Source organism: Numida meleagris, chromosome 10 (assembly GCF_002078875.1).
Source record: "Numida meleagris isolate 19003 breed g44 Domestic line chromosome 10, NumMel1.0, whole genome shotgun sequence".
Taxonomy (NCBI): domain Eukaryota; kingdom Metazoa; phylum Chordata; class Aves; order Galliformes; family Numididae; genus Numida; species Numida meleagris.
The window spans coordinates 2861574-2983469 of NC_034418.1; the positions used below are offsets into that span (position 1 = coordinate 2861574).

At 39.5% G+C, this 121896-nt stretch overlaps 5 protein-coding genes and 2 long non-coding RNA genes across 20 annotated transcripts in view; 4 read left to right on the forward strand and 3 right to left on the reverse strand.

The window, feature by feature from the left end:
* Positions 1–14954, reverse strand: part of DUS2 (dihydrouridine synthase 2) — a 17262-nt gene extending 2308 nt beyond the window's left edge. Inside the window, exons 1-14 of one of the 5 annotated variants that reach the window (XM_021408504.1) lie at positions 14847–14954; positions 13814–13953; positions 12906–12951; positions 11647–11738; positions 10769–10812; positions 9846–9906; positions 7633–7680; positions 7341–7406; positions 5229–5299; positions 4666–4752; positions 4037–4205; positions 3365–3486; positions 604–747; positions 5–92 (exon numbers count right to left, since the gene is read on the reverse strand). In XM_021408504.1, the coding sequence (XP_021264179.1) occupies positions 5–92; positions 604–747; positions 3365–3486; positions 4037–4205; positions 4666–4752; positions 5229–5299; positions 7341–7406; positions 7633–7680; positions 9846–9906; positions 10769–10812; positions 11647–11738; positions 12906–12951; positions 13814–13936 (1161 nt within the window). In that variant the 5' untranslated portion in view covers positions 13937–13953; positions 14847–14954. Of the gene's footprint in view, positions 1–4; positions 93–603; positions 748–3364; positions 3487–4036; positions 4206–4665; positions 4753–5228; positions 5300–7340; positions 7407–7632; positions 7681–9845; positions 9907–10768; positions 10813–11646; positions 11739–12143; positions 12182–12905; positions 12952–13045; positions 13111–13813; positions 13954–14226; positions 14315–14846 lie in introns of those variants that run through there. The other 4 variants (XM_021408503.1, XM_021408505.1, XM_021408508.1 and 1 more) reach the window with 4 other exon arrangements.
* Positions 14279–17421, forward strand: DDX28 (DEAD-box helicase 28). The gene has a single exon (XM_021408502.1). It carries the CDS (start codon positions 14319–14321, stop codon positions 15942–15944), a length of 1626 nt encoding a protein of 541 aa, XP_021264177.1. The 5' UTR covers positions 14279–14318; the 3' UTR covers positions 15945–17421.
* On the reverse strand, positions 18377–35145 carry LOC110404348 (galanin receptor type 1-like). 2 transcript variants are annotated; one of them, XM_021408510.1, is made up of 5 exons: positions 34697–35145; positions 34173–34253; positions 32462–34090; positions 31657–31722; positions 18377–19679 (listed from the first exon to the last, which is right to left on the reverse strand). In XM_021408510.1, the coding sequence occupies exons 3-5, from the start codon at positions 33485–33487 to the stop codon at positions 19362–19364; spliced, it is 1410 nt and encodes a 469-aa protein (XP_021264185.1). In that variant the 5' UTR covers positions 33488–34090; positions 34173–34253; positions 34697–35145; the 3' UTR covers positions 18377–19361. The 2 variants fall into 2 exon arrangements, with proteins under 2 accessions (XP_021264185.1, XP_021264184.1); XM_021408509.1 differs by having other exon boundaries at positions 32462–34093.
* Positions 19668–33404, forward strand: LOC110404349. 2 transcript variants are annotated; one of them, XR_002442168.1, is made up of 4 exons: positions 19668–20034; positions 20721–20741; positions 21943–22043; positions 33340–33404. It is a non-coding gene; the product is annotated as an uncharacterized LOC110404349 (long non-coding RNA). The 2 variants fall into 2 exon arrangements; XR_002442167.1 differs by having other exon boundaries at positions 19668–20741.
* Positions 43295–72084, forward strand: LOC110404201 (dipeptidase 2-like). Of its 6 annotated transcripts, XR_002442098.1 has the most exons (15): positions 47115–47540; positions 53691–53961; positions 54709–54835; positions 55341–55470; positions 55789–55930; positions 56795–56864; positions 57366–57542; positions 58024–58111; positions 58786–58861; positions 60494–60629; positions 61845–61954; positions 63637–69848; positions 70513–70639; positions 70733–70830; positions 70914–72084. XR_002442098.1 is itself a non-coding variant. In XM_021408259.1 (12 exons), exons 3-12 carry the CDS (start codon positions 53831–53833, stop codon positions 62031–62033), a joined length of 1266 nt encoding a protein of 421 aa, XP_021263934.1. In that variant the 5' UTR covers positions 47116–47540; positions 49431–49526; positions 53691–53830; the 3' UTR covers positions 62034–63586. The 6 variants fall into 6 exon arrangements, 5 of the variants coding, with proteins under 5 accessions (XP_021263936.1, XP_021263934.1, XP_021263935.1 ...); XM_021408259.1 differs by lacking the exons at positions 63637–69848; positions 70513–70639; positions 70733–70830; positions 70914–72084 and adding an exon at positions 49431–49526 and having other exon boundaries at positions 47116–47540; positions 61845–63586; XM_021408260.1 differs by lacking the exons at positions 63637–69848; positions 70513–70639; positions 70733–70830; positions 70914–72084 and adding an exon at positions 49436–49526 and having other exon boundaries at positions 47116–47540; positions 61845–63586.
* SLC12A4 (solute carrier family 12 member 4) lies at positions 72898–121319 on the forward strand. 3 transcript variants are annotated; one of them, XM_021408254.1, is made up of 24 exons: positions 72898–73190; positions 91965–92059; positions 93955–94086; positions 99803–99949; positions 100503–100557; positions 100852–100982; positions 101428–101669; positions 103454–103668; positions 104728–104892; positions 104963–105061; positions 106980–107037; positions 107838–108012; positions 108398–108516; positions 109001–109099; positions 109453–109572; positions 110226–110330; positions 111172–111340; positions 112428–112623; positions 113595–113764; positions 113936–114067; positions 114159–114266; positions 115059–115243; positions 118004–118137; positions 120151–121319. In XM_021408254.1, the coding sequence occupies exons 1-24, from the start codon at positions 72917–72919 to the stop codon at positions 120240–120242; spliced, it is 3417 nt and encodes a 1138-aa protein (XP_021263929.1). In that variant the 5' UTR covers positions 72898–72916; the 3' UTR covers positions 120243–121319. The 3 variants fall into 3 exon arrangements, with proteins under 3 accessions (XP_021263929.1, XP_021263931.1, XP_021263930.1); XM_021408256.1 differs by lacking the exon at positions 72898–73190 and adding an exon at positions 73441–73628; XM_021408255.1 differs by lacking the exon at positions 72898–73190 and adding an exon at positions 88602–88915.
* On the reverse strand, positions 73635–80515 carry LOC110404202. Its single transcript, XR_002442099.1, has 3 exons — positions 79250–80515; positions 75000–75160; positions 73635–73887 (listed from the first exon to the last, which is right to left on the reverse strand). It is a non-coding gene; the product is annotated as an uncharacterized LOC110404202 (long non-coding RNA).

The window sequence follows — 121896 nt, forward strand, 5'->3', positions numbered from 1 at the left end:
TCACAGTTTCATAAACAGGCTGAGGATGCTTTTCTTTCCTACACCATTCCAGAAGATACATTTTTGGAGTAATCTGTGGTGGATATTCTCGCCTAGACAAAAACATTTGTGGTCAATAACTGTGCTTAGAGTTTACTTAATAAACAGACCTACTTTAAATCAGGTCAATATCTCAACAAAAGAAGTGCTGCTCGTTATATCACTTCTACCCGTTATTCTTTGTGGTTTACTTTTACAGCTCAAATTATGAGAAAAATGCCACTTCCTTATTAGACAGTCTAAGTAACATGTCCAAAAACTCTATACTTTTGTACATTCACATTTGTTTATGTATAGATGCTTGATTTTTTTTAATTGCTAAGCATTTTCAATAAATTAACTGAGTCTCAGGATGCCTGGAACTAAAGAACATCTCGTAACATCGAAATAGCACAGGAAGAAGAGTGATGCTAGTGATTACTTAATTATGTGCACAAATTGCTTCATAAAAATTCAGTCTGTACATGCTGCTATGCAAATCGTTATTCTCTAGAAACTATAAAGCATTGTTAAATTCATTTTACAAATGCAAGCCAGTGAAATAAAATAAATATGTATGCTTACTTGTCAAATCTAACAGCCATTTTTATTACATCTGGATCTTCCATCTGGTCATCTTCATCTTGCTTCTTAGCTTCCAAAGATGTTTTCTTAGCTTCAAAAATAGCTGTTGTTTCTTTGTAGAAGTCAGACATTTCAAAGGCTTCACTATTCAAATGGAATTTCTTTGTGTTAGAGATCAGATCATGCATTTTTGTAACTCATTATGATAAAATAAGTATAGAAAGCAATTGTTTTGAAATAGAGTATATATGTATGGAGAATCACATGAAAGTACAGCTATATTCTACACAGTGACATTATATTGTTTCTCCATCACTTCTCATCCGACACACTTATAATGCAAGCAGGAAAAAAATGTTCTTATTTCCAGCACTATATGTTTAATTTGCAATATGAAACTCCTGGCAGAATCAATCAGAAATACTCATCTTGCAATGTTCATTCAAGCTGTTAGCTCAATTTGAGTATTATCTGCAAGCTCCAATACACAGGAGGAAACTAAGATTTGGGTCAATGGCAATTGCCTCAAATTATTTTAAATTCCAGATCCTTCCGCTGCATCTACTCTGAAATGTTGAGACTAATCATTTTCTGTACATAACAATAAAGCCTGTAGCACTGGAAAACTTATTTGCTGAATGTGATCAGAGTAGTCACTGGTATGAGGCTGTTCAACAATCAACTGCATTCCAGCCACAACACTATCTCCAATGCAGTAAGTGGAAAACGCTGAAGCTAAATAATTCTGAGTGACATTTCTAAGAGAAGGCAACTCATTATGTATTGTTACATAAGTTCTTTTGTCTGAAACGCAGCAGCCTTTGTCTTGCACTCAGTACTGAGGTTAAAATCTCAAATGGCTGTAACATACCATCATCACCACAAGGCAGCAGTATTAACATTTTTGTCTGACTACGTATCGGCTCATCTTACATAACTCTAAGTTATTCCTTTATCTGGATATTAGACAGCCAATTTGGAACAATCGTTAGAAGGCTTTGAGTTTGCTGATGAAAACTGATAAAATTAATTTCTAAGAGGCTCTCTCTTCTGCACCTCTCTTATGCACGCACATTGCTTAAGCCAACTTTCCAACTGTTATTGCATCACATGTACAAAACCTGCTGTGTTCAATTATGGAAGGCCCTAAGGAATCACTAGATACAGTACATAAACACCATAATTTTACCCCAGACCTCCGTCCAGTGCTGATGTGCATACACTGTACCTCTTCTAATGGCCTGTTTAAAGGCTTGACTCTTACTTGACAGTTTGTTTTCTTTGCATAATACACCTTACTATTAATTCACTAGAGAACGCCATCATCCATTTGGCTATGATTTATTTGAAGTTGTAAAAGATTGTTTCAATTTCAGTCTACACTGCAGATCTTCTAAACAAATTAGAAAACTATACACAAAAAAGAGCAAGTTACTACACTAAAAGCTGTTCAACTACTTAAATTGCAGAAATGAAACTAACTTGCAAAATGTAAGCATTGTTTACAAGTTCCACTGCTCCTTTACGATTAATGGAGTCTGGCTCCTTTTATACATAAAATACAAATTCCTTTATGGCTATTGTAACAGAATAATTGTGGGTAGTGCTGTTTACAGAGAGAAAATGTTGGTAAATCACAGTGAATAGACAAGAATTGTGAGCACTTGCATTCATTTTGAACACGAACAGAATGTTGTTGAGGTGTTGCTAGAAAACAGTAATTCCATTTGCAGAATATTTCAAGTTTTCGATATTTCTTTCATTTTCATACAAGTAAAATAAACTGTTTCAGACTGCAAACTGAAGTTATCTCCTTCCAAAAGCTTCACTCACATCATTTTAGAGGTCTGGGATAAAGAGACTCAGTAAAGCTACTGTATTTCATAGAATCATAGAACGGCATGGGTTGGAAGGGACCTTAAAGATCATCTAGTTCCAACCCCCTGCCATGGGCAGGGTTGCTACCCACCAGCTCAAGCTGCCCTAAGCCCCATCTGACCTGGCCTTGAATGTCTCCAGGGATGGGGCACCCACAACTTCTCTGGGCAACCTGTGCCAGTGCCTCACCATCCTCCAAGAAGAAAATTTCCTCCAAACAACCAATCCAAATCTCCCATCTTTTAGTTTTAAAATGTTTTCCCTCATCCAATCGTCTGCCTACTGAAAGGCTGTAATCTCCTCCAAAAAAGTTGTCATAAACACTGTTCAGATATTTCAGATATGAAAAGCAGCAGAACAGAAATGCATGCAAGCATCATAAAGACTACCTTCATACATTGTTTTGAGTTCATCTCTAAGTGCTCATTTAAAACAAGCATCTTGTTGTAAAAATCCTAGGAACATTAAAACCCACAGGCAGATGGAAAGCTTTTTCTTTAAAAAAAAAAAAAAAGAACAAAAAAAACCCAACCCACAGCTCTGAAAGATGACAACCTCCAAACTATCAGCATCCGAACTACCTCTACTTAATACTAACACTTTTTTTTTAATAGAATTAGTTAATGCAAATATTGGACAAATACCTGTCACTCAGTGAAGCACCTCTCAAATTAGCTGATGACTATATAGACATCTTCAGGGTTAAAACTTTAAACTCCTGAGCATGGAGGAAACTTGGAAATGGTTACTGTATTGCACACCTCAGCAAGCAAACATTTTTTTCCAACTTCTGAATGTCTGAAGTGCCAGGCAGTGCTACAGACAGAACTGGTTTGCAAGTCTGATAGAGAACACAATTCCTGTTTCTGAAGCTCATGCTTACCAGATTTCCTGCGTGGACTGTGCAGCATGAAGCTTCTTACCCTGAGCAGTTTCCAGCTGTTCTCTTAACATCTGACACAAACAATATTTTGTGTTGGTATAGTGATTATCATATCTCACTGCCTGAGAAAGACAAAGTATATTAAAACATACCAAAGACAATTTTATTACCTAATCTTCATGTCCCTTGATAAATTTCAAAATCACGGTTTCCTGGCTGCTAAAAATTCTTGACAGTATTTGTGATAAGCAATTAACTTCTAAAAGTGAAGCTAACAGCAACCAAGTAGTCAATATTCCTTCACTTTTCTGTTCAACATTAATTGCACTAATAACATCAAGCAAGTCACCCTATTTATCGTTGGCTTTTCAAATTCCTAGATGTTTTTGGATAACCTTGTAAGCCTCACAAATGTTGCAAAGAAACCAGGGCTGAAGGAACAGCATGTAAGAAAATAATCATTGGGAAAATTTATTTTCTGTAAATTATTTGCTGAACACGATAAAACAGAAGCAGCAGTGGTTTACGTGCAAGACTCACACTATACGCAGTATGTTAAAATATCAAGAGTCTAGGTCTCTGAAAGTAACAGGAATTAAGATACTGTAGTAAGATTTGGACTAAATTCTAAACAATGTTAATGACAAGGAAAATCTTCCAAAAAATACATACATATTTGATGTAATCTTGCATGACTTCTTTCAAGGGGAAAGGACCTTCTTTTCTGAAGATAGATGGGTTCCACATGGCAGCACGAGCTACCATTACAGATGAGGCAGCTGTTGCTTTCTGGAAGGTCTCAATGTCTGTATATTCTTTGATGAAGTCGTGAGATCCTCCACTACAAATGAACATCACTATTATGATCCAGAAAGTTTTCTTTGCTCTTCGATAAACTTTAACACAGCCTTGTATTTTCAAATTTGACATTATATTATTAATGATGGCACTGTGCTCAGGATATTGTCTCAAAGCTAAGAGGAAAAATAAGTCTGAGTTATGTTAGCAACAGATCATTGAAACATTGATGAAATTTTTTTTTCATTATCTGCACATTTTCTCTTTAACAAGATTTTTAGAGAATGAAGACAGTTTGCGTTTCAAACAAACTGTGTACTTTCACACAATCCTTAATGGATAGGGCCCATAAAAAAAAATAAAAAAAATCACACTTTGTAATTATTACCCACTCTGTAATGTATGTATTTGCCCCCACATGAAGAATACTCTTTCTTGTGCACTAGTATATCTCAGGCTAGGTACAGGTATATTGCAATAACCAGCTGATTACTCCAACCTACTTTGCTATTACTGGAATGGAGACTGCTTCAGATATGGCTTTGATCACATCACAGTGGACAGGGTGCTGAGGCCTCTCCTCCTTCTTCCTTTCCAACAAAGAAAAAAGACCAAAAACTTCCTAAGGAATTTGGAATATATTCAAAATTTTGTATTCAGATCACAGAAGAACTGATTAAAACATTAATTTTAAATATTTATTTTTGCTCATTTTGTTTATGTATTTGATTTTTTTAAAAATGTGAACATATCTTGAATTAAATACATTTAAAATTATTGCTACTGTAATTCCATATTCAGATAAGCAGGGATTTTCAGACACAATAGTTTTATTTGTTTTTTTATTGAACCTAAATTTCTAGAAAGATATCCATAAATAGTTCAATAGCACCAAAACGACAATTTCCCTAATGACTAGCTTGATTTTTAAAAATACTCATTTAGCTAGTTGTTGAAATAAGAACTACGTATTATATACAGAGCATATTCTAATCATATCTCACTGTGTGACATTTGCCAGCAAACCGTAGTAAAGATGTAAAACTCTTGCCTGGAACAGATTTACCTTCCATGGACTGCAATGGCAGCAATACCAGTTTTTTCTATTCTCTTTACCAAATTCACAGTATCCTCAACCTGAGTGGTAGGAGAGAATGACATGACCTTAGTTCAAAGATACAAAACAAACGCCAGAATTCTTTTCTTTCAGTAAGAGACATGATTCCTGTAATTCAACAGCAACTCTCAAAGTGTATACCTATTTAATATATACTTCATCAAAAGAAAAAGAATCCATTTTCAATAGTCCCTCAAAACCCTGGATTGCAAACTTTCTAGAGCCAGATAACACAGTATTGTACTAAAAGAGTACTTTCCAACAGGCTTTTAGGCTGTCATTTGAAATACCAAACTCTAAATCAGCAAGTTCTCTTTAACCATTACTCTGTAAATTGTGATTAAAATGCCCCTTAGATGGATGATTAAGAGAATGCCTTCTGAAATAAATCTAAAATGCAATCTTGTTCATAAATATTCCTCTCAGATATGTCTTAGAGTTAACTAGTAACTAAAAAAAATACAAATGGCATTCATACTTGACCAGTGAATCATTGATGCAGTGAAGAAGAGAAAGCTCCCAGTATATATTTAAAGAGGTAAGATGCTGCTAAGAGGCAGAAAGAAATTTGGTATGCTGCTAGACTAGCCGGCCTGATATAGCTCTGCAGCTCTGGGGACATGAAGAATTTAAAAAAAAAGCCAATTTTCTTTTCAAAACCTGGAAGGCAATCTCCAAAGGCTGTGGTATTCTGTGGTGAGCCGTAAAATGCAACACCTACTGGGTGGCATGAACATAGAGACAGAAGCCCACCAGCTGTTCTGACAGAGGACATACTATGCAAAATCAGCTTAAAAAAAGATAGGAAGAGGCTCTAAGATAGTTCTAGAAATGGAAAGGAGAAGTGCCAGCCTTTTTGTTTAATATTAGACAGCACTTCTAAAACAAAATGACCTTGCAGAGAGTAGTGATTCTTTTCACAGAGACTTCATTTGTTTGTATAATCACTTTAAGTGCATATGCAAATGACTTTTGAACAATAGCTAGCTCAGTTACAATTCAACCACCTACAGACATATCTATCCAGTTCATTTGCAATCACAGCAACAGAACACATAATCAAACACAGATTTTCAAAATAATCACTCATTAGAAGAGAAGGCACATTATCTCCTGGAGATTTAATATAGTGAAAATATGTATATTTCAAAGTAGTTACATTTTAGAAAAGACCCTGGCAATATAAAATGCAACCGTTCTACTAGAAATTACTCCTATCACAATTTTCTTGAAATGAAAGATTCTTGGGTAAAATCAATCTTTAAAGAAGTAATTCTAAATTTGTGATGGAGATTTAGCTTCTGGGGAAGATAATGAACCTCCTGATATAAGTTAGCAATTTTAGTGCTCAATCTATCAAACAATTTCTAAAAACAATTTCTGCAGCCTTTTAAATTCAGGTATCATTTGTAATTATCACTGCCTTTGCACATACATTTAATCAGGAGTCAAGTAGTACAAAGCTCCTTGCTGCACAGAATGTGAGTAGTTTCTAGAGCACAAGCAATTACACCTGTAAATACAATTTTATTAGTGAAATCTTCATTGTTAATATAAATGTTGGAAGTTGGAGAAGTAACACTAGCACTTTGGCTTCACCTTTCATTTAAACCTCATGCAGACTATCTCTGCATTCAGAGGCTGTCACACTGTGCCTACATACATGTGTTACTCTCAGTCAATTCCATATGTAGCAACCTTCTACAATAACTGTACATTTTTCCTTTTTATTTTTCAGTCAGTGCTTACCATCAGCAAAACCTTTGAGATTAACTCAGTAGGTTACAATAAACAAGACTAAAATATGTGATTATAGAAACATCCACTTTCAGAATTCAGTAGAATAAGACCATGTGTAAACATCTATTGTTTGGTACTTTCTTGAGTTCTTGAATTACAGGAGAAAAGTTTGGCACTCCATACAAATTATAATTCCAAATGCTATTTCACAATAGCAGGACTAAAATATCAATTTATTAGAATTCCATATACTAGAACTGATTTTAAATCACAGAATTAAACTAAAATAAAGCACTTAAGCATAACAATTCATGTTCTTACTGAGGGCAAAATGCGGATTTTGCAGGTTACTGGCTTACAAATTCCTTTAACAAGAGTAGTCAGTATCTGGAGGGGGGAAAAAAGACAGAAAATGCGATTACAGAAGTGACGTGAACAAAACACTCCTTACCTCAAGATGCAATTAAATTAGAACAGTTTAACATTTGGTTATTTTACCTCTATAAAGAATCTTACATACTTAAGGAACATACACGATCACTAATTGGGTATATCATTTTATCTGATAGATACAAGTTCCAGTGCTTGTATGAGAAGCACTGATAATACTTACAGACTCTATTTTGTCAGGATCAGAGAGAAGTGCTGCCCCCATACCTCCCTGAGAAAATACATAGAAACTGTGACACTAGGAACATGAAAAACACAAACATTTTTCAACTCTATTATTTCACCTAATAGCAGACCATAGCAAAAATACTGTGGTGTCTATTAAACAAAGAAAGTAGAAAATGGAGAAATCTGAAATGCAGGAGTGTTAAGTGAATAGCTTGCGGAAACACACTTCCTGGAATAGCATCAGAATAATGAAGCAGTAATTCAGGGCACCAACTTGCTCCCATCACATTACGGAGAAAACGGGATTTCAAAAAGCCATTTTTAGCAATTGTAATCATCTAGTCCCTACTCATCAAGTGACAGCAGAGCACTCTGGATATATTGTTTGAGCATTACACATCATGCTTGCAGAGTTGTGGTGTCAGTAACTTCTGCCTACACACTGTAAACTTAGTTTTTGTTAACCTGCTTTTCTAAGTGGCTGTATTAAACACATCATGAACACTTTAGTAATTCAATATTTTCACTGCCATCTCACCTGCATGCATAAATGTAGAGGCCAATAGGCAGATATAACAAGTTAAAAACTGTATGAACTTCTTTTGATCCAATATTACTGGCGGAAAGTAACTATTCAACAGCATATAAACTTTTGATCTTTCACCCTAATAAAGGATGGGTGTTTTGTTCTAAATTATGATTTTGTGGAAGAATAAAATCATCTTTCATGCAATTAGTTTTAATACAAAAGAAAACAATAAGGGCTAAATAAAACAGTAATGGAAATACTACCAGACATTATCATTTTAATGCCATGTTCTCAACATGACTACAGTTCCTTGGTATTACCATTTTATCTCAAAAGCCATTTGGTAAAATATAAGCAAAGTTCAGAAATAACAGAATCTAAATACATAAAGAAAAAGGCTCCAGAACAAGGTGAAATTCAAATTTGAGTTTTAAAGAACATAAAATACTTATTTTTACCATTACCCCCTATGTCATTTTCAGACATTATCATTAAAACAAGAAAAAAGTTAATGAGACTAAAACGGGAATTAGCCAAGAAATCTACATAGGAAAAAATATCTCAGAAATTAAATAGTAGAAGAACAAAATTTTTTTTTCTTCAGACTACAAGCCAATATTCAAAACGAAAAGTAACAGAAGAGAAAATCTCCCTGTAAATTGATTAATCTTGTGACTTTCTTGTACCATTTCCTGGGACACTCAACATCGACTATCGTTAGATAGCTGTTAGATGCTGGAACACTACGAACTACTTCAGTAAAAGTACTAGATACCTGACAGACGTCTTACACTGTCCTTATGCTCATGACAGGCTGCAAAGGAAAAAGCATTCTTCGTGATGGAAAAATCCATCAGTCATCTCTTAGACACTCTATTCACAATCATTAGGGCTCTTTGGTTCTTCTGTTCCAAAACTTTATGTAGTCTCTCCATCTCTTTAAGGCCTAGAATAAACCCCTTCCCTATTCAAGTAGTTTAATCAAGAAACATACTCCATTACTGGAAAATACAACTCATTTAGACAAAATATTTTTTCCCCTTGGCTTAAAAACTGAAAAAGGAGAATGAGAGATCTGTACAACGTCATGGCATCATGCCCAAGGTATGGGCATATTTGGCAGCATCAGGTTTGGCCTTTACTATTCCTCATTTTAACAACATTGCATTTAACAACCAGATATCTCATTTCAATTGGCTATGTCTATTTGAGCGCCAGATACAATAAACTAGCACAGAGTTCTATTTCAGGGATGGAAAGAATGGTTTACTTGGTCCGCATGCAGCTTGGTTTAACAGTAGAAAATATGTAAGTTCTATAAAAGCTTAGAATGATATTAGGAAGTAGGGAAGATTTCAAGCCCTCATTTGCCTTTTTGCCTTAGTAAAAGGACAGTAAAAAGCTTCCAGATGGAAAGAAGGGATAGCACAGAATTAGGAAGAGAAAGCATTAACTATGTGACTATACTGTCTTCCCTGCTTAAAGGACAAAGCATTATAGTTCCATATGACAGTTCCAAATACTAAAAATGCCAGTAATACAAAGACTAGAAGACAAATTTTACACATAACAGCCAGGCTTATTCCCTAGAAAGAAGCTTTGAGTCTTCTGAACTGAAAGCCTTTTCTATAAAAGGTATCAACAAGGAAAAGATTTAAGAATAATTAAAATCCACTTGCCTTAGTAGAATATTCTTTTGGACAGCCCATATTGATATCAATACCAGCTACATCACTTTCTCTGAAAGAGGAGAAACAATGTATTTCAGCATATTAGAACAAGAATTAGGAAACAGATACCTTGCCAGGAAGCTTGTTTCATCATTATAAGGCTTAAATGTAAATTTAAGTTTTTATTCAAACTTCTGAATTTTCAGCTTCTCACTCATATAAAAGTTATATATCTACTTAAACAGTAGTCTGAAAACCAGTCTGTCTACGTTTTTCAATGAGCAGTGGGCAGAAGCTGCAAATACTCATCTTAAATGCGTTCATCTAGAATTAAGTGGTAATAATCACATCCACCATCAAATTCACCAGCGTCAACAAAGAAAGTCTTACAGAAGATCCATCTAATTGAAATGGAGACTTAAAAACACCTTTTGAAATGTTTGAGATGCACTTTTCATTTCTGCACAATATTTTACCGAGGGTTTCAAACCACAAAAAATAGGAGTCACTTTCAGCCATATTGGTCTTATTAGCAAGCGTGTAATATCCACAAAATCCCATACTGGAAAGATCAAGGACACACCCACTGCACTAGAAAAGTGCCATTCAATGCCCATATAGAAATTATGCAGCTGCTATTTTAAGTATGAATTGTTTTGAATAGAAGTTGCAGTCTACACTGTTATACTGTTGATCACTGAGATGTAAATCAGAACTACCCTATACTGTTCAGCTCCTAAAAAAAAAGCTTCTCTTGAACCTATCAAGGGTCCTGTCAAGACCTACCTTAATCCTTTCAATCACTACAATTTGTATTCTAGAACAATTCTCTAAAATAAAAAATAATAAAAAAAAAAACAAGCCACAACCACCACTACCAACAACAAAACTACAAAGCCAGAGTGGGAATGGGGTGCAAGTAAATGACTTACACAAGCTTAGCTACTGCCAAGGCTCTTTCAGCATCTGCTGAACCCTGTGATAAAATAAGAGTATACAATTACAGAATTGTATCAAGTAAATAAAAAAGTTCACTTCCACATGTGTAAAACTATATTTGCTCTAAATATTTAATATAATGTAAAATAGACCCTCTCACAGCACAGCAGATAGCAAAACCATTTAGCTTAAGCATGTCATCCAGTGAATGACAAAAAGTGATGCAAAAAGAAATTCTGAGAGATCAGTCCTCCCTCCTAACCTACAACAGTATCAAATGTTCTCAGCCTATCACAGTTAGATATTCATCCTATTCTTAAGAATTTCTATCACGAGCGATCCAATAGCCTCTACACACACCTTATTCCACAGCTATCATTACCACTGAAAAATGTCTTTTTCATTGTCTCGTGCAGGCACCCTCCTCTATCAATTTAAGCAACATTAATGCACATCCTAATACTCTCTTAGCCAGATTAAACAATATCATTTATTTTAGTCTTTCCAGTGAGGCTGCTCACAGTGAAAGACTAAAGCATATGATTAAGCATCGCTGTAATTTATTGCTGGTGAGTATATGTTTGGAAATACAATAAAGATACTGATTACAAAAACAAGATGACTTCAGAGAGCACAGGATTCACCTTAATCACCTTTTCTGAAAACACTTGCGTAGAAAACTTACACAGCATGTTAACTGCATGTGTACCAACAGTTTAAAAATTCTGCAACAAATTTTGTGCAAAATTTAATCTTCATCTGAAGCATCAAAGAATAAATAGTCTGCGACATACAGAGTTCTCTTGGACTTAGATTATGATTGTCACTAGCACTACCTTGTTTAGGAGAGTACCTGCTTTTGCTTTCTTACCATTTGAAAGATGACACGGTGCCTTTCCCTTTCACAAGTTCTGAAAACAACTCTTTCATTTGGTGCAACAAAGTCTACTGTTTCAAGTACTTCTATATGAAGTGAGAAACATAAAACAGACAAAAGTAACATACAAATGTAATCTTAAAGGAAGTCATACGGCTATACAATTTGCATAAAAACAAAATGCTATCAAACAAAACTTCCATGAACAGTAAAACTAATGACACCCTATCTTCCCTAAGTCCTTGCAGTACATTTATTGCACATTGCAGACTCCATTACTTAGTACTCCTTAACTATCCTCCAATTTGTTTGTTGGGGGAGCAACAGCACTAGAACAAGCCAGAATGACCATAACACTATAGTTTTCAGAAAGGCAAGAATGGAATGTAGACTTATGGTTGACCTCTATTCCTTGGCAGGGACACTACAAAAAGCTGTTTCTCATCTCACTCAGCTGTTGTAAAACTTCTGAATGTCTTTTAAGAACTTGCCTGTGAAAATCATGTTATGCCAAATCTAGGCCTCAGACCTGAAGTTAAGGAAAGAAGGACAGTAAGATATCAAATGCATTGCTTCCTTATTGCACTAGACTTAAAAGCATATATATTAGACTGCTAACAACAGGTAATATTTATAAAGACTCTTGATCATAAGCTGTCTCTACTGAAGTCCAAATGAATGTGTTTCTTGACCTGTATTGGTCTGTATTGGTCTAACACAACAAGGTTTTGGCAGCAGGAGGGGATGCAGGGGTGGTGACTGTGAGCTGAGCCCAGCACCGCCCCCTACACCTGCACACCTGGTGACTTAAGCTATGTCAAAAAGTTGAACGGGAAACTCATGGAATCCCTACAACAGCTTAAGTCAACTGTGAGGCTTTTTTTTTTTTTCCCTGTTCTGTAAAAGGTAGGGAAGAACCTTGTGTTAAGATCCTGGAAAAAAATATATACTAAAGTGTTACTAATTGGTTATCTCTGTCCTCTAAAAAGATTTGTGGTTTCCCTAAGGGACACTGGCTGAACAACTGAAGTGTCTAAAGAAGTAAAAATAAAAGTCTGAAACTGTACAGAAACATACAGGTGTAAGAATAGCACGTCAAAAGCTTACTTGAAGTTTCTATAAACAGTTTAGAGGGATTATAGGTACCTACACATCATTATGATCACTGTAAGATTACTTCAGCAAAGTAATTATTTTCTCTTAAATAAAAAAAGAATGCTTACAGATATTGACGAAAGAAACGCCATGCTTACCATTTACAACTCTCTTACACTGCATCATCTTTATGTCAATCAGCTCCTGAGAACAACAGGGGAAAAAATCTTAATGAGTAAAAGTATACAAACCATCTACCTGTAGGCAGTTACCTGTTTTATTAAATAATAATAACTACCTAAAGATATCAAAAGTAGAACAAAGTAAATGAAGAGAAGCATTGCACTCAAAGTTTCAAACTAAGAAAGATAACAGGGGAACTGTTAGGTCACAATTTGAACTGGTGATTGAGCACCTGGAGAAGGCTGTGGCTGGCCTAGGGAGCACAGGCAAATTGTTGGCACCTGTGCTCTCCATGTGACCAGAAGGGGTGGACCCACCCTGGGTTAATTTAAGTGCCAGCCACCAAAAGGTGAACTGCTCTTGGACTTAGGCTGCTTCCTAAGAAGTACTGCGTAGCTAGAGAGCCCCTCCACAAGTTGGGTGAGTTGTTTTCCTCTTTAGTACGTGACTATTGGCCTACCTACGAATGCTTTGCCTGGTATCGCCAAGCACCTGTCAGAAGCAATTTCACTTCTTTATGAACAGAACAATGGTGTGATGATGTTATTTTGCTCAAACACCTATCTACCATGCTAAAAACAAAAGTAGGCTACTGCAGTAAAATGTCAATAAACTGTTATAGTGAATGCTTTGTCTATGTTAATTGAAATAATTAAGCGCTCTTATAGCATGGGTCTTCCGTAACTCAATGACAGCTTCAAGTCTTCTGCTGAGCCACTCTCCCCATTTCTTTAATGGAAAGGATGTGAAAAAGGAAAGTCCTACAGTAAGCTAAGTCTGTTCCCCTACTCAGTTCTCTGCAACCACGTCCCCGGATTCCCCATCCACCCGCATTCCTTTACTCTCCTGGCACTAACCGCGTCCCCAGGCATCCCGCTCGTACCTCGCAGTACACGATGTCAGCGCCGTAGTCCAGCGCGAGGAGCCGCATCGGCAGCGTTCCCACACGCACCATGGGGGCCAGGATATTTTTTCCCCTGAAGCACAGAGGTGTGTTCACCGTCATTCCCGGTGAGATACTGTCTAAAACAAGGAAAACGAGGCGGAGTGAAGGTGTTAGCAAACACCACCCCCCTACCAGTAAATGCGTAAAGATTTTCCTCGTGGGCGCTGAGGCGGTCAGTCTGACAAACTCAACGCAGGCCGCCACGACCCCGGCGCCGGCTGCGCGGAGCCCTGACGCTGGGGGATGGGCTCTGCCCCGAGGAGAGGGGCGAGCCTGCCAGCTCTCAGCCGCCCGCGGAGGGGCTGCGGCGGGACGAGGCCGGTGCCTGAGCTACAGCCGCGCGTGCTTACCCGTCTCGCGCGGCGCCGGCTGAGGGGGGTGGGCGGGGGCGCTGCTTCGTGACGTCATCAGAGCGCGCCGCCTCTATCACGTGGGGGCGGCAATGGCGCTGAGCCGCGGTGGAGCGGCCGCGGCTCGGGCGGCGGGCGCGCAGCCCCCCGAGAATGTGGTGCGCATCCCCTGGGCGCTGCGGCTGCGCCTGCAGCGGGGTGAGCGGGACCGCCGGCGCGGGCAGGGACAGGGACAGAGACAGATGGTGGCGGTGCGGCCCGGTAAGCTGCTGTTGCGGAGCCGGCGGCCGGAGCTGAGCCAGCCCCGCTGGCAGACGGTGGGGCGCTGGGAGCGGCCGCAGCTAGTGTCGGCAGGCTGGAAGCATAGGAAGGCGCGTGGGGACTACTTTCAGCTGGAGGCCGTCCGGGAGGCGGCCCCCGCGCTGCTGGCGCCGCAGACCGAGGCGGGTCAGGGCCCCCTCTTCGGGGAGATGGGGCTGCAGCCGGCCCTGCTGACCGCCCTGCAGGATCTCTCGATCGGCAGCCCCACGGCGGTGCAGCGCCTCGCCATCCCCGCCCTGCGCCGCGGTCGTAGCGCCCTGTGCGCCGCCGAGACGGGCAGCGGCAAGACGCTGGCCTACCTGCTGCCGCTGCTCGACCGGCTGCTGGCCCGCCCCTCCGATCCGGAGCCGGCCGTGGAGAAGCCCGAGGGGTCGGGGCCGCGGTCGGCGTCGCCCCGCGGGTTGGTGGTGCTGCCGTCGCGGGAGCTGGTGGCGCAGGTGGGCGCGGTGGCCGCGGCGCTGTGCCGCCCGGCGGGGCTGCTGGTGCGCGGGCTGACGGGCGGCGGCGCCGCGGGAGGGCTCAGGCGGCAGCTACGGGCGCCGCCACCGGGAGCCGCCGTGCTGCTGGGCACCCCAGGGGCGCTGCGGACCGCGCTGCGGCGGCGCTTCCTGGTCCTTGGGCGGCTGCGCTGGGTGGTGCTGGACGAGGCGGACGCGCTGATAGACGACGAGTCCTTTGCCACGCCGCTGGAGGAGGTCCTGGCACACGCCCCGCTTGCCGCGGGTGCCCCCGGGCCGGCCGGCCCCGGGGAGGAGAGGACCCAGGTCGTGGTGGTGGGAGCCACCTTCCCCGCGGGGCTGAGCCAGATGCTTGCAAGGTTTGTCGATGTGGACCGCTTTGTCAATCTGAGCACCCAGAGCTTGCACCGCCTGCCTCCACATGTCCAACAGAAGTTTGTGCGTCTCAAAGGCCAGGACAAGCTGCCTGAACTGCTGCAGCTCCTCAAGGAGCGCTCAGCATCCAGTGGGGCTGTTCTCATCTTCTGCAACAGCGCCAGCACCGTCAACTGGCTGGGCTATATCCTGGATGACCACAAAATCAAGCACCTGAGGTTGCAGGGACAGATGCTGGCAGCTGCCAGAGCTGGCATCTTTGCCTCCTTTCAGAAGGGAGATGTGTCTGTCCTCGTCTGCACTGACCTCGCCTCCCGGGGGCTGGACACTAGCAGCGTGCAGCTCGTGGTCAACTATGACTTCCCAAACACCCTGCAAGATTACCTACACCGTGTGGGGCGTGTTGGGCGGGTCGGAAGCAAGATGCCTGGAGCTGTGGTTAGCTTTGTCACCCATCGATGGGATGTGGACCTGGTGCGGAAAATAGAGACAGCTGCCCGGAAAAGGGCAGGTCTCCCAGGTATGGACACTTCTATTAATGAACCTCCACCTAAAGCAGGTTAATTTGAGTTGCCAAGTGGTAATACATGGTCTGGTAGGGATTAAATTGAATCCATTAAGACACAACAAGTAAGTGTAAGTGTGAGCTAGGCAGAAATGGTAGAGAATTGAGTTTCAGAACAAGGTGATCTGGTTAACTTGGTGCACTGTTCTGGAAGCTGTAATAGTTATTTCCAGAGGCATCACAATTCATGAACATGTGTGTGTGATGTGCAGTTCTGTTGCATTTCAGTGTTCCTTATCACTAGCAGCAAAACCTCATCATTAAAATGTCTACTGGCGGGGGAAAAAAAAATTATCGTCCCAACTTTGTTGCAACTTTGACCCAATTTTAGTTACATGGTGGAAAGGCAAAATGACAAATTATGTTGTATTTTTTTACTTATAGTGGCTTATTCAGAGAATTGTAGACCAGATGCCTCTAAAGATGGATAGGAGAGAAAATGTACAATAAAACTGAAGGTTTTTTCAGGCTTTGTCTTTCAGTGAGAATAAACATTGGTGCTGCTTTATTGTATTAAAAAAGGTATTAAGTGATTACTGATTGCTGTTTATATGACATGTCTCTTGATCTGATTAAAAAAAAAAGCTGAAAATGTCTCCAATGAAAGGAAAGAAAGTGTTTTGACTTGAATTCTATCCTAATGAAACAGATACAGAAAGTTTTGTTTGAGTATGGTGTCATTGTTCACTTAAACTGGGAGGATTAAAACGAGGCTGAGATTATTTTGTATCTAGCTGTCAGTTTGTATCCATGGGAAATAATCATTTTTTAAAAAAAAAAGTAGTAGTTCTCATTTATTCTCATTCCCCCCTGGCTCGGGGGACTTATCGCAGCTCTTCCTTCTAGTGGCTGTTTCTTCTATCCATCTTTTTAGCCTGTGCTAAAAACTCAGTATGTAGAAATCTGTTAACTGAAAAGATCATGACAGAGTGTCTCTATATCTGGTTTCCAACCAAACAAGGTTCTGGAGCTAGTCTTAGTATGAATGAAAACTAAAGAAACAGAAAACAGAAACAGAAAACTAAAGAAACAGAAAACAGCCACTTCAGCATAAGGTTATACCATTTTCCTAGATACTGAACCCATGTATTCTGTTCAATTGTAGTTACAGGACTCTCAGGGTAAAGTTGCTTTCTTCAGTAGAAAGCTTTCAACTTTGTAAATGAAGTGGAAGAGCAATCTGCTCAGAAGTGAAAGCTTTATATTTTGGACCCATTTGTTGCATAGATCACTTGCCTCTCTAAAGTTCATTCCATTGCAAATCGTGGAATTGATGTGTCCACAGGCAGAAGCATGCTCTCCTGGAGAGTAAATACTTAGAAATTTGGGGGCAATCTGTAGGATTATGATTTACAGAAAACCTTTGTGGAAATACATTTTATGTTGTATCAGGTCTTGTGAATGGCTTTAATGTGAGTACCCTGATTATCTTAGATGAAGTAGCTTGTATTAAACTCCAAGGGGAAAAAAAAGACACTAATGCTTGCTTGCCTGCTTTCAGGCTGACTCCATCTCAGGTGTCACATAACTTCAATCTGATCTAACAGGAGGTAATTTTCAAAGCTTCCCCATGTTACATAAATGTGGAGTTACTGTCTCTTACCATGCCCTCCCTCCTGAGGTAGCTGATGATAATGGCTTTCCCAGTTCCATGTACAGGTGCCCTTTCGAGTGAATTTGAATTTTTTTTTTTTTTTTAATTTTTGCTTGGGTCCCAAGTATCAGTCTTCTCATGCAGGTGTTATTCAGGATTAAATGAACCGGTCATTAGGGCTGAACATTCACAGCTGTTGCAGTTATGTGCTGTAGTATTTTGGTCTGCTACCTACAGTCCCCAGCTAAATAATGTGACTGAGTTCTGAACCACTCCGCCCCTTCTAAGGTAACGTTTGATGCTGGGGGGGGCGGGAAACAGCCCTAAAGAAGTTAAATGATATCATATACACGTTAGCCTCTGACTGGAGATCTGCAGTCAAAACAACCTGCCAACGATCGTAATGCATCTGCTTAATTTCTATCAGTAACTAAGTGGCACTGGTGTTAACAGAGCAGTTATTTTCCTGAGGCGGCGGGGTGGGCTCTCCCCTCACGAGGGGCGCGAGCTCGCGCCGTCAGAGCCCGGGGCTGTGGCAGGAAGGGGCTGTGGCGGGAAGGGGCTGTGGCGGGAAGGGGCTGCCCCGCGTGCCCGCCCTCGCGCGGCGCCGGCTGAGGAGCGGTCAGGGCGGCGCGAGGGCTGACTGCTGTTCAGTTCTCCAGAGTTAGAACACGTACTGGTGGGCGTGCTTGACGCCGAGGTGTAAACCGTACATTCATTTAAAAAAAAAAAAAAAAAGAAGGTTTGGTGCATGATGTATATCTTACATAAATTAGGCATATCTGTTTTGAAGGCTGTCACAAAAGGCATGAAGATGTCTACGAGACCACATTTGGGTATTGTCATTATGGTTCTTAGTTGTATATTTCTAGTTTAACTTCTATAACGTGCTTTTAAAAGCTCCTTAACAGTCTATGAATCCAGAATAACACTACAGCGAGTCCTGTGCTGGGTCAGTCAAGACTGAAGCACACAACAATGACATCAGACCGCACGGTGACACTATAATGGCCTTCCGGCCATATGCTTCTTAAATCTGAAGTAACATGCACTTCATATATTTACAAACCATAACTTTAAACAGTTAATCAAAAGAAGACGTTTTAGCATTTGTATATGAATGTGTCCAATAAAAAGCTTTGGCTCAGAAAACACCACATTCACCAGTAAAGCCTTATGTAAATATCACTTTCAAATAAAAACAGTTCTTTAAAGCATATTTTGAGAAATCTCACTTTCCTACTGTTCAAAAAGAGGCAGTTACTAGGGCCAGTCATCAACAGCAGTAATTACATCGAGGAGTATGTGGACATTCAGACCCTGGGGAATGCAAGCCTCTACAGAGCCATCAAACACAGACATCCACATCAGTGAGACCTCATGTTGTACTACATGGTAAGTAAATACTATGGCAAATTCTTCCAGGAGATTTGGAGATTCCATCACAGCTAAAAAACATACATAGCTCACATATGGTAAAATGATTGCTTAAGAAACAGATATATTCAGTGATGAATACAGCTAGATTACCAACTGCTTGTCAGTGCTCTCAATAAATGTTGTGTCACTCATTTTTCACATCCTAATAACAGTCCATGCACGTAATTGTTAACTTGCTCATTTCATAATTATCCCTTCTGTTTAAACTCACATCTTATCCTTTATGGGCATAAGTACAATGGTTTTCTCTTAGGGGCACCGTGAGGACATTCAGACACATCTGACGGTGCCTAGCAGCAAGGTACATAAAATACCCCTCTATAGCTGATCTGCCAGACACCACCCTTCTCTCTCCACCCTGGAAGGTATGTCTGAGCCCCACTTACATGTTAGTGGTTGAGTGTGTGGTAGAGAAGTTCTCCATGCGTATTCTGACCAGCTTCTCAGCGGGAACTGGTTGCAGGAAGCACTTGCAGTTGAAGGCCTGCTGACAGGCCTTGCGGAAGTTCTCTGAGAGGAAAGCGTAAATGATGGGGTTGATGCAGGAGTTGCCATAGGCCAAGCAATGGGAGATGATGCGGAAGGTGAAGGAGATGTTGTTGAGGGGAAAGTGCCCAAACTCTGCCCACATTGTGATGATGTGGTGCGGCAGCCAGGAGAGCAGGAACACGGCAACCACAAGAAGCACTGTCTGCGCTGTCTGTAAAAGATGAGATCAGGTATTAAATGGTCACAGTGCTCTAATAAGTCTGTGATATGAGTTTGACCTCTACAGTGAAGGCCACATGACACAGGCAACACTGACTGCTGCTACGTGGGCGACTGAGAGAAAGAATGCTGAAAACCAACCTTCTTCCCTGGAAAAACAGGGTTTCCTGGTTTTAGCTTAGGCAATAGCTTAGGCTGTTGGCTGCAGCTGTGATGGCTCCTCACAGCTGTGGCTGGGGAAGGATGTCTGAGCCTCAGGAGGGCTGAGTAAGTTGGTGAAGCAGTCTGATGGGGCTGGCTGCCAGAGTGGGAAGGGTGTGAAAAGAGGCAGCCCGGAGCAAAGGAAGGTGATGTGAGCTGCTGGAGTTATTTTAGTGCAATACTTAACAGGGTGTTTCTTGGGATTTTGTTCCACCTATTGAGAGGAAATGATAATTTGGGGATTGAATCTTGGCCAGTGGGAAACCCAGGTGGAGAGAGGGTTGGAGGCAAAGACCTAGGGTGTCAGTGTTTTGGGGCTCGGAGCTAAATCTGTTGGCTAACCCCAAAAAGGAGATCCCCAGCAATGTAGATAGAGTCCCTTGTCCTCTGAATAAATGCTGTAAGACTGATTTTGAGGGGACCTGCAGTATGCATGACAAGAAATAACTCAGCATTTGTTGAAACATTTTTTCCTTTCTAGAACAAAAATTGCTTGACCTGGTACAGTTAAGAGTCTGTCTGATGATAAAATTACTTCTGAGAAAAAAAGAAAAAAGTACAAAATGAAGTTGTTGAAGATTTCTTTTATTGACTCTAAGTTACTTGTAGAACCAAACTATAACTGGCTGTAGCTTCCTCTCTTCAGTGGGGGTCCTATGTGGCCAGAACTCCACCTCTCAAGTTTAAACAGCCTCAGAGTGTTGCTTTTGCCTCACTTTCTGCATGTAGCACAGGCAGGGAATACATAGCAAAGCTCAGACATCACTGACTTGGGGCCCCAGAGAGTCCTTCCTACTGTTTTTTTTGCAGAGCTAATTCAACCTCTTTGCAGAAATTCTAATGGTATGAGAAGGTAAGGTTTCTTGTTCGTTTGTTTTGTTTTTCTTTAACCTATTTAACCCGTCCTTGGAACACTGTAGTAGATGTTTATCAGGTAACTTCCTTATTCTCGTCTTTGCTGATTCTCAGCAAAATGTGTGCTTTAGCAGTTATCACTTCTATTTTGTCACTTGGATAAATGTAACAATTTGTGAATATGCAGATATTATCTTTCTCTTAAGGAAAATGTGATTTGTTGTATAAATAGCAGAAAAAAAAAGAAGAAAAATGAGAACTTAGGCTTCGTTTCAGCTTAAGGTTTACAGCCTTGGTAGTCTAGGTCAATGCTTCGGTCAGTAACTTCCTTCCATAATTTCAAGCAAACAGCAAGCAATTACTTCCCTAGAAGAGAGATAATTTCCTAGTGAACAAAAAACGCATTTAATCCCTGGTTATAGAGACTGCATCTAGCAGCTGTTTGCTACAGAAACACCTACAGGTTTTCATATGTCATTTTAAATTACTGTAGCACTCTGTCACCTTACCTGCTATGCTAGAATGTATAAATAGAGATTATAAAGACTCAGAGTTACATTTATCCAACAACAAAACACCTGAGCTCTTCCAGGAGAAAGCAAATCTATCCCTGCCTTGCAATACGTCAAATAAAAAAGCTGCTGAAAAACCTCTGTATGTGCTCCAACTTTTCTTCAGCATTCCACAGTTGGTATGACTTGCCAAATTAAGCAGGCCTCCCTGGAAGCATTTCAGTGGTGACTTAAGTGGCTGGGTAGAGTTGAGCTGAGGAAGAAGATTTTTGGATTCCCTTTAAAGAGGAAAAATGTTTCAAGAGTCATTTACTCCTCCCTTGATACTCTTTGTCTGTGTTTCTGGTGAGACAGAAACTGCAGCTTGTTTTTCTACGTCTGCATGCTTAGTGCTGTGTAAAGGGTAATATGAGGAAAACAAGGGAATTAAATGAGCAACAGAACTAATGAAGCTGGATTTCTGAAGGGATTATGTCTTAGATTATTTCTCTGGTGCCTTAAAAGACAATTTGTTTCTCAGAGCATTTGCAGTATTTCCGCTGTCAGTGGCGCTTCAATAAAAATGTAATAAAACTTCATTCATCTGGAGTCTACTTCAGCAAGGGCTGTTTCTTTCTTCCTGTATCAGTAAATTAGGTATAGTGTTCATGAATGTATATTGGCTAACAGGAGGCTTCTGTACTGCAGTCTACCTATGAAGATCACATTCTGGAGATGATGACAGCAGCGGAGGAAATATGACAGCGTGCTCCAGGGAAGAATAGGATGACATTTATTCACAGAGGAAAGTAAGTAAGGTGCTTAGGTATTGTTGTGTAAAGTCTGTGGTCCTAACAAGCAATTGCCGCCCCTTAACTTATGGAAACTTATGGGAGTCACTGCTAAAATATTTATAAACAATTGTTAAATGTTTATAAGCTAGCTTTTTTGCAATGGGTTGAAGATATGGGGCAAAATTTCAGGAAATCCGCTTGTCTTCCAGATTCTTCTGTTTCACTTTAGTAACAGCCTTATGACGCTCTTGAAGTTTCAAAATCCTTTGGGGTCGACTCCATTTTTAAAACACAAACAAACAAAAAAACAACCATGCATTTCTCAGAAACTACTATGCTCTTGTGTTCAGATATCGTTTCTTTATTAAATCTATTGCTAGGACTTACTTGATCTAGTCAAATGGAGTTAGTTCAAGACTTTTGTATTGTGCTGACCTTTCTAAAACCTGCATTAAAAGCTGAAGAACATGTAAGCGTACTAGAATGATAATTACTGCTTATAACAGATTCATTCTGATTTTATATGTGAGCAAATCATAAATATATGTTTAAAGTATATTCTGCTTGCTCTAACAGTAATAACGTGGGTGAAGCCTAAAGGTGCTTTCTTGGAAACTGTTTTTTTTTCTCCTATTCATTTAACTCTGCAGAAAAGTCAACTGCATAATGAGATGTGGAGGGTGTTCTCTATATTGTGCAGGCAATATCTCTGCTGTGTTTACATTGCCTTCAGCAATGATCTCCTACAATAAAAACAGATGATCATTGAAACAGAAAAATGTGTTTGAATGAGAGACAACAGTGCTACCTTCACTTGTCTTAACTGCATTAACGAGCCAATTGAATCTGTTAAACTCTAGGAAGATGTTATTTCATCAGATCAAGATTTCTGTGCAGATGAGAGAAAATAAATTTTAAAAAATACAGGGAGGAGAGAGATTTAAGTAAAATAAATGCATCAAGTAAGTTTGTATTAATTTTGAAAGGCTTTTAGGTTCATCTTTTACCTAGAATATTTCAAGTGCTTCCTTATTTCGCATACCAGAATGCTGTCTGACATATAGGGTGACAAAGCATATTCCCATGTGAATGAACAACCTCTGCTTGCAAACTCTTAAAAATGACCACATGGGGAACCAGAAGCTGTCCTTAATAAGGTACTGGTGTCATCAGGAGTTAATGGAACTGAAAGAAACAGATGAAGTGGTCTTGTGGGGTCTGGTTTGCCTACTGTGGTATGATGGGTGCTAATGAAACTACTAATGACATGTAGCATTCCTAATTCTCACCAGTGACAATGGTGCTACTTTTTTACCCTCTATCAATGATAAGTAGCTTAGGCTTGTTACCAAGACAACCTTTGATAGCATCCCTCTGCTTGAGGTAGACTACAAGCACTGAAAAATTCTTTTGAATACAGGCTATCAATCTAGATTATTTTTTCTTTTTATTGTGAAATGGCAAACCATGCATTCAGCATAGGGCTGGTTATTAAAAATGAAGCTGCAGTTGCTATGTATTAGCACAAAGCTGTTCCTGAGATCCAGCTATTTGGGATTTTGCAGATGAAAATATAGGCACTACTAGAGCAATTATATACATAATTCATGACTTAAGGAACGAGTTTTGGAAATTAAATTTTCATCTTTTTTTTTTATCAAGTTGGGATATCTGTGGTTAAGAGAGGGAACTGAAACAACACTTTGTTTTACTTTTAAAATGACACTAGATAAAACTAGTATTAATGCAGACTGTGAACAGCTGCAGAAGACTAATCCAAATCACTTCTGTACTGTTTGAGTTTGTTCAGCGAGTTGAGATAATTTGCACTGTTAATGGATTACTGCTGGCCTAGCTGTGCCCATGCTAACCTTATGGTTCATTTCTGACATTTCAGTGGGTCCATGTTAGGCACGTACAATGGCCAACACTGGGTTATTTAACTGTTGCTTATTAATATTTCACACTCACTTTCAAGCAGCTTCACAAAACAACCTAGCAGTGCATTAGGAGCTAAAGTACAAAGTAAGCATTTAAGCTATATGGAGGATCAGTGGCAGGCTGGGAAATAGAGACCAGAGGAAATCATAAATATGTTTGTTAAATAAACAATTTTTTTTCTTGAGTGTTCCATCCCCCCTTACTCTTCTGCTATTTTTATAGGTGATCTTTATGGTCCCTTCCAACCCAAGTGACTCTTATGATTTGAACCTCATCTACAGCTTTCCTGCTTTTCTTTGTTTTCCCTTTGACTTTTTATTTTCTTAATCCCTGAACAATCTATGTCTTGCTTTTAGTTGTCCTCTGCCCTTCAAAAAGCAATAGGAAACATGTTTAAGGACCTTTTTTTGAGGGAGATGCCTCATTCTGCAGAGTGGTGAAGTCTTCAGCAGTTAACTGTGGCTTTGGAGCTGTTATTCTTGATAAAATCCTAATGAAGCTGCTTCAACTTGTCAAAGGCAAAATTAAGATTGTACTGTAATGAATCAAATGTTTCAAGTGTTAGATGGGCTTATCTATATTTTGCATAACTACCTGATGCATTAGATTAATAAAAAAGTATTGAGATTAAAATATGCAGTGGATAGAGCAGTCTAAAAGCAGAGACTTTGGAGAGAGAGCCTGTCACTTTCCTGATCTAGTTTAGACAGATTTTTTCAGAGCTGATTAGACTATCCATTTGTACTATGTACCTCAGCCAAACAGAAATGGGAAAGAACATTCAGTGAGGCTTTTGTTGAACAGTACATTCTCGCTTGCAGGAAAACTGAGCTTTGTTAATGGGACTGTGGCTGTTTCCTGAATATGATGGAGGTTTTTTCTCTCCATTCCATGGTTCTGAAGGAAGAAGCACAAAGAAACCTATGCCTGTTTTTCTGCACGTTCTCATTAACAAATAACAACTGACTCATCCTTTTTTACTGCTGCGTGGGAGGACAGTGTATATAGTGAACTTGTTCCATACTTTGGGTATTCTTTCCCCTCATTCACCAAAACTAGTTGCAATTAACCATGTACTGCTGTGGCTCTAAAGGCAGCTTTATGCTAGCTAGGTGTATGGGAACTGCTGAATCATGGCCTGAACCACTGACTGAGCACCTGGAGGAAAGACCCAGTCAGCCCTGGGAGCACGGGTAAAGGCACCTCTTAGGTGCCTCATTTAAGGGCTGACTGCCACTGAGGAAGGATCTCTTTCTGGAGATCCCTCTTTGGTGGAAGCCTTTCCCTGCAAACCCAGAATCTTCTGATACGGGTGAGCAATCTACTTCCCTTCCCTTGTAGCACCTTGCTATCGTGCTGGTCCTTCCACCTCTTTTGTAACACCTTTCCATCGTGTTGGTCTTTCTGATCACTACGCTAGGGCTGCTTCACTATACTTCCTCAGCCTCTGTATGGAGGCCAGTACTTTTCTCTTGACTTCTAATACAAAGCCTGATTATGTGTTTTCTCTGATGAATTCTTTTCTCCTGTTATGCTATCTCTAACTTACATTTCCTTTTCCCTAATGTTTGAGGGACAGTTGGTACAAGTTTTGATCACCTCACATTTGTTTTGGGTAAACTACTGGATGTCGGCTTTGCCTATATGTTGTACTTCTACTGTGATGGATGTTCTGCAAAAAAGTTGTGATCCGCAGTGCTCAAAGCTTTTGCTTTTAGGTAGTGCACTGTGTCAGTGCCCAGAAAGAAAATGCGGCTCAGCGCAGTCTACTACTGTATTGCTGGAGGTACTTACCAACTTCGTTTTCAACTCCAGCAAACTCTGTGTTCAGAAGATGGAAGTAATTCAGACATTTCTTTGTTCAGAGTCCCTCTTAAAGCCAATGTGCAGAAGTGAAAGCTGTCAAGTTTTTTTCTTCTGTGTTCACAAATCTGAATCCCACTGATGCATTTGTAAGCCTTACTTTCCATAAAGTTTGAACACCAGGAAGGTCCCAAAGCATAGCTTGAACTCCAGAAATGTTCTTATGGCTTAGTGATAAGCATGTTATTTTTCAAAACGGGTGTTTCATAGAAGTCTATATCTGTTCTTAACCAGCTTAAATGTTGGGTAGAAGATTCTGCTTCAGAGAAAACCCATCTGTTACTTGATTATGAAGCACTTCTCACTGCCCTCTGGTCTTTCTTTTATTACTTTCTGGTGTAACTGATTTAAGTTGGTCTAAAACTGCACTGAAAATGTTTTTTCCATTGTTCTGTTCTTTGTTTCTTGCAATCAGAAATGGCAGTTAGCTATCATTAAGAAGAGGAGGGATTGAAACAAACTTTGATTTGTAATCAGTCCATCTTGCCTGCTTGCACAGCAAGCTGAGAGGTGAGCTCGTTTGCTCTGGTCTGACTGCTCCCCTGCACGTCTCTGATTCTGTGGTTCTGCTACTGATCTCCTCTGATGCTCTTAATACTGACTCACTTTGTATTCATAAGTGCTCATAAGCACTATGATATTCTATTATCTACTAATTGGCAATGAAGCTCTCTATTTCTGCTACCCTAGGTTCTTGTTAGCACAACAACTTGTAGAATTTCACTTCTGATTAATATATATATATATTTTTTTTGCTGTTGGATTGATCCCAAGATCTCCCATGCTACTTTGAAGTACTTAGAGTTGGTTGTGCTTAAACCTTGGACATCATATTCATTAAGTGTATATGAAAACCCTCTGGCTGTGTGAACAGTAGTCAAAGAATTCTGCATACGAGAAAGCAGTTCTTGACCAAAATACCCATCTACCTTGAAAAATTTCTGAATGTTTTACCTCAAACTGTGATTTGACCTTCAAAAAGAGGGAGTGTCTCAAATCAGCTCCATGTATCTGTGTTTACTTAGCTCAGGGAGCAATGAACATCTAGTCTATATGTACGTAAATGAGGATTATGAATATATAAGCTGAGGAAGAAAACAATCAGCTTCATAAAGGAAGGTGTGCTTTAAATTGACTAGTAAAATTTTGGAGCAAGGTCTTTGGTTTGTATGCTTTGTAATCAAATTAGCTTAGTTCTCAAATAATGGTAAGAAGAGGGGAAAAATTTTAGGAATTACTAGGAAAAGAATACAGAACAAATAAGGATGTGTTTTCCCACCAGGTGTTGCTCACCTTCCTACTGTAGCTAAAAAAAATAGAGAAGAACTATACTAATTAGTTAGATTTAGATGTTTTAATCGGTCTGTTAATTGGAGCCTTTGACCACTGTTACCCCTAAAAAATTCCACAACTCTCCCTTCTTTTTAAGGGTGCTTTCAAAATAACTGTGAAATTCACAACCCTGGAACCCTTTTTAAACCTGAAAAAAAAAATGCAGGTGGTTTAGTTTGCAACTTGTTTGTTCTTTAAAGATGTACATGACAAAACCAAGTAAACACTGAGGAACCCTAGTGTGCTCCAGAGGCCAGTAAGGCACCACAGGGCCAGTTCATGATCAAAATAAACCTTGCTTTGCATTCATTTCCATTATTAAAATATCTTATTTATTGCAAATGTATGTTCAGAGTTCCTGGGGCTGGGCTATTAGGAAACACTTTTTCAACACTATTAAATAGGAAGTTGTTAACTTGGAGACAAATTGTAGCTTTAGTATGCATAATATAAAACGAAGTAGCAGATCTGAAATATATTTTGTGATTGAGGAGTGCACAGGATTTCTTAACGCATAGTCTTGCTGGCCTGCCTCAATAAATGATTATCCAAAACTGCAAAGGGCAATCCTGTAGCATCATGCCATCTCAGCTGAAAGGTTTGCAAGCATGTTCAGCTACCAAGAAATTAAATATGGAAGTTGGCATTGATGCATTTTTTGCACGCACAATCTGGCTTAGTTCAGTGCACAGAATTTTGTCACCAACTTGTAAAAATTACTGGATTTATCCCCTGATCTGCACAAATATTACATATAAATGGAAAAGCATATCGAAGTGAGCTCATTCAATATCTACACGTGGATGATAAGCCTATATTAAAAAAATGTGCAAAGTAGGAATCTGAATTAAAGATCAATCTCTTGGGAATGAAATATGAAGTCAGAATGCATCGAACTTTGAGCATGTTAAATTTTTACAGTTTCAGATGTGCATAGATTGAAAAAAGCTGCTGTAGTTTGAACAATTAGCATGCTGTAACTTAAGAGCTTACAAATTGCAACCCAAGCACAAAAGTTTTTATTTCCTTTGTAATGAATGTACCTGGAGGATTTTATATCATCCTCAGATTCTATTAAAGGCAAACCTGTTATTTTCAACAATCTTTTGAATGCTGACTTTTGGCATGAGGGTAGGAAGTGCTGGTGAGAGCTCGGCAGACTGAGCTCTCTCGGTTATTCATAAACTGGGCTCACTCAATCCAAACATGCTTGTAATTTTTAAAGTCACGTATCTAAACATTTCCCACTAGTACATTGGCCTTAGAAAACAGAGCTTTCCTATCTAGCCCCTACGTATCCTCAAATAATATAAACTTTATTACAATACTGTGTCAAACAGGACAATGATAGAAAGATCAGAAGTAATTGAAGAGAAAGAAAAACGGCTTTGAATGCCAGGTACATAATGAAATCTGCTGGATCTCCATGTATGTCCTGTAGTGATTTTGTCTGGGAGATATGATACTGCTGAAATGAAGCTTGGCATTTAGAGAAGAGGCTTCATAAGCTAGTTTCCAAAGGAACTTTTTAACAAGGGTCCCTTAATGACAAACTAAGTGGCAATGCCATCCTATTTCATGTGTTTATGTCAGAGATTCTTTTACCTGGGCAAGTAGCTAAAAAACAATCATTTTTACTGAGTTTAGTTCTACTCAACTGTCTGACAGTAGATGTACAAGCCTGCATGTGCAGCTCTGCTCTGTCTCTAGGCAGCTGCTGCCTTTCTGCTGGGTGTGTTGATAGCACGCACTGGGTAGGTCTGAGGGGAAGGCTGAGAGCACTGCTGCGGGGTCGGGCACGGGAAAACCATGCTGTGCCTCAAAACTGCAGAACAAGGTGATGGAGGGCACAAAAAGAGTTCTTAGAATAACAGATTTCTAGTGTATTTCATTAAGTTTAGCTGTTTTTTTAATTAGAAAAGGCTTTGACAGAGATTGAAGTTACAGTATGATCTTTAAAGGGTGAGGTTGATTTACCATACCAATTATCTGGATTCTGTTACTATACTCATGTGCTCAGATGGAATTAAATACAGTTTTATGTTGCCTTCTTTGTTGCAGCATTGCAACTAAGAAAGTCAAGTGCATGCTGCTACAACACTGGAATTGTTCACTTGGCCATGTGGTCATCATCGTTTTAGAAATTACCCTAGGTTTGCATCTAGCAGTATCTCTCACTTGTTCTGTAAATACTGGCCTTATCTTTCACGTGTTGATTTGAGATTCAGAGGATGTATCCATAGCAGATCAAATATGGGCTCCTTTCAAGTGGCTTGAATTTGATTTGTCCCTATAATACTTCCCTACTGCATTCATCAATGTTTCTATTCAGTGGTTTAAATTGTGCGAATTAGGATGATGTCTTTTCTGTATATTACCAGCATTACGTGATTATTTGGAGTTGAGGTTGGAGAGAGTAAGAACAGTAACACAATAAAACTCCAATGAAGTTACCAAATGCTATAGATCCAGAAACAAGCTGTTTAAACATAAAAAAAAAAAAAAGCAAAAGCTGTTCATTTAATCTCTGAAGTTTATGAATTAAAACCAAGTGCAACTACTTGTCCCTAATAGACTGATTAGATACATATGAAGGAAGCTAATTTAACAGAACTGACATGTACATATGAATTTCCTATTAGGCTCTAATGTGAAGTGCTCTAAGGAAGATCTGCTTTAAATGATGGACACTCAGTGTTTCAAGGATACTCTGAAAGCACACATGGGAATGGAGTGAGTCTGCAAATGGCGCAAGTAGGATGCCTTATAAAGTGCTAAAAGAAGTAGTTGGAACAAAAAGTAGCTGCAGTAGAGATGCCAAAGATGCTGTTTGGCCTGCGAAAAAAAGACTAGATGAAAAGCAGATTTCTCAACAGAAAATGCTGGAAGGAGACAAATTTGGGAAGATGGTGTACATGTATGTAGAGTGATGTGTCTGATTTTTTTTTAATTTTTTTTCTTGATCTTTGGATCAACTATTTAACTACAGGTCTCAGTGCCAGGATTAACGATTGCTTCTGAGAGTTCCAGAATTATGGCTAGGGAAATACTTAACAGGAGAGAGAGAAAGTGCCCTGTCATTGACTTGTTCGAGAAGGCAGTCAGAGGTATTTTTTAAGATTAGTCCTCTCAGTTGTGTCTAATCAGGAAACAAACAGTTGAAGAAACTGTGGGAATATTTTCCATTAAACTCTACAGGTCAAATCCAGAAACAATGCGAACAGATGCATTTGAAGAAATGAGTGTTATTTAAGAAAAATTATTTTATAACTTCAGCGCTTTACAGGAAGATGACACTAGTAATCTTTGACTGTTGGTAGCATTCTCTTCAAACACGTGAAATAAGTTTGTATTGGGACATAAATATTATAGGCAAGGAAGGAACAGGAGTGAAATTTAAACCATCCAAATTATTTAGGGATTTGTTGGAGATTATTTACACCTAAAGCAACTCGGTAAACTTGTGAAGTCGTGAGATTATTCTATGCAAAAGAACCACATTTTTGAACGCTTCTTTTGCTGTGTTTGATATAAAATCATCAACAGATCTTCACTGCCTTTTATCGTGGTAGCTGCTGGGCTGGCAAATCAAAGCATTCCCTAGTCATCTCCTCTGGCTGTCACATCTGCTTGGTGGCATGCACACTGATCATTTGGGTTGTATGGCTGCTGCGCCGCGGGCAGAAACTGTGACCTGATTGTCCTATCAGCACCTAGTAATGAGGCACCATCACAGCTTGCCTTTGACCAGCCAGATAACCTACAGCTTTGCTTGTCACTGCATGCACAACAATTTTAATGTTTCTGACTGAAATAGTTTTTCCTTTTCGTGTCATGTAAGACTTATGTTGTGTCACTGCTGTTGGTGAGTTTTGTTGCCTGGAAACTTTCATTAATGATGGCTTATTCCTTCAAAGATTCTTAGTGAAAAAATTCTATCCTCAGTATTTTCCTCAGTAAATTCTTACAATTCTGCTTATTTCATACAACTTGAACAGGAATAATCCTGATGTTTGCCTCACAAAGGGGTCAAAGTACCAACCAAGTTCTAAATCCACCACATACTGGATGTAAACCTTAAGAACTGCAATGCAAACAGCTGCAGAACTGAGGTACTTCAGTTTCAGGGTCCTTCATGTTTTCCCTTTAGCTTATTGAAATGTACTCAATTACCTAGATCTTCTTATAGTCTTGAGTATCTTTCTGCCTGCCAAAGCAAAAATACGGTATTTGTAGGACTTCTATTATAGCACAAAAAAATCAAAAGACAGTCCAGCAGGCATGTACTTAGAGATCAATAGAGCAATTTGATAATGGCATCATTCTGCGCTATGTCTATAAAGATACAACAAACTGTCAACATGAACCTGAACTTCAGCTGAAAGACATGGCTGACATTCATAACTGAATGGAGCTTGAAAAGACTACTAGTTATTTTAAAAACATGACACATCCATTATATTAGTGTACAAATTAAATCAAAGATATTTACCTTCTTCTTTGATCTTTCTGACTTCTTAGAAATGTTCTTTACTTTTGTATGGAGATGATATAAAACCTTGAAAAAAGGAGCAATATGTTGAAAAGCAAGTTGAATGGTATACATCAGTATTTGAACTACTTAGACAAGCACTAAAAATTAAAGGAATTGCCTTAGGATGACTTCAAAGTTGAACGTGATGGTTTCAGACTTTTAAGCACTCTCCAATTTTCTTTTCAAAGCTTGTTTCTTGAAGGAGAAAATGCTAAGCTTCCAGAAGATGTAGTTCAGCATTATATAAGAGCTCAACTGGCTCTGTGCTGAAATTGATAGGAATCTTTACGTGGATTTGAAATTTTAGATTGTGCCTAAATCATCTACATTTACTCGCTAGGCTGGTTACAGAGAACAGGCTGCCAGCACTGTACCCTGTGTGACTGCCTTGCCACTCCTGAGTGCAACACTAACAAATGGAGCAGTGGAGTGGGTTCCCCTTTCAGAGAATCATAAGAAATGTTAGAGCACGGTTAGGAAATTCTCACTTAACAACATTTAAATTAACCTTTATGCATCTGGTTATAGCACAACTGTAACCTGACAACATTTATACTTTGGCTTTTGGAGGTAAAAGACTAAATTTTCTAAAGCAGGTTATGAACAAAATAAAGTCTCTGTTAAATGCACCTCACCTTCCATTTGCTGCTGTGCTCATCAGCAGCACTGAGGGGAAAAAACAGCTGGAGTCACAGTGACAGAATTCATAAACTCTAGTGATCCTTTCCTCTGTTTGAATATTACTCTCATCCCTCTTACCCACCTTGGCATAGCAGCAGGTGATGAGCACCAGAGGCAGGAGGTATCCCACTAGCAGGATCGTAACCTTGTATGTCTGCTTGGCTGTTGAGCCCTCTGCCCAATTCTCCCAGCAGAAGGAGCTGTTGGGTGCTTGCTGATGGCCACTCATAAGGGCCTGGTGCTGGGCCACAGGGATGGCGATGAGTAGAGACAGCAGCCAGATGACACCCACGCCAAGGGCAGCGTTGCGCTTGCTGCGGATGCTTGATGAACGCTTGGCATGAACCACAGCAATGTATCTGTCCACAGACATGGCCACCAGAGTAAAGATGCTGACCAGCATTGTTGCCATGGCCAAGTAGTGAACCCACTTGCAAAAGAAGGCTCCGAAGATCCACTCTGGCAGGGAGTAGATGGTGGCCTGGAAGGGCACGCAGAAGAGTAAAAAGGAGAAGTCTGCAATGCTCAAGTTCAGGATGAAGATGTTGGTGGCACTGCGCGATGGGCGTCCCCCAGGCCGGAGACGCCCCAAAACAACAAACACTAGTGTGTTCCCCACCATTCCCAGGAGAAAAATCAAGCCAAAAAGCACTGGTACGATCACCACCTCAGGGCCACCCTTGGCAGCCCCTGACCAGCATGGTGGGGCTCCTGTTTGGTTAGTCTCAAGGCTGCACTTGCTGGTGTTGGCTCCAAAGAAAAGCACAAAGTTGTCCTCCTCCTCCATGGAGCCAGGCTGCTTGGAGACCAGGGAGCAGCTGCTGCAGCCCTGACTGCTGAGGGGAAAGTCTGTGTTTGTTAAGGGTGGCCAGAGGCTGAATGCTTGGGTTTTCCAATGCCTTTGCTTAGGGGAGCAGTTTTCTTCAGATGATTCTTCCAGGTTCTGTCTGTGTCTTCCAGGAACTGAGACAACAGGATCTGAGGAACTGGTCTCATCTAAGAGGTTTGGTAGCTGCTGATAGAGAAGCTCTTGTGGCAGTGGAAAAGTCTGTGCCAGGAGGTCTGAGGGTGAAGCAATGGTAAAGCAGCGGCAGACTGGTTTCCTCATGCCCCTCCTCTTCAGCTTCCCTCCCACGCCACTCCCTGGAGCTGTGCCTGTCGTACCTGCTTTCCAGCTCTGCTTGGAGCTGCGATAGCAAAAAAAAAGTGCTGTTCATCACCTGAGCCTTTCAGAGAATAACCCCTATGAGATCTGTCTTCATATGATATTAGGAGGGGAAGAAAAGCAAAAGCAAGTTTTTATCCGAAGGGATAGATGGAGCAGCAGATGTTGAATGATTGTCTGTGCAGTACTACAAGGAGCAGCACTGGAACTGGCTACATGAACTGAAAAAAAAAAAAAAAGAATCTTTTTTGTTTTTTTAATCAACAAAACAGGATTTGTTATTTGTTTCAGTCTTTAATGTGCTCACATTAGAGCATGAAGCAATCTGGATAGCGGTATTGTCAGCACAAAAACCTGGAGAAACCTTAGATTCAGCAGCTTGCTCCTGCCTCTTTTCAGTTCTTTCCAAATCCCTTAGTGCCTGAATATTCATGATTTTTGTTGATCCATCTGTAGAGTTCTGGGCTCAGCCCAACAGTACCAACAACATCTGCTCTGGAGAAAGGAAGGCTCAGTCGTAGTAGCTGTGAGCAGCTGTAATATTCTCTGCTGGGGAAGAGACACAGATTTTTTAAAAAGATGTTTTACTAAGGATTAATGACTTAGTTACTACATTTTTGATACTTACATATAGAAAAATATGCATGCTCTAGAAGGCACTAAGCAACTTGTTTTTGATGGTCTGTTTCCTTTTATTTCTGAAGAGATTCTGTGAAACATACAGACAGGAAGGAGGGAACAAAGTTCAGGCAAATATTAACAGTACTTGCACAGAGTGATTTGTGCTTACGGGATAGCCCCTTGCATAGAAGCATACATGTCTCTGCTTTCAGTGGTTCCAAGTTTAGGCACTAGTTCAAAGCAGACCTAGCTCCTATGAATAAGGGGAATAGGGTGGAGGGAGTCCCTTAATTTTTGAAACAAATTGCAGAAACTGAGAGCTACTGTGACTCGTCTCTTGTTGAGAGAAGAGGTAGTGCTGCCTTATTGCCTTATTTAGCCTGCTCCTATAGTCTTGTTTAAAACCTGTTGCAAACCCAGGCATGTATTCCACCCACACCCCCATGCACCCATGGTTTTGGGGCTGGTTATGGGGTGAGATGGAAAGCAGCTAGTGAGAGATGTTTGAATTGCAATGGAAGATGTATCTACCTTTGTTGCATGCCAATGAGCAGATCACTGCGGCTGAACCAGCCACCTCCAATGTCCTCCCTCTGCAGCCAATTCTGGATGCCACCTGCACCTCTCTTGGTCTTCTGCACCCGGCATCTCTACTTACTGAGGCATAGCACCTCAGACACCGTTAAATACTACAGTCTCACAAATCTCCTGTTTAGCTGCTGGGATCCGTGCTCTCAGTTCTCAGACAACTGCTTCAGCGCGCAGGTTTCGGGGACCCTGCAAGCCCGGCTTTATGCTGAAGATTTGAGTGCCATCTACCGGCATTTCACCTCCTTCACTGCTTGCAGATCACTCCTGTGGCACTCCGTGCTCTTCCTCCCTTTCAAACGTTCGCTCCATCTTGTCATTCAGTAGCTAACTTCATCTGCTTTTTGTTTGTTTACTGAGCAGTCATGCCAGAAACTATTATTTAAGAAGAACCCGCAGCAATCAGAGTAAATGCATGCTTTTCTTATATAGGGTTTGAGGAGAACAGTAAGCAGCTATAACACAAGTGGTTTCTCCTGCAAGGGGTTTGAGACAATAGGTGGAGGAATTTGCATATAACCTGCAGAACAACCACAGCTTTGCAGATCTAAAAGCTTGTATGACATGCTACACAGGAAATAGGGACAAGACAGCACAATTCTGCTAACTAGGAGGAAGGGATTTTAGAGTTCTTCACATTTAAATACAAATTTTTCAAAAGACCTTCAGAATCCTTGCAAAATGGATGTTCCCAGCTTTTCTATCCATCTTCAGAATGCAATTCAAATTAAAGAAAACACACACACACACACAAAAAGTAACAACAACAAAAAAACAACCACCATATGCTGCTCTATTATTTGTAGATTTCAGTGAGTGTTGTGACTGGGGAAGGAAGTAAAAAGGGGTGTGAATATTCTGGGTGGAAAGTGTTGTTGACCTGCTACACATCCAGTAAATCAGGTGGAAAAGCTCAGCTTGCTTTCAGCAGTGAACTGACATTTGGCGAAGTCTGATTTCAGGTGGAAGATGGCTGCTGTGGGAGCATTCCTGGCTGGTCTTACTTGAGAGCAAATAATTTCCAGTGGTAATTTACACACTTTGTCAAAAACTTATCCTGAAGTTGTGCTTACCATGACATTCAAAAGTTCCAAAAAAGGTAAAGGCTTCTGATTTCCTCTTTCTGCTACTTCAAGTGGTCTGGTTTTGACAGTGTGAAGTCCCCTGTCCGTGAGAATTCACAGCCCAAATGTGCTGTGGTAGGGAGCTGACCCTGCTAACACATAAGCCATATCCATTAGACTAGCTAGGTGGAAAAGATCAAGTAACTTCGTTAAGTGCTAGAGCACAAATAAGAAGAGAAGTGGTAGTGTCTGACTTGCTGGCAGCATCCACGTGGTGTGCGGTAATTTAAAACCCTAAGAGTTTCTACTTGAAATCCAGGAACTATGAAATCAATGTGGATCAATCTATGTGAAATCACTCTACACATTCTGCTGTTCTTTAGAAAATTTGTGTTGTTACCTGAACAAAGACAGCGAACATTTACACATAACTAAAAGGAAATAAAATATTTTCTGTGGGAGGAAAGAGAAAATAGAAGCCTGGCAGATACACCTAGATCAAGAGTGAAATGGAAGCCAGATGCAGTTGCCAATATATGGGTTGATTTTGGGGTAAATGAAAGCACTGGCCTCACATGATGAATCACTCACTAAGCAGGTATCAGAGGTCCTGTAGAAGGACAACATTGGACGTCTCTTAACAAATTGGCCCTCCCACAGTTAGGAGAATAGAGGGCAAAGTCAGCACTGGGAACGAGGGTAGGGGGAAAAAAAACAAAACATTAGGTGGTAATATTTAAATGGTAACATTTTTAGCCTGTGTAGGTACAAACCAATTTGTCCATTTTCTGATTGCTAATGGGTGCTTCAGCTCCTAATTACGCTGAATACCATGTTGCAGATTGCTTTTACTGGTTTGATAATCGTGGCTCATCTTTTTGATACCTCTGCATTAGCTCTCTAAGGCTCTTTACTTTTGAGTGAAAGGAGGCCACTCAGGCCTCATATTGAGCAGAAGTCTTACTGTCACGCTTCTCTTTCTTTCTCTGAACAAAGTGGATTACATCTCAGCCCCGGATCCATTTAAAGGAAAACAAATAGGCATCCAGCCCCAAAGGTCCAGTTCATAGCCCTGAGTTTTGTATCTGTCTTCATATACTGTGCTCTTCAGAAAGGTGACTAGGGCCAAAAAGTACGTTAGGCTGAGCAATGAGCTATTTAGATGCAGCTCCTAGGAAACAGGCAATGGTAAGTCTGAAGAATCTGCACTTAGACTGTAGCAGTCCGCTCTTCACTTATGATCTCAAGCCTGGTTGTACCCCGGTGAGAGAAGGTGTAGTGTCTCTTGAAGAATGACCTTGAGACAGGCAGGAGGTTCTGCTGCCTGCTCTGTACACACTGGCCCAGCAAATGAGAGTCCAGATTCAATTCCTTTCCAACCTTGCATAATCCTTTCATAAAATAACTGAAACATCCCCTAGATGTGTTTCTCACTCTGATGGTGAAAATGTCAAAAAATGGTGTGATAGGAGAAGATAGAAACGTGAAAACCTTAAAACTGTTACTATACTATGTAATAGTGTGTGAAATAAACTGGAACCTCGGGGGTAATGAAAACTCATTCTTTCTCACTTTTTTATCTTGGATAGCTGGACAGGAGTTTGGTCAATAGTTGCCTGATTGTCATGAGACTGCATTTGTGCATGAGGGACAGCCTTCAGCACACAGAAATGATCTAGTCAAACAGCTAGCTGAAAGGGTATTCTGCTGCACATAGACAAGTAAAGTCACAGTTATGATGATGAATCTTGCTCCCTTTTGAAGAGTATCAACTAGATCTGAGCATGTAATTGAGCTGTAAAACTCTTTTCTGTTAAAAAGGATTTCAATTTAAAGCAATTGAGAAAATAGCTCTTTCATTTTAATTGATGACAGTTTCCAGCAGAGCTGCTCTGAGCCCCGTGATGTTGCCATTGAGACAGTACAATTAGGACTTACAACAAATTGAGGTTTATTGACTGTTTTTTTTAATCTGTTAGATCAGGTTGTATTATTTTTCTCTTTAATAAGATTCAATCATGGCACTGTTTGAATAGGCTTATTGGCTGGCTTTTTGGGTATACTTTGTGTTACTTAAGTGTTGGCTGAATGTTGAGCTTGTGGAATATACAGTCAAGCAATAGCAGCAAAACAAAGCATGTTCTTAAAGGTAAACATAGGCTAAACACTGAAATCGTGATGAACAGGAGAGTGTTCTGTGCTCTTCATCTTCAGCTGCACAAAGAACAGAATAGTTGTAATACTGCATCTACACAAATTCACCTCAAAAGCATACTTCAGACCAGAGTCTACTAATTATCCCTGGTTCTTGTGGCTTATTTCACATTGCTCTCCAAGCTGTCTTCTACTGGCTTTCATTACTACTTAGCAAAGACGTGGTCTTAAATGTTGTGTACAAAACTCTGAAAATATTCTCCTCTGGCAGATCTTCGTGCTACATTTCATTCTAAAATTTGCAAGGAACAGGTCTGAAGTTAATATCATTTCTTCAATTGATTAAGCTGTTAATTTGTTTCCCCAGGTTAAATAATTTTAGGTAAAATTCTAGCTGTTTTTTTTCTTATCATTATTAAAAGAATGGCTGGTTTAGTGAAAGGTACTTAGAACTACAAAAATTTGTTTTGGGTTGAAGTCCTCCAGTGCTATAGCCACGCTGCTCTCATGATATACTGTCCTTCCCAGTGGTGTCAGTTCTTGTGAATTCCAAGTTTCTATCATCCATTTTAATGGGTTGTGAGAGGGAGCTGAAGCATACTGCCACTTTGCTTTCCCATAGATTTATGGAACAGCCTCAGTTTAAAAACCAAAATAAACAAAAACCCTATTTTGTTTTGCCCTGACTTGAGGGTACTGCTGAATGGTTTCCTATTCTTCATTTCACAACATCTTCAGATTATTCACTAGAAATGACTTAGTTGTATTTTATGTAAGTAGTTTATCTATTTTATGAGTACATTTGCACGTAAATTATGCTATGGATCTCAGTCTTTATTCCCTGAGGGTAGTAAGGATAGAAAGTAACTCTAAAAAATGTCATAGGAGGGCCTTTAGGACATTCAGGTCACAGTACTAAATAGTCTGCATGCTTACTGCCCAACTTCCTTAGATAAAATCATTGAGTGCAGGCAGTGTATTTCTGAATAAAGACAAACTATTGCTTGGATAATGTAGGCTGTGTGAACATAGGTTTCTGTAGTGGTGAGCAGACAATTCCAATGCAACAGAATATTCTTGGATATATAAGAAAAAACAAAGGTAGGTATTTAGAAACTCATGGAACAGATAAGTAATAAATAAAAGCTAACTTTTAAATAATTACTACTTCAGTGTGTACATAATTCAGCCACCTAATCTGTAGGCGTACTTGGTCACATTCAAACAGATGTCTTTAAGACTGTCTGTAGAATGCTTCAAAACTATTCAGAGCTTTGCCTTTCCTCATCCTTGAAGAGCTGTTTTATAATGACTTGTAAAGTCAGTCTCCAAGGTAGAAAATGATGTTGGTAATAAACAGATCACACTCAACCTGATGCAGATCAAGGGAGCAGAAACATTTTGTCCAATCTTCCTCTGAGCAGTCTGCCATATAGTTACTAAAACAACTGATAATAATCTCTTTGCCAAGCTCTTTTATCTCTTGAGGTGCTCTTTCATATTGTGTGTTTAGACAAAGGCTTTCTTTCTAAATGCTAGAACCTACAATATGCTAAAGAAGGGAAATTAAATGTACATCATGATAAAAAGCCGAAGGGTCTCAATAACTCTTGCACACTGCATACACTATGTTAAAATACCTTATACCTTATCTGCTATTTTTTCTTTCTTTAAAGCCTAACTACGGCACATTGGGCATATTAGGCAGACACTTCAAAAAAAAAAAAAAAAAAACCCCACAAAAAAACAACAGAATATTTCTCTTTTTACTCCATGTCTTCTGTGACTTGAATGTTTGGTGTTCAAAACTGTATTTTTTATAGGATGGCTTGGGTTGGAAGGGGCCTTAAAGATCATTTAGTTCCAACCCTCTACCATAGACGGGATTGCCAACCACTAGATCAAGCACTAGATCAGTTTCCCCAGGGCCCCGTCCAACCTGGCCTGGTATGCCTTCAGGGATGGGGCACTCACAACTTCTCTGGACAGCAATGCCAGTGCCTCACTACATCGTGTGTAAAAAATTTCCTCATAATGTCTAATCTAAGTCTCCCCTCTTTTAGTTTAAAATAATTCCCGGTTGTCCTATCACTTCCTGCTTGTGAAAAAATTGGTCTCCCTCCTGATTATAAGCTCTCTTTAACTAGTATAAGGCCACAGTAGATCTCCCTGGAGCCTTCTCCAGGTGGAACAAGCCCAGCTCCCTCAGCCTTTCTTTGTAGGAGAGGTGCCCCAGCCCTCTGGCCATCTTTGTGGCCAGTGGGCCTAGTGAGGGCAGAGAAGAGGGGAGCAGTCGTCTCCCTCACCCTGCTGCCACCCCTCTTTTGATGCTGCCCTGGATATAGTTGGCCTTCTACTGTTGACTTGCATCGAGCTTTTAATCCACCAGAACTCCCAAGTCCTTCTCTGTAGTTGAACTTTGTGCTGTGATCATGTTTTTTTGCTTCAAGTTTTTCACTAGCAAGAAAAGCTGGCAAAATTTACTCTTATTTGCAGTGAAGATTTTTAAATTCAGTGAGCATTATGTGCTTACATTAGGGAAGGTTGAGTAATAACAGTAATATGTCTAAGCTGATTCAGTCTTTTGTAATTGGATATTCTGACGTTCCCTGTCAGCCAGGACTGTCGAAAGATGATGGAGAGCGGCCTGGCAACCACATCTGCCAACTCCCTCAGCACTCTAGGGTGCAGTCCATCTGGCCCCAAGTGGCTTGTGTTGTCAGATTCAAGACAACGTGTCTCTTCCTGTGGTTTTGTACACAGCTCTTTCACATACTGAGCATGGTCACAGTGCTGTGGGTGATATCTTACATTCTATCCTTGCAAAGAAGAAAAGATACCTTGATTTGGATTCTCTTACATGACTATTTGTAAATGCATATATGATTCTGTGCAAAGTGCAATCAAGCCCCAGTGCAGAGTGTGAGGAACTGTTCTTGTGTTGTGAAAGCTAGAAGGAGAAACTCACCACGGACAAGTGATGCTTCCCCTGTAAATTACCAAATTTATGGGTGTTTAGATGAAGAAAAATGAGAAGTTAATACAATTCCAATGTAGTTAATGATTTAAAAAGTAGACTCTTCTATGAATATCCTCAGCTAGCTTCCAATGGTGATAACTTAGGCTAAGGTCAGTTCATGTACTTGTTTTTCATGTGTATGCATTCACTTGTCTTACCTGGTTAGCTGGTTAGTTAAGATCACTTGCTTGATCCATCTCCTAACACTCCTCTTTCTGTAACAAGATACACTGTCAACTAGCCAGCCCTGGAGCATTACAAACATTCTTCTGTAATTGTCCTGAGTAAGTCCTGATCTCTTGCTGTGCAAATAACACTTTTACTCAGTCACTCCTGACTGCACCACTAACTGTTGCTTATTACAAAAAGAGAAATGTAAGTGCCCATGCTGTGTTTTAATGTCATCTTAACAAATAGGTTTCCATGGTAATTTTACCTCATTGCTACAAAGAAGCTCTATTTCCAGAAGAACCAAAGAAGAACCTTATTAATACTACTGACACTGTCCTCAATTAAAGAAACCTGTTCTTAAGCATCACAATACGTTGTATAGATGATTAAGTATCTCAGAAATAATGGATCTTGAGTGAGCAAATTTTCTGATCTAACAAAGAGGCTCTAATACAATTGTGCTTTGAAGTTTCTTAGCAATACTTTGAATATGTATACTCGTATTGTACATATGCTTTCTTTTTTACATACAGCTATGAATGTTTAAGAGCACATTTATGTTTCACTTCAGATTACTTTCAGAGCAACCTACATATATTTCAGTGAAAGCACAGTAGAAATCTATTATTTAACAGATATTTGTGGTATTTGTAGCTATACTGTAGTATAACAAGGTATAGCAACCTTTGTTAGACCTTCTGTAGCCCTACTCAACTTAATGCTCTCCTTTGTCCTGCAACTTCTGTGCTTAGCTAAGTGGCATGGTAGATAAGTAGGTTGCTCTGAAAGTAATGCCTCCTATGTCACTGCTAAAAAGCACCACCCATAGCCTCACTGTGTGAACGTCCACCGTTTGGTCTCCATAAACATTCAGCAAGTGCTGATGAATATCAGTGGGTGTGATTTTCTCTGCATGGAGGAATTTAATTCCACACCTTTGTTTACCATGCACTTCCATGTCAGATGCCACTTTGTCAGGGCCACTTTGCCCCTCTGCTGCCATCTGCCACATGGCAACAAAATGTAACAGAATGTTGGTGGGAAGGTTCAACCCCTACTGCTGTACCCCCAACATCCGCCCTGATGTTGTGGGCCAAAAAATAAACTAAGAGGCATTACTTTCAGAGCAACCCACGAATATTGTTACTGTAGGATCCAAGTAACGTTTGTCTTTACTCTGTGCACATTCTTACTCTATGGATATCTGTGTGTATAAATACAAGAGGTGTTTTTTTGTCAAGAATGAAAATTTCAGGGTTGGCTCTTGGAACTTGAAAGATGCTTAGAAAGCCTTAGCTGCCTCAATTTATTCTGTTTAAATGGAAGAAAAAAACCAACAGCTGCAAGTTGCTTCACATACTGTCACGCTCACCAGTGCCTTATAGAATAAGTGGCTTGGCTTTCTCCCAGAAATTAATTTTTGCACAGACAGTTAATGAAATATATACATAGTGTTGTGTTAAACAGAAGAAAGAAAACTAAAATTAAAAAATTAAAGAAATCAGTACAGTCTACATTCTTCCAATGTCCTGGAGTATGCTGACAAACTTGCAGTTAAAGATGTCTGAGAGATTTTCTCATAGTTTTCTGGTAGAACTGCCTGTTTCCCAAAAGTGATTTTCATTTTTCCTGAAATTCTTGGCTAGCTGGTATGTACACAAAGAGGGTGAGAAGAGCAATATTCTCAGCTCTAACTTAATATGGAGTTTGCCGGGAACAAAATATAAATTTTCTTGTTAACAATATAACATAATCTACAATTAATACTATGTACAACTTCAATGATGTTTGTGCAGAAATATATTTGTTATAGTACATTTTTTTATGTCTTGGTAGCACAGTTTATAATAGCTACAATTTAGCACAACAAGTAGCAAACAATGTGAGCTTGAAAACAATTATATGTAATAAAAATGTCAAATAATTGTTAGACTGAATGCTTGAAATGCTTCTCTTTCTATTCTACTATATTTAAAATAAACAAATGAATAAATACAAAATATACTGCCCTTTCAACCACTGCAATTGACCTGTGGTTCTGTGACAATAGATGTGAGAGTACTCTGTGGATATGGTCTTAAGCGACAGCAAACACTTTAACTCAAAGGTCACAGCCGGTAACTTCCTTGCTGCTGACAGCACATGAGCTTCTTCTGCTGATGTAACACTTCCGCCCTTCCTGAGCAGCGTGATCTTCCATTTCCCCAGAATCATCCTGAAGTAAGTAGAAGTAATATACGTATTGCAGTGGAATATAAATATTGCTTGGGCCAAGGCACAGAAATAAATTTCAGTGCTGCTCTCAAGAATATAGTTTAGTTTTCAACTTTGGAAGCTTCAGGCTAGGTCTGTACTTCACCATTATACTGGCAGAGCTGCCAGCTGGGGCTTCAGGGGAAAACATCTCCAAAAACAGTATAGCTGCTTCTGCTCAAAGAAGGAAAGGAACCTGGACATGTTCTGCAGATCAGAGACAGCAGTCATGACTTCTAGGCATCCCCAAAAAAACTCAAAGCAAAATCTCTGAAACTCAAATTAAAAAGCACATGTTATTAAGTGGCAGAAATGAAGATAAGTAGACTCACCCTATTTGGGGTTTTCTCACTGATCCCTCAAGGATTGGTTTTTCTCAGAATTCTGTGCTAAGATGCATGCGTGGCTGTGGAGCTTGCTGTCCTCCACGGCTGTGGGTACCTAAAAGTCACAAGGGGTTGCTGCTACTTTAAATATATGTGAATGGCTTTGTTCTTAATGAAAACTTTGGAGTAGGAATTGGAAGAAATAGAGCTTTCAGAATTCTGCTTTTGAGCAGGAAAGATTGTGCATACAGAAATCAATCCAGAATAGAAAATTATTTTTTAAGTACTTTTTTTTAGAAAGCATTTCAGGAAGTCTCTTTGGTTATAGTTTACCTAAAAGAGTAGATGTCAACAACAGCTTCTGTTGTCCACAAACAATTAGGTTCATAGAAATGGCATATAGTCTTGACAATCACCAGTCTGTCCTTAGGTCTTAGATTAGATTTTAATTGGGAAGCGCCTGCCACCTTGTGGCAAGAACATTCACTTGTCTTCAAAATGCATAAAGCTAAAATGCGTAAAGCACAAATGCATTATTAAAGAAACAAACATAGCAGGAGACCAGTAGCTGCGTTTGGTTTGCTTTAGTATTTCGATATTGACTCACAAATATTAGTAGTATCTTAAAATAAAAATTTAATTGAGTAGATAACTTTGTCACAACATTTTTTTTCCTTCAGCTTCTTGTTTCATCTTTTTTTCAGATACGCTATAAAAACTAATTCTGTTGAATTACAGTATTTACCTAGGAGAACCTCCAACAATTTTGTTTTTTGTATAAAACGTTGCAGAAAGTCATTGATGAGTGTCAAAGAAGTACACGTTTGTGTCCATCCTGTAAGGTATCTGGTCTCATTGCTCTACTTACCTTCAGCTATAGGAAACATTCAGCTATAGCTTCCTCTCCTGTAACTACAAAACTTTGTGTTCTTCATGAAGCCTTTTCTCTGCTCCAAACACAAGAATACAAAACCAGCCTGTGTGGTAAAAAACATTAATCTTTGTACTCCTTCCTGTTTCTTTTCCACTTGGCACTAAATGGCAAACGCTGTGGTTCCATAAGTACATAACCAGATGGCATCGTCTGAACTGTTTTCATTGATGATGGTTGAATTGGAGTCATGAAACTACAGCAGCTTCAGTTATCCAAAAAACCAAGACAGAGGAATGTTGGGAAAAAGTAAAAACAACTTTACTGATGTGGCTGTTTTTATGGAAACAGAAATCTTGATATGTAGGATTTCTTCTTCCTCCTCTTCCTAACATGTTTTAGCAGTTTGTATTTAAAATATTGACGTCTGTGCTCAAGAGTTGTCAAAGTGACATTCTAGGAGATTGCAATCTTTACTTGGAAGACACCGAGTTCAAATACTTGGTAAGCAGCATTTATAATATTAAGTTACTGTGGCTCATTCATAAGCCATTATGCAGTGGTGAAGTTCAAAAGCTGATTCATACACGGATTCCGTGCCATATGCTAGATTGCTAGCATGCAAGAGCTTGTAGAGTATGAGGATTCTAGAGAAACCCAAGTTCACTTTAAATTGGCTGCTGCCACAGACATCTGCATTTGACAAAAAAATTAAAAAAAAAAAAGAAAAAACCCCAAACCCTACTTTCTGAGCAGTAGTAATCTGTAGTTTAATCTGTGCGGGTAGTAAAAACGCTAGCACTTTGAGCTGTTCAGCATTGAAACTAGTGAGGCTGATCTGTTTGGAACAAGCCTTTCTATTGTGAAAAATAGCTGCAACACATTATGTTCTCCCTTTGTGTCTTGACAGCAGCTGGTATGAGTGTGAGTGCTGCAGTTTGTTTATAGCTTCTCAGCTTGCTCCAAAATGAATCTGGGTTGGATAAAACACGACATAAACATAGGGATAGCTATTATCAGGAACAGCTGTGTAACTGCATTCTTGACAATAAAGATAGCTCTCTGGCTATTTATTAAGAGAACAGTCCTGCCAGATGGACTCCGCAGGAAAGACGTATATCCTAAATGCCACATTATAAGACTTATTAAAAACAAACAGCCATTAAGGCTCATCCAGTACCACTGAAATAAAATGACAGAAAAAATCTGACTGTGAGCCAAAGAAGTTGGTTCGTAGCAGCTTTAAAAATCTGTTTGTGTTTTGAATCTACAAAGAGTTGAACCATTAAAAGTTAGAGCGGGAGCTTTGTGGCTCAGGAAAAGTTGTTCTTGAACAAGGGGTTGTTGTTAAGCATGATTTTCCTGGAGGCATGTGGAAATAGTTTTAGGTAGAAAACAGTTCAGAGATTAAACTTGGCTTTGAGGAAATTGAGAAAATAGGGGTGAAAATTGCAGGCAATGATAGTTATGTGATACTAATTAATTTATAAGAAGAGGATGAGAACTAATAAAGGAACATGAGCTAGAACTAGAGCACGAGTGGGAAAATGACTCTGAGCTTGTTTTAATCTGTTGTTTGCTGCTCTAAATTATATTTGGGAGAGGGTTTCCTGTCACACGTATACAAATGGACCTGGCCTAGATCAGACTTCAGATAAGGCAGCGGTTATTTCATAAAGAAAATATTTGTTTCATTTAGTGTGCTTTAGTTCACTTGAGTTGATGGTAAAAGTTTTTAAGTGAAGTCCATCAAATTAACATTCTAAGCAATGTAGACGTTTTCGTTTCCGTTTAAATTTCCAAATACTGAGAATGGGTGGACTGATGAAATACATATGTTCCAGTCAAGATGGGCCTTGTGCAACAGCCTGGTGAATGTTTTGAGACTTGGTTATTTCTTTGCAGTGTAATTGTAACCAAAAGTATGATGACATTTTGCTTTTTTTTTTCTGTAGAAAGCGTAAAGTAGAATAAAAATGATTATTAGCAAACTGTATTTCTTGTGAAACTCTAGGATCATGTTTTTGCACGTACTTCTTTGTCTATTTCCAAACTGTTAGCTCCAAGAAAGGGAATAGAAAGTCCCCATAGGTTCAAAGAGAGAAATAGGTCATCTGTAACTTGTGAGTATTTTAGCTTTTATACAATGGCACTGTGAGTCCCAATTAAAACCTGGTAGGCATAGTATCAAGGTCTAGACATAGTAAATGTGGCAAAATCAGATCATCAGTAAAGTGCATACCTGTGCCCGTTTTTCCTGCAAATTCACTTCTGAGACTCTTCTCAAAGAGGAACAGCAAGAGGAAGAGATGCAACCATCACAGACTGTGTAAGAAGAGATTCCAGTGGATTTAAGGAAAAAATATCACAGTGTGAACACTGGAACTGGGGCCTGGGAAGGTTGTATGATCTTCTTCCTTGAAAGCAACAAAACCTCAGCAGGACAAGTGTCTGAGGAACCTGATCTAATGTTGAAATTAGCTTAGCTGGGGTCAGGAGGCTGGACTAGATGATGTCCCTTCAGAAATCCCTTCCAACCTAAATTAGTCTGTGATGGAAGGCACCTGTTTCTAAAACAACATAAAAAGAGTGGTGTTAAATGCATCAGTTTTGTTAATGAACGGATACATGATGGACTGCGCAAGAAGTCTGCCACAAGAGGGAGAAAACAGTGGATCAAACACTGAACAGCACGAGGCTTGTGTGGGTGGGCGGGAGCTGAGCTGGAAACTTTCTCGCAGACTTCATTCTTGTGCAAGGGGCAAACCCCAAATGCCTGCTGAGTGTGAAGCCTGTAATGTGTGAGCTAACGAAATAGGGGACATTACTTGGTTGCTGTCCTGATGCCAGGAGGATCTGGTGCCAGGCTTTGACAATTGCGTCCAACACAGAGGAACGTGGATTTCAACTGCTGCATTTTCCGAAGAAGGTAATCTGCTCCAAGGAGCCTTTAGACAAACAAGAAAAAGCTATAAATATCACGACAACTTCCACTTCTCAACTCTGCTCAGTCAGCATGGAAAGAAGCTGTATGGCTTTCGTATTTTATGTTAACTGCCGTTTGACTAGGGGTGCTTTGTATACCATGTGCTTAATTTAGTCTGGTGTTTGCAATACTCCCTCAGTTTTCAAGAGCTGGTTTCTGAATGACGATACAAGTGAGTGTCCTCTTTACCTAAATAGTCTTAAAGGTAAATTAGTGTTATTGTCAAAATATAAAAAATATTTTACATAGGCTGTATCAGCATGAAACATATAAGGTACTGTTATTGTATGTTCTTGAGGTACAGTGACTTCAGATTAATGTGAAGTGGGAAATTCTCATAGCTACCAAGAATAGAGTTTTTGAAAAAACATGTAGAATGGAGATTTGGTACTGTATAAGTAATTACTGCTAGTAGCTGAACAGCTTGAGGAATATGTAGGTACATTTCCTGCTTAAAAATATTCCTGAAAATCACTGTGGACATAATACTGATGGAAAAAGAGTAAGCTTTTGGATCAGAATCTATAGGGTGTAACAGATTTACGTAGCATCGGAACAGAGTTACTGAATGAAGAAGGCTTGCTACTTTCTCATTAGGAATTTTGAACCAATAAATGATATAAATTTCTGAAATAGCAGTTACACTGTACCATTCCACAGGGTATATAATAAGCTATAACAGCTTAGTGTGTTCCCTTTTCAGTTGTTTTGTCATGATCTGGTAGAGTTCTAGAGAAAGAGGTTGCAGATATGAGTTATGTTTTGAGTTGATGAATTTGAAGTTGAAAATTGTCTTCAAAAGCTCATTTGCCTTTGTGATGAGTTCTGATGCTTGGGCAACTTTTTTCACCTCTCTTTGTTTAACATCTTACATGCTTTACTGTTAAGAACAAATTTAACGTTTTCTAGATTAGAAAGATAATGAGATTTTCCTTGTAGTAACAAAGTAAGTCTACAGGTATGCTTTTACATAGGCTGTTTTCAATTCTATAGAAATGCTGTTTTGCTAGAGCTTTGGGAGCTTTACAATGTATATATCTTTCTGATATATATTTATAGAAGAACAGCTTCTTCTCAAAGGCTGCACTCCCATTCGAGAAGGATTGCAAGAATGATTACATTTCCAGTAACTTCTGTTCCCCAGAATCTTTCTCTTGCATGTCACAATCAGAAGAAAACAGAACTGTGTGTTCTCTTTTAGATTTGAAAAAATGTGAGCAAGTGCAAAAAGATAAAATGTTCGTGGTGTGTTTGAAAACACTCTCTTTTTAAAAACTGTCCATCATCTGAGAGTTCATATTTGAGTGTGGGGATAAACTTCACTATGGCACAAGTACTCCAATGGGCATCCTTGTGCTGCTGAAGGAAAGTTCATTACCTCCTGTGAGAGCAGTACATTCATTATGGTAAAACTCAGTTGTTAATGCTCATCTTCATGGCCTTTGTGCGTGTATCTTTCTGCTTTGTAGCATTATTTCTGAGTGATGGATCCAAACATTTAAAAAATATTAGAAATATTTCAGCACTTGGCAAAACCCTCCCCCCCCCCAAAAAAAAAAAAAAAAGGTTGGGAAAGGTCAGGAGGGGTCATGGTTTGCGCTGGCATGAAGAGGAACACAGGAGCAGTGAAACTTCTTAAACAGGAATAGAAGCATGTGACAGGGGGCCAAAATGGGGTGACTGGGAGGAAGGGGATCCCTATCAGATGCAGAGTCTGTTGTCTGTATCTTTGGAACCTATTGTGGTCCGTATAGTTCGGAGTACAGTTGCAGAGGGGAACTCTGAAGCGTTGTTTGCTCAAGTACGTGTTGTTCTGAGTGTTCTGGTTTGCAGTCTAGGAAAGAAACATTGCTGCATCCGTGCAAGAGAAGACTGCATTAACAAAGAAACCAGCCTACTCCCTCAGTGGAACTCCCTCCCAGCCCTGAGGTCAGAACTCTTAAACTGGAGGAATTTTTGCCTGATAATATGTGCTCTGACACAGTGTTATAGAAGTAGTTGGCAGGCTGTTCTGGTTTGTTCTGCATTTACACCATGAAGCACTTCAATCATGGTATCAGAAGAATTTCAGTAATTTAGGACTGCTGAAAATAGTTCTCATCCGTAGTCATTAGATGATAAGATACATTTGTAGAGCTCCCATTCATTTGAAAATTACTGGATTCAGTAATCTGAGTTGGTCAGAAAGTCTTAGAAACTGTGGACAGGAAAAAAAAAAGCAACAGTAAAGTAACGGTTGGAAACATAACAGGAAAGAAATTCAGTAGTTGTCCTTTTCCGAGGGAAGTTAGAAGAAATCTTTCTGCAATTAAAACATCATCCTATTTGTTATAGTAAAACCAGTTATAGATTTGTTTTAAAGGACAAAGCAATCAATTTCCTATACTTCAGTTGCAAATACCCTACTATTATCTACTTGAACTCTCAGCTTAGCTGGACGGCGTGGGGATGAACCTTCTTCAGGATATATCACTACCTTGAACTGTGAGCTGTTTGATTGCACTTTTTATACTTGATCGGGCACAGTAATTCAGCAGACCCAGGTATTAATGTCAAGGCTGTCAGGAAGTGTTTTAATAAAGATTAAGATGAAAAATAAGAACATCAAATGAGATGAAAGGAAATGTCATTCCTAATTGAGATTTGCTGCGCTTAAATAGCAGCTGTTTACTGCATCTCCTGCACTGAGGTCTGTCCTGCCTTTTGAAAAGAAGAGAGACTATACAGTGCTTGCCTACATTGCTGAATATGGTAAATGACAGAAGCATGTAGAAAGGTTTTCCTTTTTTACTGTGAAGATTTCAATTGAAATGCATCTATTTTAAAAGTGTGACATCCTCTCCTCCCTTGTCACATCCTTATACGGCAGATGTGGCCAGCCTACTTGGCTCAGCTCTGTCCCTCTAGACATGGGAACTCTCAGTGTAAATTATGCTTTCCCAGCATTTGTGTTTTACTGATAGCAAGTTCGAGCTGCGCAGAGCTCAGAAAATGTAAAACTGGTAAAAGCTAACTACAGTAAAGCAGTAAAGCCTCACTTTGCGGGTGTCTGCAAAGACTGTGCCTATTCCAGCTCCTCAGAAACTCATTTAATTTCTTCTGGGCTTTGTACTGGTGGCTTTTCTAAGCTTGATGCTCCAAAATTGTTGTGCCTACACTGTGTGCAGAAGAATGATGGGGATGGAAAGCAATTGTGCTCAGGTCATTGGTGAAGATGTTGAACAAGACTCAGTTTCTCTGAGTAAAAGTAAAAACAGAGGTCTACTTGTTCAGAACTGGCACATCACAGTGGTTACCAGTGGCAATTCAAATATTTTTCTTCTAAAAGCAGTATTTGAAAAAAAAGAAAAAACAACATGAGAGAATGACTTTCCCAGTAACTCTTTCCTGTGTACAACATAACGATGAGGCAGTGAATGAAAGTAGTATGTGGAAGAACAATTTACTTGGCTGTTTTGCAGACCTACTCTACACTATTGTGTTTATTCAGCTGTCCTAGGTCTTCTTTCCTAGACCACCTCAGGACTGATTCTAAACCTCCTTCTCCATAAGCACTGCTTTTTGCATAGGGTTGGATACTTCCTCTTTTCAAAAGTACTTTCTGCCAGATGATCTCACAATTTAGCATGTTCCCAAATCTTGTGAAAGAAACAGAAAAGGCCTAAGCCAATTTCTAAAAAAAGGAATGTCAGCAACTTACATCAAAGTAGAAGAGTTTTTTAAAAAAGCAGTTTATGAATTTCTAAATCCAAGTTACAAAGTCATGCTTCATACTCACTTCCGTGTCAGATGCCATTTGTCAGACTGCCCCTCTGCTGCCATCTGTCACACAGCAAAATGAAATACAAAATTTTTGGGAAGGTTCAACCTCTACTGCAATACCACCAGCATCTGCCTCTGCTGTCATGGGCCAACTTAATAAAATAGGAGGCATTACTTTTGAAAGAGTCCTCATATATTGCACTGTTCTCCTGCCTCCAGTGATAAACAGAATGTATGAGAGTGACATGGAAGTGCATGTGGAAGTTCCATGGCATCTGACATGGAAACGCGTATGAAGCAAAGGTGTGGAACTGAATTCTTCAACATGGAAAAAGCACCACATTCAGTGGTGCTTGAAGAACGTTTAAGGAGACCAACCAGTGGATGTGAGCACGGTGAGGCGGTGGGTGGTGCGTTTCAGCAGTGACAGCAGTGACATTGGGTCAGCTCCACTGGTGCAGATTTTTATGAGTGTGGCACACAGGCTCTTGTTCATCACTGGTGAAAATGCAGAGCTAATGGTGGTGACTATGATGAAAAACAGTGTTTTGTAGAAGAGAATTTGCTCTATCAAATACTGTTACTGTGCTCTTTGTATCTGTTGTAATTTCCATGGCAATAATGAGGAGACATTACTTTTGGAGCAACTACATTACTTTTGGAGCATATAGTCTGGAAATACAAGAATCTTAGGAATATGATTTTCACTGTGCTGCTTTTCACTGCCCTGGTTGCAAAATCTCTTTTGCCTTATAATTTTATCATCTCTTGGATATTTGGTATTTGTTTTTACCTCTGGAAACAAATAATTCATGAAAACAATTTCCATTAGTAATAAGAACAAAAAACTTTCGTGCTAATGAAAAATGGTTTATAAACCAACTACACTGACTCACAGTGGGCAACAAATGAAAAGTCAATATTCTTTACTTTTTTGCTGTTGTCTTTTGGAAAACCTTCAGCCCTGGATGCACAATATTAGAATTCTAGCAGAACTTGAAAGAATTCATTAAGTGCCTCTAGATGAGGATTTCACTAGAATGAGCAAAGGAGGTGACTGATTCTCACTCAGCTTTATAGGTAATTTTGCCAGTAACACTGAATGTAGGAAAAAGAAATTCTCCCTGCAAATGTCCTTTTGCTTCTGAGCAGATCTTACATTTATTTTACGTAAGACAATAGCTGTTTCTAGCCTGTTTGTAAAATTATCTTTTGCCCAACACACAAAAAGTTGTTGTATAAGTGCTTAACTACTGTATATATAAAAAAAAGAACGAATGATATATATTGATTACTCTTGAAGTTATCTTACTCATTTTCTCATTGAAATAAAGTGACTCTTTGAAATTTGGCACAAAGTGTACTTTGGAAAAAGTGTAGGGTTTCAACAGCTTTCCTTTGCAAATGCTCTGGTGGGCTGTGTGTTTCAACAAAGAATTTAATTAAAAGGGAGAAGCTGATTTATTGGAATTTCTCAAAAAATGTAACCATGTCATTTCAGTGTGAGTTTTCTCCAGTAATGGGAACAAACCAGTTAAAGTTGTTCTAACAGAGTGTCAACGGTTTACGGGCGTTCGGCCCGGTTCCGTGACGAAGGGGACAGGGGACCCACGGGTCCACTCCCCGTGAAAAGGGAAAAGGGAAAAAGGATAAGGAGATGGCCCTGAGAGCAAAGAACAGCGGCAACAATCTGAGGAGAAACAAACTAATTTACTAAATAAAATACCGGAATGCAAAACAACACACTATAATACAATATAATTACAATTTAAGCTGATAAATCCAATACAGAGAGAGAATGTCCCAAAATCAAGGTAGGCCTTACTCTACTACCGACGATAAGACGGCTGGAGAGCGAGGTGCTGCCAAGACGAGAGACGGCGGAAAAAGGGACGAGGTCTCATGATCTGCAAGTTTTTATACTGCGAGCTTTTATCTTTTCCCTCCGGCTGGAAAATGGTAACAGAGGAGCAAAGTGCCGTGGGGAATGTAGTAGTCCAGGTACATTCACTACATGATGTTATGATGTGGAGTACCAATAACCGAAAATCATAAAACCATGACACAGAGAAAACTATCTTGTTATGATATTCCGGGAGCTGTTTGGGGAGATGTGAGTCCAGAGTCTGTCAGGCTCCCTGTCAGCTCTAAATGAGGAGATGTTTCCCTTCTGCAGTCAGCTGGTGGCAGCACCAATGTTTGTGGTGTGGTTATAGATGCAAAAGTGTAATAGCCAGGGACTTTAAAATCTTTTGGAGAATGTAGCTATCTTACTGTTTCTGTTTCTGCCTTCCATTCTCTTCATTGTTGTTTTTTTCTTTCTTCTTACAGAACCAACTGCAGCCTTACCAGAAGGAGGGCGTTTTGGCTCTGCTTATGCTATTAAATCTGTGTCTGCAGACTGGAAATTTTCCCATTTAATTGCCGTCAGCAAATAATTGTGGTATCTCTTTGCTTTAACAAACTTGAAAATGAAGCGAAATCCAGCAAAGTTGTTGCTATGGCTGTTGATGTTCCTCTCTGACACTGTGCCGTTCATCTGCGAGAAATCAATGAGAGAGAGAGCTATCAAGCTGATGCAAGATACACGTTTAATTGATGGGTATATAAATGTCTTCAACTAAACTCTCAGTGAATCTTCATAAGTGATGAGGAGATGCTAAAATATGTTTGGATGAGTAGGGATACAGACTGTTCCTAGCACATCATAGTTAGTTATTTTTGCAGAGCTTTATCAGCTGGACAGAATTCCAATTCAGAGGATAGTTAATACAAGAATGTCTTGCTCTGAATGCATGTGTGATTTTCTGATCAGATTTCAATGCTGAATTATTGTTTCTCTTTACACAATGTCCTTGTCTCCTTCCCATAATTTAATGGCATCTTTGGTAGCAATGACTTCTTTACAGAGCTAGAAGGCTGGTACGTGGTTTGAAAGGGTATCCTTGCAACTTGAAGGAATGACGTCTGTAGTGTGTTTTAACCTGAGAATAGAAGCACTGATTATTCTGGCACAGACAGCAGTGATTATTCTATAATGATTTGCTTCTCAGGAGTATGGTGGATGATTTTAGTTCTTCCATTCCTTCAGAAATAGCAGGGAGAAAAATGCATACAGAAGCACAACAGCAGTAAAAGTGAGAAAAGCATAAAGCTTTCTTACTGTCCTGATTAGAAGGAGCTTTAGGAAATAAAGATGCTTTGTAGAGGAAGGAGACTTTTAGTATATGTTACAACAAAGAGTGGCAGTTAATGGTCTAAGAAACTAAGAAGAATTAAATAAATTATATATGGATTAGAAGAGGAACAACTTATTTCCACCACAAGCCCTACTTGTTTTCTATTCTAGCCACAATGACTTTGTACTACGGCTGAGAATGTTTTACCAAAATAGAATCAGTAAAGTCAACTTAAGAGAAGTCAACAAGACCCATACAAACCTTGTGAAACTTAAGGCTGGTTATGTGGGAGCCCAGGTACGTACGTACTAGTCATGGCAGTGAGACTGTCTGAGAGCACATTTTTACACTTGTCTCATTCCCTTCCCAATCACAGTGGTATTACTGGCTCTGGTTCTGGCTCTTTCTGTTTTAAGAGGAGAGAAAAAATGATACTGAAAAGCAACAGGCACTTTTCTGTGACATTTGTATTGCAAATTTTTGCATTTATAATCCAGCTTAATCCATTCTTAATCAAAACAGCAGCAATTGCTTTCTGATAAATGAATTATAGTAAACTTACATCTGCTTTTCTGCATGTATTGTGGAGTTGTTGAATAAGTCGGGAGAGCTGAATTTTGTCTGGAATAGATGATTCAGGACAAGAGCACAACTTTCTCTTTGGGAAAAATTATAATGGCAACTCCCTTGTAAACTGTAAAAAATTACTTTGATCTGTGCTTGTGAACTTCACTATTAGCAAAACTGTAGCTTCCCAGTTGGAACACAGATTATCTAGTTTACTTGTCAATGTCTCTTTCAGTTTTGGTCAGTGTATGTTCTTTGCAGCGCCCAGAACAAGGATGCTGTGCGTCTGACCTTAGAGCAAATTGATGTTGTCAAGAGGATGTGTAACAGCTATGAAGAGCTTGAACTTGTGACAACTTCCCAAGGTGATATTCTTCCTCGCATCTGAATTTTTTTTTTAATTAGATTTCCAGAGGTATGTGCAAAAGCAAGAAGACTGGAAGCAGGCAAGTTAGCTATCCTAGTTTAAAGAGTAACTTCAGTTTTTCTACTGAACTACAATATCTGACTGTGCAAAGTCCTGGCCCGCTGCAGTCATAACATAATTTTCCATATGAATATACCCTGAAATAAAGCTCCTGTCTTACAAAAATATCAATATTATTACTGCAATTCACAATAACCATTTTTTTCTCAATAATGTATGAAATTACTTTGGAATTGTCTTTCTTTGATGTTTCCAGGTGTCTCTGACAGTACGAAGATTGCGTGTTTGATTGGAATAGAAGGTGGTCACTCCATTGACAGCAGTCTGGCAACACTGAGGATGTATTATGACCTGGGTGTTCGTTACATGACTTTAACACATTCTTGCAATACTCCTTGGTAACTAATGTGCATGTATTTGTGTGACCATATTGTGCAAAGTGGTAGCAGCTCCAGGAGGGGTAAAATGTGGATTGAAATGAAGTCTGCCTGTGTCATACTCAGTCCAAAACACATCAAGGATGACAGGGTTGGGAGGTCAATCACTTGCCCTGTAGCAAGTGGGTGACTGAAGGATCTGTTGTGTGGTGCTTCCTGCATTGACAATTTAGAAACTTTTAAACTTTGGTAGCAACAGAAAAACAGGAAAGTTGCCTTCCACTTTGCTTTATTAGAGTAGGTCATGTAGGTCAAGACAGACAAAAACAACAAAAAAAGAAAATGCATATAATGTGGCTTAAAGATGGAAATGCTTTCTAAGAACTTGGCAGTCAGAAGCCTTTAAAACCATCCTCTCAGAAGTACAGGTCCCATATGCGGCTATGGAGATGGTTTGTCAGTTCCTCTCTCAGAGTATGAGCACCTACTCTTTGTTGGATTGCCAAACTTCCTTTGAACTGACTAAGGCAAAAGAGAACTGTGTGCAGAGAGGGCTGAAACTCTGGCTTTATGGCTGACAGGTAGCTGACATTTCAGTTCACCTTTGTTTTCTGATGAAGGTTTGTTTAATCAGAAAAATTTGGGCGAGTGTCTCTTTGCTTGTCACTGCTTCACAAATATGCAGCAGTCCTGAACCTGGAAGAATAACATGCAGAAAGATGTTGTAAATATACAGACCACTATATGAACAAGTTACTTATACAGCTCATTATCCCTCAGCTTGGCTATGTGATATGACTTCATTGTGTATAACGTATGATGTTTCAGTTGCTGATATTGTAGTCTGCAGAATGGTATGACTGCTCTCTCACTCCTCTTTTCAAGGTCTGAATCTTCATCTAAAGGAATACACAACTTTTATCCTAATGTTACTGGTTTGACTGCATTTGGCCAAGTAAGGATCTCTTTTTGAGTGAATGATAATCTAAGCAATCTCTCATGCAACTAACAAATTCTGACCTTTTCAAGAACATCTTATCATTAAAAACGTTATTTCTGTAAGTTCCTGCTAGTTAGGACTGGTTAGGATTCAATAAAGGTAAATTCCCTGTGATGATTCTTGGGGTAACAAATGCATTAGATTTAATTCTAACAACTGTTTCAACACAGATCTGAGGTGTGAAATAGAAAGCAGAAGTAGTAAGATGCAAACAACAATTCAAAAAATGTATTTTGGATTGACTAAGCTTTCAAAGGCTTGAGGATGCAGTGGTATGCTAGTTACTTACAAGTGAATGAATCACTGTTAACTTAATAGGTAAATAGAAGCCCATGAAGTTGCTGCATGCTCATAACAAGCTGACAGCTGCAGAATTTATCTGGTTACATACATAATCTAAATGGTTTCTTTTAAGGAAACACAATACTGACACTGTTGTCTGAAAATCTGTTCCAGGAAGTGGTAAAGGAAATGAATCGCCTGGGTATGCTGATAGATTTATCTCATACTTCATATTCCACAGCAACAACTGCACTAGATATCTCAGAAGCACCAGTAATTTTCAGCCATTCTTCTGCATTTTCTGTTTGTAATCACTCCAGAAATGTTCCTGATGATATCCTCCAGAAGCTGGTGAGTGCTTAGGAAAACCCAAAAACTAAACCAGAAACAACGAAATGAGGAGGAGGTGCTGAAGTTTGGCTAGTCTGGGGCAAATTTATACATGCAAGTCATGGTGTTTACTTTTCACCTCCCTCATCTATGAACTATCTATGATTTAAGCAGATCCCAGAGCAGCAAGTTGCACATTCCCTTCTGAGCTATCTTCTTTGGGTTGTGTTTTGTCTTTGATTTCAAGAATAAAGTGGTTGCAAATTCTTTGAAATTCTGGTTGAGTTTGTTTGATGTAGACTTTGATGATTCAGGCCACATGAGGATGTAACGAATCCAGGGTAAAGGGCAGAAAGGCAAAGCCTTTTTGTTACCATCTAATCTTTGATGTATATCATTATGCTCACTGGTGGATGGATAGAAAAGGTTCTACACGAGATATCTGTGAGGTTTGCAGGACACACATGCGGACACTCATCGCCTGTCTCTTCCTTTCTTTCAGAAAATGAACAAGGGAATTATTATGGTGACATTCAATGCAGATGTACTGGCCTGTGGCAGAAAAGTTGTTAATGTTTCTACCCTAGCAGGTTTGAAGTGAATATATTGTGATTTTTGTAGGTGGCTTCTAAGAATTTCCTGCCATCTGGGTCGTTTTTCAGACTTATGAATTGTGCTGCTTGTTTATTTCCTTCCCCACACTAACCCAGCTCTGAGTCTTCTTGGAGCTAATATTCATTTAGACAATAGCAAAAGCTACAAGGTGCATAGCTTGAGGAACTGATGTGCCTACATAAAGCCAAGAACCATTAATTGCAAAGTAATTGTTACTTTCTGGAAAATACCTTAAACCTTTCTACTTAAGAGTGCAAAACTTTGGTACGTAACGGGTAATGAAAAACCTGTTGGTATATGTGGGCTTTATGTTGGGAATTAATGTGCTGAGATGATTGTGTCTTTTTCCATGTTTACATCTCACTGGTTTAGGTATTATTTTGAAGACTGCTATCTGATGCACTTAGTAACACGTAATATCCAGATAAGCATCAGTAAATATTCTGAATACATCGACTGTGTTATTAAAAATTAACCTGTGTTATTAAAATTTAACCTGTATTATCAGCATGTCTTTTGAGTTATTTTTAAAAATAATTTTACTATGAATCCATGTTTAAGAACAGTATTCTGCCACCAGTATGTCTGAATTGAATTATTTCTTCTTGGGATATGCTTAGATGTTGTTTTCTTTGTTATTTTCTTTCAGATCATTTTGACCACATAAAGAAAATCGCAGGTTCAGAATCAATAGGAATTGGTGGTGACTATGATGGAGTGGAACGGTTGGTAAAATCATATATACATTGATATTTGCTCTTCAAATTGTAAAAACTTTGATCCCTTTTGGGGAAAAAGAAGACAGACTAAAAGAGTTGTAGCATGTTGTCTTGTGATGAGTGCTAAAACATGTTTTATGAAAAAAGGACACAAACATTACAACGGCATGAAGGAGTGCCCTAAATGTGGAAACTAGCCCTAATGTGCTGTGAGCTTTGCAGATGTGTGCTGTAGGCAGCAGTTTGTGCATACAGAAACGATGATGGAGGGTGCCTTCCTCCAGACCAAAGGTGAATTACAGAAAAGATGCTTTGCCCTTCAGACGGTAAATGGGTTAGCCCAGGACTGCTGCAAAACTCTTGCAATTTGCAACCGTACCTTAGGCTCTCTGCTTCTACCTTCTAGAGGGAAAAGCCTAAAGTGCCTTTTGAGCTGTGAAACAACTCCTGCCTTCTGGTCTTGGTCAGCTATCCTTGGCATGTGCTCAAGGAAAACAGAACATAGTGAACAGCCTACAACATAAACTCCTCTGTTCACTCCTGGGGAAATGTTATATTACAGTGCAGAAAATAAGAGCAGACTGGGTCGCATTTGCTTGCCTAACCTTTTTTTTTTTTAATGGGTTCAGATACACTTGAATGTGAAAATCATGGTGAGACTTGAGTCTGTAAAGCAGTATGGATGTAAAAGGAATGTGTCAGCTCGCATGATAGTTAGCCAAACATAGGTCTGAAAGTATAATCCTCATAATGAAAATGCAGTTTACAAAAAAAGGACACATTTTATTGCATGCATTTTCATAAAGACCATTGGTTTGATTGGTGGTGGAGTTGTTAAGGCCCTAAGCTCCAGCATAAAGTAGCAGTGCTTGAGATATGCTTACCATCACTTCTCCACAGAAAAGAGAGGTAACAGAAAATAGTAGTTATCTCAAAACAAAGTCCAAGACTCATGGAATACAAGTTAGCTGTTCAATGCAGTCTTTGCAGCTCCTTATTCCTGCTTATTCCAATAAGAATTAGCACAAGACATGTCAGTTATGTATGCTGTAATTTCTTCAGTGGAGGGTTCTGAACAGCTTTCTTTTCACTGCCCAAACTGCTGAATTCAAAGCAATATTATTCTAATTGTATTTTGTTTGGAAAAATGACTTTGTAAATAACAGAGTACATAAAACTGTCTGCAACTCCTTAGCACATCAGGTGTTTGTGAGTACCCTTTTATTCTCAGTTATGTAAGTGCAATATACAAACTCCATTGGTGATACAGCTGTTTCCTCTTACTCTCAAGGCCAGATATAAGAGGGTCGATGTCTACGTGTGTTTTTTCATTTGCTTTAATATTCTCTATGCTGTTGTCCTGGCTGCACTTAAGTGCATATTTGTTCCAGAATACATAGTTTAGTTCTGCTAATCAGATCCTCTCTGCAGAAAAAAAAGTCTTGCATGGTGTCTCAGTCCTGCTTTGGGTTTTGTCAGTTGGATTCGTTATTTTTCTGACACCTCAGAAGAAGAAGTAGATATAAAAAAGCTCATTCTAAAAGTGAATATGTGCAGAAAACGACTTAAAAATATAAATATTTTGGTATGCTTTTAAGTGATCTGTGTTGAATGTTCTTGTGTGGCTCTTTCCAACAGTTTCCCTGAGGGACTGGAAGATGTTTCGAAATACCCTTCCTTGATTGAGGAACTTCTAAGAAGAGGGTGGAATGAAACTGAACTAAAAGGGGTCTTAAAGGAGAACTTCCTCCGTGTCTTCAGGGATGTGGAAAATGTAAGATTAAAAATTAAACTGAATCCTGATTCTTACTAAAGGAAAGAGAGACACTGCTGGTGTCTTGCTTTTTTATACTCAGTGAGAGAGTCATGAGGGAGTTTAAGCACTTAATGTAATAATTCCAAATGCCAGGGAAGAAACCAAGATGTCAAGAGAGTATTAGTAGAATAAAGGAAAGTGAGAGAGAGTGGATGGAACTCTGTGGGGCCTTTTGTTTCTGGGGTAGTCTGGATAAGTAAACATAACTGACTTCTAAACACAGTCACTTCACACTTTGGAGAAGCTGTAGATTTTCCACCTATATAGACCTTGTCCTTACCTGTGTTTGTTGATGAAGCAAGGAATGCTGACTCCTGAAAATCAACTAAGTTCTTGTCCTAGGATCATGCTCCTTTCCAAAAGGCTCTTGTCATGGCTAGGTCACTAACAGACAGAAAAAAATAACAACTAGATCACAGCAAACTTGAAGTGTAAATGACAGAAAGGAGTCCAGAAGGATGAGGGAGAAGTAAGAAGAAAAGAGATGGTATGGCAACAGTAAGAACCCCCTAAATGATAACTTTTTCAAAAGCCTAGGGTTGCAAATTGCAAGCTGCCTGCCTATTCTTGTTTTTCTTTACAGAATTTAATAAGTAGATATTACACACAAAACCTTATAGACACGTATATTTTTCTTTTCCCCATTTGCCTTTTTGAGGTATGTGAGGTGAAAAGAAATCAGTAAGTTTTGTACCGTTCCAAGTAATCTGCCAGAATATCTGGCTGTTGCTTGGTTGTATATGTGGCAGCCTGACATGAAGAGGCTGACATTCATCCCACTTAATCAGTGTGTAAGGTTTACTAATTATCTTCTTTCTAAATTAGAGATGTTTGAAGTTCTGTCCTGAAGAATGAGCTGACTTCAGGGAAGAATGCTTATGAGTTAGTTTACTTAAGGCCTTTCAGTTAATGCATTCACATGTAGTGGAAGCCAAGGCAAAGAACAGCCAGAACTGTGACTCTTGCTATAATGCATTTGTAACTATTAGTGGGAAATAGTTCACTGGAATGCAAATATGAGGATAACAGTGTTAATTTCCCTGAGTTTAGATGTGTTTTTGCAATACAGTTTGAGTTGGTTCACTTGAAATAGCATTGAATTTGCCAGCTACATTAAGACTTTTGCCATTGTGTCAGTCTGGCTTTCAAGGGCAATCTTTTGAATTTTTCTAGGTGCGGAAGAATGATAGACTAATGGATGTAGGTGAGAGTGAAATCCCACATGAAGAAGTACAAAATTCCTGTCGCCTAGACCTACGTAATACTCAGATTCAGCCTGACAGGTCTTTTGGATTTTCTTCTATGGCACAGTCTTTTAGTCTAACACTTGTATTTGTACCATATTTAATACTATATTATTAATCATAATATCTGTGGATTCTAGAGTGAATGGAGAAACTAATTAACTTTTGAAGGGTGAGCTGTTAATGTAGACCTATGCTGGAATACTTAATATTGTTTCTATACTTTTCACCTGCGTACTTGAAAGTTAGTGCAGATTTTAAATGTTGTGGCAAAAACATTTATAATTAGAGGTGAGAAATTCTGTGTCACTCAGATGAAACCAGGACCAACACTGTAAATGGAAAACGGTCACACTTAATGAATAAATCCTCTAATTCACGACACATGATTTTGGTACACATGTTGTGGCATTTGATGTAAATACCAGGGTCTAGAATCAGCAGTTCCACACAGGCTTTAGTGGACATGATAAAGACATTGAAACAGCCGTACTAGGATTTTTTCAAATACTCCTTCTTTTTATATGATACAGGTTTCATCACTGGTCAGAGAAGATATCCCCACACCAGCAGGTGTAGAAGAGTGGTTGTGTGTGTTTTTGGTTTTTGTTTTTGTTTTAGATTACAAACTGGATGATGTGGCTACTTGAATTCAGTTTTAATACCTACAACTAGCTTTAGGGAACCATTCTGCAGTACTAAACTTGTTTTTGAGTGCTGACCAGGACAATGGGCAGCTGGAGAGTTACTGAAGGGAGAAAGTAGGTGTCTCATATTCAGATGTTAGCAAAATAAAGGAACAGATGTTCAGGTAGTGTTGTAGATACTCTTGCATAATTTGAGGATGATGTCAAGCAGGAACAGGATTGAAACAGCAAGTCAGTTTTTCTCTAGAATAACTTGAGACTGTTCCTGCCATCCGTTCCTGCATACATGTACCAGTAGTGTTTCTGGAGGAAGACACGTCCTGTTGTTGCTTCAAAATGAAGCTTAATTAGCTCTTCTGATAGGGTGGTCTCATTGATAAGTATATTCTGAAGGTGCTAGAGGCACTTAAAGAATTCTTTATAAGCCATGTTGAACATTCTAGTGCATACAAGCCAAGTTTTTAAGAACAGTTTCTCAGCAAATACTGAGAATATTTACGGGTGTACAGTGGAGAATTTCAGCACAAGTCTGGTCTTTTCAATACTGCTTAACTGGTATCACAAATTGTTTTTACAGCATTTGATACTGGTCAAATGATGAATGCAATAATGCAGATATTTACTTCTCATCAGTACTTCTGCTAATAGTTTCATAACCTGCTGGAAAACTGTAATCCATGATCTCTTTCACACAAATAGTACTGTGATAGTAAGTTCATTGTATGTTTGAAATGTAAGATTTTTTTTACTGCTTCCAGCCTTTTTATTTGTGTTGTCACTTTCCTGCCGAATTTGTACTTTTTTTTCCCCAGTACTTTAGCATGGATTCAAAATGCATTTGTCCCCTTGAAGGTGTGCGTAATACTTTTGTATCACTCTGATTTCACCATGGTGTAGATAACTGTGGTTTACTTCCTTGTTTTATCTGTAATGTATTGCACTTATGCTCTGACTGTTTTGTGTAATGTTTAATTTGTAACCTTCTGGCAAAATATGAATTTAAATAAAATATTGTTTAAAATTTTCTAGACACTGTTGTAATCTCACAAAACAATGTAATGTTCAAAACCATAGGAACCCTGAAATAACTGTGCAACTTTGCTGCAGAAGGAAGGCCATGGTATTGTGAGGCTCCAGAGCTCTACTCTGCATTGGAAGCTAGTTCCCCCGTGGTGGACAGAAGAAAGCCAGGTAGATTTAAACCTGCAGGCTCGTGGAGGTAGGTAGTTAGCTTCATCTTCATTCAAATGCGGCCTAACCTGGAGAGAAGTTTGAGCAGGTACTCAAGAAAAGGAAATGTGGATGACACAATGTAATTGCAGCAAGTCCTTGATGACAGTGTTTCTGGCAGCAAATCACTTGGTCAGGCTATGTGGAACTAGATAGACTGCATCAGGGTAGGATAACCTCTACTTCACAAAATTTTGCACAGATGTGCAATGATATAGAAGTCCCCCTTACCATTACTCCCCATAAAGCTATTTGAGAAAACTTCAGATAAACTGCTTGCATGAAACCAACATCAAAGTGAAAAATCATTGAGCAAGAAGTGGAATCTTTTGCATCTTGTAATGATTATGCACATGGTATCTAGCTTATCTAGTAGATGTAGTTACTTTCTTTTTTCTTAAACAATCAAAATCACACAATCATGGAATGAAATGTCTTAGAAAGGCATCTAATTAGAATCACATTTCAAAAGTGAAATAAGATACAGTTGTGACTGCTGTCATAAAAATTATAGTGACCCTTCAGTCTGAGTGCTTAGTGTCTCCAGTCCCACTGTCATCAGGTTGTGAAAGTAGTGTCACAACTATGCATTTTCAGTAGCTGAAACATAAAATGATTGTATTCTGATTTTTGTCTCCCAATAGTTAGGATGATTAATCCAGAAATTGGATGCCTTTGCTTTGCACCAATTAATAGGAACAATTTGCACTGGTAATTTGAAATGGATGATAGCTAAACTGAGATTCTATTACAGTTGGTGGTATCAGTGAAGTATCAGATTTAATTAAGATAGCAACTTTGTAATAGGCTTTATGGTAGCCAAATGGAAGAAATCAAGTCATTATTCACCTCTTCTAAATAATGGGTTGTGAAAATATGAATTTTGAAAACAGTTACTACTATTTCTGTAAGTATCATACTTCATGTGCTACAGGGTAGTTTAGGTTCATATTGTAAATAGGAGCTGAACTTCAAGACATCCTTAAAAATGTAAGGCTTGTGCTTTCATGTGTGATATGCCCAGCCAAAAACTGCAAACAAAATATTGATGCAAATTTATGATTTGATTCTAAAGGGTTGATGCCAGTACTCTTCCTCCTGTGCTACCCTTTTAGATTAATGGGCTGTAGCATAAACAGACATAGATGACTACTACAGTTCTTGTTTGTCTCATCTACGTAAGTAGTGATGGCAGAAACCAGGCCCAAAAATTCTGTCCTTACACAGAGCCAATCTGTTAGGTAAAATCTGAGTAGTTAAGTTCATTTATTTAACTACTCACTACTCAGTGAGTACCATGTTTAGGCCATGAAAGGACTTTTACATGTTTTACATTGGATGTGGAATACTTAAATATAAAGTTCAGTGGGCATCCGCCCCACAGAATCAACTTTGAAAGGACAAATATCATTGCATCTCCATCATCTTCTGAAGTAAAGTACTACTGTCAACTTTGACTGCTTCACTGCTACCCTGCATCTTGGCTGCATGTTGTTTCCCTTGTGACAGCATTGCTGATTGTGTAAATACACAGCAAGCTGGTTTAGGAAGCTGATCTAGCTGGAATTACTCTTTTCCTCTCTCCAGCAATAGGTTTTCTGCTGATCATCTCTGACGAAGTTAACAGTGTTCACAATTAGAGGAGAAGCAGAACAAGACTGCAGCAATTGAAACTTGGATTTATTCTGTTTGCTATTTGTAGCAAAAATGCTGTCACGGCCTGAAGCAGTGATGGAGCACCTGGTGGGAAGCCAGGGCCAACCCAGGGGAGCTCAGGTGCATGCAATGTACCCGAGTGACTGGAGGGCGTGGATCCTTCCCAGATCTCATTTAAGGGTTGGCAGCGGAGGTTAAGAGTATCCTTCTGGAGATTCCTGTATACTTGAGGCCTTCTAAAAGTAAGCAGTTTCTTTCCCTTGTTTCTGTGCCTATGGCTGTTATGTTTGAGCAAATCCCCACTTGCTGCAGCCTGGCATCTTGCTGCTCTGCTGTCATTGTTGTGCTTTCCATTGTGTTACACTATTGATAACAATTGCTCATCTGTTCACCTTTCCCTGAACAAATGCATGTGGAAACAATCAATTTGCTTCAAATTCTGAAAATGCAACATGATTAGTCTACCACTCCTTCCCTTCTCTTAAAAAGCCCAACCAAAAAAACACTTTTGTGTTTGTGCTTAACGTTTGTTAGTTTTAATCTACAGTCCAGTGTGGACTGTAGGTTAGCTGAACTGTGTTCAGGATAGACTGATGCTAGGTTATTCTTCTTGCTCCATTTCGGACCATTTGAGGTGGTGTTTTAGGAACTATATATATTTTTTTATCTGATATTGATTTTTATCATAGAATCACGGAATCATTAAGTTTGGAAAAGACATCTAAGATCATCTAGTCCAATTATCAACCGAACCTCACCATGCCCACTAAAACATGTCCCTCAGTGCAACGTCTACTATTTTCTTGAACGCTGCCAGGTACAGTTGCTCCACTGCCTCCCTAGGCAGCCTGTTCCAATACCTCACCACCCTTTCAGAGAATAAATTTTCCAAATATCCAACCTGATCCTCCCTTGATGCAACTTAAAGGCCATTATCTCTCATCCTATTGCTGTTACCTGGAAAAAGAGGCCGACTTCCACCTTGCTACAACCTCCTTTCAAGTAATTATCTTGACAGCTTACTGACAAGCCTAACATCTAAGAAGAACACCTTGAAATGGTTGTTGGGTGTTTGGTGCTCCTATAATATTCCCTTTGAAAAAAGAACACAAAACTTGAATCTAAAATCTTTCATTAGCTTTCATATTTACTTACAATATTATTATGTAATTGCTATCAGAGAAAAAAACAAAATTCCATAGAAAAAGGAAAGCATTTTCATCCTAGTACTGTATTTTGTAAGTGTCAAGATCTCTGGTGACTAAGATAAAAGCCTTAGTCACCTGATGTCTAGTATTACTAGATGAGTTGTTCACACCTTGTTTGAGTTCCTCAAATTGCAAAGGTGACAGTTCTTTCTCCAGTGTATATGTTGTTTGAGAAATTGTTGCAATTTACCATTTTTTTTTCATTCAGAGCAAAAGCAGCACACAACCACTCTTCTGTGCACCATGTTCCTGTGGCCTCAGAGGAGATATTAGACAAGGTTCAGCTGCTTCTGTCATGAAAAAATCTGTCATGGGGAGGGACAACAAATTGTAAAAAACACTACCTCATTGAAATGCTGCTGCTTCTAGTCATCTCAAGTGAGAGATCGCTCAATTTTGCTCTGTTTCTGCTGATTTGTAAACTTCACTGGGATGATACTTTCCCCTGTGTAATGGGTAGGTATTTTTCTCTGAAGACTTTTCTCTGTATCTGGCTTCAGTATTTTCATAAAGTATTTCTTTCACCTGTGAAGTCAGCAGTTTTACAATGAAAGAAAAACAAGATATCTGGCAAGCATTCAAATTTCCCATGCTGAGAAACAAAATAGATTTTAAAATAGCTAATGTTAAAACTGAAGGTAATATGAGTTCTGTCAGACAAATAAAATGAAGGTCTCTTTAGTCTGAATACAAATGTTTGCAAAAAAAAAAACCCCAAAAACTAACAACCCAACCCTTTTGAAATGTCTGTTGATTAAATTTCCAGAGCATCCTCCTGTAGATAAACTCAGAACATCTAAAGAATCTTGGCTGTGCTTAGTTTCTTCTCTGAGTCATTCATTAAAAAATAAATAGATCGTGACAAATCTAAATACTGAAAAATTGTTACGTAAAAAAAAAAAACAACAAAACAAAACCAAAGAGAGATTAATGAAAGAACAAAAGAAAAAAAGTGCAACAAACAATGGAGTGTTTTTCCAGCGTCTCAATCCTACCCTGAAAATTACTGCAACAGTAATTAATTTTAGCAGTTTTAGAGGAGAAAAGTTTGATCCAGTTTGTCTTACTTTAAAGTACAAAATCTGAATTTGAAGGGAAAAATAAAAAAATTTAGACTTAGTGATTTTTCACTGTCTAAAGAGGAGTTCAATGTATATTTGTAGAAAATGTCTATTTCATGTACCAAATACGGTTATGAGTAACTTTGAAAGCGGGGAAGAAGGAAGTTCCTTGAAGTAAACAAATTTGGATGATAAGTGGCACCATAGTGTCCTCTTGTGGTCTTTAATGTGTAAGCCATGACATATTTTCTAGGAGAACAGCAGCAAAAATGTTCCACTGCTGCTAACAGACCAGCCCTTGTACAAATGAAACTTGACCTTTCTTTACCTTACTTTTCTCCTAGAAATGTCTTATGGAGGACTGCATTTTGCATCTCCCATAAACTCTTAATACTCTCTCCCCAGTTCTTAATGCATAAATACACATGGTCCCCTCCAATGGACCTCTTTCACAGACTGCTCATCTTTGTTCAGGATTAAATAGAAGCTGACTTTTGTCTGTGAGAAACCTTTGCAACCAGGTTACCAGTTTCCGGCCTGCTTTGTTAATAAAGCTGGTTTGATCCTCAAATGTGGAGAAGCAGGAATGTGCTGAAAATGGAAGCTCACTGTGATCAAATCCTAGCTATGAATTTGCAGGATTTCTGCCAAGCCTTCTGTTCAGGGAAGCTGTACCTTGGATGTGGCATGTTTTGTTAGGATAGTTTTTCTGATGGTCAGCTTTAGGCTACTTGTCACCCAGATTACACCTGAGTGGGGAAAAAATCCTTTAAAACAATAAGTTATGGACTCATTGTGGTAGATATTCCAGCACAACAGGACAAGGGGCATCTGGATCCCCTGCAATAACCCTTCAAATTCCTCGGAGTAAACACCATCATAGCCCAAATAGGATACTTCTAGCTTGCAGTACAGCAGAAGTTGTGGTGTTTAAATACCTGTTTCTAAGTTTTAAACAGTAGTTGGTTTTAAAACTTGCAAGTATTTGTTCCTTCCAGGTGTCAAGGCTTTGTGCCCCAGCTGTGTGGGAGATATCAGAGCAGGACTTAAGTTATACTTAGAATATTTTATTATTTTTTTATTTATGCTGTGTACAAATTTTCAAGCTTGTACTCTAACTACAAGCCCTATTTCTGTTCTAGATGGAATATATTTTTTTTCTGGATTACCATTCTCCTACTAACTCAATGATTCTGGATATCTCAGAAATACTTTTCATGACACACGGTTTAGAAATTTCCCATAGTTTCAAGGGTAGGTTCATAGCTTGTCCCGTTGACAAAGAGGGATGCATTATACTGGTCTGTATTAACAGATATATAATCTGATTATCATTTCAAACATCTGAATGTAGGTATTCCACTCAAGGAGTTTTACGTCTCATGGATAAACAGAGTTATGGATGTTTGCAGGCTTCTAGGCCAGTGCGTCCTGTGCATGCCCCTCCAAGCAGGCCATGTATTCAGCCTGGAGACACAAACAATAGTCAACAGGGACAGTAATAACTGGGCAGGTTACTCTGCCAATGAGACATTTCAAAGCTTCATTTAAAGAAAGTTCATTTATAATTTCTACAAAGCTTTCTGTGGTATGTTGTAACAAAACAACCTGAACAATGTTAGTGGCAGCACAACTTACAGATGAATTTTACATTTTTCATCATCTGCATTGTAATTTTTTGGTGTTTCTCTCTAAGGATTATGTTTTTCACTTGGCCTTGATTTCCCTATGTAGAAAAAATCATTAATATTATTATTATTTTAATTTATAATTTCTCCATTAAATTCAGGAAGTAGGGAAGATATAAGCTATCTCCAAACACAGCTTCTGATGCTGGGTCGTCTTATCTTTGAACAAATGGCAAATCACTTTCATTGTGAAGGAGGTAAAATGGTGTTACTTTTTCTCTTTGTTGGTTGTTAACATCACGTATTGCAAGCCTGTAAGCTAACAATACTCTGGAGCTCATATAAAAAGGCATTTGATGTACTACATCACCTGAGGCTGAGTCAGGCTGTGGTAACTTTACTGATAGTAATTCTGTGTTCACTTTCTCCCAGGATGACTACAGGCAAATCATGCCAGAAGCTGTAGATCATCTGTTGGGGATGGGAAAGAACACCTTGCACTTGTAAGTCTACAGCTAGCATGGTGTGCAGATGCTGTGTCATACTGGGCAGTAAAAGCCAAGCTGCTTCTTTTTCTTAATACTTGAGTGGTGTCACCTGTAATATGAAGTGTCCAAGGCAAACTTGACCTTGCTTGCCTGCCCATATGACTTGTATCAGGATCTTTGGCAGTTTAATGAACTGTCCTTCTGGAAGACTCAATTTCTTATACAACCTTCTTCTTTGAGTTGAATTATTTAATTAGAGGTAACATTACCTCATGTAGATGCTGTAGTATTCTAGATCAGCTTGTTTTGTTCCAGTTTCATACTGATATTAGACAACTTCTAGCTTGTGGTAACTTTTTAGAAGTCACAGTCAGTATTCATACTCAGGAAAAAAAAGCAGCAAAACAGTCACTTGCTTGAAATTTCAGTTTTATTACAACCTAGATGCTAAAAAAGTTGATATGGGCAGATAACTTCCTATCTGTAAATATTGGTGGTCTACAAATCAGTAAAAAGCCATCGTCTTCAGACAAAAGAAATATTTTTGTTTCAATAACTTGAGTAGTTTCCTTAGGCCAAATTCTCTCCTAAAACATTTGGATGCAGTTTCCATTCCAGAGAGGGGAGTTGCCTGTCTATATGGATAAGCTTGATTTTTTTTTTCTTTTTTTCCCTCAAGGCATACAATTTCAGTGCGATGGGTTTAATGATACTTAACCATTCTGTAGTGGCCTTGATGTATTTTTGGTACCTAAAGGAAGACAGCTCCTTGCCAGACCTGCTTTCAAAAGCAAGATGAGAAGGAGGTGACCAGTTTAATTCTTCCTCCTGAATAATGACTGCGAAAAGTATTAACTCTTTACACTTCTTATAATCCCATCTTTTTATTTTTTCCCTAGGACAGCTTACTTAGACCAGATGCTTTCACTTAAGAGTTTTATAAAGTCAAAAACAGGAAAGAAGACAGAAGACTAAGCATAAACTAAGTTACTCAATGGTAAGTTCTCATCTTGCCCTTCTATATAAAATTCTTTGTACCCTATCAATCATTAATTTTCCTGTTTTCTTGGTGGACTCTAGATTCTTATACTTGTGAACACTAACGAGACAGAACTCAGCCTTAAGAAGTTAAACAGAAAATGCTACCTGTTGGTCTATTTTTCTGCATTTCTCTGGGGGAAAATACATTGCTGGAGATAACTCAGTGGACTGAGTGGCACACTAGTATGTTTTCAGTCTGTCAGTACTAATACTTCTAAAATCAAAAGAAGCGCTTTCTAAATTCTCAAAATTTGTCTAAATTACTAACAGCTTCTTTGGGTGGGTAAACTTCACAGACTTCAGTGTGATTACATACAAAAACATGAAGATACATTGTCATCTTCCTTAACTGAGCAAAATGACACAAGTAAGATGTAGTGTATATGAAAACACAGGAGTCTTAGAAGTCTTTCCACTTGTCTGATCAGTGCTAGGAGGTGTAATTGTTCTGGCTTTCCCCAGAGGTGGTCTACGGACAAGTTTGTGTTAAGTGAACTGAGAGACCTGTAACCCCCTGGCTGCAGCCACCCCACAGCATGGATTCTGACTGTTTATTTCAAAACCCACCTAATTAAGAGTAGACCTATTACTCATGAACAAAGCATTTTCTCTGTTGCTTGTCTCTCTTCTGCTCATTACAGGTTTTTCTTTCTCCAAGTGACCTAGGGGTTGCTTTGTCAAAAAGGCAGGACAAATTCATAAAGCTAGAGATAAGGTTCTTCTGAGTACAAGAAATGTTGAAAGTCTTCCCTCTTTCTCTGCTCTAAGGCTTGTATCCTCCCATAGACTCCTATATAGAACAAAACATCAGTACTACCCTGACTTGTCGCTGATTTATTAAGATGTATTTTTAATCAAAAATCTACAAAACTAGTTTGAGTTGGTACTCTGTAGTAAAACTCACGTAGCAAAATGTAGGAACGGTTCTGTAAAGCTTTTTTCTCTGATGACTGCATAATATATTAAATAGGGATCCTTTTACTTTCAAGAGTAGCTTTCCAATGCAGACAATAAATAGCATTAGCAACTATTAATTGATCTTTAAACCCCTTGTGAGGGCTGCCGCATACTAAATAAAGGCCGAGATGCCCAGCGCTGGCGCCAGCTTTTTTCCAACGTGCAGGCAGAATTGGCTCTTGCTGCCTCGGGGACAAGAGGCCGAGACAGCCGTGCCCCGGCCGCAGGGACCCGCCGTGCGCGCTGCCGCCAGGGTGGCACTAACAACGGTGCGGCCCCGGCTCCCAGCCCCTCCTGAGCAGAGGGGCCACGGTCCATCTGCCCTGGCAGTCTGCTGCCTTAGCAACTGTCTGCTTTCAATAGGGCTAGAAATGCCGCGCCTCTAGTTAGCATTCCCATTTCCCAAGTGGAGGATTTCACTCCGCGCTCCCCCAGCCTCTTTGTGCAGTCACGTTTTTCCTCCTGCCTCCCTCGGGCTTGCTGTTTGCCGTGCTGTTGCTGAGGCTTTCATGCAGCCGAAGAAAGCGCGCGCAGAGCAGCCACCCCCCGCCACCACAAAGACAGGAAACGGGGACAGCTGCCGCATCTGGAGTTAACGATAGCTCTCACGAAAACAAACCGGCTCTCAGGGTGCCAGCGTGTCTTTAATTAAGCCGTTGCCGATCAACCGAGGCCCGGGACTTAATATTCAGGGGCATGGGCGAGCTCTCCTAATTGGCGTGCTCTGCTACCCCGGCGTCCCGTTCCGTTTTCCAGCACGGCGCCGTCACCCGGGGCGCGCGACCCCCTGGGCCGGCAGCTCCCCCGCGGCCGCGGCCCGGCAAATGGCGGCGGGGGAGGGAAGCATCCCCCCGGGGCGCAGAGCGGAGGGAGGCCCGCCCCGCCCCGGCTCCCGCCGCCCCCGGGCCCGGCCGCTGTCACGGTGGCTGCGGGAGGAGGAAGGCGCCCGTCGTCCGCGCCGCCTCCGGCCCCTCCTCCGCGCCCACGCCCGGCGGCGCGACCCCCTCCCCGCGCCCCGTCTCCCGCCCGCGGCCCCGGGGGCGGCGGCGGCCGCTCCGCCTCACCGCCCCGGCGCTCGGAGGGGAATGGGTGGAGTTGAGGAGCGCGGTTTCCTGAGAGGAAGTGACCGCACGGGGCAGGAATGCGCCGCCGGCTCTGCGCCGCATCCCGCCTGCCTCGCCGCGGTGCCGCGGGGAGCCCTCTCCGCCCCGCCAGCCATGCCGCACTTCACCGTGGTGCCGGTGGAGGACAAGCACCGCGCCGAGTACGACAGCGTGGAAGGGCTGAGCTGGGTGGACTACCGGGAGCCGGCCGCCGCGCCCGCCGCTGGCGACTCGTACGACACCGTCAGCTCCGACGGTGAGCGGGCACGGCCGGGCGGGGGGCGCCGGTGCCGCTCCCGGAGCGAGAGCGGTTCCCCGCTCGGACAAAGGCCGCTCCCAGGGTCGGCGGCTCCGCCGTTGGCAGCGCCGGGGCGCGAGGCCGCGGGGAGCGCCGTCAGCCGGCGGCGGCTCCGTGCCGGGAGGGTGCCCCGGGGTCGCGGGGTCGGGGTGCGCCCCGCCGCGCCGAGGAGCCGCCCCGGGGCCTCCCCTGCTGGCCCGTAGCCCGGGGCGCCGCGGGCCGCCGTTATCGGGCCTCCCGCAAGCCTCGGCTTCGGAGCCGATAAGAATCCGAGGAGGTGCGCTCGGATATTTCGGGTCCTCTGCCTCGGAGAAACGGGCGGTAGAGAATTCTGTTCGGTCAGATCTCAGGTGACCCCTCGCTCTTCCTGCCGTTGTCACAGAATGCTTCTGCCCGGTGAGATCTTAGCCGGGCCCTGGGTGCTACGGCAAGTGCGTTGTGTGCGGGGGGCTTTCCCCACTGCGCCTCTTGGGCAGCGCTGCTTTTTGTTGTTAGCGGTTAATGTATTCTGATTGCAGAAGAGGTTCGTGTAAACGGGACGGGATTTCGGGCGGCGAGGAGCACAGCTCCATTAAGTAACCGGTGTCAGCGCTCAGCCTGTCTTGGTGTTTTTCTGTGACTCTCAGTAAGACGACGTAAATACGATGAGTGTTTCCTGTGAGAAAAGGAAGAACGCTCAGATTTGGAGAGCGGAATAGTTCTGGTAAAAGGCTGTTTCAGCTCTTTGCGGTATCTCTTGTGTTTTTTCTGCTTTGGTTATGTCTAGCCCTTGTAACCTTTGGGAAGAGGACCTTCGCCTGTGCTCAGCCCGTCAGTCTGACTTGCCCTCTGTGAATCACATGTGATTCTAGGCAACAAAAGAAGAATCAGTAAACACCTGACCTGTTCTCCTTTGTCTGTGCAATCAGACTTTTTGGAATGTGGGTGTTATGGGGTGCACAATATAATTGCTAAAGGGAGCCTGGGCTGCTCAGAATTGTGCTCAGGGAAGAGGAAAGGTTTATTTTGCTGAGTGATACTCAGTTGTCATGAGGTCAATGCCAAGTTCCTACCATAGCACCCTGCTTGGTTCTCTTTGAATTTGTACTTTGTTTCAATCTCTTAACGTGTACGATTTCTTTCTCTTTGCATAGTTTTCAAATGAATTTTAGATTTTGTATAGGCCTTGTGCCTATTACATTAGTTCTTCCTAACATGGGCGCTTACAAGTGATGAAAGATAAACGTTCTTCCCAATTTGTATGCTATTACAGGCAATTTGAGGTGCTAGCCCCAAAGGCTGTGTATGGCCTTGGCTTTGTTTTATAAACAGGTCTGTTTTAAGCTCAGGTTACTTAACATTCCATTAACATGTATGGCAGTAGTAGATGTTTTTTTGTGGAGCACTTTCTTCCCTGGCTAGCTGCACCCATGGGTTGGTAAGTGGGACTTGTGGAAGCTACTGCAGTGGTGCAATGGGGAAGGTCAGTCAGCTCAAGCTGCCTGTCATTTGGGTAGCAGTGCCTGTAGGATGTGTGCAGGCAGCACGCTTTATGCCTATCCGTAGCTGGCAAGTTGCGGTCTCTGCAGCGCACAGAGCCATGCTGCTGGAAGTTAGCTTAGTCTTTATTTTGCTAAACATCTGGTAAATCACTGTTAACGTACAGTAGTTAAGTTCTGTTTCTGTTTGAACTGTAACTGCCTTCTATTTTTTAATTTACTTTCACAGTAATTAAGTGTTGTTTCATATCCTCGGGGTATAGGTATACAGATACATTCTCTTCCCTACCTGTACTGGCAAGTGTGTTCTTCCCCACTGGCCTCTTCTGTCTCCTCTGAGATCTCCTGGGTTATGGCTCAGTAGAGGGGAATTTAAAATCTCACTCAGATTACTCCTCTGGTTCTTGATGCTTCCTTCTGTGTTGTGCAGAGCATAGAAGCCTCTGCTACCTGGAAGAGAGTTGAAAATATGGCATGGTAGAGCTGGAATGCTCCTGTTGAAGCCAGAGTATCTCTCAGCTGCTTCAGGCTGGCCAGAGCCTGGAGTATCGAGGAAAGAGAGGGGCCTTCCGGAGCTGTCTGTGGCAGCTGATTATGGGGCTCTGGAGGAACTGACTGACTGGTGTTGGTGGCTCCCCTGGTTCCAGATAAGGTAAACTTTAAATGTGCAAATTCATAGTTTTGGGTTGTGGCCCTGTCCCAGTGCGTATGATTCATATTGGCACTGTGAATACACACAGAGCTGCCCAAGCAATGCCAATTTTCCAGTCTTTCTGTGCAGTCAAGTAGTGCCACCAGTATATGAGAATTACTGAATATTCTCCAGGGAAATTTTAAAGCAGCTTGCTAGTCAGACGTTTAAAGACTTCTTTGGATTGCTCGGTTTGATTGGAGATGGGTTAAAGCTACTGAGTGATGATATGGCCCTTCAAGCCTTATGATTGAGCATGGTTATTCAGTTCTGCTTGTAGCTGGTCTCTTAACAGCATGCAAAGTAGCAGATTTGTTGGTCAGATTCTCCTTGCGCCATCTCTTAAGCTTATGATTCTGAGGTCATTTCCCTCTAACCTTCTTACTCAAAACTTTATTTGTCATAGCCTTACTTTTTTTTTGAATTCAACTTTATTTGGGATGTCAAGTGATATGATGTCACCTAAGCAACACAGAAGTGAAGCCATTCTGCACCAGAATTTCTCATCAGCCATTTGCATAAGAAGGCATTGGTCAGTGCGTAATAATTTAGCCTTCCCAGACAGCTTCATTGTTTGCTTGTGAATAAGCAGATCCTTCCTACTGCTCATAATAGATTTTGACATCTTCCATTTAGAAAAAGAAGTACAAAGAATTATGCTGTGATCCTATGACAAACATGTGAGCCTTGCTTCATGGACCGACAGGGATGAGAAATGTGAATTTGGCATCTCTTCAGTCTTTGAAACAATGTCAGCGTGTTAGCTTGGGTACACAGGGTAAGAAATGGGAAAGTGGGGTCTAAATAGTATTTAAAAAAACCAAACAACACAGCAAATAAGCTTTGCTGTAATAAGAATCTCAGCTTTACAGTGATTGTGCACGCTGTTAACTGAAGTGAGACAACATCATGTTTCCTGAGGGAACTTATTTATCCTCCTGTGACTTATGTTTGTGGACATGAGAGGCTAATCAGCTTGGTGTCACTAACCAACTTTGGTCAGCTGCCATCCTTGGTTTTTGCCAATGAATAGCTCTGCTTATGTCCTAGTTATCACATGCCTTTCTTTCAGCCCACAGTTCTCTAACTAGACTTGAGACCTTCTCCTCATGCTTACAGTCTGCATTGGTATGTACAGTGTCCTTGTGCAGCAGCAGATTATGCCGGTCAGTTTTAATAAACTATTTTTGGACTGGAGAAGGTGGATCAAGAAAGTTCTCCTGTGATAGCAGTGAATTTTTATTTTAAGCCTTTTCCCAGTTCACTGCTTTTTAATATGCGATGACTTAGTAGGAAAGGTTTTAAGTTGCTTTCAAGACTTGAGATAAAGCTTGCATAAAATATATCTGAAAATACTTTTAGTGCCGTTAAATCGCTTTGCAAAGCACTTAGTTCTTATATATGAACGTTTTGTCAAAGGCCAGAGACAAGCTAAAATTAGTCATGTAACAAATTAGGTACTACAGCTAAATAGGGATGACAGAAATAAACAGCTAAAAATATTTTAGGTTATCTTAAATTCTAGCTAAAATTTCTGCTAGCAGCAGTGTGGGTAAGTGGTGCTGTGAGAGTTGTCATAGCAGCATGTTTTTGCATAACCTCTGTAGCACGTGCACCTTCACCAGTAGTCCTGTTGCCTCAGAACTGCAATAAGAAGTCATGCAGGAGGGGGCTTGGGAATTTGAGGCAGAAGCTCCGAACAGTTAGGGAGAAAAATAACTTGAGAAGTACACTGATGTCAGTGAACTGCCTCTTCTCGTGACTAGTGAATTATAGTCTTGATGAAAATGGTATGGATATTGCATCTCTTTAAACCTAATTTTAATGAGGATGGTTTTTTGTTTTGTTGTTGGAAAGAAACAACAACAACAACATGGGGAAACCACGTTCTGCCAAGCGTTGCACCACAATTTTCTGTTTCTGTAAAGCTTGAAGTGTGAGTTCAGAAATTTTACAGTTGTCCTATGAGTGCTGGATATGTCAATATTTGTTCCTGTTACGTAAAGATTTTGAGATGCTTTGAGTTAATCCCCTCAACAGTAAATATAATTAAGATACACTGCTGTGGTTGTCATTGGAAATGCAGATCCTGAAAGGAGTCTTAGCAGCATGGTCATCCTTGTGAAGGCTGGTGCTTTTTTGCTGCTTGTACAATTGGCAGTTAGCACAACACTGATTGCAGCACCAAGCTCCAGAATACTTTTCTCAGCAACACAGGTGCAGAGATAAGTGGACCCTTGGTAGAGATAAGGAAAGATAAGCGTGTGGTATGTGAAAACTGAAAGTGGAGAAGTGCTTTGTGACACGATTAGCTGTGTGTAACACTTGGATAGGTGAAAGAGATTGTAACCTGAAAGCCAAGGATTTTTTCTGAAATTTGCTGTGAGATCTGGTGTGACCGATTTTCATGGAGTCCATGGTGGATACTCAAATTTCTTGATCTTTTTAGTACCACGCAGTTTTACGGAGTTAAATTCAATTAAAAAAATGATTGCCTGAGAGGAGAAAAAAGCTCATATTGCTGCATAAACGATCACTTTTGGCAAAGGTGTTTCTCTTCTCTTACCTCTAACTTGTGCAGTGGTTAAGGCAGAGCTGGGGAGGCTGCAGCTGTCCAGCACCAAGGGGTTCATGGTGCCAGCTGCTGGCTGCAGGAGACTTCACTAAATATAGAAAAACACGGTCCTTTCTGTGGGTTCTCTGGTATTTGAGTTATTTGGAAAAGCTCACTAGAGGATCTTTGTGATATGTCTAAGTGAGCTGCAGGCAACTCCTGTAACTGTGGGTGGATACTTCTGCATGTTGCAAAAAAATAAAAGAAGTTATAAAAATAATGATTAAAAAAGAAAAGCCACTGCCAGTCTTTTGTAGCTGTTGATTTACTAATGTATTTATTTTTGCTTGGGAGAACACCTCTATTAGAAGATGAAGTAATTGCACGTGAAAGTACATGGATTTTCTATCTAAATCCCTCTGTAAATGCACGCTCCTTTTGACTTGCAGAATGCCCATCTCAAACTATTTTTCAACTATGGTTTCTTATTTTTTTGTGTGTGTGCTGAAGTGGTGTCTCTTGTTCAATCTCTGTACATCCCTAAAGGAATTTAAATCAGTTTTTGATTTCTTATACTGTGTTTGTGGTACCTATCTCTCGTATATATAACTGATTTGTGTTTGTTTCATTCATCCCGCCCTTGCAAATTCCTGCAGGATTTTGCTTCCTTAAAGAAAATGCTGATGTTTGCTTTCCCCTCTCGCTCCATCTGCAGCAAAATAAAGGACTATGTTTTTGCGTGCTCTTAAAAGTAAAGTTTAAATTTGACTCCTGCTCTAAAGTTCTACGTAGAGTGGTGGTGAAGATACTTTGCAGCCGTGTTGACTAAGTTTCACTATTTTTTGCTGTTTGATTTTGTAAAGCCTCTTTATTAATGATCGGTTTTCAGTAGGCATCTGTTTCAGTGATGCCAAGTGATCTCTAAGCAGTGAGTATTACTGTTTTTTGTTCTTTCGTTGTGCTGCTTTGGGTGATTTCTTTCAGTATACTTGAAGTTTTGTCACACATGGAGAACTGCATCTTGTACCCTGGCTGCCTTAGCGAGTGCTAAGCAAACAATACTCTATTTCTACGCAAGCAAAAGAGAGAAATGTCATTCACCAAAAACATTAGCAAGATCAAATACTTGAGAGGTATTTAATATGTTCTGTCTTTTAAATATCAAATGATTACCCATTAGTGGATTAATCATGTGAAAGATCACAACAAAAATAAATCTGTGTGTGATGAAATGGAGGCTTATGAAAGAGTCATGTAGACACTAACTTAATGATTCTAAGTAGTTCATAATTACCAGAACCCTGGTGATGTCTGCATGACTGGGAAAACACAGATCTTATAATCCACGTATGGCAAGCTTCTTTGCAGAATATGAGAGCATTTTGTCAGCTGGTATGTAGTACAGCTCCCTTCTCTTCAGAATACGAGAGCTGGCATGTGGAACAGGTCCCTTTCTTATGTCATCGAGTGCACACCTGTCTGGAGGTTATTTTGTAAGGTGTGTACCGCCTGTTTGTCCTCAATTGCCCTTATTTTAAGCATTGCTTCCAGAGTCTCCAATTATCACTTGCAAAGTTCCTGGAGTTAAAGGAGTAGCATTTTTTCTAACAGGTCACATAATAGAGATTTAGTTTTTTGTGGTAGATACTAGATTTGGCCTGGAAAAAGATGGCTGTTTTTTTTTTCCAGCAGCCTGAATACGTGTCTGAGCAACAGAGGTATATGTTAGGACAGTGCTGGGAATATATTTTTCCCCCCAGTTATTTGCTGCTATTAAAGGTACTTGGAATTTTTTTTTGAATCATCTTTTGATCTTCATTCCACTCTGTAGAACGGAGAGGTGGGATTTAATGTGCAGAATTTAATGCGCTAATTGACCAAAAAGAGCTTTGATTCCATTAGCTTATGGATGAGTGGGGAAAGTTGATCACTTGGCAAAACTGCCAAGTTAGCTGTATTTGCTCACTGGAGGCAGCCTGAGACTTGTTGGAGATGGAAATGAAATGGCATTTTGCTAAGTGGAAGATGAAGGGCGGGTGCCAGGCTGTGCTGGGCAGCTGCAGCATGAGGTGAGAGAGGAGACTGCTGGTACTAGCAAAGGGGACAGTCACCATCCCATCTTTGTATGAGTGGTCATTGTGCAATGACGAGAAACCAGGGAGCTGGTGTGCGTAGGACATGGCTTAGCAGCATTTCCACTGCTACTCAGTTCCTGGGTTTGCCTAATCCCCTGGAAATTTGTCCCAGCAGTCCATCTTCTCAAATCCAGAACAACTAATTTGCTCGGAGTGACCTGCATTCTCCTAGAAGCTGGGCTTCCAGGAGACATTGAATGACATGGGGTCTGTACTATAACTAGGATGCAATCTATTGATTGCTTTGACAATTAGATTCACAGCTACAAGCTTGTGTTGGAAGCTGGCTTGCAGGGAACTGCAGCAGGGGTTGTATAACAAGATCCTGGGAGAGGAGAGATGACGCAGGCTCTGTTTAGGACAGAGGCATGCTGTACTATGTATAGGTTCAAGCTAATTAAGCTTGAATGAAATGGTGGTGTTTTTTTTTTTTCTATAGCCTAATTGCCATTTTTCATTTTCCTCTGCCAGTAGCCAGCATTTGTTTGTGTTTGAAGGGTTTAGAACACCGTTCAGTCATCACAGATATTTCCATAAAGCCATTTAGACTAAACTTCTGCCTTTCAGATCCATGTCAAAGGGAACTAGGGATTCTTATAGTGTGCCACTGGAAACCACTTGTTTGCTGACTTTGGATAACTTCTAAGGAGGAGCCACTTGTTGAGACTTGCTCTTGCATGCTTTACATTGCTGATTGCTGCAGTAAAAGAAACAAATGCCCTGGAGTAAAATTATTTTTCATAAAATCATTGATAGCAATGCAACCTTGTGTTGTGACTGTCTGTGCTTGTGAACTGAGCAACCCCAAGCGTAGTCACTGTGCAAAGTCCAGTTCTGTATTTCCGTGTAGGAGGTCAGCCCTAAGGCAGGACCTGAGCAGTTCAAGAAGACGTTGTGGTTGCTGTGCTCCCTGATGGAGGATAGCCCATTACTGCTTCTCTGCTTTCTTCTTTTGTGTTTGGAAGCTTTGTCTTCCTGATCCACTTTGTATATGTTTGTATTCAAAGTTGATACATAATGCTAAAGTAGATGTTCCCTGATGGTTTTGCAGGTCTAATTCCAGAACCGATCACTCCCAAACACTTTTCTGATTTTCCTCTGCTGAAGTTATCACTGTCCAGTCTGTCATTTTACAGTATGAAATATTCAGCAGGAATACTAGTTTAAGGTATTTTGTCACCTCTCACCAGGATTTCTTCCTTTCCCTGCATTCATTTGTGTTTGGTACCCTGCACTGGGACATGATTCCAGGGCATAGCTGTTTCCAGGGTATCTTAAGTGAACTCCACCAAGCTTATCCAAATTAAGTTCTAGTATGGATATAACTTAAAGGTGATTTACATTGCTCAAGCAGAGACAGACCATTCACTTCTGACGTGTCTGTATTTTCCAGAGAACACAGCAGCAATGTCATGGATAAATTTCAGGGATGTGGCAGCCAAATGGAACAGGAAAAATAGTTGAGCTATAATTACTATAACCCAGTACCGACTAACCAGACAGTAGGGTATTGATCTGCCTTTTTGTAAGATAGCCTTCAGTGTACATGCAAGAAGCTCTAAAGCTGTAACTTGAGGCAACACGAGGAATAATTTCAGTTGTGGTGCTTTACCTTTGCCCTTTTTGAAGACACCGCGTTCTGGATTTTTTGGTAGAAGTATATGTTTAGCAGGGCTGAGCTCCACCATGTGTCCTTGAGTTTCTTCTGACTTAACTTCAGCATGTACTTGATTTAACTCCTGACTGGTGGAGCAGAAGAGACAAGAACCAGCATTACCTGTTGCCCCATGGAGAGTCTCCGTCTGTTACATGCTGTTCTCATTTTGCTCCGATGCTCTTGCAAACTGACAAACTTTCTGTAAAATGATGGTAAAAGCCATTGTCTTTTCCAGATACGTAGCTTTGCATTGTTTTGTGCTGTGCTGCAATGTGCAATACTTGGTGCTATCTCAGAAGCACTACAAGCTCTTGATAAGTATGTGCTTGAATATATATATATTGCCAGTAATGTGGTTTGTTGTTTATCATATGCACAATGTCAGAGAGCTCTCCACCCTCTAAAATTTTTAGTAGGGGTGGAGTGCTTTCTTTGCTTAGAGAAGTCTCAGGCTGAATTTGACTTTTCCAGCATTCTTTAGGTATTGTGACCAGTGGAGCTGTGAGATTTGTTTTTTTTAGCACCACACTGAAAAATCAGCTGGTCATCTTTGGCACATACAGAAGCTTAGCTCTTTTTTTGTCTTCCTGCTTACCACCAGCAGCCCCCTTTAGTTAAAAATTAATAAATAAGTAAAAATCTCTCGCACAGTCCATTTTCAGTGCAAGAAAAATGTTAGTCATTCCTTTCTAGATGAATTAGTTGAAAACTAATAAAGCATTTAGAACTTAGCAGTAAGCTGTAACTGATGAGAGATGTCTTCCCACTGTCTTTCAGGAATGAACAGTAAATGTCTGCTGTGTGCATTGTACAGTATGCAATGTACAAAAATTCTCAAAGTAATTTAAACCTTTTACAGTTATTTTCTGTACGTCTGGAGATGCAAAGCACTCTGGCCTGTGTCTCCTTTAGTCCTACACGTTCTCTGTAGGAAGTTCTCTGAGCTGTTCCCAGCTGCTTGTTCTCATTCCATGGCTTCTAGTTGTTGTTTGTTTGTTTTGGCATATGTTTTATTTCTTACATACGTTCATCTTTCTTCCTGCACAACTGTGGTCAGCTGAGTGGGTATGGGGCTGAAAGCAATTTCCCTTATTTGATATCAAAGAGAGAAGTACATTTTGCTTGGAATCTATATGCCAGTCTCACAGATGTGTGTTGGTGTCTCTCTGAGAAATTGAGAGTGTTTCTCTGCAGGGAAAGAGGCTTTCCCTGAGACAGGGAAAGTGATAACATATTCCTTGCTATATTTTGACACAGGGTGTGTTCTATCTGAGATGCCTTCACACGTGTGAGGTGACCGAGTTTCGGAGATGACAGTCGTGAGAAATGATTTGGAGTTTTTCCACATGAAAGAACCTCTGAAGTGCATTATAAAAACAACCTTTGAACTTCACTGTAGTGTTTTTCAGCTGGCAATGTTGAGTTCGATTATGAAAGCTCTGAAGCTGTGCGAATTTGTAAATTCGTTTTCTCAGAAGTGACTTGGAGTTTTTAATCACCAAGGCATTCTTGGTGATTGCATCTACTGGATAAAGGAGATAGTGTGGTGTGTGTGGTATGTGGAAGGTTACCTTATAAACAAACAATGCATGGGGTTCTAGTAATTATGAACTACTTAGAATCGTTGTTAGTATCTACATGTCTCTTATATAAGCCTCCATTTCATCACACAGATTTATTTATTTTGTTGTGATCCTTCATATGATTTATCCCTTAATGGGTAATCATAGTAAAAGTTATTGAAGATGGAAAGAAATACATCACTGTTATCACTTGAAAGCTGAAATGCCTGGAGGGCAAACGTCACAGTGCTGTAATTTTCATAGCATTAGCAGGTTTAAAGCGCTGCCTGATTCCACACTGAGCAAGCAGCGGATTTGTGGCACATGCTCATTTGAGTAAGTGTGCAAGCAGTGTGCAATGTGCCTCCTAGACGTGGCCAACTTTGATTTCACAAATAGCATTTTCAGTAAGATCTTGATATTTGTCTATTTTCTCAGCATTTAAAGGATTATAATGCCAGGATTATATCAGCGTTGGCATAGCTTTCTCTAAGGGACCCTTCTGTTTCCTGAAAGAGATCAATCCCGTTCAGCTCTGCAGGCACCAGTCACTTTGTCAGAGGAGGGAGAAAAACTTCTTTTGGGAGTACAGTATTAAACTTGCCTGATTCTCAGGACTTCACAGAGAAGGCATTTACTAAAGCATGCACTAAAAGCAGAAAGAAGAATAATGGTAAACCAAATTACTGCAAATGGCAAAGAGTCATTGCTGAAGGGTAAGTACTCACGTTGATATTAATATCCACAAAGGATTATAGTGTTCTGAAGCTATCAGTGTATCTTAACTGAAGAGTGAAATCGTTGCACTGTCTGAAACAGAGGGTTATTAAATTGCTAAATCCTTTGAGTTGTGTAGTATCAGCCAACTCGTTTGGTAGAACTGTTCCCTAACCTAGATTGCGAAGTACTGTGAAAGATCTGTAGTAATTTCATGCCTGTTTATTTAAGGAGAAATCGGAGATCTGTGCTTACCTGTTCATTTAATTATTTACTCTGCTGCAGCCTGTTGCAGCAGGTTGTCTGCGAAAGCTGTGGCTGTTTCCTTCATGCAGACCACAAACACAGTCTTCAGAACTGTGAACTGTTTCAGAGAAACTAATGTATTATCAGCAATGCAGCTTTTAATTTATCTTTGGTAAAAATGGGCTTTGTTTGTGTAGCTTTTGCAGGTGCCAAAGCTGATGAGCATAAATATGTACATGATACCCACCCTGTAGTGCTTAAGAAGCATGCCTTCACTTGTTGGGGTAAAATCCAGTAAACACCAAATTTTAATGACAGTGGTAATCCATAGTAAAGTAAGTAATGCTGTGTACTAGTCTTAAAACAGTGAATAAGCAAATTACGCTCTTAAAATACCCACAGACATCAATAGTTCGGCCTTAAGCTTCAGTTTCTGACAGCAGCAGACACCCAGCTGTGGCATACGACTCAGTATTGTCAGTGAGAGCTGGATCCTGCTTAAAGCACAGAGGATCCTTTCGGTGCCTAAAAGCTGTCCGGGTAGAGATCACTCATCTGCCCTTTTGTTCTGCTGCCCTCTCCTCCCATGCAGCCTTATTGTTGCATGAATTGTTACCTAGTGGAACTTTTGCTTTTTTGTTTGTAAGAACAGTGGGACAGCCTGGAATTTATGGCTTGTGCTTTGTGCTACCTTCCGTGAAAATCCTCTTGTTAGTCCAAGGTCTTAAGTGCACTGTCACAGTTCTCAGTTAGTTCACTATCATTGCTTAGTTTGTAGTGTGAGTTGTTTTTTCATTTTTTTCAAACTAGATACAAAGCCATTGAGTTACTGTTCCTCATATTTCTCATGAAATCAAAAACCAAAACGCATACAAACAAAGGGACCCTGACAAGACAACAACAGAGGGGGGGAAAAAATACTCAACACAACAAACCAAACCACCACCAAGGTGGCTAAAATGTAAATAAATTAATATCCCTCATTATCAGATTTGTGATGTGAACTGTCTGTGCTGCTGCAGTAAATGAGTATATAACCAGAATGTTAATTGGGAAGTGCTTCATGTTTCTAGCTAGCTGTGTGTGGCCCATGCAGAAATGAGTATTTCTAATAAGCTGTCTTTATTATTTTATTGGTATTTAATAAGACCTCTACTTTGGACTATGAGTAACATTGGATTAGGATTTTTGCTAAGCAGTTGAAGAAACAATATCTTATTTTTATTGATGAAACGTATAGGCGATAATCTCTGCAAAAATATTGTAAATTGAATAATTGGTTATAATTTCCCAGATTCACTAAGAAGGAAGTTTTGTAAAAGTCCCAAAAGTAGGAGTTGTGTTTAGCCCAGGCACATGTGAGGAACCACATAAGTGAAGTACGTAAACAGGTTTAGAACGTATCTGAAATGCTGTCATCTGTGTTTTTGTTAGGTTTCCTTAACGTGGTGGTCTCTTTACACACATTAACAATAATTCCAGTACTTCGCTGCTGAATGTAGAAGCATCTGTGTTCTTGAACTGCTAGGAAAAGACGAGAAAATTATTTTGGGTTTTCTGTTCTTCAGCAACAGTTGGTTCTGCAGCTCTTCACTGTCATTGTCTGGTGTGAAGAAAGCTATCTGAGCATTGCGCAGCCTTGTAGAGGGAACAGAGTTTTATCTTGTGGTGCAGTTGTTTGGGGAAGTATTATCACTATTAACATATGGAATATGCTTTGTCAAAAGCTGTCACAACAGTTGCTTTTAATAAAAACAAATTGAAAAAAACAAAACAACAGTAAACCCTGGAGTGTAATGGAAATGGGTTTGGACAGCTTTTTTTTACGAAAGCTTAATCCTTAGAGCTGTGAGCAAATGTCTTCACAAAAATGCACTGACTAATAAAACTATTTGGTTGTGCAAGAAATATTCTACCTGAATATAATTTGTTTGCAGCAACCCCATTGTTTCTGTAACTTTTCCTGCTCTAGAATATCCATCGTGGGTGTTTCCATTTGCATCCAGCTCTTGTGAGAACAGTAAATCTAGCAAACTTATCTTGTTTTGTGGGCAAAATTTCCAACAGAATTCTGGCTCAGTGTGACCAGCTGTGTAGAGATTTGTAAAAGATCTTGGCACGCAAAAATCTGCAGAAGCCAAAATGAGTTATCCAAACACGACTAATGTGCTCAACACCGGGGATCAATTTTGCATACCTTAAACCATCTATAAAATTGGTTTGATGTAGGTTAGATTCTCTGCAGAGATAATTTTCAGCATGCCAAGATGCATGTAGAGGGGATGCACTCCAGGGATCAACTAATTCAGCTGTTTTGTCCTAACTAAAGAGCAAGCCTACATGATTAGCTGAACATAACTGCCTAGTGTTTACATAGCTGAAATTAGGCTGAAGGAATCCCATACCAGCTGCTTGCATATCCATTCTAGTTTCTAATTGTAGATTCCAGTGTTATTTGTAGATGGAATACTCAAAATATGAGTGATGGATTAAGTATATAAGATGTAATAATGTTCTCTGTGCATGAAAACCATTCCGTTTGTCTCTAGCTGTCACAGGCTTTGTGACCAGTGATGCTTGAAAATGGTGTTGCTAGCTGCTGTGCAGCCTGTCTCATTACAAAAATATTTTTGCTGTGGTGTGCACAAAGGAGTCTGTACATGCACAGTGCGATTACAAATAAGACATTAGCTCTTATACTGCTCCAGAAATAAAAGTATGTTGTGGGGAGAAGTATTGGGCTTTACTTGGAGCTTGTCTTTTTAGTGAATCTCTGCTGTTCCTCAGTTGTGAAGAGGTAAATGAACCAGTGAGTTCCTTCCTTTCTCAGACCTAACACTTCAGTTCTAGCTCTGATTTGAAAGAATATAAGTTAAGAATTACAATTGATAATTTAGGCTGGGAGAATGATGGGAACTCAGCACATTGTCACTGCAGCTCGTAGCTGTAATGAGGGGCTTTGTCCAGCTTGCCTGCCCTGCAAAGCATGTCAGAGAGTCTGGGTTCCTCTTGAGATGCTGGGAGTGGAGGTGCGATGGGAGGATGGTGTATGTGCCTCCACTGACTTTCATTTAATCAACTCAGATATATGCCTGTAAATGCAAAGTGGCAGGGATTTGTAATCAAATCACTTTGGGAATACTTTTAAAAATGTTTTAAGATTAATTTGCATTGCTATATTTTCCCTGTTATCTGTGTTGCTTAGACAAAAGCTAGCCAGGCAATGTCCATCTGTGCCTTCAGCATGCCTTAACTTGTCATGTAGATAAAGCTAGTTGTGTAAGAACCAGCTGAGTGTTTCTGGATTAGTCATGTCCAAATGGATATACTAATTTCCACTTATTTAACTGAGCATGATGAAGAACTAGGGGAGTGGTAGTTTTCTTTGAGGGAGTTTGGAAACTGACAATAGAAGAGAACAAAACCTTAACAGGTCAAGTCATGCAGCTGCTCCTGCCAACTTCTCAAAAGGATGATTATTCTTGTACTAGTCTGGCCAAGTACACTTTATCACCGTGAAGCTTCCTGGTCTTTCTTTATGATAGTTGCACTGTGGCTAATTGTTCAGCTTTCTTTTATACTCACGGATCTGTCATTCTTATTGTTATTTTAGCCTATGTTTTGTCTGTAGTTTTCCTTGAATTCTTTTTTTTTTTTTATCCTTCACTAAAGAAAATGCAATAGCTTACAAAGAAGCCTTGTGCATACAGCGCTCTAGTGGGAAAACTGTCTCTATCCTAATTTCCTTCCAGAAACAAAGCAGTAATGTGGACACTGCCCTCTGTTCTTAGCCTTCTCCAAAAGGCTTGGGTTGTCTAAGAGAGTAACAAAATAAAACCAGCCCACAGACTGTCTGCTACAGTTGTGCCACCATGGCAACGAGGTGAATGTTGGACAAAGATTTGGACATCCTTTAATTGTTGTTATTCTGTCTCCTGGGCATGTATGTGTTTGCGTGTATAGGAGGGTGCGCACTTAGGATTTTTAGGTTTTGTTCCACTGGACATCTTTGATGTTTTATGGAACTCAGGTGATCTGCACAGTGAATACTGTTCTGTAGACATGTGTCCATGCCTGGGTAGGGGAGCTATAAAAAGTTCAGGGAACTGTGATGGAGAAGTGTAGATAAACTGTATAATCGTAGTGGTGGCTGTAAATAGAATGATTTGGTTTGGAAGAGAATTGGCAGCGTACAGAAGTTATTAATAATTCAATAATTGAGAAGCCTTAATTATTGAAAGATAATGAAGACTGAGAAGTAATGAAACAGCTGAAGAGAAAACATCAACCTAATTGGAATGTAGCTTACATACCTAAAAAAAAATTAATTAGGAACTAAGGCAAATAAATTATTCTCTGTTGCAGAGTATATAGCTCTCTTTTTATGAAATGTTCCTTGCAAAGCAGTCCTCCATCATGAAAACTAACACTGCATAGCTACTGTCCAAGACCAAAGACTCAGTAATTAAGAATGTGGAAAACAGTACCTGTGTCACAAGATGGTGCTTGTCCAGGAGACTTGATGCTTCAGAGTGTAAGCTATCCTCACGTGAAGCTGGGGCAAGAATTCCCTGGAGTGTCTTTCCGAGGTCACCTCCGCTCTCTTCCAAAGCTTATGGAGATAACAAGTTCTTCCCATGCAAGTAAGTCTGTTTGAAGGTGCTGGTATTGCTCATTGGCACACAAAACGTACTGGACAAATATTGTAGTGTTAGTGAAGGTGATTTTGGCTATCATTTAATTAGCTTTTCTTAACTTTTCAATGTAATGTGCTTCTTGATGTGGGACGCATCTTTGCAGCTCCCAGATTCACATATTGGTGAAATTAAAAGATGATGTCCTTCCACAGAACTTGAATTGAAACTTACAGTGCCTGGGAATGCAGTATATGGAGCACATTCTTTGAGAGGGGGGTTAATGTCGCATTTCATTGGGTTGGTAGAGCCACAGAACTTGAAAGTTCACTATTCTGTAGTACACAGTGCTTCATGATCTGTATGTACTTTCAGGATAATGGAGCTAGTGCTGTGAATGTGGTAAAAAGCCAGCTGTATTCCTCTATCATCTGAACTTTTCCGTAGAGAGAAAAACATGCCCTAGCAATTGCAAAAACAATACTCCAATACCAGTCACTTGTTTCACTGATTTTTCTATTGCAGTTAGCTTTGTTTGGGCTTCCATTGTGCAGGAACATATCTAGAGCAAGCCCACAAAGGAATCAAACTCAAAAGGAAAGGCAAGTGGGAAGGAATCTGGTGATGCTGGAAAACACAAATGGTGAATAGAGAGGAGTCAGATGTTCTTTTTGAGAGAGAGCTTTTGAAGAAGCCAACTGTGAAAAATTGTGAAATGGAGTAAAATGAAGATGCATGGCCTGGCATTTTGAATGAGCAAAGCAATTGTCATCTTATCTGAAAATCTGCAGTTGAATGTATGGGTTATCTTGATAACAATGTATGTAGTTTATAAATATACTTTATATACTTCAAAAAAAAAAAAAAAGACATTCTGTAAGCATTGTAAGTAATGGAATACCCATTATACTTTTTTGAGACAGTGATAAGCAGTATCTATAAGATGAAAGAACAAGTAAAACCAGGACATCAAATAATTTTTTAAAAAATATTATTATTATTATTTTAAAAAAGAAGAGTTACTAAAGTGAGCATATAGGAGGTGAGAAAACAAAATGTAAATGAGAAGATGCTGCACAGACTATACTTTTCAATTTTGGTAGTCAAATAGACCACCCGTTTTCAATTTCATAAGTAAAACTTATGACTCAGTTTCCTCAGCAAGAATAGCAAGTGTGCTTTGACCAAAATAGAATAGAATGGACTTCAGCACAGCATATAATATTACTGCAATAGAATTGGTCTGGTATGCTCCCTTTGCCAATCGAAGACCTAACATATACAGCAAGCAAGCATTTCTTATGGTTTCTTTAGTAAATATCTGTCTCACTGAAATTGATAATCACGTGATTTTGGTACCGTGTTGCTAAGCCGTCAGTATTTTTTCCAAGTCATGCAGAAGTTCTACAGTATACAGCCACATCAGCATCTCTTACACTGTATTTAGGGCCTGCAGATAGTTTGAGCACACTGGTGCAAGGCAGCTGCTAATTCGTGTACTGGTGTTAGCTGTGAGAGCTGTGAGAAAAGCAACAGGCGCATCATCACAGTGCACTGCTATCTACATGTGTTTATGGTCAGCTTGATGATTATTTCCAAAAACTTATTAAGCCATCTGTTGTTTGTGGTTTTTTGTTTTCCCCTAACAGCTTTGCTCAAAGCACCTGTGAGCAGCTTCCAGCAAGCAGCGCTTCTTCCCATGCATTGCTTGCCCTCAGTAAGAACAGCACTGACATTTCTCCTATTGCTTTGCCTACAGCAATTACTTGTACCAGTGTGGTGGTATGTGCTGATCCACTTGTGTTGGGGAGGAGTTGTCTATTTGCCTTCTTGGTTAATTCTATAAGTTGATTTTGATTTCAAAATACAGAAATGCTTTTGCTTCTGTTATATTCAAATAATTTAGCATAGCCTTCTCCTATTGATTACCTTAGTTGCTGAAAATATGCACCAAAAAATCCAGGACTTTAATCTTGTGCTTTTTATACATTCAGTATATAGTACTTGCAGTCTTTCCATTTGAGATAATCCATTTCTCCTTTCATTTTCAATTTCTTTAGTGATTACTGTTTTTGTAAAGAGAAGAAGTATTCCTTGGATTGATTTTCTCTTAAGGAGACACTATTGGAAATGTCTGTAGTTTGTATTGGCTGAAAGAGGAGGGAGTGAAGAGTTACAGGCAAAAGAGAGGAATTTTTGTAAGGGGAGCCACCGGTCAGAGAACTTCTTATTCCTGGAATCAACTTCATTTTTCTTTTTTTTTTTTAAATTTTGGCAGAGATAATTTTGTACCATGGTGCCCTTTATTTATATATTCATTTAATTTCTACCTATTTCAAAAAGAACTACTGATCTCCCAGGTTGCCTTACGCTTTACTTTTACCACACCTGATGTTAGGTCTTAATCTAACAGCATCAGAGGAGTCTGAAGAATGCACAGCCTGTGTTCAAAGCACAGTAGGGACAAGAGTTCATAACACTTCATGAAGTGAGCGTGTTTTGAGATCTAGAAATTAGCGGGCATGGGCGGCATGGGGGGAAGCAGAAGAAAAGAGTAGAAAAAAGAAAAGAGGTTTCTGGTTAATATTTACAAGTATGGTAACAACAGAGTTTGGTCTTGGTATTGTTCTGTCTTGTTAGATCTACCCAGTGTGTTTGCACGTGGTGCTCAAAAGGTACTCTTAGCTTTAGTAGTGATTTCTGGGTGCAAAAGAAGTGTATTCTGACTTGTCACAGCTCTGTGTGAGAAATAGTTATCAAAGGAAACATTTGAGAACAAAGGTGCAGACAGCAGTGTAGCTGTGCCCCTGCTTGCATGCTTTGCTTTGCGGTGACTTGTTCGTCTGCTTTATTGAAAATAGAGGAACAGAAACAGCAAAAACTCCTCTGTCAGAGTAACAGCTCTGATATAGGTTCCGTTGCGTAATGTTAGATACTAGGAGAAACAGATTAAGTTGAACAAACAAGTTTATTCCCTATAGTTTCTTTTGTCAAGGTTAAAAAGTTTCCTTGGGAATTCTCTTGCTCTTTACAAAACCTATTTCTTTTTTCTTTGCAGGTCATGGCAACCATAAAGAAAACAGCCCTTTCCTCAACAGTTCAGAAGCCAACAAAGGAGGTGATTACTATGACAGAAATTTGGCCTTGTTTGAGGTAATTTCTGACTGTTTTTCACAGTTTTGATGTGATTTGTGATCTTCCGAACTGGGAAGGATTGAACACATTTATCATTCAGTGAAATGTGGAGCATTGCAAAGGTTCAGGTGGTTCGGTACCTAACTCTCACTGATGGAGAATCTGATATGTAAAAGCCATTGGTGTGTTTAAGTCTATGAAGTACTAAAGCATAATGGTAGCAGAAGTGACCTGAGTTGTTTAAACAGTGAAGCTGTGCCAGACCAGCTGGACCCACACAAAATTGAGCAGAATCCTCCTCCTCACCTCGCTGGCACTGCATTAAGTGAAAATATGTCATGGTCTGCTAAGATCAAGTTTCTAAAAGATGTTTTCAGAAGCTCAGGTTCGGGGGAGCAGTACAGAGAGTTTGTGCGTGGCTCTGCAGCTGCTTTCCAGCAAGGCACCTGAGTTACAGCTTCACAGCGATCCTGGGAACTTGCACCCCATGTTTCCCATTCTGGGAACTCAGTGTGGGGCAACCTGAGCTGGTCCTATGCCCAGCCCAGGCTGACCCCTGCAGAGTTCAGCTGTGTGGCATTGAGCCTAACACATATAACTAACCTGCTGCCCTGGAAATGCTACGACCATGTTTGTCTGGCAGTATGCTTGACCTTACAACTTTGAAGCATGCTCCCAGCTCTGGTGTCTCCTTCCTGCAAAGCACAGTAAGTCTGTAATCAGGATAAACTCATGTGCAGGTCATGGAGGGCTGGCCATTTGTGGAATTTGAGACTGCTGCTACTAACATGCCTGCTTTTCTCATAAGCAATAGTGTGGTACCACACCAGGACTGCAGGCTGTTTATGTAGTACTAAAGAGGAGGACAAACTGAGCATCCCAAAGTCTATGCTGCCCAACTGAATGGGAAGCACGTTACCTCAGCCTCTTTCTGGAAGTAATCGTAACCATATTTTTAAAGATGAAAACTGTAGATTTCATAGAGGAGATCTGAGGAGAGAGTAAGAAAAGGGGTATTTAGCTCATGGCATCCTTTTAACTGTTTGGTGTTGGTTTATGCATCAGATACATAGCACTGATCCTCCCAGAAACTGTTCATGATAATGCATGAAGATATGATAAAACTCCAGACAATGAAATCTTTCATAATCAGGTTTTTATTTTCTGTGTAGAGAGTCATTTCTCTTTGCCATGCATTACATATTGTGCAATTAGACAAGTAAAGTATTTCAGTTTCACAGAGAGAGGAAGGGAGTGACTTTGTCCTGATGTTGTTTCTTTGCAGGCTAGCTGTTTCACTGGGCTGCTTTTTGTTGGGTTTTTTTTCTTTGTCTGAGGAAAGTATTTGTTTGCATGGAGAAGCCACAGATTTGGCCTTGAAAATGCTTTCAGAAGCAGAAGTTGGATGGGAAGAATGTAGAACTCTGAGGCACTGCAGATGTGGCTTCTGAGATTAAAAAAAAAAATTAGATCCACATGAATAAGATTACATCGTTTGAAAAAATACAATAAAACAATCAAAGACACGTGTCTACAATGACTGGACTTCAATCATTACATTGCTGCCTTCTTTGTAAACTCGACCCTTCTAAAAGTGTATCTGTTTTTGTCAGTTGACATTAGAGATGTGTACAAGGCACACGTTCATTTTCTTACAGTCACAAAGCTCAGAGTTCTTTATTGATGAAATTTGTGTTTTTCAGTACCTAAGGAGAAGGGTGTATATTGTGCACACCTGTTGCCATGGCTTTTTCCTATCAGAGTTGCCCTTGTTTCAGAAAATAAATCCTCTCATCAGTGCAGTTAAACACCCTCCAATTCCCTTGATGATTTTACTCATGGAAGGCCTGACCCCAGCAGCTCTCCATCAATGCTGTGACTCACAGAAGTTGACTAGTTGTCTTTTTCCACAGGAAGAACTCGATATACGACCAAAAGTGTCATCTCTGCTTGGCAAGTTGGTTAACTACACTAATCTTACCCAAGGTGTTAAGGAACATGAAGAAGCAGAAAGCACTGATGGTTCCAAGAAGAAAGTATCAAAAGTAAGTAAAGATTCTTTCCGTGGCCAGCTAATCAATTCAGTGATTCCATGTGTGGTTTTGGAGACCTGGGCTCTTTTCTGCTTTATCTTCTGTAGTTGCAAGGTGTCATGACAGCTTTGCAAAGAAATACCATAGTACTCATTGGTAGGTAATAAGATGATATAAAAAATTTGAACTGAAACAGTGGTTGAGGATAATGCACTACAGTACTGTTGCACATACTTGGTATGGATTCAGATAGATAGGATATGCTTTTAGCAGTGAATCAAATCAACAACAACAAAACCCCATGACTTTTTCATAGCGCTGTGTTAGGTTCCTGGAAGTATCTGAGATCTCTGTGAGCCTGGTAGGTGTGACACAGGACTTGCAGGAGACAACACCCCTCTAGAGTGGTGGGTGGAGGTCGGATTGGGCACCCTGAGGCAGCTCAAGTATCGTTGTGGTTGCTAGGCGCTTAAGCAGCTGAATTCCGTCCCAAAGGATCTGCATTGAGATCTGTAGTCCATTTGGGCTGGCTGTAATAACTGAGCTGAGGGTGGGGTTTGATTGTTGGTTGTTTGATTTCTATCACAAGCACTGTGTTCTAACTGTTGTTCTTAGTGTTCTGGCAGTCAGGCAAGCACTTCAGTGAGTGCTAAAACCGTAAGTGGTATGGTTGCATTTTATTGCACTTGTGGGCCTATCGGTTTGCCTTCAATTCTTTTTCAAAGGAAAATTTTCCAAAGAACTAAGACAGCATTTGAATTCTACAGATTTCATACTACAGCACTGTCAGAAATTCTTGAGGTGTTTCAAGAAGAGAAAGAAGTAATAGTGCTGGAAAGCAGCATGTTGTTCCCGAAGAGAAAACACGTAAATCCCTGCTGACTGCTGGATTCCAGCAGAATTACGCATATTCTGTTTCCTTACTCTGCTTGTTTTTACACTGGTGTTAATAAAGTTGTTTAGTCAACGTCATGCTTGAAGTTGAATTTTACCCGAGACAACAAATGCTAAAGTATTGTGATATTGTGGGTAGTATGACAGCATTACAAGCCTGAGTGTCGGGTGTCTAGGTGCTGTAACTGCATTTTGGTACTTCAGCCTTACTTCTAAAAAGTAATTTAAACATTTTAACTGTTGCTTTTGTATGTTACTTGGTATTATATTAACTGTTGAGTCTGTTCGGAGTTTTTTTTTTTTTACGTTCACATAACCGATATGAAATTTCATCTGCATCTGTGTTTTCCCATGCTTTGGAGGGGAGTAATGCCAGAGATCAGCTGTTAATGTGGTGATGCTACGTAAGCTAAAAAAAAAATAAATTAGCTGCTGCTTGCAGATTGATTGTTATCTTAACAGAGGTAAAATGTAGGGAGATTCAAATAGGTACAGTCCTTACCATTTAGAGATAGTTCTATGTTTTTTTTCCTATTTATTTCCTCATTAATTGCCCATCCAGGATATCAAAGTAAGATGCAGTCTAATCTGAAATCTCATCACTTATTTTTCCATTGAGAAAGAATTAGGAGAATTTGGTGATGTAGTGTAATGTTGGTAAAAGAAGTTACAGAATAGCTTTGTGCAGAAGAAATGCAGCAAATAACAGGCAAGTGAGAAGTTGTTTTTAACTTAAAAAAGGCAATATAGTCCTTGTGGAAGCTCTGCTTCTGTGGTAACATGTACTTTGGGCTTCTGGTTGTCCAGAATTATGCCCTACTAAAATGTGTGCTTACAGACTTCTCGGATGATTGTTGTAGAGAGAGCTGGTAACGATTCCAGAAGTGACAGTATTACCCTGTGTTAACATCTCAGTATTTTCAATGTAAACACTGCATTCTCCTTAAGTGAATATTTGCCTAACTTGTCTGCCTCAGAGATAAATTACATCAATTCCAATATCATAACAGTAGTTTGAATTTCCTCTCCCCATGTTGCCTTAAGCAATATGAAAGTTTAAGCATCTTGTAGAATATACTTGAATACTTGACCAATAATTATAATATGATTAAACATTGAAAATTCAAACCCAGTAACTGAACAGTGCTGCAGACTGTAATTATTACGAAACTACAAATGAGAAGGAGGTGGCACGTGTTCTGCTTTTGAGTACCAGCTTTGGTAACTGATTCATTGCTGAGCGTTCTATCAAGTGTGCTCAGCTAGCATGTGCCCAGCTGGTGTGACAAAATGTGAGCTGCCTGTCCTGTTGTGTCACTTACTGGAACTGGCATCTTATAGACCAGAAGTGGAGTCAGGAGGGTCAGCAGACTCTACGTCTGATATTCAAAAATTGAATTAAGAAACTAGTTCTTTCTGTGAACGAGCATATCTGAGCAGGTAAGACAGGTCTCTCAGTGAAAACCTTTTTGTGACCTAGCACAACACCGTCCCCCGAATCATACCCTTTCAAATTAGGGAGGAGAGCGTGAGAAAGCGCACGCAGTTTTGCACACACTTAGTGCAGAAATCGGAGTGGCAGGTATTTAAAAAAAAAAAAAGAGAGATCTTTCTTCCAAATGTTAAACGTGAGTAGAGAATGTAGTGCTTTGCCTTGTGAAGATCATTGTTCCTGACACCTGCTTTCTCAGATGACACGACCAAAAGAAACTTGACATTTCCACAAACTCTGGAAAATACATTACATGACTACCCTCCCTTCAGGTATTTTGGAACGATTAATGCAGAGTTTGTGGAAGGTGCAAGCAAAGATCAGGAGAATTTCAGTGCAAAACCCCTATGATTCTATGAAAACAGCTCAGTATAAACGTGTTGCCCTGCTTCAGCATTCCCATTAAATATTTTTGATAGTATCATTCTGTTTTAGGCGTACCTCAGAAAAGAAATTGTAATAGGGTGGAGATTTTGGTTGCTTTTTATGTCTTGTAAGTACAGTTTTATATTAAAGCACTTGGTCACAGTGCTGTAAAAATATCCCCTTCTCATGGTAGAAATTACATTAGGTATTTCAGTTCATGTGTCTCTAATAAGGCAATGCATTTCTGTGCTGTCCTCATGCTACAGAGCAACCGCAAGAGCTGTCATTTCTGATCAATGTCCCTGAGCCCTGCAGCCAAGTGCTTTGATAACCTGTCATACTGGTACAATGGAAATTTTGTCCTTCAGACTGAGATCGATATTTATATCAATTATGTCTACAGCTGGTAAGAGTGAATGCTATGCATGCGGAAACATGATCTGCATTGAAACTGAGATTTTTTGAGATTGTTCTTTCCCTTCTCAGTTGAACTAAAGCATTCTTCAAAACATCTGTGCTTTACTTCCTTTATGCAGCATGAGGCATCTAACTTGTTTATTTGACAGCTGTGGAGACTGAACTTAATAACCTTTTTGTTTCAGATTGTATTCTGCTGAGGCTTCAGCACTGGTTTAGTTTCACTTACTCCAATGGAATCTGCTGGATATAAAATGTATAAAGAGGGTTAAGTTGTTGCAGTTTACTGAGGTTAAATATTTCTGTGAGCAAGCTGGTGCAAGCAGTGTTTGTGCATCATTCATTATTTTGTATTCCACAGGGTAAGAAAATACAGAGTAAACTCTGTATTAAATTTGTCCTAAGTGCCTCAAGTACATGTAGTAATTCTGTGGTTTGGATTTTGTCTGCTGGCAGATGCTTATGCATCTCCTAAGCTGCTCTGCTTGGCAGTAGTCTCGTAACTATGCAATTAATGCACAATTCCTTTTCCTTTGTGGCTAAAGTTAAATTGTAACTTGATGCACCTTAAGAAGCTATTTCAAATGGATGGGGAGGGGAAGATGATGAACAGTGGAGCAAAGCTGCCAAATAGATCAAATAGGAGTGAGCTGGAGTAAGGCAAGTTCTTGTGCAAAGGAAGCAGGTGCTGAGAGATGTGTAAAGGACAGGCTAAAAACTCACCTGCTTTGCCAGCACTTGGAAAACTGTGTATGGAATATACAACAACTGTGCTCCACCTGCCCTTGCTGCGTATGAGGAATAGACTGGGTTTCAGAGGAAATGGGCACACTATACAGAACTGCCTGAGAAGACCCTCTACTGTAGCATTGGAACAACTAATTTCAACATCATGTCTGTTATTGTCAGAAGGTGACAATTCCATTCATCCTTACGCGTAATCCTGGCAACATATGGCAGGTGAAGTTTTAGGGACTTCTTTGTAGTGTGGCACTGGAGCTGCTAAATAACAGCTCTCTGGCCCCATTCTGGTAGGTCTCAGTAAGTCCATTGCAAACCATCAGCTTGTGGTCAGGAGGTTCACACCAACTGCAGCATGTATGGGGGAAACTGATTGATCTGATTAACTTTAGTCACAGAAAAAAACTCAGTCGGTAGTTCCCTTTAATATCCTTGTAGTTTGGATGATTGTTCATGGGTTTTCTTAGATGCTACTCATCTGTAATATGTTTAGGAATTCAGGTTTATTTGTAGGAATAAGTATGAACAGAGAGGGGGCTTTGGGAAATTACTCTCTATTCCCCCCATGTTTCAGCATTCTTTGTAATTTTAAACATAAAAAAAAAACCATAGAAAATGGAAGCAGTGGAAAATCTTGGCAGAAGACCACAGAGATTTGGACTCTGAATTTTTGCCAGTGTCAGATGTGCCAACGCAGGAAACACTTGTATTCCTTGGAATAAAATCCTTACCAGCGACACTTCGATATCACTGTTTGGGATCTCACTGTCCTTTGAAAATAACTATTTAGACAAAGGAGAATTCTGTAAGATACTGTGTTGAGTGCCAGCAATGTGCAGTTCCTGTGAAGTCATGTAAACAATTTACATTTTCTCAGTCACTGTCAAAAGTAATTCAGAGTCTGATGCTAAAATGATTTAAGCATAAGAAAGGTAGAATTGTTAGTTTTATGTAAAATGTACAAAATGAAAAAAAAATGCAATATGCGTGTCTCTACATTGCTTCAAAATCTTTTGTACTTAAAACATCACAAACATATATTTTCCAGGAAGTTAATTTCTGCATTCTAGGTTAAGATAGGATCTATCCTACTGTGAGTCTGCAGCCCTCGCCTGGTTTCATCAGAAAAACTGTGGTTCTACAATAAAACAAATAAACATATTTTTAGTTTTTAATAGTTGATGTTAAATGCTGAATATAATTGCAAATATGAAGATCATAGAATCGTAGAATGGTTTGGGTTGGAAGGGACCTTTAAGACCATCCAGTTCCAACCCCCCTTGTATAGGCAGGGGCACCTCCCTCTGGACCAGGTTGCTCACAGCCCCATCCAGCCTGGCCTTCAATGCTTCCAGGGAGGGGGCATCCACAGCCTCACTGGGCAACCTGTTTCAGTGTCTCACCACCCTCACAGTAAAGAATTTCTTCCTAATATCTAGTCCATATCTACCCTCTTTCAGTTTAAAACCATTTCCTCTCATCCTGTCACTACATGCCCTTATAAAAGGTTCCCTTTCAGGTACTGGAAGGCTGCTATAAGGTCTCCTCTGAGCCTTCTCTTCTCCGGGTTGAAGAGCCCCAGCTCTCTCAGCCTGTCCTCACAGGACAGATATGAATTTGCTCATAAATTGATGGTTGTAGTGTTAGCAGTTTACTTTATGTTTTGTGGGAGTGGAGGACAATAGTAATTGGTGTGCATCTCCCTTATGTTTCTCAGATTTCTGTCATTTGAAAAACTGAAGTTGTATGATCTTGGTTACCTATGCTTTGAATAATTCCAGGTAATGAAAGCTGATGTACTTTTTTTTTTTTTCTCAGTCACCCAGCATGGGCACCCTGATGGGGGTGTATTTACCTTGCATGCAGAACATCTTTGGGGTTATTCTCTTCCTTCGTCTGACTTGGATGGTGGGAATGGCTGGTGTTCTTCAGTCCTTCCTGATTGTATTACTCTGCTGCTGCTGTGTAAGTATATAGCTAACATATGGTATGTAACCCCTGTGAAACTACCAAGGAACTTGGAGAGGCTGCTTTGTAGATGCATGTAGTGAAAAGCCAGGTTTATGCTAGGCTCTCCTGCTATGTTTGGTAGGCATGTGATTTTTTTAATTTTTATTTTGTGTGTGATAATGCTTCTAAACTGTCAAACTATTTCTAGTGTAGATACAGTAAAAGAAAAAGGTTTTGGTTCAGCAAACAGCTTTTTTCTGTGTCTGTCTCAGACTGCCTGCTTTGCTGGACAAGCCTTTGCCAGAATTTCAGCTCTGCAGAGGGAGTGATGCCTGTTCTGTGACCATGCTTTGTCTGTGGATAGCCATTGTTTGACCTGATAAAACAGCTGTTTTTCAGACATAAGTCTTAACAGCATGATTAAATTCCTGCTCTTGTTTTCTTTCAGATAATGACCAGTCAAGGCAGAATGCATAGAAATATTGCAGCAGGTTTACTCTAACAAGGAATAAGTTAAAATTTGAATAATGTTGTTGACACAATGACTTCCTTTTTCTTGTTTTTGCAGACTATGCTGACAACCATATCAATGAGTGCTATTGCTACAAATGGTGTTGTTCCAGGTAAGTGTTGTCTGAAACTTCTCATTAGTGGAAAAAAATGTTGCTATAAGCTATTAACATGGTTTATTCCAGATACATTTGGCTAAGTCAGGATACAGAGCCTGAATTAATATCTACTATTTCTCTTCAATATCAATTAGGCAAAATATTTTGTTTTTATTTACCTCTCTACTAACAAAAAATTGATTTAATTGAAGCCTTAGAAAAGCAGATACACACTGTAGTTTTGTTACTTTCTTGTTGTTATAACAATCAAGAAATGACAATTTTACTCTCACATCTCTTGTTTCATAGCTGGTGGCTCCTATTTCATGATATCCAGGTCATTAGGCCCAGAGTTTGGTGGAGCTGTAGGGCTGTGCTTTTATTTGGGAACAACATTTGCAGGAGCGATGTACATTCTTGGTGCCATTGAGATTTTATTGGTGAGTAATACTGGAACAGTCATGATTTTAAGACAGCTGGCAGACAGAAAATACTGCAGTATTCTTGTCCCATATTCGTATACACATTCACAAGTCAGACCGGAAGGTCTCCAATTGGGTATGGCCGGTGTTGACTTTCTAATGTTGCACACTCTGTGGATATCTAGAATGCAAAGTCTACTGAAAACATCGATGAAAGTATGACTAAATCGAAGACACATGCTCATCATTGATAAAGTTGGCTCATCATTGATAAAGTTGGCTCAGTTGCCCTACTGAAATAGGGCTGTTAGCCCTCGATTTTTTTCCTGTAAACTCCAGGATGGTTCCTGGTGATGAGCATGCTGCAGTGATAAATGTTTTTGGTATGGGAACAAGATCACTACAGTAGTATACACAGAGTTCTGTTTCTGTGCTCCTTCAGCTTGCTTTCTTCTTATTTCAGACATATATTGTGCCACAAGCAGCAATTTTTTATCCATCCGGTGCCCATGATGCATCCAGTGCTATGCTAAACAACATGAGGGTGTATGGAACTGTATTCCTCATCTTAATGGCAGTGGTGGTCTTTGTAGGTGTGAAATATGTTAACAAATTTGCTTCCCTCTTCCTGGCCTGCGTAGTAATATCCATATTATCCATTTATGCTGGAGCTATCAAGTCCATCTTTGATCCACCTGAATTTCCGTGAGTAATATTTCTTCCTTGGTGGGGTATAGATTTGACTACAGGTTTGGAAGATGGGATTCAGTGGAAGTTACTTAAAACTTTAGCCTAATACATTGTCAAAGTTTCTTTTTTGTGAATTATTTCTGATTTTTTTTTTTAAGCTGTATATAGTGACAGCATGTAGAGCTCATGGGCTAGAAATTCCTTGGGCTAAAATAAATATATTGTCACAGCGTTTAACTGTTTCAGTAGAACTAAGTCTCGTGAATATACTGGATTGATGAAGGTTGACATTTCTCTGCTTCCCACAAAGACAATCCAGTATCTTAGCCTACGGCTTTTGAGTTCCTTTCGAGCAAGAATTTATGTGGTCCTCCTCAACAAGAGAGAGTGTGGCAGCTCCATTTTCCCCTGGCCAGTCAGAAATGATGTGCTGCCTTTGTGGTTGGAAACCATGGTGGTGCGTTGCTGCTGCTCCCTCAGAAATAGAACATCTCTTGGGAACAAGGGGGGTATGATGAGGCCATACTGAAGCTCCAGTGGAACTTCCCCTTAGTTTGGAGGCAGATGAGTTTACTGTATGAGTAGTTCTGCTTTGGAAGCATGTCCCTTGGCTTGTTAAACATGTAATAAGCTTTCTTAAACTCAGAGCTGAAGCAGCAATAATGTGCATACATGTGTTTTAGCAGAAATGCAAACAGTATTTCCTGATACTGCTGGCAGGAGATGGAATATGGAAATAGAGGAGTTGAGACTGCATAATTATTTACATTTCAAAATGTTGTGACTAAGCAGACAAAACCCTCAGGTGCTCCCTTTAGATATATAGGGCCCAGTGATTATAATAATTTACAACAGTAGCAGGTTTACAGCTGTAAAAAATAGTGTCATTACCTCCCCTTCATTACCTCTTGTATTGTTCTTGAATGTTCTTCCTATCACTCTTCATTGGGCTGTATTCCTCTTTCTTTTACTGCAATAACTAGGTTTTGTGCTTATCTTTAATACTGGAGGCAAAGGCTCTAAACCCTAAAGAAATGGCCTCGTCTCTTCCATTTTCCTGGCTTGAATGCTTGAGATCTGTGAACTAATACAACTTATTAAAATGGCAGAAAATAATAAACTTTTACCCCTGCCCTGCTCCCTCCCAGTGAGCATTTTCTGGTGATGGGAAGAGGCTGAATAAACTTCAGTGGCAGCAAGCTGTTTTTATGTTGTATCACACTGTCTTTGGGACCATCTTTGGAGATGTGTGCTAAAACTCTTGAATGCTGGAATAAACTTAGGCGATTAGATGAATCACAGCAGGCACTGGATGATTTTAGCAGTGATAAATATTATCTTCTGACACAAAGAACGCTTGCTTATTGTGACTGAATTGTGTATTTCTAATTCTGAAGCTAAAATGTCAGAGATCACTGCTGCACAGAAACTGGTATAATGCCTTTCAAAGAATCTTTAGATATTCTTAATATCTTCCACCCCTACAGTTCTGTTAAGCAACATTTTTATTTTCATTTTAATGTTTCTCTTTCATTATGTAATGTAAATTTATCCCTGTTACCAAATTCATTAAATCACTATTTTACACGTCTCCCCAAATTGGTGGAGACATCCAACCTTCAAGCAAAACAGATGCATCGTCTTCTTCCTGCTGCCGCCATCTTTTTGAAGCTGAGAAATAATGTAGAAAACTAGAGCCACTTGAAGCTTCTATGATATGGAATTGGGGTGATGGGGAAAGGCAGATTTGGTTTTGCAGATGTCAGGTAATAACACTGTTTTTTACATTTTCCTTCCAGAATTTGCATGTTGGGCAACAGGACTTTGATAAGAGATCAGTTTGATGTTTGTGCCAAAACCATAGTTAAGGATAATATCACCGTGGCCTCTAAGCTTTGGGAGAACTTCTGCCATAATACAAACTTAACCACTGAGAACTGTGATGAGTATTTCCTGCTGAACAATGTTACAGAGATAGCAGGAATTCCAGGAGCTGCTAGTGGCATTTTAAAAGGTATGGCACATATATATATATATTTCTTTTTTCTTTTAAGAGACAGTATCCATAGTAGTTGAAATGAGTTAAACATTTCCTTGATGTTTAAGAAGGAGGAACTGAAGAAACAGGATTATGGTAAAGAACATTGTCTTCAATTAAAAAAATAAAAACAAAACAAAACAAAAAACAGTCTTAGAATCCTTAGAAGAAGAGATGGCATTTAGTTCTTTATACGGTACTTTGTGTGCTGTAAAATTGATTAAATTGGCCTTGTACATTTTATAATTTCAGTCAAAAGTCAGCTGTAATTATGAGCTGTATTAATGTAAGTTGTTATGATTTCTCAGAACCCTATGTAGCGACTACGACTTCCCATTTTAGACAGGTGAAGACTGTGTCCTGGAGGATAAGAATACTTGCATAAAAACAGTCCATCTCCTTCTTTGCCCAGTCCTGAATGTAATAAGGTTGAAAAGCTTTCATTATTGAAATGAACGCCAGAGAACAGATGCTGTGTGCTGGTGCTGAGCACTTAAAGTTTCTGTTTACAAGGGAACCAGTAGTCTGATTTCTAAAATGGATTCAGCATTGATAGTGAAATTTGAAATGCCAGCAACATAATTCCATAGGTTTTCCACTGTCTAAAGAGCAAACCAATATATATCCCCGTCTCTGGTAAATATTGCTGCTTTTAATTCTCAGCTCTGTGTGTGTGTGTGTGTGTGTGTGTGTGTGTGTGTGTGTGTGTGTGTGTGTAGTGGCCCATTAAGAAGACTCTGTATTTCTGGGGATTCAAATATGTATGAAGTTAAAGGAATGTTACGTGTAGTAATTTTAGAGGATAGAGTGCTTCAATTTCTGTTGACCATTCATATGTACGTATTGTTTTTGTTTTCTTTTTGAAAGCATGAAATAGAAATTTTCTTTCCTGTAACTTGCGTACGTCTTAATTTGTGGTGTTCAGTGAATTGCATGAATTACATTTGTAATCTTCAGCAGTAGACTCATTACAATGAGAACACATCTGAACTGAAATATGCTTTTCTTTTCTGTGTTGTGATGATAACATTGAAGACAACTTATGGAGCAATTATTTGGAGAAAGGAGAGATACTGGAGAAAGCACATCACCCCTCTGTTGATGTAGCAGGCCAGAAGAGCAACTTTCATCTGTATGTGCTTTCGGATATATCCACTTCATTCATGGTGCTGGTTGGCATCTTCTTCCCATCAGTGACAGGTGAGAATACTACAGAAAGGGGACATGGTGGGTCTCTGACCTTGATCTTACATCCATAATATATTTTCAGGCATCATGGCTGGTTCAAACAGATCAGGGGACCTCAAAGATGCACAAAAATCCATTCCTGTTGGAACGATTCTTGCTATTATCACCACATCATTAGTCTGTATCCTTTTAAAATCAGCACAGTCCTAGTGCATTGCAAGTGACTCAGATGAATGCTTATGTATCTGATTTGTGGAACTTCTTTCAGGTGACTAAATTCTCGTGAGTATGATTGGTCTGCAACAAGAAGAAAAAGTCCTTAGGCTGAAAGCATCTGAATTTCTATCCTATTGTTTTCCAACTCCTTTTCTTGTGTTTTGTTTTGTTCTTTTGCATTTCAGTTGCTTTTCTTTGCTACGTATTGGTCTGTAGGTTTTCAGGCTGATTAAATACAGATGCATACTTTTCTTAGAGTGTGGTGGACTGTTAAGATGAGGGAAAGCTTTAACCACAGGGATCATAAATTTCAGGTCCTTAAATGTTTTGTTTTTTTTTTTTTGAGTGACTTTAAGTAGTATATGCTTTCTTGAGCATTTTTAGATAAGACAAACTAGAGAGTGAGTCTAGTTGTTTAGTACATCCCCTGCTGGCAGGCATGGAAGTGTTACAAAAACTGTGCTCTGTTGTAAGCTCCATGTAGCTGTGAATGACTCGCTGTTCCAGTGAGAATAGAGCACTTTATTTGCAAATGATGAGGATGTCCCTCATGCCAGATTTCTAGGTGCTGAGTGTGCATTCACAGGAACAGCCTTTGTTCCAGTTGAGGATCTCAGGTTCCATATGTGGAACCATGGGAGCTTTGCTTAGAAAAGCTGTCTTTTTTTAAATCTCTTTTCCTGCCAGGGAGATGTCTTTCAGCTTCAGCTAGCCATTGTTTTCCTAAACTACAGTTTATCAAGATAGGAGACTTTCTGAAAAAAACAAGCAACCCATCCCTCTAACCTCCCACCCCAAACAATAAACCACCACCAACAAAAAAACCTAATGAGTAAGAGCTTCAAAATAAAGTTTTAAGAGCTTTCTGATTATATCTCACCCAAGGGGCACTTGGCTGTGAAGGTGCTTCTCCTGGAACTTCTGCTGTTTTGAACCCACGTTTTCTGCCAAACCTTGCAAAGCTGTCAGTCAGGATCCCAGCTCACTTACCCCAGCTTCTAAGGAGCACAAACTTTTCCAGATGTTATTTCTAGAGCTGACCTTGTTCTTGAAAAAATAAGACAAAAAAATCCCCAAACAACCACCACCAACAAAAATGTTTTCTCTGAATGTAGTAGCTATTAAACCAGGTCACAGATGTAACCCCCCAGCTCTAGTGTCAGTTTCATACAGGATAATTTTATACGTAGGTATTATTATGCCACCCAGCGGAAAGCTTACACATAATTTCTAGGAGAAAACAGTGTTTCCTCTTCTATTATGCTTGGTATTTTTTAATTATGTTTCAGAGATGGAGGTAGAGCTTATGATTTTAACATTTAAATTTCAGCCGCCAGATCAAAACCTTTCCTGGAATGCTAGAGCCAAGAAAATCAAATTATGTTATACTTCCCAGTGCAGAAATAGTACAATTTAATAACAAACCAAATATTCAAAGACTTATTGGCGACATGAATGCCCTCAGAGACCACAACATGAGAAAGTGCCAGGTGATTATTTGCCATCCATTCAAAATATCTTCAGCCACAAGAAAAGAAGTAGGAAAAATATTTTAATATTATCTTCTGTTCTGTAGTACCAGATGAAATTGATGTTTACATGAAAATTACTTCCTTTAAAGTTGTTGCCTTTGTTGTAACATTTCAAACAATCTTATTATAAAAGTTGAAACTTAGAACAGTAACTGATGCTTATATTAGAAAGTATATATGAGCATTGGGATGTTAATTTACTCACCAGCTTTTCCATTTATTTATGGAGATAACTGCAGTACAAATGCTGTGGGACAGATGCAGATAGTGAACTTTTCCCAGTACTTTCTAGTTGTTTTCATCTGCCGTGTCTAAATAAATCCTACTTCCTTAGCACTCTCTGTACTCAAGACTTCAGTTGTGTATTATTATTTGGAGCCTGCATAGAAGGTGTAGTCCTAAGAGATAAGTAAGTAATCATTAAGCTTTACAGCTTTAATACTGTACTTTCTTTTTCTTTTAGCAAGGAGTGTTGGTTTTCCCCCATCCATCTTTTTTAATTATTATTTTTTTATTTTTGTGCCTTTACCTTTCGGTGACTTTTAAACCATAGTTGTATGTTTCTCACACAGAAACCAAACTAAGAAACCCAACCAGACATCCATAACTGGATAGAGGTTAATATTTGGTAAACTCTGTCTTTAAATAATTTATTATTTAACATGTTTGTCTGTAAATCCAATAACAGTGTTTCCAGTATTAGAGTCTACAAGTACTTCTTTTTTTAAAGCTTCTCTCACGCTGATTGTCTCTTTCATGTGGACAGACAGAGAAGTGCATGTGAATATAATTAAGTCTGATGGGGACAGCAAACAAACCAAACTACCAGACAAAACCACTAAATCTGCCTGTAGGATTGTCTGATGCGGGGTTGTGCTGAGTGTTTTAAAAATCAGATTTTTTGTTGTTGTTAAGAAATGCAGATCTTTCCCAATGAAAGTATGAAATCACGTTCTGACGATGAAGTAAGAATTTTATAATAAGTAATAAAAAAAAAAATCCAAATTGCTGAAATCGGTTTCCTAGCTGTGTATTAGGAGTAACTAAGATTATTTGCCAATTTCTATATTTCCCATTGCAGAGAATGTCATAGGTATATCATATCAAATAGATAATATTTAAATGACATTTTATAACTGACGAAGAAAACGGGACACGAGTATCAAAATACTCCTTTAAATATCAACATCTTGCTGTTCCTCTCTGCAGGTACGGCGATGCAGTGAACAAGAACTTAGTGGTGGGCACCCTTTCCTGGCCCTCGCCGTGGGTCATTGTGATTGGGTCCTTCTTTTCTACCTGCGGAGCGGGTCTACAGAGCCTTACTGGAGCCCCCCGCTTGCTGCAGGCGATAGCGAAGGACAACATTATTCCTTTCCTCTGGGTACATGTTTAAAAAATGACTCTCTGTACATAGTAATTAGCCAGTGATTTGACTTTATGCTCCTGGAAATCAGATTTGCTTTCTCAGCATTGAAGTGAAGATCAACTTTTTTTTTTCCCGTGCTCTGTTTTCCTTTGTTAAAAATGGAACGTTTTTAAAGGATTTTGAATGTATGGTAATTTTATGAACATTCACATCTAATTTGGTGAAGCAGAGAAAGGCATTATAATTGACTCCTTGCTCTAGATAGAGAAAAAAGTGTTAGGAAAATTATTACAGTTTCTCTGAATAGGTTGCCATTTTTTTTTATTATCCACTTATGAAATATGTGGAAAGTATGCTTGATATCTAGTGGTGACAGTGGAAAATGTCTCTCTTTCTTCAGGTTTTTGGTCATGGCAAAGCGAACGGTGAACCAACGTGGGCTCTTCTATTAACAGCGTTAATTGCTGAGCTGGGAATCCTTATTGCATCCCTGGACATGGTGGCTCCAATTCTCTCAATGTAAGAGTTACTGTAAAAACAAACTAACAAAAAACCGAATACAAAAACAAAACACAGAAAACGTGCTTTTGAGCTTTACTAATTTGACTGTATTTCATAACCATACCTTAAACTGGTAAAACAAATTACTGGTGCCTGAGTTCTTTTTTTTGCTATTTCTATGAGTTCTCTATCCTGTGGCTCTTACTACAAATCTATTTGTTTCAGTTCTGGAATGTTCTGTGAATAAACATGGTTTTGGTATAGGCATATTTTCTTCGAGAAAATGTCATTTCTAATACAGAATATTGTAAAAGATAGTGCTGATGTTGCAGGTACATTTAGATTCAATTCCAGTTGAAAGTTCTAAGAACTGTATTGTGATAATTCATGCTAATAATGACTAAATGGTAGTCATATTTTGATAGTAAATAATCCATGTAATTGTAGTCTGTAAATGTGTACGCTAAGAAGTTTTGTTCACGTTATTTGTTTGTTTCTGCAGGTTTTTCTTGATGTGTTACCTCTTTGTTAATCTAGCATGTGCAGTACAAACGCTTCTTAGAACTCCAAACTGGCGGCCCCGATTTAAATACTATCACTGGTAAGCAAATGTCCAGCATGCTCAGCACCTGTAGCTCACCTTGGTCTGTGAGCTACAACATGGATTTGGGGGGAAGCCTCTCTCTGAGAGTTGTGGACGTGTTCTCTTTCTCTGGATATTGATTTTAGACAATGGGACATCAGTGTAATATTCATAGTGGATCAGACCCAAATAATGTTTTGTTCCTACAACAGGATACTAAAACTGTGGGAGACGTGGGAGAGCCCCTTGGAGGTCTTATTCATTGGCAGTTCATATAGAAAATGTGAAGAAAAAATAATTGAAGTTAGTATTTCTTTATTCATTTGCTTTTCTATCCCACTGCTCACTAATATCTTTGCTTTCTGTTTTAGGGCTCTCTCATTTTTAGGCATGAGTATTTGCCTGGCACTGATGTTCATTTCATCTTGGTATTATGCTTTGGTAGCTATGCTAATTGCAGGAATGATTTACAAGTACATTGAATATCAAGGGTAAGTATTAATTGAATAGGAGATGGTAGGGAGAAGATTGGCTCTATTAATTATTAACAATCTCCAGCCTGTGCCACAGTTAGTGAAGGAATCTCACAGTCCAGAGATAGAATGAGAGGGTTTTTCTTAGCAATATATATATTTTTTTCATTATTTTATTGTGTCAGTACTAGATGAAAGCCACTGAAATCTTTGGGATTTGTTTTGTTAAGCTTCTGAAGATGTTTGATTCGGTATGTAAGCAGAAACCCTGGTTGGGGACTTTTTCTCTCGTTTACCACACAGAACTGCTTCAGGCCCAGGACAGCTGAAGGCAGATTGTTAATGTCTGATTGAATCTGGCTATAGTATTGTTGTATAACCTGATTTCTGCAAGTGAAATATTGAAATGCTTGTGTTTATGCTTGAGAAGCTCTGGAGAGGAGTGTTGTTTACGAATTAAATGCAGGAAGGGGTGGTATCATACACATCTGACTGAAATATTTGCATTTTGTTCATGTGATATGCATCCCACATGGATGTATATATGTGCATGTGATGCATGCTGTGCATCGCAGTATTGAACTCATAATAATTTCTGTATATCATGATTGTGAATGTGCATTTAAATGCTCATAAAACTGAATGATGGCTGAACTGTGTGTTCTTCACAGTGCAGAGAAGGAATGGGGTGATGGTATCCGGGGTCTTTCACTCAGCGCTGCAAGATATGCCTTACTCAGACTGGAGGAGGGTCCTCCACACACAAAGAACTGGAGGTACTCATTTTAGACTGGTAGAATGCAGTGATTTGATTGTCTATTTACACATAAGGCATTAAATTGGATTCCAAGCAAGATTTTGGGGATCTGTGTGATTGAATTTAAATGCTCAGAATACATATTCAGAAGTGGTACTTGCTAAGATTTCCAAGTGCAGAGATTAGGAGGCCCATTGTAATTTGCTGAGGGCATGAAGAAGTCACTGCTACCATTTGAGGCTTAAAAACTGGAACAGTGGCCAACATTTCTCCCTGTGGCTTTGTATGTTAAGCTAGATTACTGAGCTCTTCTCTGAGTTATGTATTGCACAGCTGTTGTCAGGCTCTAAACAAGAGAAGTAGGAATCTTCCCTTAAAAAAAAGAAGTCTAAGTCTTTTTGAACTTGCTTAACCATAACTAAGAGAGAAAAATAATGTAACTACTCTGTAAAAATATCTTAAAGGACAAAAAGCAGAGTGATAAAAAATATTCACGTTTCCCAAACTTTTGGCATGAGATAGGCTGTCCATCCAGATCTTTCTTACAAAGGGTGTACTATAGTTGTGCTTAACAGAGCCTTGAAAAATCAACCATGTAATAAAGCACTAATGAAAATCTCTGAAGCTAAGTACGTGAATGGGTTTTATGAGTGTCAAAACAATACAGTTCCCTCAGTGCTTCAAATCTGCTTTGAATCAAGAGAAATAAATTATTAATTAAAGCCTTCCTAATGGAGGAGATAGAGTGTAGTTATCAGAGTTGATATTCAGGCACAATTAAAGTAACGAATGAGGCAGTTTTTCAGGAGTGTCTTTGTAATTCATTAATAAAAAATAAATTCTCTTTTAATTTTCTCCAGGCCTCAGTTGTTGGTGCTTTTGAAACTCGATGAAGATTTGCATGTAAAATACCCTAGATTGTTAACATTTGCATCCCAGCTGAAAGCTGGCAAAGGTTTGACTATCATAGGATCAGTCATCCAAGGGAACTTCTTGGAAACTTATGGAGAAGCCCAGGCTGCTGAACAGGTCAGTGCACTAAATCAATCCCTTAAGGAATTTCGTAATCTTTCATGGCAAAAAGCATACCAGTAAGACTTCCATGAAATACAGTACGAGCTGAGTAGTGCTACAGCTGTTTGTTAAAGAGCTTGCAAATATGTTTCAGCTGTCAACTGTCTTTGAGAATATAATAAGATAAGTACTTGTTACCTGTATAAGAAGCCTGACTGCATAAAACCCTCTTAATTTATAGAAAATAATTATTCTGGGAGTTTATGTATGCTGATTAATGAAGGGAAGATTAATATTTAGTTTCTGAACATAACGAGAAACATTTCAGTGACTTTCAATTATTATAAAGTAGCAAATGTACTGTGTTTCTGCATGGTGATAAATTTATCACAAAATGTATTAAAAGATGGTCTTAAAAATTAGTTCCTAAATGATTTAATCCTTCTCGTTGTGTAAACTTGACATGATAGGCCTGCTTTCCTCTGAGTCCTATCTGTGTATCGTTGTTTTCCCCAAAGGGATTTTGTACAGGAACACTGTGAAAAAAGGAAAAATGAATTCATAGGCCTACAGGTTGAGTGAGTTTGATTTTTAAACAAATACAGGGCATGGTATTCTTGTGTGGCCTGTTCATGGGATTCAAGTGGGGATTTAGTGCTTATATTTGTTAAATGAATGTAATAACTCAGCAAACGACAAATAGATATCTGAAACTGGAAATCCGAGTGAAGCTAATTAACTGTGTTTAGAAAGGAGGATGTTTTAAGATTAGAAAATGGAACGTGAGGTAGTAACAGATATCACTAACTACTGCAATTTTTATGAGTAAGAGATTATAGCACAAACCCAAAAGAAAAGCTTGCTTTGTATCTTGGAAATAATTATGTTTGGTAGAGAATTTTCTGTGCTTTGAGCAGGTATTATATACAATGAGTGGGCATTTTCTCTTCTGTTTTATTAAGGAAAGTGATTGAGATGAACTTTGCCTTAAAATGTGCTTTACCTGTGGTCATATGGATCAGGAACAGACACTGTAATCAAATGATAGACAGAGACGTGGAGTTCTCCTTGTGTATGAGGTTTTTCCTTGACTGTCTTCCAGACTATTAAAAATATGATGGACATTGAGAAGGTGAAAGGATTCTGTCAAGTAGTTGTAGCCAATAAAGTTCGAGAAGGAATTGCCCACTTGATCCAGTCCTGTGGGCTTGGTGGCATGAAACATAATACTGTGGTTTTGGGATGGCCATATGGATGGAGGCAAAGTGAAGATCCAAGGTCATGGAAGACGTTTATAGGTGAGTTTTGAAGGTTTGGTGTGACCAAACATTGTGCGCCAAGGTGTTTATTACACATACATTATACATTAGGGATTTTAACAGAATCCTTGTGAAATTTATTTTATTTTTTTTTAGTTTTTGTTTCTTCTGTTGATCATGAACTTCATGTTGAGTTAACAAAGCTTAAGTCTTTAAAAAAAAAAAAAAGAAGTGATCTAATATATGGTATTGCTGGGGTTGTGTGTGTTGTTTTTTTTTTTTTTTTAAGTCTAAAGCCTTTAGACTTATGTTACAAAAGGTTTAAATACAGCAACTGTGGCAAAGTTCATGAGGGAAGTGAAATCTCTCATGTGAGACCAGCTAATGTGATTGTGGATAGAGGGGAAAGTATATCTATGCTTTCAGACAAAGCAATAAGCAAATTATCTGTAGATGATTTCTTACAAAACTGATTTATATTTGAAATATCATTTATTGTAGCCAAGAGGCCTATGAAAGTTCTTCAAAATTAAAATTCATCTTTGTAATGAATGCTTCAAAATGATGGACTTGAGAGATTCTATTTTCGTGGCGATCTATTATTTTTTTCCTAGATAATCTCTTTCCACAGGTGTTAGTCTAGTCATCCTTACTATGGGAGCTAACGCTGCCCTTGCTCTATCACTGTCATTCCCCTGTTGTCTCAGATGGTCCAACTGCTCAACAGACAAATTAGAACAGAACAGCTGCTTCTTCCTTGTATTTAGCTTTGAAGGTCGCAGCCTTTATTTCAGATACGAAACAAGGCTAGTGTTCCTGTAAGTCTGTTTTATCCTAGCTGCATCGCTTGGTCTGACCTGTATGTGCAAGCCTTCCAGTATGTACTTTTCTTTATGTAAGTGATAACTTTTATGGTTTGCTGACATTTGCTCAGTGAGTAACTTTTTTTTTAAACAGTAATGACTCTTGCAGAATTGAAGGTAATGTTTTGTTCTTTCCCCTTTTGGCAGGTACTGTTCGTTGCACAACTGCAGCCCATCTGGCTCTGCTGGTTCCCAAAAATGTGTCTTTCTACCCCAGCAACCATGAGCGTTACAATGAAGGCAACATTGATGTGTGGTGGATTGTGCATGATGGAGGCATGTTGATGCTACTTCCTTTTCTACTCAAACAGCACAAAGTAAGGAGCTTTGAAAAAGAATGTTTGTTACCAATTACTTTGGTATGCGTTACTAAAAGGCCCAGTGGCGTTGCTTGAAGTGATAAACAACAGTAGTTATATTGGTAAGTTCATTTCATAAAGCGGAGTGTTATTAGATAACTATATTGACAATTTATGTTCCCTCGCCAGGTTTGGAGAAAATGCAAGATGAGAATTTTTACTGTGGCTCAGATGGATGACAACAGCATCCAGATGAAGAAGGACTTGGCTACTTTCCTCTATCAACTCCGAATAGAGGCAGAGGTAGAAGTGGTAGAAATGGTAAGGGATTTGAGCCTGTTTTTCACTTTACATTGGAAACGATGGTGTTTGATTATGACTTGAGAGCAATATTTTTTTCTTATTTCTGCAGCATAATAGTGATATTTCAGCATATACTTATGAGAGAACTCTTATGATGGAGCAGAGATCTCAGATGCTGAGGCAAATGAGGCTGACAAAAACAGAGCGGGAAAGGGAGGTATGTCGTTTGTGGTTGTTTACTATGGGTTACTGAGGTGGATGACGCAGTGCCTTCCTGGTAATGTTTTATAATAGCTGCTTCTAAATTAAGCTCCTGTATTCTAAAGCTAAAAGGAAATACTTTTAGTGTAGCTTTTTGTTACCCAAAATTGCATATTGTCACTGAATAGCCTTGCTATACTTTCAAACCCATGCTAGAAATCGTTTGTTTTATGGAAAAACAAGGGCAGCATATAAGCTGCAGCAACAATTTGTGTGTTCCCCTTTGCAGTGTAAATGTTGCTCAGTGACGCGAGGATGTAAGTCTCAAGCCAGTTTTGACCTTGGTTTTAATTTGTATGGGATATCTGGGGTTTGTCTCAGTTTATAGAATATCCTGTTTTCCTACTGAAAACTTCATTCTGGGTTGGACTGTTAGCCTTCTAAGCGTCCAGTCTTATTTTTGTGCATGTTTGTCCAACTTTTTGTCATCAATTTTGTGTCAAATATTGATTGCTTCAGATCATGTCATGATGTGAGATGGAGTGCCTTTTTTTTTTTTCTTTTCTATTGTATAGATACAGGCATCTGTTAGCCTGAATTCTGTATGGCTCACAATCATCTAAATAAAGTCAGTTTGGTTATGTAGGATTTTTAGCTAGGGCAGGCATTTAGTATCTGAGCTGTACCAGGCACTAAACTGACTGTACACAATAAAAGATACAATAGAACAAAAAGTCTACCACTGCTTAGAAAGAACCATACATGGTAAAACAAACTCTGTTCACCTTGTCATTCACATGCCCTCTAGGCTCAGCTAGTCAAGGACAGACATTCAATAGCACGTCTGGAAAGCTTGTACTCAGATGAAGAAGATGAGGGGGACACCGTGCCTGAGAACATTCAGATGACCTGGACAAAAGAGAAATGTGATGCTGAGAAGCGGAACCGAGGCAGTGCTGTGGGAAGCTTTAGAGATCTCATCAGCATTAAACCGTGAGTCTTGTCAGAGTCAATGGTTTGCACCTCCTGAAAGTCCAGTTGTGCTATGCGTTTATTGTCTTTTCCCTTCTCATCCTTGGTTTAGACTTGCACAATAAACATTGAGACCTGACTACTGAAAAGAGAGCAGTTAGCCTCCTGAGAAATCTCTAACATTAAATGTGGCTCACATTCCTCAGTATTTTACTTGATATAGTCAAATTCTATACTGGAGATATTAAAGCCTATTATAACTTTCCTCCTGCCTCCCAAATACATTAACAAAATGCACAATTAAAGAAACAGACTGATAATTTCACAGATCTAATCACAATTAATAAAAGATTGATAACTTTACTGATCTAATGTGGAGTAGAGATGTTTAATACAGCAAGGAAGAGGCTGTGCAGATGATGATGATTGACTGAATAGAATATGTGTGTGATTAAAAGCCTTTGAGATGGGTTTGTTGTTGAAGGAGCATGGACATAGAGCAACATTTTTAGTGTTACTACGTGTGTACCCCTTGAATATCTAGAAGTGAAGCTCTTTGTGGCTTAGTATAAAAATATGCAAATATCCTGTGATCTCTTGATGTATTGCATCTTACATGAAGAGTTCATTCAGCCAGCTTTGCATACTTGACAAAGTTAGATTTTTTTTGAGAATAACACAGTGAGAAATCAAATCTGCTTTAGGCTGAAATCATATATGGTTCATATACTGTAGAAATTCTGCTGAATTTGGTGTTAACTACCTGTACTTTTTCCTCTTCCATGCTTTCAGAGAGTGGGAAAACTTGTAAGTTTGATATTTAACGTAGAAGTGCCTTAAGATGGTTGAGAGGGAAGACTTCATTATCTCAACTAAGAGCAGGAAAAATATATGTAATTATGGAAGGAAAGAAAAGAAAATGAGTTAAGCAGTCTTAGCAGTGGTTTTAAAGGGAGCAGGATTAGCGACATAAGCTAAGTATCATTTTAAATAGCATGTAACAAACTAAGTTATCCTGACAAGTCATGCAAAAAAAACCCAATTACAGGTCGGAACCTTTTTTCTTAAGCAAAGTATCTCCCAAAGTGTGGGAGCCTTCCTCAACACTGCTATGAGGTTATTTCTGGTGGTTTCTGAACTCTTTAAACAACAACAACAACAACAACAACAACAACAAACACTAAAAACCAAAACAACAACAATAACAAACCCTTTCTCATAGTCTGCACCTTCACATCTCTGGGGAGATGCAAGTTTTAAATGTCACTTTATAGAATCCCAAGCCTTTAATTTTCCATTACTTTTCTAAAGCTATACATAGTTAATAACAATGCATAGTTTCTGGTGCTGGTTTCTTCTGTGCTTCCTGTAAACATAATTTGGTGCCTCTCTGTGTTGTCTGTGGCTTCCTGAAGCTGGCATGGTGAAGACAGAGGATGTCCTTGCTCTATGTTAAATAAAACTTGAAATAACAGAGGTAATTCAGAGTGGATAGACTGTGCTGTTAGTATAGCAAATATTAATCATACTATTGCATCTTCTATTTTCTGTATATATAAAATACTTCTTGCAAAAGTATTTGGAAGAGCAGCAAGGTTACTGAAGACTTTAACTCATAACATGTAAAACTGAATCAGGAAAACTGTGTGTTCGTATTCAATCTGTCTACTAATTCCTTGTTTTAATACATTAAAATGAAGAAAGAAAACAAGTGGAAAATCATAGAATCCTCACAACTGGAAATATATTCTGCTTTTTATCAGTCTATTTCTGTTTTGCTTTTCCTTTTGCAGTACCGAAATAATGATTGATTTCCTGTAGGAAGGAAACATTTCCTGACTCAGAATTTCTAAAGGATACTTTCCAGTTCTATTCCTGCATGAACTGATGTTATTTTGTGGTAATATATTCTGATAAATTGATAACGTGCCTATGTACAGAATTAATGGCGTACCTGGATTCTGAAAGAACAGAGGCTTGTGAGATCATTCTGCATCTATTCCCTTCTCTCCCACAACTTTTGAATCAAGAGGCTGCTGAAATTTGAAAGTGTGATTGAGATTTCAAAGATGCTCCGATCATAGGTTTTTCTTGCAAATAACCAGGCAGAGAGGTTGATTAGTGTCAAACTGAAGAAAAGGTTAAAATCTTTATCAAACACCAGTAAAGTCCTGCATGCAAGCAGGCATGCATCCAACCATTTGTAGTGTAGGAATCTGTAGCAAACCAGACTTTTTCTGGAGATGTCAAATGCTGTTCCGCACAAAAAGACAAGTTCACTCACAGAGAGCATGGATGGAACACGGTGCTGCCCACCTACGTTTTCATTCTGATGAATCCGAGAAAAATGGTTTTCTGGTATTGAGCCGTGAGAGGTCTATGCTGCTGTAGGAGGGGATCTAGAGAAGGCTGCCAGAATTGGAGACTCTGCAGTCACAAACAGCCATGGTCAAAGAGCATGTCCCCTTGGGCAGATGTGTTTTTAGCTTCTTGTGAAAAACTGTAAGTCCTTTTTATAAAATGTGCTTCCTAAAGAGCAGTGTATCTTCAGCAGTTGGAGACCTACCTCCAGGGGTCTTAAAATGGATGGACTGGCAGTATCCAAAGGACTCTGGAATCTTGTTAGTATCTTTGTCACTGTTTGTAGAAATGTACTGTTTGTTGAGTTGACACTGAACAGAGTATTTGGGAGACTTAAGGTATGCTTTTAAGGACTTCTTGGACATGGTACTTTTCAGAGGCATGTTTCTAACAGTAAGTCTAAATGTGCTTCTTCTGCAGGAATCAATCTAATGTCCGAAGGATGCACACAGCAGTGAAGCTGAATGAAGTTATTGTTAATAGATCCCATGATGCCAGACTTGTTCTCCTTAATATGCCTGGTCCTCCAAAGAACACTGATGGTGATGAGAACTGTATCCTTTCAGTCAAAGCCTGGTATACAAACTTCTTCTTTAATGTGTGCTCCTGAAGTTGTTTTGACACAAATGTCAGGCTGTAATAAATGACAGTTTCCACTGAGTGGAGAGTACTGGGTGCTGCTACGTAGTAATTGCTTAAAGTGAAATTTGCCATTGGTTGCTCTGAAAGCCTTGTAGATTTGAATTCAGTGTTGTCTCAATTCTTATTTAACATAATTTACCAAGTCCTTGCAAGTCTTGTTTGTGCAACAACACGCAATTCATTTGTGATTAGTTTGTCATTAGAGAAAAGGTTGAACAGTTTGACAACACTTAGCATGTTCTAGGGCAGGAGCAAAGGCTAATTCTGAAAGGCATATGGACTGCTATATGATAAACATCATCATTTAAAGGCTAGGGACTGCATCCAGGAATTAAGTCCACAGTGCTGACTTTGGAGATTAATTCTCAATAGTGGATGTAGCAGATGTTTAAGGTAGCATTCACAGTAGTTAGTGCTCTGGGGAGGACAATGTCTGAACTTGAATGAGCAGGAAGTGCATATAAGGTGTATCTCAGGTACATTCTGGATTTGGAAGTTTAGCTGCAAATGCAATGCTCTGGTAAGATTAAAATTCAAACTTACAGTATTTAGGTACCTAGAGGGATACTTGCGCCATGCCTCTAAGCAAGGCCAGAGCTGAGTGTTGCAATCTGCTGAGCCTCCTGGCATTCCAGTTTTTTGTCCAGAGCTGCTCTTCAGCTTTGACTTGTACTGTCATGTTAGCAAGCCTTCCTTTGAACTGTGCCAAAAATATGTGTATCATGAGTTGCAAATCACAGACCAAATGATTGCAGTTTTCTCTTAACTCTAGAGGGAAACAGTGGTAACAGTTGTTACACAACAGCTTGCTGGCTGAAGAAGAGATAAAAACACTTCTCCTCAGCAAAGGGGTGTTTCAACCACAGCTGCTACAGCTGCAGGAGAGATTTTGAACTTGAGGCTATGCGTAACTTTGGGTGATGGTACTTACTCCTCCTTACAGCTGTCCCTAGGGAGGCTGAGCCCCTGTGACCAAACAGTATGCAATATTCACAAAGAGCAACTGAGAGGGAATGTCTGTGTAGCCTGGTGTTCAGATCATTTTGCTGGGAAAGAGAAAGAATCTTGCTTTCAGAAATACTCATAAAACTTACATTAAGCCACTGTATTCCTCCTCTAACTCTGCCTCTCTCTCCAAACTCCAGACTTTACTCAGAAATAAGTAGCAGGTACAACATTTGGGGTCGTGTATTCCTTGTCTTTTCTCCCCCAATACCTTTGTGTTGACAGTAGTTTATGTTGAAAAGGAGCAATATTTCTGAAAATAAATTAAACTGGAGTTCATCTCTGGCTCATACTGAAGCATGCACTAATGCAACTTGTGAGACTGGTGTGCACAAAAAGTAGGTTTTGTAACTGCAAGTGAGTCTGCCTAAAAGCACCAATTTCTCTTTGAAATAGTCAGAGGCCTAGTATTTTGCAGAAAAGGGGGGAAGTTTGAGTCATCTAGGGATTTTCTCAGATGTAGAACTTTAACTTAGTAGTTAAATTCTGTAAATAAAATTATTGGTTTGGTGCATTTATAAACAACTTTAATTACTTCTGTCCCATTGCCACCATATCTATATCTGTTTAGAAGGATGAATGCAGGTGTGTCAAATTGAGTATAGTACAGTTTAAACTTGGCTCTCATGTGGCATCTTGCAGTGAGATATTTCACAACTTAAGCATATAGAAATGTGTTCAGCCACAAGTAACACTTAACTGCTGGAAAAAAATCTGATTTCCCTCAGTCTGCCTTTAGGGAAATTTCTCCTGTCCTGGGTTGAAGTAAGTACAAACTGAGAAGGACTGTTCAGAGCTCTTGTTTTTCATTGCCTACAATGTTCCGAATCCAATGTTGTACTACCATTCTGAAAGGGGGGAGGATAATCATTGTGCATTCTGGTTTTAACATTTCTTTGTCCTTGACTTTACTGAAACAGACATGGAGTTTCTTGAAGTCTTGACTGAGGGTCTGGAGAGAGTACTACTTGTCAGAGGAGGTGGACGAGAAGTCATCACAATTTACTCCTGATTTAGTACAAATTTCTGATGCTGGCCTACATTGACCTTATTGGTGATAATGAACATTCCAGTTTTAATTGGAGAAGAAAAAAAAAGGTTTTTCTGCCTAACTTTCTCCTCATCCAGTTCTGTTCATTGTCTTTCCGTTTGCAACATACATATCTTTTGGGGTTGCAGTATTGTTACACCATCCGATTAGCAGCATAATTTAATTGTGAAGCTGCCACATTATTCAGTTTCTGCTTTGATACTCCGGCATTTGTGCATGTAGTTTTGCCATTAAACCTATTTTTGGACAACACTGCTATGTGCAGTATTTTTAGTAACTGTATGTAAAGTTAGGACATGAAAGCCAGTTACTGTAAAAAGATTTTAAAAGCTTTTTATATTAGGTTTGGGGAATAGAATAACATTATTATAGCAGCTAGTTTCTGCTGAAGTTCAGCTATAAAGCATTTTCTATGGGCACACTAAATTGTAAGAGAGAACTGAAAAAGCTTTTTTTTTCTGGGTTTATTTCCAGAACTAAACTCTCAGTATTGGATAAGAATTTATACTTTTAATACATTTATTGATAGAGATTTAAATAAATTATGTTGATATAGTTGGAATTATGTATGTAGCTTGCTACAAATTGTGTTGCTTCTGAGACTTGAGGTTCTGTGAGGCCAGATCCCTATTTATTTTTGTATTTATTTGTCAGAAATATTGGATACACAAGGCTGCTTAGGAGTACAGAGATCTCATAACAAATTTTGAATCATCAGTTGATGGAAGGACCAGTCCTGTGCAGTTCCTCCCTGCTTTAAATTTCTTGCAGACCATCCATCAAAGTACACTGAGCATGTTGGAGTCCCGTGTGTAGAGCCAGGTGCTGTGCTACATGCACAGTGATGGGATTGCACTTGCACAAGTACAAGGGACCTGCTGCTTCATTGTATGCTTTATGTTCTTAAAGGAAAAGGAAGAAAAGATGACCTTCATTAACCAATAAGTCTCTGGAGGTTTTGTCAAGCCCATTGAGTTGTACTTTATGTACAGAACATTCGTATTTTTTCAATAAAATGTTGCATATACTTTGAACCTATTCTCTGTTCTGTGTGCGGTAGTGAATTACTTGGGAATACTGATCTGTCCTCACCTTGCAGAATTACTGTGACCTGATTTCAGTGCATCTGTTGAGACAGATCCAGACTGTGCAGAGGAATGTGGTGTGGAGGTGTTGGTGTTTGCCCAAATGGCACAAGTACTGCTCTGTGGAGGTGCCGACTCAGTCTTGAAAGCTGGTGTTGTGCCAAAGTGAGTAAAGACTCATGGGTCTGGAGTTACTGCCTTATTAAATAGCTATACCTACTACTCTATACCTGTTGACCATGAAACACAAACTAGCTAGTATGCCCTCAGGATTTCTAGCTGTGTGTGAAAGCAGCGATCCCTTACGATGGACGATTCTGAGCCGTCCCATTCTGTATGGGACGGATTAGCAGTATGGTAAGAAAGATCGGGGTTGGCACATTTATCTGATCCATGTGATCCTGCTGGTTGGTATGCTAGTTCTGTCATCTCTGTTGTGATAGTGTTCCTGGTTGTTTCACTTTATAACAGCATTTCTAAGGCAGAAATCTAGAACTAGACTGACTTTTATCTTGAATAGGAACAATATA

Excerpts from the sequence above, each read along its gene's own strand:
- SLC12A4 (XM_021408254.1), top strand. The coding sequence starts at position 72,917 with ATGGGTGGAGTTGAGGAGCGCGGTTTCCTGAGAGGAAGTGACCGCACG. Across the intron at positions 99,950-100,502 it reads TATTACTCTGCTGCTGCTGT|ACTATGCTGACAACCATATC; the intron begins GTAAGTATATAG and ends TTGTTTTTGCAG. Across the intron at positions 100,558-100,851 it reads TACAAATGGTGTTGTTCCAG|CTGGTGGCTCCTATTTCATG; the intron begins GTAAGTGTTGTC and ends CTTGTTTCATAG.
- DDX28 (XM_021408502.1), top strand. The coding sequence starts at position 14,319 with ATGGCGCTGAGCCGCGGTGGAGCGGCCGCGGCTCGGGCGGCGGGCGCG.
- LOC110404348 (XM_021408510.1), bottom strand. The coding sequence starts at position 33,487 with ATGAGGAAACCAGTCTGCCGCTGCTTTACCATTGCTTCACCCTCAGAC. Across the intron at positions 31,723-32,461 it reads TCACCTGCTGCTATGCCAAG|GTTTTATATCATCTCCATAC; the intron begins GTGGGTAAGAGG and ends CCTTTTTTCAAG. Across the intron at positions 19,680-31,656 it reads CAGAAAGATCAAAGAAGAAG|ACAGCGCAGACAGTGCTTCT; the intron begins GTAAATATCTTT and ends CATCTTTTACAG.
- LOC110404201 (XM_021408261.1), top strand. The coding sequence starts at position 53,831 with ATGAAGCGAAATCCAGCAAAGTTGTTGCTATGGCTGTTGATGTTCCTC. Across the intron at positions 55,471-55,788 it reads ACTTGTGACAACTTCCCAAG|GTGTCTCTGACAGTACGAAG; the intron begins GTGATATTCTTC and ends TGATGTTTCCAG. Across the intron at positions 56,865-57,365 it reads GTTTGACTGCATTTGGCCAA|GAAGTGGTAAAGGAAATGAA; the intron begins GTAAGGATCTCT and ends AATCTGTTCCAG.